Raw genomic sequence first — 144,179 nt, forward strand, 5'->3', positions numbered from 1 at the left:
ACTACCCTGTTACTTTCGCTCATATCCAGAATCATCTTCGCCATCCTTTCCTCTACATCCCTAGAACTATTAGGAGGCCTATAAAAAACTCCCAACAGGGTGACCTCTCCTTTCCTGTTTCTAACTTCAGCCCATACTACCTCAGAAGAAGAGTCCCCATCTAGCATCCTCTCCGCCACCGTAATACTGCTCTTGACTAGCAGCGCTACACCTCCCCCTCTTTTGCCTCCTTCTCTGTGCTTACTAAAACACCTAAACCCCGGAACCTGCAACATCCATTCCTGTCCCTGCTCTATCCATGTCTCCGAAATGGCCACAACATCGAAGTCCCAGGTACCAACCCATGCTGCCAGTTCCCCTACCTTGTTTCGTATACTCCTGGCATTGAAGTAGACACACTTCAAACCACCTACCTGAACACTGGCCCCCTCCTGCGAAGTCAAATCTGAGCTCCTGACCTCTATACTCTCATTCTCCCTTACCCTAAAACTACAATCCAGGTTCCCATGCCCCTGCTGCATTAGTTTAAACCCCCCCAAAGAGCACTAACAAATCTCCCCCCCAGGATATTTGTGCCTCTCAGGTTCAGATGTAGACCATCCTGTCTGTAGAGGTCCCACCTTCCCCAGAAAGAGCCCCAGTTATCCAAAAATCTGAATCCCTCCCGCCTTCACCATCCCTGTAGCCACGTGTTTAAATGCTCTCTCTCCCTATTCCTCATCTCACTATCACGTGGCACGGGCAACAACCCAGAGATAACAACTCTGTTTGTTCTAATTCTGAGCTTCCATCCTAGCTCCCTGAAAGCCTGCCTGACATCCTTGTCCCCTTTCCTACCTATGTCGTTAGTGCCAATGTGGACCACGACTTGGGGCTGCTCCCCCTCCCCCCTAAGGACCCAGAAAACACGATCCGAGACATCACGTACCCTTGCACCTGGGAGGCAACATACCAAACGCGAGTCTCTCACGCTCCCACAAAATCTCCTATCTGTGCCCCTGACTATACCTGATAGAGGTATACAAAATTATGAGGGGCATAGACAGAGTGGATAGTCAGAGGCTTTTCCCCAGGGTAGAGGGGTCAATTACTAGGGGGCATAGGTTTAAGGTGAGAGGGGCAAGGTTTAGAGTAGATGTACGAGGCAAGTTTTTTACGCAGAGGGTAGTGGGTGCCTGGAACTCGCTACCGGAGGAGGTGGTGGAAGCAGGGACGATAGTGACATTTAAGGGGCATCTTGACAAATAGAAGGATACGGACCCAGGAAGTGTAGAAGATTGTAGTTTAGTCGGGCAGCATGGTCGGCACGGGCTTGGAGGGCCGAAGAGCCTGTTCCTGTGCTGTACATTTCTTTGTTCTTTGTTCTTTGACCGTTTGTTTCTCTTTCCTGGGAAGTCCATCTCTGGGGTGTCGCTTCCATCTTGGCTGACAACTCCGGGACCTGTCCTTCTCCGGAGGCACATGAGGAGCCATAAGACCAACCCCCTGGTCGAGAATGTCCAGCTGCTGCACGCCTACCCCCAGTACGCCTACATCGTGCACCAGGACGGATGGCACGCTACGGTCTCCCTACGTGATCTGGCGCCAGCTGGTTTCCCTGCCAATGCGCCCTCTCACCGCTGCCTACAGCCACCCCCTGCGCCCCTTACGCCCCCCTCGGTCTCCTGTCTTGGCCCGCACCAGCACTGCCGCCACCCCCTTACCTAACCCCACCCCCCAACCGTCTCCGACACGCCGGACGGGGGCTGAAGCTCCAGGCATGACGCCCCCGGAGTCACCATCGGCAACGACCGTGCCCGCCGCATCGCCAGAGCTGAGGAGGTCTAAAAGAACGATCCGGCCTCCAGCCAGACTGAATCTCTAATGTCCCCACGTCACCCCCACAGGACTTGATTTTTTAACAGGGGGTGAATGTAGTGAATGTATTTCACCTAATGCATGAGCTGTCTGTACTGTCTGTATAATGATGTGACCCATGACCTGGAAGTGATGATACAGGATACTTCCAGGTACTGTACTGGAACCCCGGTGGGCTCCGCCTCTTGCTCCGCCCTCATTGGGGCCATATATAGTCCGGCCACCTGTGGGTGGCACTCATTTGTACAGCCAACTCTGGCAGGCGGGTTCATGGATATTAAAGCCTAATGTTCGCTCGTTCTCACAGTCTCACAGTGAATTGACGGTATAACATCAGGCTTGACGATTTCGAATCGCAGTGTGGCTTTGATGGCCTTGTTGGAGACATGCAGGTGACAAGACCCTAATGCAGTAATAGCATTGCCATTATAATCAAGCAGCTGGCAGGCTGGCGGAAGAATGTTTGGCTGCCTTTGGATGCGAGCAAGATCTGCTTGAGATATGAGATTGGCTGAAGCACCAGTGTCCAGCTTGAACCGGATGCTGCATTGGTTAACTTGTACAACAGCACGCCATTCGTCCACAGAACCCACGTTGAGGATGGGTAGGCGTGATGCTGAATTTGAGGAGGCCTTGGCATACGTGGTAATGATGCCCACACGATATGGGGACTCCAGGCAGTCGTCCTCTGGATCCGTGGTGTTACCAGGTTCCGAATCCAGCAGCCCTTGCTGCACACTTCAAACGCGTTTGCGTTGGAACTGGGATCACTGGCCCACGATTGGAGGTGCAGACCTGCACAAGGCTGCATAATGGCCAGGCTTCCCACAATTTAAACATCGCCTGCCTCTTGCAGGGCATTGCCGCTTTAAGTGGGCGGTGCCGCAGTTCGGGCATGTCATGACGTTGACGTCGTAACGCTCCGTGCGTCGTCGCACATGCGCAGTACGGTCAGCCGCCGCTCCACCTGCGCAGTGTGGTCTTCGGCCGCTTCATTCTCCCGTCTGTGGTGCGCATGCGTGGAACCCCGGGAAAAGCGCGCAAAATGGCCGCCTTCATCGATGCTAAGGCGCCGCATTCGGGCGATGGCCTGTAGACTCTCTGCCTCGCGGGAGGCAAGTTGGTCCTGTTCTGCCAATTTAAGGCGGGTGTAGCGACTTTTCACCTGTTCATGCGCTTTACACGTCTTGATGGCTACTGGCAGGGTCATGTTTTTTATTTTTAGGAGCTGCTCCCGCAGGGCGTCGGAATGGACCCCAAACACGATCTGGTCCCTGATGAGGGAATCAGTGGTGTCACCGTAGTTACAGGATTGCGCTAATATGCGGAGATGAGTTAGAAAGGATTGGAAAGGCTCATCCTTACCCTGAAAGTGTTGCTGGAAGACATAGCGCTCAAAGCTCTCGTTTGTTTCAACTTCACAGTGACTGTCGAATTTGGCTAACACGGTCTGGAACTTGGTCTTGTCCTCGCCATCGGCAAAAGTGAGAGAATTGAAGACTTGGATGGGCTGGTCACCCGCAGTCGATAGGAGCAGTGCGATTTTTCTGGCATCGGACTCATCCTCGAGGCCTGAGGCCTCAATGTATAGACTGAGTTTCTGCTTGAAGACCCGCCAGTTGGCGCCGAGATTTCCGGAGATCCGGAGCTGTGGAGAGGCCTGGATCTTCTCTATCCCGCTGGAAGGCACTTGCTGGTCGTCACTGAATTATTCAAGGTAAATTGCTTAGATGAAGTAGACTCCTGGTATCATGTTGTGTTATTCACCCTGGGGTAACTAGGACTGCAACAGGATGCAGATGAACTGTAAAGCATACACCAAACGTAGGCGTTGGTTCAATACGATTTATTGAACTTCTGTAACAATGCACACAGCTGGCTGTGGGTTGACACTCTACTACTCTAAGTGTACTAACACTAGCTTACTAGACCAGACTAGCTCTGATCCACGTGTAGAAGGTGCTGACTGATATATACACCCTGACTGTCGCTACAGTTGTCACCAGTGGAAAGAGGCAGAGTGCTGATGCCTCGTGTGTTTTATAGTTGGAAACCCCCCTCTGGTGTTCTGTCTGGTGATTGGTTGTGTTTTGTCCTGTATGTTGATTGGCTAACCTGGGTGTCTGTCACTGCTTGTTTTTACCTCATGATGTGCATGGGTGCATATTATGACAGGTCCTAACAATGCTCCCACTGCCTGGACTGCTCTGAAGATCATGTATCAAGATTTGTAAGGTGCATGTTGAAAACCCGATTCATCATGATGGAACACCACTTGCTACCTACTAAATAACGACTAACTGAGGAGGTGAGCTGGAGGAAGAGGATGAAGAAGATGAAGGAAAGGAAGGAAGAAAGCAACTAACACAGCTCCTTTCTGCCCAGGGTCCCTGTGATCAATTCACCCAATTGCCATATCAGTAAACACAACCACCATTTTCCCTTCATCAACAATCCCACACCTTACCTTCCCTCTGCTACTGACCATCGCAGTATCTACCTGGTCACAGTAGAATACTAAAAGTGACCACAAAATAAACATTCCAAACCAAACTTATGAATCGAATCATGCTACATTGCATAGAAATTGTCATGATATTCAAACATACATTATGACACATACATAATAATAGACAGAGCAACGGACCAATTAGCACACATAACACGACAGCCAATCGCAGACACAGTATAAAACAAGAAACACAACACTTCCTGAGCAGTCCATCTGGAGACGGCACAGGGCCAGGACCTCAAAGCAAGACACTCACACAGTCACAACGTGCTGAGTACCAAGTCTGATGTATAAATAGTTTAATGGAATAAAACTGCGTTGTACCAATCGCAACCGTGTTGGTTCGTCTGTACCTCAGAGCACCCAACACTTCATGGTACCAGAAGTAAATCGATACCTACCAGCAAATCTGCCACCCTGAGCCATGGACACCCTCAACAAACCGCAGCCGTTGCAAGTCGCTGGGAACCTGGGCACAAATTGGACGCTCTTCAAGCAGCGCTTCGAACTCTTCATGCAAGCCAATGAAAAACAGGGCGCCTCGGATGAAACGAAGATTGCCATGCTCCTCACTACCGCAGGTCAGCACGCCATCCATGTATACAATTCCTTGGTGTTCGCGGAAGGCGAGAACAAAGCTAAGTATGACACGGTCCTCCTCAAGCTCGACAAGCACTTCAACTTTGAGGTCAACGAGAGCTTTGAGAGGTATGTCTTTCAGCAGCACCTGCAAGGTAAGGATGAGCTCTTTCAGTCCTTCCTGACGCAACTCCGCATACTCGCGCAGTCCGGCGGTTACGATACCACCTCAGAGTCCATGATCCGGGACCAGATCGTTTTTAGCGTTGCCTCCGGCAGCCTACGCCAGCAGCTTCTAAAAATAAAAGGCCTGACCTTAGCATCTGCAGTTGAAGACTGTGTCCTGCATGAGAATGGGACTAGCCGCTGTGCCCAATTTCAGGTGACCGAATCGGCACGGAGGGGGTCCCACGCGACCGAATTGGCAAGCCAGGCCACCCACGAGGCCGAACGCGTCCAGGCAATCGAGTTTCTCCTGGCCCGCGGCCTGGACGAGGGCGGCCGTTTCGCGCGCTTTTCAAGGCCTCCCGCGTTTGTGCGCGCCAAAACCTACGGCAACACTGAGGGACGTGCTGCGCAGGCGTGCCCGACGCAAGACCGAACTGCGCATGCGCAGTGGCGTAACGAATGCCATGACGTCACAACGTGCGGCAACTGTGGAGCTGCACATTTAAAAGGGCAATGTCCTGCAAAATCCCGACAATGCCTACGCTGTGGCAAGATGGGCCACTACGCTGCCTACTGTCGAGCGGCTCAACCTGTTGATCTTCCACATCTCCGACAACCTCGCAGGAACGTGCGGACCATTCAGCCTCAACATCACGACATCCAAACCGATGACACAGATGACCAAGACGCCTTCCGGGGTTGCGGTCATTGATGGGAACCGGGTCAACACCATCAATCCGGGCGATGAATGGTGTGCCACCCTGACGGTCAACCGATCACCGATCACTTTCCGTCTGGACACTGGCGCCTCCGCCAACCTCATAGCATGGTCAGCCTTCTACGCCATGAAGGTCAGACCACCAGCCCGGCCATCCTGGTGCAAGATGGTCGACTACAACGGGAACGTTATCCCGGCCATGGGATCCTGCCAGCTCCAGGTGACACACAACACACACACGGCCACACTCTCGTTCGAGATAGTCGGCTCATCGAAGGACTTCCTGCTGGGCGCACAGGCATGCAAGGCTCTCCACCTTGTGCAACAAATCCACTCTCTCTCTCCAGACGGCACGTCTGTCTTCCCGGTTGCAGAGTTCAACGCACAGCTCCAGTCGCTCCTCGCCCACAACCAGGCGACATTCGAGGGCATGGGAACACTGCCATACACCTACCGAATTCGCCTCAAACCGGACGCCATCCCGGTCGTTCACGCACCTCGCAGGGTTCCTGCGCCACTTAAAGACCGCCTCAAGCAGCAGCTGCAGGATCTCCAGGACCAAGGGGTCCTATCCAGGGTCACGGAGCCCACGCCATGGGTCAGCTCCATGGTGTGTGTCAAGAAACCCTCCGACAAGCTCCGTATCTGTATTGACCCCAAAGACCTCAATAATAATATTATGAGGGAACATTATCCCATACCCAAACGGGAGGAGATTACCAGTGAAATGGCCCAGGCGAAGATATTCACGAAACTGGATGCTTCTAAGGGGTTTTGGCAGATCCAACTGGATCCGTCCAGCCGAAAGCTATGCACCTTCAACACCCCTTTCGGCAGGTTCTGCTACAACCGGATGCCATTTGGCATCATCTCGGCATCCGAGGACTTCCATAGAATCATGGAGCAGATGATAGAAGGCATCGAAGGGGTGCGCGTATATGTGGACGATGTCATCATCTGGTCCACCACACCACAGGAGCACATATATCGTCTCCAACGCGTTTTTGCCCGCATACGGGAAAACGGCCTGCGCCTCAACCGAGCCAAATGCTCCTTTGGCCAGACCGAGTTGAAGTTCCTGGGGGACCATATCTCCCGGTTAGGGGTCCATCCGGATGCAGACAAGGTGAACGCCATCACAGCCATGCCGCAGCCGGCCGACAAGAAAGCTGTCTTACGCTTCCTTGGCATGGTCAACTTCCTGGGGAAGTTCATTCCCAACCTTGCCTCCCACACGACGACTCTGCGCCACCTCGTCAGAAAATCCACAGAGTTCCAGTGGCAACACACACACCAGCTGGAATGGGAGGAGCTCAAACGCAAACTCACCACTGCACCAGTGTTGGCGTTTTTTGACACGTCTCGTCCCACCAAAATCTCAATTGATGCCAACCAATCCGGCATTGGAGCAGTGCTCCTGCAGCGGGATGACACGGCATCATGGGCCCCAGTTGCCTATGCATCGCGGGCCATGACCCCCACAGAGCAGCGCTACGCGCAGATCGAAAAAGAGTGCCTGGGCTTGCTAACCGGTTTAGACAAGTTCCATGATTACGTATATGGTCTTCCCCGGTTCACTGTCGAAACTGACCACCGCCCCCTGGTCAGCATAATAAACAAGGACCTGAACGAGATGACCACTCGCCTCCAGCGCACCCTACTTAAACTCAGGAGGTACGACTTCCAACTGGTCTACACTCCAGGGAAGGACCTCATCGTGGCGGATGCCCTATCCAGAGCAGTGAGCACGCCGCCAGATGCGGAGGGGTTCGTATGTCAGGTCGAGGCACAGGTGGCTTTCACAGCGGCAAATCTGCCGGCTGACGACTCCAGTCTGGCCCGTATCCGCCGAGAGACTGCGGCCGACCCCCTTCTGCAGCGAGTGATGCGCCACATGATGGGAGGATGGCTCAAAGGGCAGTGCCCGCAGTTCTACAATGTGCGAGACGACCTAGCCATCATTGATGGTGTCCTTCTGAAGCTGGACCGGATTGTGATTCCGCACAGCATGCGCCAGCTGGTTCTCGACCAACTACACGAAGGCCACTTGGGGGTCGAGAAGTGCAGACGGAGGGCCCAAGGGGCGGTATACTGGCCGGGCATCAGTGACGATATTGCCAACATGGTGCTCAACTGTACAACCTGCCAAAGGTTTCAGCTGGCGCAACCTCCTGAGACGCTTCTGCCCCATGAGCTGGTGACGTCCCCCTGGGCGAAGGTGGGTGTCTACCTGTTTCACACGCTCGGCAGGGACTATGTCATCATAGTTCACTACTTCTCAAACTACCCTGAAGTCATACGCCTGCACGATTTGACGTCGTCTGCTGTCATCAGGGCCTGCAAAGGCACCTTTGCTCGCCACGGCATTCCAATGACTGTCATGTCGGACAATGGGCCCTGTTTTGCCAGCCAGGAATGGTCGTCCTTTGCTGCTTCGTATGGCTTCACACACGTGACGTCCAGCTCTCTGCATCCCCAGTCCAATGGAAAGGCGGAGAAGGGCATTCACATTGCCAAGCGGCTCCTCTGCAAGGCTGCTGCTGCCGGGTCGGACTGCTGCCTCACCCTGCTGGCCTATCGCTCGGCCCCACTAGCCACTGGTCTCTCACCAGCACAGCTGCTGATGGGTCGCGCCCTCAGAACCACTGTGCCTTCCATCCTGGCACCAACAAGAGACCATGCTCCGGTACTGCATAGGATGCAACTGCAGCGCGGTCGCCAGAAGAGATCGTACGACACACGGGCAACTGATCTTCCCTCCCTGGCCCCTGGAGACAACGTCCGCATCCACCTACCAGACGGTGGCTGGTCAGCACCTGCCGAAGTTCTCTGACGCGTGGCTCCCTGCTCGTTCCTGGTACGCATGCCTGATGGATCCATGCGTAGGCGCAATCGCCGAGCTCTTCGCTTACTTCCACGTTCGCAACGGGACCTTACACAGACGCCGTGTCCTCCACTGGTCCCTGATACCGACTTTGTGGAGCTGCCGTATACCATGCCCCTTCTGTCGCCGCCCGTGGCCAGGCTCGCACCTCAGCCGGTGGTTCTCGACCTACCCTTGAGGCGGTCAACCCAAATTTGTCGCCCACCTACTAGACTGGACTTATGAGACTGTTTACACGTTGAACTCATGCAACCACTGTTTTATAACATGTCTCTGTTTTCTCGTTACAGGCATTCGTTTGATCGTTCCAAATTTCCACGTTGTTCTTCTTTTTGTTATGGTACAACCTCGTTAGCATGTCACACCTGACATCGCCCCTTGTATGTAGTTAAGCCCCATGTACATGATGTAAATATTACGCACACACACACATTTAGCTGCACTCAGGACACATTTATATTTATAACCACGTAGGCACATAATCTTGTAAAAAAGGAGGGCTGTCATGATATTCAAACATACATCATAACACATACATAATGATAGACAGAGCAACGGACCAATTAGCACACATAACACGACAGCCAATCACAGACAAGAGCAGACACAGTATAAAACAAGAAACACGACACTTCCTGAGCAGTCCACCTGGAGACGGCACAGGGCCAGGACCTCAAAGCAAGACACTCACACAGTCACAACGTGCTGAGTAGCAAGTCTGATGTATAAATAGTTTAATGGAATAAAACTGTGTTGTACCAATCACAACCGTGTTGGTTCGTCTGTACCTCAGAGCACCCAACACTTCAGAAATGACAAGTAATCATGCTTGTGTATTCTCAGTGCCTGTATTCCACATGTTTTGGCCTGTCCTAGTGTTCCTGCACTGCTAGTGACTGGAGTGTGGCTGCTGAAAGGCTGTTGACTTTCATTGGCGAAGACTACAAGTGGCCTCTCAGGATGACACTGGAGTAGCCTTGAACCTACAATGTCCAGAGGCTACGGGCACCGAGGCCAACACTGCTAGGTTGCCGACCGCAGTGGAGAGCCTAGTGCATGACATTGGCACCATTAGTGAAGGTGCCCAAGGCAAAGTTGGTGTTGCCATGGCTGAGGGTCTCGGCAGAATGTCCGACTCACTGGGGGACTTGACCAAGTACCAGACTAACCTTGATGAGGTTCTGAGGGACATGTCCCGCTCTAGGATGGACATGGATGAGACGCTGCGGAGCTTGTCCTAGTCGCAGGTGGGCATTAATGAGATGCTGCAAAGTATCTCCCAGTCACTGAGGAGCATCGCCGAGGGCATCGACACAATGGTGCAGAATATGGAGAACTGCCAGGGCTGGCAGAGCCAGACGATCCGGGGGATCCGAATCAGCTGTCCGTCCGTCCCGAGGTGAACCCTATGGGCACCGTGCGAGAGAAGGGGACGCCGGTTGCCAACCTGGACCCGTCCCATGGAGTGGCGACTGTGGCCACCAGTTCCCCCGGGTTCCACCATTCTGATGAGGCCACGTCTCGCAGCCAGCTCACGGGACAGGGTGGCACGGCTGTGCATGTGCCGACGGCAAGTGAGCTGGGGCCCTCCGGCCTCAGAGCTCCCAGAGGGGCATCGAAGGCCATGGGACATGGTAATCAGCTGGCTGCCTCTACCTCAGATATGCATCCTGGGGACGGCATGCCTAGACATAGTGGTTGAGCTAGGAGGGCAAAGCACATTGAGGATCACTGAGTGCATTGGGGGGGGGGGGGGGGGGCTGGTTGGGGGCTATGGTGGGGTGGGGGGGGCGGGGAGTCGGGACATCTTTTCTGTGTTGTAGTGGTCTACAGCATAGAATAGGCCTTTCGGCCATCGTGTCTGAGCTGGTCAAAAACAACGACCTATTAAAATCCCATTTTCCAGCACTTGGCCCATAGTCTTGTTATGCCTTGGGATCGCACGTGCGCTTCTGAATACTTCTTAAATGTTATAAGGGCATCTGCCTCCACCACCCTTTCAGGCAATGAGTTCCAGACTCCCATCCTCCTATGGGCGAAAATGTTTTTCCTCCCTTCTAAACATCCTGCCCCTGAGATGGCAGAGTACTTGGAAGTGCAAGATAAAATAGGACTGAGTCAGCGCGGCTTTGACAAGGGGAGGTCATGTCTGACAAATCTGTTAGAGTTCTTTGAGGAAGTAACAAAAAAGTTGGACAAAGGAGAACCAGTGGACGTGATTTATTTAGATTTCCAGAAGGCCTTTGACAAGGTGCTGCAGAGGAGACTGTTAAATAGGTTAAGACCCATGGTGTTAAGGGTAAGGTCCTGGCATGGGTAGAGGATTAGCTGACTGGCAGAAGGCAGAGAGTGGGGATAAAGGGGTCTTTTTCAGGTTGGAAGCCGGTGACTAGTGGTGTGCCTCAGGAGTTTGTGCTGGGACAACAACTTTTTACAATATACATTAACGATCTGGTAGAAGGAACTGAAGGCACTGTTGCTATGTTTGCAGATAATACAAAGATATGTAGAGGGACAGGTAGTATTGAGGAAGCAAGGGGGCTGTAGAAGGACTTGGACAGGCTAGGAGAATGGGTAAAGAAGTGGCAGATGGAATACAATGTGGAAAAGTGTGAGGTTATGCACTTTGGAAGCAGGAATGGAGACATGGACTGTTTTCTAAATAGGGAAATGCTTAAGAAATCAGAAGGACAAAAGGGACTTGGAAGTCCTTGTTCAAGATTCGCTGTCGGTTAACGTGCAGGTTCAGTTGGCAGTTAGGAAGGCAAATGCAATGTTAGCATTCATGCCGAGAGAGCTAGAATACAAGACCAGGGATGTACTTCTGAGGCAGTATAACGCTCTGGTCAGACCCCATTTGGAGTATTGTGAGCAGTTTTGGGCCCCGTATCTAAGGAAGGATGTGCTGGCCTTGGAAAGGGTCCCGAGGAGGTTCAAACAAAGGATCCTTGGAATGAAGAGCTTGTTGTGTGAGGAACGGGTTGAAGACTCTGGGTCTGTACTCGTTGGAGTTTTGAAGGATGGGGTGGGATCTTATTGAAACTTACAGGATACTGCGAGGCCTGGATAGAGTGGAAGCGGAGAGGATGTTTCCACTTGTCGGAAAAACTAGAACCAGAGGACACCGTCTCAGACTAACAGGACGGTCCTTCCAAACAGAGATGAGGAGGAATTTCTTCAGCCAGAGGCTGGTGAATCTGTGGAACTCTTTGCCGCAGAAGGCTGTGGAAGCCAATTCACTGAGTGTCTTTAAGACAGAGATAGATAGCTTCTTGATTAATAAGGGGATCGGGGGTTATGGGGAGAAGGCAGGAGAATGGGGATGAGAAAATATTAGCCATGATTGAATGGCGGAGCAGACTCGATGGGCCAAGTGGCCTAATTCTGCTCCTATGTCTTATGGTCTTACCTTAAATCTATGCCCCCTGGTCATTGATCCCTCCACCAAGGGATCTCTATCTATGGCCCACATAATTTTATACATCTCAATCATGTCCCCCCCACAGCCTCCTCTGCTTCTAGGAAAACAACCCTGCTCTATCCAATCTCTCTTCATAACTGAAACTCTCCAGCCCAGGTAACATCCTGGTAAATCACCTCTGCACCCAATTCCAGTTAGTTATCACACCCCTCCTATAATGTGGATTCCAGAACTGCTCCCAATACTCTAGCTGTGGCCTAACCAATGGTTTATACAGTTTTAGCATAACCTCCCTGTCGTGTTAAGCACGTTGAGGTAACACGGGCTACAACTGGATGCAGTTATAACTCAAGTAGACTCCAGACCTTGAGTTTAGTTCAGCTTGATTTATTGAACCTGTCAGTTAGCACAGTTCTATGTGAGTTCGACACTCTGCTAACCTAGCTGTGATTTCTCTATCTAGACTGAACCAGACTAGCTCTTCTCCACGTGCTGTATGCGTTTCGTGATATGTACATTGGACTCACTCTGTAGATGTCCCTAGTGGAAAGAGACGGAGTGTGAGTGCCTCGTGTCTTTTATAGTGGCAAACCACCTCCCAAGTGTTCTGCCTGCTGATTGGTTATGTCCTGTTCCCTGTGCTCATTACATTAAGTGCCTGTCAGCATATCATGACACTCCCTGCTCATAAAATCTATGCCTCAGCTAATAAAGGCAAATACACCATATGCCTTCTTGACCACCATATCCACCTGTCCTGCTACCTTAAGGGACCGACGTTCATGCACACCAAGTTCCCTCTGATCCTCGGTGCTTTCCCAGGGTCCTGCTGTTTTATCATGTATTCCCGTGCCTTGTTTGTCCTGCCCAAGTGCATCACTCACACTTATACGGACTGAATTCCATTTGCCACTGATAGCTCTTCTGGCCAGCTTGTTTTAATCCTCCTGTAATTAAGATCTATCCTCCTCAGTATTTACCACCCACCAATTTTCGCATCATACACGAAGTTGATTTATATTAATCATAAATAGCAAGTTCCCCAACATTGATCCCTGCGGGACTCCACTGAACACAGGCTTCCAGTCAGAAAACCACCCTCGAACATCACTGTCTGCTTCCTGCCACTCAGCCTATTCTGGATCCAAATTGCCATGTGGGACCTTATCAAGAGCCTTATCAAGAGTCAGGTGCCGGAATGTGGCGACTAGGGGCTTTTCACAGTAACTTCATTGACGCCTACGTGTGACAAGCAATTATTATTATTATTAAATGCACTGCCCTCATCTACACACCTGGTCACCTCTTCAAAGCATTCAGTCAAGTTGGCCAGACATGACCTCCCCTTAATAAAATCATGCTGATTGTTCTGATTGCCAATGTCCCTGCTATTTCCTCCTTTGCTTCACTTAACAGCCTGGGACATTTCATATGGTCCTGGAGATTTAGCTACTTTTAGGCCTCCAGAACCTCCTCCCTTTACATGTTAATCTCTTTTACTTTTTCACAGTCCTTCTGCCTGATTTCTATACCCACATCGTCCCTCTCACTTTTGAACACCAATGCAAAGTATTCATTTAGAACCCTACCTATGTCCTCCGGCTCCACAAATTACCACTGTGGTCCTTAATGGGCCCTACTCTTTCCCTGGTTATCCTTTTACCCTTAAAACAATTTACCTGTAAAAACAAATTAGGGTTTTCCTTTATTTTACCTGCCAGTATTCTTTCATGTCTTTTAGGACGGCATGGTAGCACAGTGGTTAGCACTGTTGCTTCACAGCACCTGGGTCCCAGGTTCGATTTCCGCTTGGGTCACTGTCTGTGCGAAGTCTGCACGTTCTCCCTGTGTCTGCATCGATTTCCTCTGGGTGGTCCGGTTTCCTCCCACAAGTCCCAAAAGACGTGCTTGTTAGGTGAATTGGACTTTCTGAATTCGCCCTCTGTGTAGCCGAACAGACGCTGGAGTGTGGCGACTAGGGGATTTTCATAGTAACTTCATTGCAGTGTTAATGTAAGCCTACTTGTGATAATAATAAAAATTATTATTATTAAGTTCCCTCTTGCACATTCTATATGAAATGAAATGAAATAAAAATCGCTTATTGTCACAAGTAGGCTTCAAATGAAGTTACTGTGAAAAGCCCCTAGTCGCCACATTCCAGCGCCTGTTCGGGGAGGCTGTTACGGGAATTGAACCGTGCTGCTGGCCTGCCTTGGTCTGCTTTCAAAGCCAGCGATTTAGCCCTGTGCTAAACAGCCCTAGTGCTTCTGCTAATTTGAGCCCTCAATATCTGCAAAAAGCTTCCCTTTTTCTCTTTATGCGCTGTTGTATATCCCTCAATATCCAGAGTTCACTGGATTTATTGGCCCCACCCTCTTTGTTGGAACATGTTGATGCTGTACTCTTCTTATTTCCTTCTTGAGTCCCACTGTTCTGTCACAGATTTACTGAAAAGTGTCTGCTCCCAATCCACTCTGGCAAAATTATATCTAATCTTATTAAAATCAGCTTTCCCCCAGTTTAGGATTTTGATTTTGGGTCTATCTTGAATCCAATGGAGCTATGATTGCTATCTGCAAAATGTTATCCCACTGATACTTTAACAATTTCCGCAGCTTCGTTACCTAAAATTAATCCCAGGACCGCCCCCTCGCATAGGACCTTCTACATACTGGCTAAAAAGTTATCCTGGACTCATTTTAAGAATTTCACTTCTTCTAAACCTTTAAGACTATGACTTCCCCAGTTAATGTTGGTGAAATTGAAATCTCGCACTATTACTATCCGATTACTTTTACACTTCTCTGAAATTTGCCAATAGATCTGCTCTTCTATTTCTCTCGGACTATTAGGAGGCCGAGAGAACACTCTCAGCAATGTGATTGCTCCTTTTTGGTTTTTAAGTTCTACCCATTTAGCTTCATTTGAAGAGCCTTTCAGATGCTGCCCTCCTTACTTTTTTTTGGATAACTTATTTATTTATTTTATTTTTTCCAATTAAGGGGCAATTTAGCGTGGCCAATCCAGCTATCCTGCAACCTTTGGGTTGTGGGTTTGAGCCCCACGCGGACACGGGAAGAATGTGCAGACTCCACACGGAGAGTGATTTGGGGCCTTGATCAAACCGGGGTCCTTGGCGCCCTCAGGGAGCGGTGCTAACCACTGCATCATCGTGCCACGTCGTCCCTTCTTACTGCTGTAATTGATTCCCTGATCAAAATTGTGACAACTCCTCCTCTTTTACATCCTGCTGGTCTCACCTGAATATCCTGCCTACAGACTCCCCACCTGTCTGCTCACAGGACAAACTTGAACACTAATGCCATTTCATTTCCCTTGCAAGTCAATCAGTTGACAAGGAGGCATCACAGCTGTCATATGCACCCTTCAACAATAGATACTCACACCTCGGTGGGATTATCTAGTAGACAGGTTTCCGAGTCATTGGCTGGTGAGCACCTCACAGCTGAAGATCCACAGCAATCGGACGTAGGAAAATCCAAGGGATCCGACACTTGGAGGAATGTGGGAATCCAGCACTCATCTTAACCCCTGGCCAACGACAAGCCCCTGGGTCCAGTTGTGCCAGGGAAGTAATAGTGTGAAAGCTTTAGAGGAAGCGGAATTCTTAAAATGTGTCCCGGGGGACTTTTTAAGCCAGTACGCAGAAGGTCCTACAAGAGAGAGGACGGTCCTAGACTTAATTTTTGTTAACAAAGCTGGGTAAGTGCTTTGCAGTGGAACTGCAAAGGCAGAGACACGAGTATCAGGAAGGGATGACAGCAGCCCTCCTTGAACTGCAAGTATGACTGGAGGAGTACCATTGCCTCCTGTCCGAGGAGATGGGACCGTCACTCCTACACAATGAGACCAACACTGTGAGGGCGGCATCCGCAGTGGAGACCTTAGTGCAGGAGGTATACTCCATGGTGGGGGATGTCTACTCCATTGCCCAGTCATGGTCTCCACGACTGAGGGCATGAGTTCCATGGTGTAGGGCTCCAACAGCACGGTTCAGGCACAGGTGGGAATGCACGAGTCAATGCCAGCAGATAGCGGGTTCTGGATCTCCCTCCAGCTGCTTCTCCATCACGTGGAGCAGCCCAGGGGCTCACAGGGGTGGAAAGAGGATAAAGAGGAGCCCAGCCTGGGGCTTTACACTCAGGAGACCCTGAGTGACCCATCTGACACTCCCCTCGCTGTGAATGGCACACTCCCAGCCCCGCACACCACGCAGAGCAGTACTGCAACACACATGCAGCACAAAAATAGGCCTGGACCCTCAAGGCCCAGGCCCCCCCTGGGGGCGCCCGTCAAGATCATCTCAGGCAACAGGGCATGAAAGGTAGCAGGCAGCCTCAACCTCAGCTGTTTTTCCTGGGGAAATTCCGAGATGTAGCGGGAGGGTAAGGAAGAATAAGAAGCTATAAGCACCTAGTCAACACGGGTGATCGTAGGCACTAGTAGAAATAAGTCAACATTGTAATATAGATCTTGTATTAAACATCAGTTTGTTCACTGTCATGGGAGTGTCCCTTTAAGAAATGTTTTGTCTTATCACATGGCTTCAGTGATGTCATTGTGTGGGTGGAGCTGGGCTGTGGCTCTGAGTTTTACTTTTGTTTTGGTTTGGGTTTGTTTTGGTGGCTCTGGGTTTTTTCCTTTCGTTTTCACATTCGGCTGCTGTATTCAGACAGACAAGTATCTTGGAGTGTCTCTCTACCTTCAGTTTAAAAGCTGTTTCTAGACTGCTTGATAACTTGAAAAGAAATAATTGTTTTCTTGAAGAAATTCAAACCTGCTGTTTTGGAAAGGACACATGAGCATCCAAACCAGGTCTTGAGTGCTGTGTGCTGGGCAGGACCTTTGAAAAGGGGTTTCTGGTTTATGGGATATTGTTATTAAATTGGAACAGCTAAAGGGGGAATTTATTAAGGGTTATACATAGAATACTCTAGCTATGTGGGGTATTTATGTTGGTAGTTGATAAAATGTTTACTAAATTTGTAGAATAAACTTTGTTTTTGATTAAAAGTGCTTAAGGCCTCTGTTGAATAACACTTGAAAGGCAGGCCCTTCTGCTCATCATAACCAAAATCAATAAACAGTTGTACGTCAGGTGAACTCCATGATATACTTTGGAGTTTTCTAAACCCTGGCCCATAGCATCACCAATGCAGACACTCCACGCTGTCATTTCATTGACAGGACGCGTTCAGCTGTGTCAGGTAGGAGCCAGACATATCACTGAGGATGAGAAGACCATCGCTCTGACCTCAATGCAAGTCATCATCATTCTCCTGCAGTGCGCAGTCAATGGCGGTATCGCCCTGTGCTTAAATGAGGGCAGCACGGTAGCATTGTGTATAGAACAATTGCTTCACAGCACCAGGGTCCCAGGTTCGATTCCGGCTTGGGTGACTGTCTGTGCGGAGTCTGCACATCCTCCCCGTGTGTGCGTGGGTTTCCTCCGGGTGCTCTGGTTTCCTTCCACAGTCCAAAGATGTGCAGGTTAGGTGGATTGGCCATGATAAATTGCCCTTAGTGTCCAAAATTGTCCTTAGTGTTGGGTGGGGTTACTGGGTTATGGGGATAGGGTGGAGGTGTTGACTTTGGGTAGGGTGCTCTTTCCAAGAGCCAGTGCAGACTCAATGGGCCGAATGGCCTCCTTCTTCACTGCAAATTCTATGATAAATGGTAAGAACCATGACGAGGAGCTCTCACAGGTACCATAATAGTGAGTTAATGTCAGACCCTAGAGTAGGAGAGCTCTTAACACCCTAGCCCTGGTCGTCCCCAAACCGAGATGCCATGGGTGTCCTTAGCCCTTCACCCCACTCAGGCACTGGCCATCGCCCAAGTACTTCCTCCTCCTCCACGTACTTAACATCGCCACGCGCCGTGACCTCTTCCTCATCTGAGGAAATGTGGCACACATCCGTCGCCTCCTGGTTCTGCTGCTCTCCCTACTCCAGTGCCAGGTTGTGAAGAGCGCAACAGACCACAATGATGCAGGACAATCTCTGGGGGCTGTATTGGAGAGCTCCTCCTGACCAGTCCAGGCACCAGAACTGCATCTTGAGCACTCCAATCGGCAGCTTGACCAGCATGTGCGATGACGCACGAGTCGCATTGTAGCGAGTCTCAGTGGGTATTTGGGGCCTCTGCACAGGTGGCATCAGCCACCTCATGAGGCAGTACCATTCGTCCCCGAGGAGCTATCCCTCCACCCGTTGCTGTCCCTCAATGATGGCTGGGATCTGCAGTCCTGCAAGATGCAACTGTCAAAGACCCTCCGCGGGAAATGGGCACATCCCAGCATGATGCGCAACTCGTGGTCACAGATGAGCTGGGCATTGAAGGAGTGGTATCACTTGCAGTTCATAAATGGTGCCCCTCCATACAGTTGATGACTACTGGCACCTGTGGTATGCCTGCTATGTGGACAAAGCCCATGACACTGGCATCCTGGCTCACCTCATCCTGGTTCAAGTTGATGTACATGTGGGCCCTCGTGAATAGCACATCCATGACCTCCCTTATGCAGTTGTGCAGGGCTGACTGGGGTATGCCGCACAGATCACCCACGCTGCCCTGAAATGAGCTGCTGGCATAGGAGTTCAGAGCAGCAGTAACTTTAAAGGCCACAGGCAATGGCTGACCTCCCAGTCCATGTGGTGCCAACTCTTGCATCACCCGGCAGAGGTGGTCCACCATCGCCCGAGAGAGATGCAGTCTTCTCCAGCACTGGAGCTTTGACATCTGGAGGTAGTAATTTCAACGTCAGAAAATCCTTGGCCAGTCACGTCTCCTCTAAGGCTCCACCATCTGTAGTCCTACTCCCAGAAGGGCAATGGGCCCAGCCTCCCCCTCCTCTGCAGGGCACTGTGTGGTAAACCACGGTATTGCATTGTATTGTATTGTACATGCCTGGGCTTGTCCAGGCTGGCTCCGCCTGTGGCTCCTCCCCTGGCTCCTCCCCTCGGGCTCATGTATAAAGGTGGCAAGTCTCCGCCTCCGACCCAGTTCAGGTCAGAGGCCAGAAGGCTTGCTGTTTAGTGTATTAAAGCCTCAGTTACATTCATCACTCGTCATGTGCTTATTGAAGGCATATCACGCTGTTCCTGGCTATGTGCAGCGGCATGTTGATATCACTGCTGCTGTTCGATTGCAATCAATAGAATTGCCAACTTGACTGGCTCCATGATTCTGCAGAATCATAAACTGAAAGGAATATCCTGACAGCGCCATGACCGACAGCCCTCTCAGCATCTGGGATATCTACCCATGCGCTTCCCCCTTTGTGAGCGCCTTTCCACTGAGCTTCGCTCCCTCCCCAGTCACACAATAACCGCTTCCCCACCCTCTAAACACCACCTGAATGAAGCACATCGATCCTTGAGAGTCTCAGTGGTCCTAACCGCCCCCCACAAAGCAGGAGGTGTTAGCGCAATTGAGTGCATTCAATGGTCCAGCATTCTAACCTCACGGGGGGGGGGGGCTTAGACAATGCCTCCATCATTGCCTTGAACAAGATGATTGATGAGAGACTTCACCATAACGTCTTGCATTGGGGGCCACATCTGTGTCTCCTTTCTGTATAGCTCAATGCTTGGGGGCAGCCCTCTCGACTGCCCACTTCAGGCCACCTGCTTCCAAAGGGTTAAAAATTGAGCACCAATCAGTGGCACACATACATTGCAATACTGATTTAATTGGCACAATTGACTCATCAATGATTAGGAACCGGTTTCCCCTTGTGGCAGGTGAGGCACAACTGATTGTGTGAAGACTGCAATTCGCATGTCAACTTCCTCTGTGGACTGCTCCCTCATTCCCCCAGCTCATATGAGCTGCGGATTAAACAAGCCTTCTAACTCGAACAGCCAGCCACCTAGAAACTAATCCTCGACAGCCTAGCCTCCATAACCAGTGGCCTTCAACTTTCATACAGCTCATGTCGTCTAGTTTCATTGTGCTGTCTGAGTGTGGGTATTCACTCTCACTGCATTCATCCTCCCTCCGGGTGAGGGTCTTCAGGCCTCATAAGATTGGAAAACACATCTTCTTAATAGTCCCCCACTCTACTCATGCAGGCTGGCCTCTCATGGGACCCCAGTCAAGAACCTCACAGTCGCCTCCAGTGCTGATCCTTTGGATTTACCCACTTTCCAGCTGCCATTTGGAAGGGCAATCCCTTAGCGATCATATCACCATAGGCCTGGCAAGGACCCTGGAAGCGTTGTCTGCATACCAGCCGCAGGCCCCTTTACACTTACAGGCTCACAGACATGAAGGGCCCCGAAAGCCTGTAAGCGACGCCCACCCCCAAGATGTTAAGACTGAACCTCCCCCGGCCTTGAGTTGAACCTATCTTCATCCTCTCCACTTCCCCTCTGTGACTGGGACCTTGCATGGCAATGGTGACCTGACCATCAATCTTTGATATCCCCTTCAGAGGTGAGGAGGCCAGGTTCACATTGTTATGCAGATGTTGTACGTTGCACCAGCATGACGTCAAGCCAATGACTGATGAATATTTAGTGAGTAGGGAAGTCTCAAAGGGAGGGATCGCAGATGATATTATAATGTGTTACAATGAATCAGGTTTTCCGATGCTCGCCAAATTTTTCATCCGCGTCATTGTTCTCACTGACGGCTAACACAGGCTCAGAATGAACCCGATAAATTCAGTAATCAGGACATGAACATGCATGAAGAACTGATACACATTGGGGAAACTATGACCTGGGGTGCGATCTAACGGCCGCGGCCCGAACAGGGACATGGTGTGGCCAATAGATGCCGGGAGAGGCCTGTTCCGGGATCTACCCAGCTCCCCACGCCTCACGGGATGTGGATCCCATAATGGGGGTCAGGCTGAATGGCACGGGAAGGGGGGGGGGGATAGGATGGGGAAAGGGGGAATGGAGGGGGGATAGTTGGCATCTGGGTACAGTGGCATCCCGTCACTACTGGGGGCACCTTGGCCCTACCAGCCTGACAGTGCCAGCTGAGCACCAGTCTGAAACTGTCAGTGTGACCATGCCAAGGATCAGGCCCAGGGATGTCCCGCCTGTGTGAGGTGGGGTGCAGGGGGGGCCTGGAGGACCCGCTTATAGGGGAGTTGGGGCTTTGATGGAGGGGGGTGTCAAGAGATCGGGGCGCCACTTAAAAATGGCGAGCGGAGCACCTCAGTACAGGAAATGGACTAAGTGCGGCCTCGGCAGAGCATTCCTCGCCGAGGCCCCGGGTTACAGCAAAGTCCCATTCGATAGCATGGTCTTCCTCGGTGGTGCGAGCGCCAGGAAAACTCAGATAAACATGCTCGACAGGGGACTCCGTTGCAATTTGGTTACATCGCGCCCTACATAAGATGGAAAAAACGTCAGGCAGGGAGTGTTATATTGAAACAGGGAAAATTTAATAAAAGGTAACGAGTGCAGAGACAAAAAGATGCAGGACCAGATAATTTTAATCTGTGAGCAATGTTACGGGAGATCAACTAATTTGTTTACAGAACGAATGATGGAATAAATTTCCTCTGCTTTGCCGGAGAGTTTGAGGTATAATTTAGATTTAAACTAGAAGGAGGATCTTGGGAAAAAGTGAAAGCTATAAATCATTTGTTGCTGTTTTTAAGTTTCTAGCCAGCCATTGCAGCAGCGATAGGAGGTTGTGGCTCTTAAGGTGGCTGTTTAACTAATGCATTTTTCCAGGTTTACTTATCAGAGGAAAGGAGTTCTAAATTATGGATCTCTTCTGCCAGGATTTTTTAAAAATCGTTATGTATGAGAGCACATCACTACTCCCCATCATATTTTCTTTCCCTCTTTCATTATAAACAAGAGAGCAGTGATATTCAGGATCGACAAGGACTGTTTTTTGCAGGATTACAGCCTGTTTGACAGCTGGCATTTCTGAGATCCACTTTCCAGTTGTGCACCAGGTGGATCATATAACTCTCACTTTATCACCCTTAGAGGCCAACTGAAAGACAAAGTGAAAAGAAAACACAACCAAGCATAAAACTAATGTTTTCCTACTGCAGCAACAACTTAGAATAAACAGTCTACGTGAATGTAACAGAGGACAGGCCGCTGGTGCTCGAGATCACTGCCATTTCTTCTGAGCATTCTCTAGCTGCTTGGCAACTGTGACCCTTGCCAAACACGTGATTAAGAAGAGATTTTCATTGCATTGCCCTCGAGGTGTCTCATTCAATGTATCGAGTATGTCACTCGTTCAGAATGTCATGAATGCCATTTTCCAGTGCAGCTGGAGGAGGCAAAGAATTTTGCCCACCTCATGGTTGTGCTGTTTTCTAAATTCCAAAACCCATTAAAACACAAATAAACTACTGAGGACAAATGCGAAAGCAGGTGGGAATGTGTGGCCTTCAGAAATTTGACATCTTCATTTTATTTAAACATTGGCTAATGGATTTGCTTTCACTATTAATATTAGATTTTGTATTTACTCCTCTGCGCATAGGACATGTTACAAGAAGCTCTACATTCAAGGTAGTTTGTCATTGTCGGCGGTTTATTTTATATGTTCCATAAATATATTTGATATATATTGCGTACATTTATACAAAGTAAAGTTGACTGATTCTGCATTTTTAAATGGAGACATTTTCTACACTAATTTTAAACTAATTTCATTGGATATTACAAACTAACTTCATTGGACATTACAAACTAACTTCATTGGACATTACAAACTAACTTCATTGGACATTACAAACTAATTTCATTGGATATTACAAACTAACTTCATTGGACATTACAAACTAACTTCATTGGACATTACAAACTAACTTCATTGGATATTACAAACTAACTTCATTGGACATTACAAACTAACTTCATTGGATATTACAAACTAACTTCATTGGACATTACAAACTAACTTCATTGGATATTACAAACTAACTTCATTGGACATTACAAACTAACTTCATTGGATATTACAAACTAACTTCATTCGATATTACAAACTAACTTCATTCGATATTACAATCAACTTTACAGGTTTTGCACAACTTCTCAAATCTTTTCTCCGCAATTCATTTTCCTTTTTGTGCCACAAGGCTAGAGATGTTAATGCTGAGGAATAAATATACAGTGTAGTCTATGCACCGTGTATCATCATTAATCAGGTAGAGCATTGGTCAATGTGAAGTGCCCTCTGCTCCAACATGTCGCTATTCTAGAAGAAGGTCCCAGCTTGCCATAATTCCACTCAAGTCATCCAGTAACCTGATTGCCAACGTGGTAGATAGCCAGGTGTAATGGGTCAGTGTCCACTAAGAAAAGAGTTGAGAATGTTCAAACTCATGAAACAGTTTAACTGCGTCGATTCTCCAATGGCTCAACTGCCAACGGTTGCATATAACTGAGTCAAGCTACGTGAGCTAGAAGGTGCCAAGTTTAGTTCCGCAAATGCAGAGTTAAAAGATTTCAGTCCATGTAGGAGGAGGCACACCCGCTCTGCATGACTGAAAAAGGGAAAGGAAAAAACTCCTGAGTGCTATCCATCAATTTCTGCTGGAAAATATGCCTGTGTAAACCAGTTAGTAAGATAGGACTTGGTTATGGTACTCTAATAATACAGCTGACTAGATTCAAGTGTGAAAAAGTACCTCTTGGGTGAAGGTAGAGATGGAGGCTCAACATTTTTGGCCATAGTTTTAGGCTGAAACAGAAGTGAAGAGGAATTACTTCACTCAAAGGGTTGTGAATCTGTGAAATTCTCTACCCCAAAGTGCAGTGAACACCGGGACAGCAAACAAATTTGAGGAGATAGCTTTGTTTTTAATTAGTAGTGGGATGAAGGATTATGGGTAGCAGGCAGGAAGGTCGAGATGAGGTCAGCCATGACCGTAGTGAATGGTGAGCAGGCTCGAGGGGCTGAATTGCCTACTCCTCTTTATTTATTCAATTTACAGAATGTGGGCGTTGCTGGTTAGGCCAGCATTTATTGCCCATCCCTGGTTGCCCTTCAGAAAGTGGAGGTGAGCTGCCTTCTTGAATCACAGCAGTCCCTGAGGTGTTTCCCCAGTGACAGTGAAGGAATGGTGATATATTTCCAAGTTGGGATGGTAAGTGACTTGGAGGGGAACCTCCAGGTGATTGGGTTCCCAGGTATCTTCTGCTCTCGTCCTTTTAGATGGTAATGGTCGTGAGTTTGTAAGGTGCTGCCTAAGGGACCTTAGCGAGTTACTGCAGTGGATCTTGTAGATGGTACATACAGCAGCCACTGTTCGTCAGTGGTGGAGGGTTTGAATGTGTTTTGTGGAAGGGGGAGCAATCAAGCGGGCTGCTTTATCCTGGATGGTGTTGTGTTTCTTGATCGATGTTGGAGCTGGACTCACCCAGGCAAGTGGAGAGTATTCCATTACACTCCTGACCTGGGCCTTGTTGATGGTGGACAGATGTGTTACTTACCATAGGATTCCTAGCCTTTGACCTGTTCTGGTAGCCACAGTATTAATTTGCCTGGCACTTGTGTGGTGCGAATGTAACTATCCAGGCTTGGGCTGACAAGTGGCAATTGTCCAGATTTTACTGCATTTGAACATGAACTGCTTCATTATCTGAAAAGTCGCAAATGGTGCTGAACATTGTGCAGTCATCTGCGAACATCCGACCATCCCCACTTCTGACCTTATGATGGAAGGGAGATCAATGATGAAGCAGCTGAAGGTGGTTGGGCCTAGGACACTACCCTGAGGCACTCCTACAGTGACGTCCTGGAGCTGAGATGATTGACCAGTTTTGCTAGGGCTCCTGGACACCACACTCGGTTAAATTCTGCTTTGATGTCAAGGGCACTCACTCTCATGACACCTCTGGCATTCAGCTCTTCTGTCCATGTCTGAACCAAGGCTGTAATGAGGTCAGGAGGTGAGTGACCCTGGCGGAACCCAAATTGAGTGTCCGTGTGTGGGTTATTGCTAAGTGCTGCTTGGTAGCACTGATTATGCCTCCTACTGCTAGAGAGGGTCGATGCCAAACTGGACGTGAGGAGTAGGAAATGGGTTGAAAACCTGGGGTTTGAAATAGGGTGGGGACTCTGGAGCGAATCACTACATAGGGTCAACTTAACCTCCACATGGGGCAGCACAAGTGGCTAGCACTGTGGCTTCACAGCGCCAGGGTCCCAGGTTCGATTCCGCACTGGGTACTGTCTGTGCAGAGTCTGCACGTTCTCCCAGTGTCTGCGTCGGTTTCCTCCGGGTGCTCCGGTTTCCTCCCACAGTCTAAAGACGTGCAGGTTAGGTGGATTGGCCATGATAAATTGCCCAGTGACCAAAAAGGTTAGGAGGGGTTATTGGGTTACGGGGATAGGGCGGAAGTGAGGGCTTAAGTGGGTGGGTGCAGACTCGATGGGCCGAATGGCCTCCTTCTGCACTGTATGTTCTATGAAAGATTCAACCTAACGCAACTAAAAGTGGTACATAGAGCCCACTTGACCAGAACCTGAATGAGTAGGTTCTTCCCGGTGGAGGACAGATGTGAACAGTGCCAAGGACACCCAGCCAACCACGCCCACATGTTCTGGTCTTGCCCCAGAATTGCTGGGTACTGGACAGCCTTCTTCGAGGCAATGTCCAGAGTGATGGGGATGAGGGTGGAACCATGCCCGAAAGTGGCAGTCTTCGGGATATCAGACCAGCCAGATCTGTTCATAGAGAGGAGGGCAGTGCCCTTGCCTTTGCCTCCCTGATCGCCCCCTGTAGAATCCTGCTCGGCTGGTGGTCAGCAGCACCACCGAAAGCTGCAGACTGGCTGTCTGACCTGTCGGAATTTCTCCAAATGGAGAAAATCAAATTCGCCATCAGAGGGTCGGAAAATGGCTTCCACAAAACATGGGAGCCATTCACCCGATTGTTCCGGGACCCGTTTGTGGCCAACAACTAAATAGCCAGGACCTAGGAAGAGGTAGCCAAGCCACAATAGGAGAGAGGGGGGAAAGAGGGAAGACAAGAAAGTGTAGCCAAACACAGCGAGAGGAAAAGGGGGTAGTAGGGAAGAAGAGAGGGGGAGGGGGGGAAGAAGAGAGGGGGAGGGGGGGAAGAAGAGAGGGGGAGGGGGGGAAGAAGAGAGGGGGAGGGGGGAAGAAGAGAGGGGGAGGGGGGAAAAGCGAGGGGGGGGGGAAGAAGAAACAATGGAGGAGAAAAGAGGGGGGAACACAAACAGGGTAGAAAACACAGAAGACAACGGCCACAACAAATACAGCAGGATGAAAGGAGGACAAAAGAACAAGGAGGAGGAACGGTCCAAAGTCGAAGCTCATGCAAATAAATAATAAAAAACTGACCGAAATGTAAATAGCATTAGGGGCACCACCCAGGTGCACCCCCCCCCCCCCCCCCCCCCGGCCTGTAAAAAAAAAAAAAACCCTTTCCCATTCTGTCCATATTTGTATTTATACGTTGTATAACCCAATAAAAACATTTATTTTAAAAACCGATGATTACTCCTTCCATCGCTTTGCTTATGATCATAGAATTTACAGTGCAGGAGGCCATTTGGCCTATCGAGTCTGCACCGGCTCTTGGAAAGGGAACCCTATCTAAGCCCACACCTCCACCATATCCCAGTAACCCCACCTACCCTTTCCTGGACACTTAGGGCAATTTAGCATAGCCAATCCACCTAATCTGCACATCTTTGGACTGTGGGAGGAAACCGAAGCACCTCCGGAAACCCACGCAGACACGGGGAGAACGTGCAGACTCCGCACAGACAGTGACCCAAGCCGGGAATCGAACCTGGGACCCTGGAGCTGTGAAGCAATTGTGGTAACCACTATGTTACCGTGCTGCCCCTGGATGGACTGATTGGACGATAATGAGCTGGATTGGATTGGTCATGTATCTTGTGTACAGGACACACCCAGACAACTTTCCACAATGATGGGTAGATGCCAGTATTGTAGCTGTATTGGAACATCTTGGCTAGGGGTGCAGCAAGTTCTGGAGCACAAGCTTTCAGGACTATTGCCAGAATATTGTCAGGGTCCATAGACTTTGCAATATCTAGTTCCTTCAGCCGTTTCTTGATATCACATGGGGAGAATCGTATTGGCTGATGACTGGCATCTGTGATGCTGGAGACCTCTGGAGAAGACCGAAATGGATTATCCATTCAGCACTGCTCTGCCTGGTCCTGGTTCTTATGTTCTAATATTCCAGGAGAGTCCACACTTTCACGAGAAAGTGTAAAGATTGGCAAAAATTCAGATTATGTGGAAAGAAACCAAACTGAATCCCGACTAATGCTTCTATTTGGTGATCAACATGCTCACAAAACACTGAGGCGGGGGGAGGAGTGGGGGCAGGGACGGCACAGTGAAATTAGGACATGTCATTTTGCAGTTAGTTTTCATGAGACTGTGTTTTTGTATCCTTTTGCCTCTTATATGGAGGAAGACAACCTGTTCTTAAGTCATCACCTGTGATTTTCTCCATTCTCCCTATTTAGCATTGTATTTGCAAACTGTGGCCAAGATCTAAAGATCTAAAGCAAGTTGGAGTCTGGGCTGGGCACTCACTATCTTTTCTGCTCCTTCAACTCCTATCTTGAAGGAAGTGACTGAGGCTAGGGTCTAAATTATCATTGGCTGCTATTTGACCTTGATTATCTTGTGCAAAGGAGTATACATTGAACAATGATTGGCAACACAATACTAAGCACACCTACATCTCAAATCCACTTACCAGATGTACAAACACATACACTTTCCAGCAGGGGTCATTGGATAGTAGTCAAGAGAAGGAATCCTGAATGATTTCTCTTCACCTTAAACCAAAGATGCAGTGATGAAATCCAGAAAGGTTATTGCTGCTCTGGCTATGATTAATTAGCCCGGCATAGTACCAGGCTGACTAATTTCAGACCAGCCAGATCTGTTCTAGAGAGGAGGGCAGTGCCCTTGCCTTTGCCTCCCTGATCGCCCCCTGTAGAAGCCTGCTCGGCTGGTGGTCAGCAGCACCACCAAAAGCTGCAGACTGGCTGTCTGACCTATCGGAATTTCTCCAAATGGGAAAATCAAATTCACCATCCGTGGGTCGGAAAATGGCTTCCACAAAACATGATAGTTCCGGGACGTGTTTGTGGCCAACAAGTAAGTAGCTAGGAGCTAGGAAGAGGTAGCTAAGACAATAGGAGAGAGGGGGGGAAAAGGGAAAACAAGAAAGTGTAGCCAAACGCAGCGAGAGGAAAAGAGTGTAGTAGGGAAGAGAGGGGGAGGGGGGAAGAATCAATGGAGGAGACAAGAGGGGGGAACACAAACGGGGTAGAAAACACAGAAGACAACGGCCGCAACAAATACAGCAAGACGAAAGGAGGACACAAGAACAAGGAGGAGGAACGGTCCAAAGTCGAAGCTCATGCAAATAAATAATAAAAAATACATTTTTAAAATTCCTTCATTGGATATGAGCGTCTCTGGTGAGGTCAGGATTTGTTGCTCATCCCTAATTATCGTTGAGAAATTGTGGTGAGCTTCTCGTCTCGACTGCAGTCTCAGTCTGTGGTGCAGGTACAACCACAGTGCTGTTCGGAAGGGAGTTCTGGAATTTTCACCCACCTGTGAATGGTTGATATAGTTCCAAGTCAGGATGGTAGGTGGCTTGGAGGGGAACTTCCAGGTGGTGTTGTTCCCATGCCTTTGCTGCACTTGTTCTTCTATGTGGTGGAGGCTGCAAGTTTGAAAGGAGTCTTGGTGAATTGGAGGAGGTGAATAATTAAGATGCTGGATGGAGTGCCATTCAAGCAAGCTGCTTTGTCCTGCATGGTGTTGATTTTCTTGAATGTCGTTGGAGCTTCACTTATCCAGGCAAGTGGAGAATATTCTATTGCACTCCTGACATGCACCTTGTAGATGATGGACAGGCTTTGGGGACTCAGGAGGTGAATTTCTCACCACAGAATTTCCTGATCTGCTCTCGTAGCCACAGTATTTATTTAGCTAGGCTAGTTAAGTTTCAGGATGCTGGTGGTGGGGGATAAAGTGATGGTAATGACATTGAAATTCAAGGGGATATGGTTAGATTCTCTCCTATTGGAAATGGCCATTGATTGGTACTTGTTTGAATGTTATTTGCCACTTATAAACCGAAACCGAAATGTTGCCCAGATTTTGCTACATGTGAACACAGACTGGCTCATATCATATGTGCAAAGTGATCTATTAAGGCAGCTACTGGATAGAGTATTAAAAAAGTAGTTTTGGGCATTAGGAATTAAAACAGCAGCTTTTATTTACTGTGTTTTACAGACAATATACTTAGTTCCTAGGTTTCCTGTGACTTGTCCTTTACTTGACTTTCCGTTGATGCTTTTGGTAGAGAGGCTCCGAAAGATGCAGAATGTTGAAGTACATCAGAAAAATCAAGAAGTGGATGCAGGAAAATAGAGACACCAGAACAGGGAATAAGTCTGGAAGTTGTGGGGGAGGAGATAGTGTTGCACTTATCATACTAAGTGTTGCCATGGCAATTATAGATAGAAGGAACTGTAGGAATAAAAGAAAAAGCAGTTTCACTTTTTCATATATTTTAAGTCACATTTTTCAGTACATCTTTTAGCTTTTAAGGCTGGAGCCCCAAAATTAGAAACCATTTATGCGTTCTTATTTGAATATAAAATCCTGTACATTCGTCATTTTCCCTGCACCTTCACTTTGTTGTAATGCTCATCAAAGATAGTCTACGTTGACTCAATGTTTCCCAGGATGCTGTTAACTGTGGAACTACCTGCGCCTCTTAGATTAAGAGATTGTAGATGGTAGAAGGAAAAACATTGTTTATTGTTACCCCAGCATTAGTTTTTTTGATATATGTTGTTCTCTTTTCTACCTTGCTGGTGTCCTTGCTGGCATTAAACACTTCAACTAGACTTCTTGATGAAGGAAAAACAAAAGAATCAAAAACCACTCTCTAAGTTTGATTCATTTATTGATGACAGCTTATTGGGTCAGAAGGTTAAGGGTTCAAGCTCCACTCCAGAGACTTGAATACAAAAATCTAGTTAACACTGACAGAAAGAGTGCAGCATTTTCAGAAGTGCCATCTTTCAGATGAAACATTAAACAGAGGCCCTGCCTCTCCTGCCAAAGATTCTCTCATACAAGTCTGAAAAATATCAGAATTCTTCCCGATATCCCAGTCAATATTTATGCTTCAACCAAAAACCTTTTTCGAATAGTGATCTCGTCATTGCTGCTTGTGGGATCTTGCCCTTTGTAAATTGGATGTTGCATTTCCTACATTAAAACAGTGGACACACTTCAGAAGTATTTCAAAGCAGCTTTGGGACTTCCTGAAAGGTGCACTATGAATGCAAGCCTTCCCATCTTTCATTTTATACTAATATTCCATCTTTTACTACAGCCCGCTCTTCAGCTTTTGAGCAAGATAGCCAGTTTAGTACTGGTTTATGTCAACTGCAGAGTTGTTTTAGGGTTGTGGGTACATAACTAGTAGAACTGTGCTAAAACATCTTCAAATTCATCTTATTTAATGACCCATTGGTAATTCATTCAGATTGTAGAGTGTCAAACTGGGGGAACTAAATGTTTGATCCCACTTTTGTCATCTGATATCAACGTTAAGCACTACCATTAAGTACTATGAATTATATGCAAAATAAAGTTCTTGCATCCCTGCCTCAGCATCAGAACTTCAGACTTGGAAAAACACAGTGATATTTAATATTTTCTGCACCAAACATCTTAATGGCCAATGTATCGCTAATGAACGAACCTCCAGTCATTCAATTGGTCTAATCTGGATTTGACAGGATGAGGTGTGATTCCACTGTTATAACATTTCACAACTGAAAACAAATTTTAAAACAATAATTTTCAAAATTACTTACTGTAAGTTTTGCAAATTGTGGTGGAATTGTAAATTGTGGAATGTACCTCCTCACACCCTGGGAAAATAACTGGAGTTGCAGGTCCTCCAATGACACTTTATCAAATGCTGACAACAACGTTGTTGTGATGAGGAGGAAGGCCAAAGAAGTAACAGTGTAAGGAAGGAGCAACCCATCCTTCAACAACAGGGGAAACATGCTGCAGGATACAACAAAGTAAGTGTGAATTCTTACTCCGTTACACGTCAAGATATATAAAATTCATTAAATTAAAACCCATCCCTGGACTTAGTATTGGCATCTGAAGATTATCTAATGGATCTCTCTAATGACGTATGGCAAGAAGGATGATAAATTGGGCTGATCTACGAACAGCAAGCTTGCTGGACGTTTTCTCTCAATATTTAGGGGTTGTCCAAAGTTTAATGAATAAATGACTTTCAGCACTGTGAAAGAGAGATTATATATGTTTAAACCATCTCTTTTAAATTTAAGGTAAAACAGAATGTCCTGGAATGGAAGATGGTAACCATGCTGAACTCTGCCTGGATACAGGCCCGGGTGATTTGGTTGTCGTGAGGTCAAAGGTCCAGGTTGAAACTCAGAAATTCAAGTGTCAGGTTTCACACCTTAACAAAAAAGGAGGGAAGTTGGTCTTGCTGGATACAGACTCCGTCTCAGTCAGATTACCTGGAAAGGATGGCTGAAAACGGTGGCTGCTCTGCCAAGCAGAGGGAGAGACTATTTTTGTGCTAACCACCAAGAAAATGCTGGTGACAACAGATTTCCTGTTTGAAGAGATGGAACTTGCAGACTAAAAGGTCAAGGAGTCGCCAGAGGGTGTCTCGATGCTGGAAATTAGTTTGATTAGACTCAGGAGAGTGAGTGAAGGGACTTTTGAAAGAACCACAGAAAACCGCCCTGATGTAAAAGGGAGAAGAGAACTTGTTGAATAGCTGGGAGGAACTTAGGACTTTAACTGCCAGGTTATATGTCTACTGAAAGTGTGCTGTATTGTATAAATGTGGAATGGAGTTTTCAGTTGTGTTAGTTGGTTAATGGGGAAAGTGCCTTTTCTGTAGTTTAGTGTAATAGTTGCCAACTAAGTTATTTTCCGTCAATGTTGATTTTAGTCTGTTTATGACAATATAACGTAATGTCATTCCACTGCATTGCTCTTATTAGCCTTAGTTTTATTAGCTCTAATTCTGTCACCTTTGCTCACGAGTCGCCAGGTATCTTTCTGATACCGCCACGTGGTTCAAGCTCAAGTAATGATTAATAATGCAGCACACCGCTTAGTAAATGTTAAATCAACGATCATTTATTATATACAGCAACAAATACTGATACAATAATCCTACTTCTAGACTATTACCTACCACTAAAGGCCAATACTTAACTTTGGTGATGGCCCACCAGGTCAGGGAAACGAATGGTCTATCGAATGGGGTCTGGCCTGCGGGATTCAAAAAGGCTGGTACGGGTCGATAGTCTGGAACACCTATCTGGTAGCGATCGCTGGAGTAAGACTTACTTGTTCTTTTGTCGAAGGGTCTTGAAGGTTGTGAGTAGGAGAAGAAGGGTCGATCTGAACTTGGCCCCTATTTTTATAGTTCCTAGGGGATTCCCGCCTCCCGGGGCGGACCTTGACCCTGGTCCCAAGTGATTTGACTTGGTCCCAATCACTGGGTTCGATATGCTCCAATAATGGGGCGATTCCTTGATCGGGGGGTGGTTGTTCACCTTTCTTTGTCTCGGCCACTGCTGGCACCGAGAGGTCTGGATCGGCTTTCAATTGCTAATTTGTAGCAATTGTTCCCGGGGATGGCCGATTAAAATGCAGATGGCTGGGTTGATGTGCTGTTAATGGTTGCAGGTATCGGTCTGGGCCGACTTTCCCAGAGCCGAATACACTGTTCTGCCTGCAGCTGTCCGTTTGAGTCCTGTTGGCTGATTTTCCCATCAGCCTCTTTCGTTCGCCATTTAAAAATCGGGGTTTGGCCATTTTACTCGGGAATCAGCCATTTTAGGTGGCTACAGCTGGAAAACTCATCTCTCATTTTAAAAGTTACTGGTCTGCATGGAGATCATAACAGCACAAAATTTGGAAACATAGTGGCCCAAATATGTTATGAATGTTTAAAAAGAAAAAGATGACTGATGTTTATTCAAATTATATTCATGAGGCATGATTTATTGAAGGCTTTTTAAAATCAGGTGTTCCTTATCACTTAAACAGGAGAGGAAACAAAAAATCACCTACAATAAAGCCAAGACACACCCACAAAATCTATTAATTATCATCCATTCAGAGAAGTGACACAAAGAAAGCTGGCCTTACCTAAAAGTTGACACAAGCAAAAACCAGGTTGCCATGAAAGGAATTTCATGTAGGAGCAATAATACAGGTCTGAAAACAAACCAAATTAAAGATGATTGGAAACTTGCACAGAGTTGAACTGAAATATGGGCAATGGATACATGGGTAAACACACTGTCTGCCTTTTGTGGTCCCGAAGAATAAAGACGAGGAAGGTCAGAGGTTTGTTCTCAGTCTCTACTCCTTCAGCTAATCTCGGCCAGGGCAATGTTAGAGGTTTTAGAAATGGTCTTTCAATATTTTTGGTAGGGTGAGCCCAGCTGAAAGTACATATATTTTAACTGGTAGAGCTTTATTGTGATCACATCAGTCAATATTGGCATTCACTATCTGGCAAATAACCATACATTCTCTACCTGCTCATACTTAAATCACAGACTGGCACAGAAGGAAGCAATGCAGCCCATTGAATCCGTGCCAGCTCTCCGCAAGTCACTGGTGGTTATTTTGCCATTTACCTTATATTGGTATCCTCTCGTTTTTGTCCCTTCTGCCAATGGGAGCAATCTTTCTTTGTCTACTCTGTCCCAGTTCCTCATGATTTTGAACATCTCTATAAAATCTACTCTCAGCTTTCTCTTCCATCAGGAGAACAACCTCAATTTCGCCAATCTATTCAGGTAGCTGACGTCCTTCACTCTGGAATCATTTCCAGAAATATTTTTTGCACCCTCTCTAAAAAAGCCTTTACATTCTTCCCAAAGTGTGGTGCTCAGAATTGGACACAATACTCCAGTAGAGGCTGATCCAATGTTTCATAGAGATCATCACTTCCTTGCTTTTGTACTCAATGCATCTATTTATAAAGCCTATGATCCTCTTTGCCTTTCCAACCACATTTTGCAATCTACCCTGCTATCTTCAAAGATTTGTGCACATCCACCCCAGATCTCTGCAGTCCCTTTAGTACTGCACCATTAATTTTAGATTGCCTCTCTTTGTGCTTCCTACCAAAATGCCTCACTTCCCATTTCTCTGCAATAAATTTAATCAGTCATGTGTCTGCCTATTCCACCAGCATGTCCACATCCTTGTGGAATCTATCGCTATTCTCCTCAAAGTTCATAAAACTTCCCAAGTTTTGTGTCATCTGCAAATTTTGAAATTGCACCCTGTACACCCAAGTCTGGGTCATTGAAATAGATTTTAAAAAGCAGTGGTTCTAAATACTGACCTTGAGGGAACTTCATTGTATACCTTCCTCCAGCCTAAAATATAACCATTAATAACCCATCTGTTTCTTGTCATTCAATCAAGTATTGATTGAATGACAAGAGGGACACTGCCATATTGCCAGTGTCCCTTTCATTACATGGGCTTTGACCTTGCTGGTGCGTCTATTTTGTGGAAATGTGTTAAATGCCTTTTGAAAGTCCCTGTACATCACATTAACCACATTACCTTCATTAACCCACTCTGTACTTCATCTGAAAACTCAATTCAAGTTGATTAGAAACAATTTACCTTTAACAAATCTATGGTGGCTTTCCTTAATTAACCTTGTCCAAGTGACTGTTATTTTTCTCCCCGACTATTGTTTCTAAAAACTTTCTTATCATTATCTGTAAATTATCTGGCCTGTCATTGCTAGGCTTTATCCTTACAATCATTTTTGAACAAAGGTGCAACATTTGCAATTCTCCAATCTTCTGGCGCAACCCTTCTAAGGAAAAATGGAAGATTATGGCCAGTACCGCCACCGTTTTCTCTCTTAGCCCACTCAGTATCCCTGAATACAACCCATCTGATCCTGGTGATTTAGGAACTCCATGTACAGCCAGCCTTCATAATACCTCATCAATTTTCAGCCCATATCATAAAATCGTAGAATTTACAGTGCAGAAGGAAGCCATTCGGCCTATCGAGTTTGAACCGGCCCTTGGAAAGAGCACCCTTCCTAAGCTCACACCACCCTATCCCTGTAAACCAGTAACTCTACCTAGCCTTTTTGGACACCAAGGGCAATTTAGCATGGCCACAGACCTTATTGCTGAGGAAAGTCCCAGGAAGGCTTGAAAGTGCATGCTTGAATGAGAAAGGACTGGGACCATGTGTGATATATTACTGGGATCATTAGCTCGATCTGGTTGCTAGCACTTTTTCCTTAGTCAAAAGCTTGTGAATTCAAGTCCACTCCAATATCTGATGATCTAGGCGGTTATGCCAAGACAGTAGTGAGAGAATACTCCATTTAGAGGTGCTGCCCTTCTGATAGACATTGAAATGTGGCACTTTCTTCCGATGTTCCAATGTGACTGCTAAACATCCTTTACTTAAATACAATACATTCAACTTGTCAACAGTCCACCCTAGAGATTAATCCGTTATTCAATGCATTATTCAATTTATATACAAAATGGCTGTTACATTTGGCTATATAACAGACATAGTAAGTGAAATGCTGGAGGTATTTCTAAGATGGAGTGGGATGGCTTCTAAGTACATGTTTTAGCCCCTCCTTCATTCAGTAGGCTGTCTACAATCTGACTAAACTCACATGTGATGAATGGCCACTTAAATAAAACATCAGTGAGTGGCCGATTTCTGTAGAATTATAGCCCAGCCCGGCAAAAGTCCATGCCTTCAGGAAGGCAAGGCAAAAATTGGAACAAAAAATATGTAATTTTAAAATAAGAAATTAAGCCAGGGAGGCAAAAACTGTAGCCAAGTTTGATAAATTATTCCCAGCAAAATGTACTTTGGGCAGCAGACTGCTCCGTTAATTTTATGGCAGCCAAATTGCCTACTGACTGCCTCAAGGTCGGACTGAGATGTAGCAGAAGACTGTGTTTGAACAAGCTGATGGGTTGATATGTTATCTGGGAGAAATATCAGTGATCAGATTAGTCAGTAACCATGGAATAATAACTTAATCTCTAGTTGTTTTTAGTTAAACAATATATATTTTATAAATAAATGCTCTATTCATTTTGGCTACTCCATGTAGTTTTGCACAACATATTCTGTCCAATTTTCCTTTACACATAACCGTACATTAATTTAAATTTAAAAAAAATATATATATTTTTCAGACAGGGGTGATTCATACTCAAATGCTGGCACCTGCCTACCCCTCATCCCAGTGTCTATTTCCCATTCTTGAGGCCAGACAGTCATTTAAAAAGACGATTTACTTGTACGCTTGCATGCATGAGTGTCTATCAAGGGGTGGGAGCATCACAGGTAAGGCTGATTTTATTGTCTGAAAACATGCAATTCCTAAAGCAAGGTTCCCTGGATAGTCACTAGGAGCAGGTACCCTGACTAAATATTCCCTCCCAGGTAACTGAATTGTAGTGCCACTGCCCCGGTAGATAACCTGGTAAAGACCAGAGGTGAAACTGGAACCCATCCTAATTTATTTTAGCCTAATATCTGGGTACATGGTGCATTTACTTACTTTGCAGGTTAGTCAAAATTCATCATGTAGACCATTATCTAATACCAGTACAAATCATCTGTTCATGAGCTTAAAGTATTAATTGGGCTCAGTTGGTAACATTTCTGGTCAGAAAGTTAAGTTCAAGCCATATTCTGGTAAATGGCATCGAATACAGAATTTAAATTGCGTTGGAAATTTATCAATGCTACAGTTATGGCAAGGGAACTGGGTCGATCGTTGAAATTTTAAAAATTCGTAATTTCTTAAACAAGTTAATGTACCGAATTATAACATATTCAACTTGTACTAGCAAGACAATAGAAACTAAAATGTAATTATTGAAAAAATTGTATCTCTGTGACAAATACATTTTGTATTCTCCCATTGTCATCGGTCATGCGTTCATAGTTCACACCTCTGTATTCCTTACACAAATAAAGAATGGGTTCACAAAGCACGCGTGAGTCAGTCTGTCATGCTTCCGTTACAAGACAAAGAAATAAAGTTAAATGTGTTTTTCATGGTCAAATTAAACCTAATCGAAGTTTCTAAGATGAAGAATGGAACTGACAAATTTGATCCAAGCAAATTGTTCATCAATAGGTTCAACTAGCGAGGGATAAATGAAAAATTAATCAGTTAAGGCGAGAAAGTTGGGGCAGCATGGTGGTGCAGTGGTTAGCACTGCTGCCTCACGGCGATGAGGTCCCAGCCTTTTTGTAGTCTTTTTTACATGATTTTATTATGCATACTGTTGATGAAATTCACATTTCATGCAGTCTCGTAGGGAGCTTCAGGCGACTCAGTGGTCAGCAGTGCTGTCTCACAGCCCCAGGGACCCGGGTTCAATTCCGGCCTTGGGTGACAGTCCGTGTGGAGTTTGTACATTCTGCCCATGTCTGCGTGGGTTTCTTCTGGGTGCTCCAGTTTCCTCCTACAATCCAAAACTGTGCAGGTTAGGTGGACTGGCCATGTTAAATTGCCCTTAGTATCCAGGGATGTTCAGGTTAGGCTATGGGCCACGGGGAAAGGGGATTGGGTATGGGTAAAGTGCTCAAAGGGTCGGCGCAAACTCGATGGGCTGAATGGCCTCCTTCTGCACTGTAGGGATTCTATGAAAGCAAGTATAGGTTATTGAATCAATATGGTGGCTCTAGTCCATCAAGCAACACACTTTTCGAGTGTGACCCCACACTGATTGGAATGCTAAATTAACCACATCGTTCTGCAGCTTCTTCATGAATCTGCCAGTCGGAAGTTGCATAAACAATGCAACATTATCCTTTCACGGTGGCATGGTGGTGCAGTGGTTAGCACTGCTGCCTCACAGCGCTGAGGACCCGGTTCGATCTCGGCTCCGGGTCACTGGCTGTGTGGAGTTTGCACACTTTCCCAGTGTCTGCATGGATTACACCTCCACAGCCCAAAGATGTGCAGCGCAGGTGGATTGGCCACACTAAATTCCCCCTTAATTAGAAAAAATTAATTGGGTACTCTCAATTTTTTAAAAACGTTATGGCTAGGAAGTTAGGTAAGTTGGTCTTGGGTACCCACTACTAGTGAGGACTTTCAATGAGGCGAGGGAGGGGGGGTTCCTACCCTCGACGATGTCCAGGGCGCTGATCTCGAAGCGGGACAAGGACCCTTTACAGTGTGGGTCGTATAGGCCAATCTCGCTCCTCAACGTGGATGCGAAGCTGTTAGCGAAGGTGTTGGCTACCAGAATTGAGGACTGTGTCCCGGGGGTGATCCACGAGGAGCAGACGGGTTTTGTGAAGGGAAGGCAGCTAAACACCAATATGCAGAGGCTCCTAAATGTAATCATAATGCCTGCAGTGGAGGGGGAAGCGGAGATAGTGGCAGCTATGGATGCGGAGAAGGCCTTCGATAGGGTGGAGTGGGGGTACCGGTGGGAAGTGTTGAGGAGATTTGGGGGTTCGGGGAGGGGTTCGTTAGTTGGGTTAGGTTACTGTATGAAGCCCCGGTGGCGTGTGTGGCCACAAATCGGAGGAGGTCGGAATATTTTCGGCTGTACCGGGGGACGAGGCAGGGGTGTCCCCTATCCCCCCTGCTATTTGCGTTGGCAATTGAGCCTTTGGCGATGGCTTTGAGGAAGTCCAAAAACTGGAGAGAGAGAGAGAGAGAGAGAGAGAGAGAGAGAGAGGAACACCGGGTATCGCTGTATGCTGACGACCTGTTACTGTATGTGGCGGACCCGGTGGGGGGGGGATGCCGGTGGTGATGAGGATCCTCAGGGAGTTTGGAGACTTTTCCGGGTATAAGCTCAACATGGGGAAGAGTGAGCTAATTGTGATACACCCAGGGGACCAGGGAAGGGGGATAGATGAGCTTCCACTGAGGAGGGTGGAAAGGAGTTTCCTGTACCTAGGAATCGAGGTGGCCAGGAGCTGGGGGATCCTACACAAGCTCAACTTGACGAGGCTGGTGGAGCAGATGGAGGAGGAGTTTAAAAGGTGGGATATGCTGCCACTCTCCCTAGCGGGTAGGGTACAGTCGGTGACGATGACGGTGCTCCCGAGGTTCCTTTTTATATTCCAGTGCCTCCCTATCCTGATCCCGAAGGCCTTTTTTAAGCAGGTCAGCAGGAGCATCATGGGGTTTGAATGGGCGAAAAAGACACCGAGGGTGAGAAGGGTGTTTCTGGAGCAGAGTAGGGACAGAGGAGGGCTAGCGTTACCTAATCTGTGTGGGTATTACTGGGCTGCCAATGTGGCGATGATACGCAAGTGGGTAATGGAGGGGGGAGGTGGCGGCGTGGAAGAGGATGCAGATGGCTTCCTGTGTGGGCACGAGCCTGAGAGTGCTAGTGACAGCACCGCTGCCGTTCCCACCGACAAGGTACACCACGAGTCCAGTGGTGGCGGCGACCCTCAAAATTTGGGGGCAGTGGAGACGCCACAGAGGGGAGGCAGAGGCTTCAGTGTGGTCCCCGATCCGAGAGAACCATCGGTTTGTCCCGGGGAGAATGGATGGGGGTTCCGGAGCTGGCACAGGCCAGGTATTAGAAGGATGCGGGACCTGTTTATAGATAGGACGTTTGCGAGCCTTGGGGCATTGGAGGAAAGATTTGGGCTCCCCCCTGGAAATGCCTTCAGGTACACGCAGGTAAGGGCGTTTGTAAGACGGCAGGTGAGGGAAGTTCCGCTGCTGCCAGCACGAAGGATCCAGGATAGGGTGCTCTTGGGGGTGTGGGTTGGAGAAGGCAAGGTCTCGGCGATCTACCAGGAGATGCAGGAGGAGGAGGAGGCCTCGGTGGAGAGTAAATGGGAGGAGGAGCTGGGGGAGGAGATAGACGAGGGTACGTGGGCGGACACCCTGGGTAGGGTAAATTCTTCCCCCTCTTGCGCCAGGCTTAGCCTGATACAATTTAAGGTTCTGCACAGGGTGCACATGACTGGGGCAAGGCTGAGTTGCTTTTTTGGAGTAGAGGACAGGTGTGTGAGGTGTTCGGGGAGCCCAGCAAATCACGCCCACATGTTCTGGGCGTGCCCAGCGCTGGATGGGTTCTGGAGGGGCGTTGCGAGGACGGTGTCTAAGGTGGTAAACTCCCGGGTTAAGCCGAGTTGGGGGCTCGCACTATTTGGGGTATCGGACGCGCCGGGAGTGCAGGAGGCGAAAGAAGCCTGGATCAGCGACATGGCAGGGTTCATTAAATTGGAGAGGGTAAAATTTGCCTTAAGAGGATCTGTGCAAGGGTTCTTCAGGCAGTGGCAACCATTCCTTGACTTTCTAGCGGAGCGTTAGGAGGTGGACAGCAGCAGCTCAGGGGGCGGGGGGGGGTGGTACTTTGTGTTTACTACTGTGTTTATTATCATTTAATGGGGGGCTTGTATATTGGGGGAATACGTGACATAGCTATAAGATGTTTATTTATGTGTTCTTTGTTTTTTTCTTATTTCTGTTGAAAATATGTAAAAATTTGAATAAAAATATATATTTTTTTAAAGTTGGTCTTGGGTAAATAGGTTGGGTATTTCAAAAAGGGATGTGATTGTTGACTTTGAGGGAATAATTCCCATGTCATCTTTTATAGCAAACTAATGTCTATTAGTTTTGCTGAAAATATTGCACTGTCATGAGGAATGAGAATTAGACGAATCTATAGAGAAACATCTGCAAATTCCCTTAAAAATGGAAGAATGAAAATATTACTTATGATATGACATTCTATAAACATGTCTGTCAGGGGCGACTTTTAACTTCAGTGCAAACTCCCCAACCCGTAGCCAACCAATGATGCCTCAATGTTTGTCTCGACTGCAGGAACTCTAACTGAGCCATAGTTCTTCAGGTAACTAACCGTTCTTCATGTTTGACCCCCTTATAGTGAGTGAATGTTTTTGGAATTTTCAGCTATGAGATTGCAGTATCCCAAACACAATGCTGTCCTCACCAGCCATCAATAAAGGTGTGTGTTCCAGCAGGGGGCACTGCTTAGTGACCTGCTCTATTTACATTTCATCTCTCCCTAGCCTGGAAAATTGCTGCCTGAGCCAAGAACAACTAACAGCATAAATTCATGGAGTGAACACGGGAACTTCCGAATCCTTTATATCTCAATACTACACCAGGCTGAGCATTTAATCACTTAACTGTTGGAAATGCTCGATCAATAGTTTAAAAAAAACATATCAACAAGAATAGAGGAACATCAAACAGACAAGATGTTTGCCCGGTGAATGCTAGGGGCCTCAACAGAATCAAGTTGGTCTTTAATTAAATATTTCTAAACAATTTGTTTAGGAATAAATTGTGCAAGTCCCTCTCATTATACCACAGTTATTTTTTGTAGTTTGCAACATCCAGAAGCTGAAATATTAAGTGCCACATTACATGTTCCTTTCAAGTCAGCTGAGTGCCTCCATTGTCTGAATCCATTAAATTTAAAGATCACAACTAACCAAATTTAAACACTAAACCAAAGCACATGATAATCTGAAGATCTGAACTCCTTGTGCATCTTATGACTGTACAGGGGCCTCAATGAACTTAAAGGGGACGCTTACTTGCTTAGTTAGTGTTACAATAGGAGTTATTGACACACTCAGCCCTCAATACAATGTTGAAATAATGGTTTCGACAGTCTGAAAGGTGTTTTATGTAAATCTCCTCTTGTGGCAGACAGGACTTTATGAATGAGCTAGCTCCCAGATTTTATATTCATGTCAATGGAATGGAACACAACAACGTTACAGAATGGGCTCTAAAATTGTGAATGTCCATGTGGAACAGGGAGACAAACAAAAATGAGAAAATACCTTTTAAAACAAATATCGTAATACCGCACTAAGATAAATAATAATAATAGCTTATTGTCACAAGTAGGCTTCAATGAAGTTACTGTGAAAAGCCCCTAGCCACCACATTATGACGCCTGTTCGGGGAGGCAGGTACAGGAATTGAACACGCGCTGCTGGCCTTGTTCTGCATTACAAGTCAGCTGTTTAGCCTACTGTGCTAAACCAGTCCCTTATATAAGGGCCAGCCCCTGATATAAAAAGTGGATACAATTGTCTGCTGAGGTAGTAAGCCAGACAGACCAGGAAGGCCTCAGATTCAATCTCTGATCTATGCTTTATCTGAACTAGCTGAGCTAACAATTACAGAGCTGTAATAAGGCCACAGTTGATGTAAGGGAGGATAAAAAAACCACTCTGGTTGCTATCCTGCCAGAATGTGTGAACCAAACTGAGGGGGTTGCAAGTTAGGTTGCAATGCCCCAATTCCCCTGCCCACCCCAATTCCTCTGCTCCTAGAGTTGAATAATCCATCAGCATTCACAATTTAGATTCACACTTTTAAATAAGAACAGCCACTTGAGCGAGGCTTTGAAAATTTGCTGGCACCTACAGAATCATAACCCAAACAAGGCAACACTTTGAACAAAAAATTTAAAATTGAAGGCAGGAAAAGAGTTAAGAATTTTTATTTTAAACTTCTCACAGTATTAACTAATTTACCATCAATATTAGCAATTCCTTTACAAGTCCTAACAGAGAGGTGGCAGCAAGGGAATTCTCCTTAGCTACTCCATTGTTCATTACATGGTTTTAAAGTCTCTAACTTACATGTGGTTAAAATAATAGATTTTCAAAACTTACAGAGCAGCCAGAAGTATAGACTTTTCGTGAACTTGAAAGGAAAACAGGAAGAATGACAAAGAACAATTTACCTAGAAATTGCAAAAAATGTGAAAAAGGAGTATTAATTTCAGTTTTGTCAATAGTAAATTGCAAAAAATCTTCAATGTAGTTTTTCTCCCCAATCTTCAACTTTTCTAAACGCTAGAGTGCAGTTTCGCCAGTTCTGAAGAAATAGATCGGGAATGCATGCAAATTTGCATTGGGTACATAAAATTAGGGAGTTGAACACGTAGCTCAAAGACTGGTGTGGGAGAAGCAAGTTCTGGCTTGTGGAGCACTGGGACCAATACTGGGGAAAATGGGGGGCTGTACCGCTAGGACGGTCTACACCTGGACCATGCTGTTCTTGTGAACCGCATAACTAGAGACATCCTTAAAATAAATAGCGGTGCGAGGGATAAAATGTGGAAAGATGTACATAAAAAAGAGCGGAAAATAAGTAATATGAGAAATGAGTGTCGGGAAATGGCAGGAAGGACAGAGAGAAAAGAAAACTTTGAATATACCAAGAATCAAGACTGTGTCTAAATGCATGTAGCACTCATATCAAGTAAACAAATTGATAGCGCGCATTTAAGTAAATATGATTTCATAGAATCATAGAATTTACAGTGCAGCCTGATAGCCATTACGGAGATATGGCTGCAAAATGACAAGTTCTCGGTCCTGATTGTTGACAGGTATATGACATTCAAGAAGAATAGGAAGGTAGGCAAAAGGTGGAGAGGTAGCATTGATAATCAAGGATGGCATTTGTTCAATAGTTAGAGACGACCTTAGTTCAGGAGATCAGGATGTAGAATTAGTTTGGCTGGAGATGAGGAACAGTAGGGGAAAGAAGTCATTTGTGGGAGAGGTGCAAAGGCCCCTGACAGTAACCACAATATAGGACAAAGTATGCAAGCAGAAATATTGGGTGCTGGTGATAAATTGGCAGAAATAATCATGGGTCACTATAATACACACATAAACTGAAAATATCAGCCTGGATGGGGATCTCTTTGGATACCTTCGAGATAGTTTCTTAGAGCAGCACATTCTGAAACCAACCAGAGAGTAGGTTATATTAGACTTGGTAATATTTAATGTGACACGGTTCACTAATGACCTTGGGGTAAAGGCACCCATAGGGAGCAGTGACCACAATATGATTGAATTTTACATCCAGTATAAAAGGGAGGAGAATGGGTCTAAGACTCGTATTTTAAACTTAAATAAGAGCAACTATGTGGGCATGGAAGTTGAGCTAGCTGAAGTTAACTGGATACTAAACTAAGGGATAGATCACTAGAGAAGCAGCGGTGGATATTTAAGGGGATATTTCAGAATACCCAGAATAAGTATATTGCTACCATAAAACAAAATTCTAAAGGGAGGGCACAATGTCCATGGTTAACTAAAGAAGTTAGGGAAAGCATCAAACTTTAGGAAAAAGCATATAATTGCTGTGATGAATATAGAAATTCAGATATATTGTATGATAGGTATATGGTGTAGTAAGGGTTAAATGCCTGGGTTGGTACGTGCCTGCTGCAGTCATGTTTATAAAATAAATCCTACTTTGAAAGGAAACCAAGTTTTGGATCCGAGGTGCACGTAAAGCATCGTAAAAGCTTGGGCTAATGGAATGTTGTTTGGATTAAGGGGATTCCATGTGGAGTTGTTTGGATTAAGGGGCAGCATAGTGGTTAGCACAGTTGCTTTACAGCTCCAGGGTCCCAGGTTCGAGTCCCGGCTTGCGTCACAGTCTGTGCGGAGTCTGCACATTCTCCCCGTGTCTGTGTGGGTTTCCTCCGGGTGCTCCGGTTTTCTCCCACAGTCCAAAGATGTGCGGGTTAGGTGGATTGGCTGTGATAAATTGCCCTTAGTGTCCAAAAAGGTTAGGTGGGGTTACTGGGATAGGGTAGAGAAGTGAGCATGAGTAGGGCGCTCTTAGTAAGGGCTGGTGCAGACTCGATGGGCTGAATGGCCTCCTTCTGCACTGTAAATTCTATGATTCTGTGAATAGATTTCAGCTTGGTAAGATTATGTAATTACTGGGAGGAGCCATGGTAACAGACATTTTGTAGAAAAGCAGGGTTAGTTGAGTTTTAGTTGGAGATGTGAGCAGAAGTCAAGCATCTCAGTTCAGTTAAAACACATGTCTGCAGATAGATTAGCAATTTCTTTCCTAGCTGTTCAGAATAGTGTGAATTAGAAGGTGAGCTGAAACAAGCTGAAGCAGCTTTTGAAGAAACAGTTTCTGGACGGTTCTGACAGGATTCAGATATTTTCTTTAAAGTAGTGGCACAAGATCTCTCTTTCTCAAAGAACATCTCTGTAAAGCAGGTTTCCTGAGGGTTATCTGTATTTTATTTTAGAAAATATTTTATTGAAGCATTTGTAGTTTTCACAGTTTAACAATTTAACATTTCTTAAACAACCGAACGGGCCAACACACGCAACAACATTAAAATAACATACCCTACGACAGCGCCCCCCCCCCCCCCATCTCCTGATTACCCGTATATTAAGTTCCATGTCCTTGTCTTACACTACCATGTCTCCCATTTTCAATATTGTCATTTCCGGACTCGGAGTCACCCTCCCTTCCAGGACCTCCGCAAATCCCTGCCAGAATCTCAACTTCGGACATGCCCAAAACATATGCACATGATTCGCCGGGCTTCCCCCACAGTGTCCGCACTATCCTCCACTTCCTCAAAAAACCTACACATCCGGGCCACAGACATATGAGCCCTATGAACCACCTTGAACTGGATCAGGCTAAGCCTAGCACACGACGAGGATTCTCCTCAAGGCCTTTTCCCTTATTCCGACTTCCAACTCCCCTCCCAACTCTTCCTCCCACTTCCTCTTCATCTCCCCGATTGGGACCCCTTCCCACTCCATTATATATCTCCGAGATCCTCCCCAACTCCCGTTTTTGACATCACCTTATCCTGTAGTCCCCTCAGGGGGAGGCGAGGAAACCTTGGAACCTGCCTCCGGACAAAATCCCGTACCTGCAGGTAATGAAATCCGTTCCCATCCGACAACCCAAACCCCTCCTCCAATGCCTCCAGGCTCGGGAAACCCTCCTCAATGAAGAGATCCCCAAATCTCTCAATCCCTGCCCGCTGCCATCTCCTGATGCCCCTGTCCAGCCCCCCCCCCCCCAGAGCAAAACGGTGATTATCACAAATCGGTGACCACGCTGACGGCCCCTCCAATCCCATGTGCTGTCTCCATTGCTCCAACACCCTCAGGGCTGCCACCACCACCGGGCGTGTGGAGTACCGAGCCAGCGAGAACGGCAGGGGCGCCGTTAGTAAAGCCTCCAAGCAAGTGCCCTTACAAGATGCCGCCTCTACTCCCTCCCAAACCGACCCCTCCCCCACTACCCACTTCCTGACCATCGATATGTTGGCCGCTCAGTAATAGTTAATAAAACTCGGCAGGGCCAAGCCCCCCTCTCCACGACCCCGTTTGAGGAGTGCCTTCTTCACCTTCGGGTTTTACCAGCCCACACAAAACCCGAGATCGACGCATTAATTTTCCTAAAAAAGGCCTTCGGGACAAAAATCGGGAGACATTGAAAAAAGAACAGTAGCCTCGGGAGGATTGTCATCTTCACCGTCTGTACCCTCCCTGCAGTGTCAGCGGGAGCGTGTCCCATCTGCATTAATCCCTTTTCATCTGATCAACCACTCTACCCAAATTTAACTTGCGATGCTGCCCCCAATCCTTAGCCACCTGAATCCCCAGATACCTGAAACTCCTCCCCACCACTTTAAAAGGTAACTCCCTCAGTCTCCTTTCCTGCTCCCGTGCCTGAATCGCAAACACCAACAGGTCTGTGATATAAAGTAAATCGTCCACGTAGAACGAGACCCTCTGCTCCAGCCCCCTCACACTATCCCCCGCCAGACATTTGATGACCTAAGGACCATTGCCATGGGTTCTATGGCCAGGGCAAACAGCAGTGGGGAGAGCAGACATCCTTGTCTTGTCCCCCTACGAAGATTAAAATATTCTGACCGGACCCGGTTGGTTCTTACATTCGCCACCGGTGCCTGGTATAGCAACCGGACCCAATCCACAAATCCCTGCCCGAACCCAAATCTGCCTAGAATATCCCATAGGTATTTCCACTCCACCTGGTCAAAGGCCTTTTCTGCATCCATGGCTACCACCACTTCAACCTCACGTCCCCCCCGTTGGCATTATTATAGCATTTAAGAGCCGTCTAATGTTGGATGTTCTTCACAAATCCCGTCAGATCCTCCCCGATTACATCCGGGACACAGTCCTCTATATGTGTTGCCAAGATCTTTGCCAGCGATTTAGCGTCTATGTTCAAAAGGGAGATTGGCCTGTATGATCGACAGCTCTCGGAGTCCTTATCCCGCTTCAAAATGAGAGAGATCGATGCTTGTGATAACATTGGGGGGAGCACTCCCAACTCCGTTGACACATTAAAAGCCTCAACCAGGAGAAGCCGCAGTATCCCAGAAAACTTTTTGTAGAACTTCACCGGGTAATTATCAGGTCCTGGGGCCTTACCGAATTGCAATGCCCCCAATCCGTCGGTCACCTCCCCGAACCTAATTGGGCCTCCCAGGCCTTCCACCAGCTGCTCATCTATCTTTGGGAACTTCAGCCCCCCCCCCAGAAATCGCTTTATTGCTGAATATTCAGTGCCCGCCACCCCACCTAACAGCGTTTTGTTCAGTATGAAAAAGTCTATCCTGGAATACACCTTGTGCACATGGGAGTAAAATTAATACTCCTTGCACGTTGGCCTCCCGAATTTTCATGGATCCACCCCACCCATGCGCTCCATGAACCCCCGCAGCTCTTTTGCCATTGCTGATACCTTTCCCGACCTGAAACTTGACTAGTCTAGTCTCGGATCTAGAACCGTGTTAAAATCTCCCCCTATAATTAGCCGGTGCGAGTCCAGGTCCGGAATCTTCCCCAGCACCCTTCTGACCAACGCAACATCATCCCAGTTTGGGTTGTATATATTCACCAACACCACAGCAATTCCATCCAGCTTCCCACTAACCATAATAAATCTATCCCCCCAGTCTGCCTCTATCTTTCCCACCTTGAATGCCACCTTTTTGTCAACCAGAATTGCCACCACCTTGTTTTAAGTCCAGTCCTGAATGAAACATCTGCCCGACCCATCCCTTCTTCAATCTAACTTGGTCTCCCAGCTTCAAATGTGTCTCTTGCAACATGGCCATGTCCACCTTCAGTTGCCTCAAGTGTGCGAACACATCGGCCCATTCAGCTCATGCACATCCCACGTGACCAACCTGGTCAGGGGGCACTCTACCCCTCTACCCTGTTGATCCGCCATGACAATTTCTAGGCCAGCCCTTGGTCCACAACCCGCACCTCCCCTGGCCCGCCCCCCAGCAGCTACCGTCGACCACTCTCCTCCTCCAAAACCTTGAAAGTCCCCTCCTCGTCAGCAGTCGTCCCCCCTCCCCCGCTACATTGATCTTCAGCTCACTCCCCACTTTGCTTCTGTGGACCAGCCTCCCAGCTAGCCTGCCAGCTCCCGCCCCTGGCGCCTAGCATTCTACCACCTGTGGTTCTCCTCCCTCCCACTCGTAGTACAAGTTCCAAGAACCATGGCAAAGAGCAAAAAAAACAAACAAACAGTCCCTCCCAAGGTCCGAGCACAAAGGCCCACCCCATCTCCCTTAACAAAGTCTTATTTAATCAAACAACTTCAAATAGAACCAAATGAAAAAGACCAGAAAAAAGAAAAAGAATTATACATGCAGAATCGCAAACATCTTTTCGAACATCGCAAAGTAAATTAAAAGTTAAAAGTCTAAGGTTTTTACAAAACAAAACATCACACCTAGCTCAGTTCTCCACAGTCAAGGTTCAAGGTCCTTACTTTCCCATCAAATTATTGTCCTTCATAAAGTCCGCCACGTCCTCCGGCGAGCCAAAGTACAGCTCCTGGCCCTCGTAGGTCACCCATAGACGGGCCGGGTAAAGCAGTCCAAATTTTATTTTCTTGTCATACAGGGCCGCCTTGACTTTATTAAAACACGCCTTCCTCTTTGCGAGTTCTACTCCCAAGTCCAGATACACCCGGATCTCAGCATCTTCCCACATTTACCGCTTTGTCTGCCTGGCCCACGTCATGATGCGTTCTTCGTCTAGGAACCGATGCAGCCGTACCATCATCACCCTCGGGAGCTCACGCCCCTGAGGCTTAAGCATAAGCGCCCTGTGGGCCCGATCCACCTCCAACGGCTTGGGGAACGAACCCTCCCCCATTAGCTTCTCCAAAATCTTCCCCACATACGCATCAGCATCCGATCCTTCCTTCCCCTCTGGAAGACCAACGATCTCGATATTCTGCCTCCAAGAATGGTTCTCCAGGTCCTCTACTTTCTCTCGCAGTCGTTTCGGTTGGTCCTGTAACATCCCGATCTCTGCTGCCATCGCGGTGGACTGCACCTCTCGTTCCGCCGCCAGCTCCTCCAGCATCTGGATCGCCTGTCCGTGGGTGATCAATCTCACCTCCACACGGTCGACCACAGCCCTGATCGAGTCCACCGCCTGGACCAAGTTCTCCGCACACTCCCTACGATGTTGAGTGAACTTCTCGGTCAAGAAGTTCACCAACTGGTCCTTCAACCAGAGCAAGCAAGGTCAGACCCTGCGTGCCTGCCATTGAATCCCTCGAACTCTGGTCCTCACTTCCAACCAACTTTTGATTCCTCCTTTTTCGATTTTTCCCTGGGCACAGCTCCATAAACTAGGGGTCATCTCCTTTTCTTCTTGCTTTTACACCTTTACTTTGAAAAGCTCCTGTAGAAATCCAGCTTAAAAGCCACAAAAAGACCACCATGAGCGGGAGCTGCCAAATGTGGGACCTTTCACTCCATAGTCGCCATCAGAAGTCGGGTTAACTGTGTTTTAACAGTGGATTGAGAGCCAAGACTTTTTTTTGTTGTTTGAGGGAATAAAGATAGCAGTTGAGGGTTACTGTATTCACTGTGTTAATTAGCATTGTTGGAGGTGTAATTGTAAGCTCTTTTCTGGTATGATGTTGATGATATTTTAATACTGTGTTAGTAATATATCATATCATATTTTTCTTGAAATCACTCCTGGAACGAGGTATCCTTTCCTCAGTCTTAAAAAATTAAGATAAAATATTGGGGTTTCTGTCCAGCATCCTGGTCACTGTTGGCGAGTGGCAGGTCAGGTGATTGGTCAAAATATACAGAACGGCAGCGAACGACTAAAAGGTTAATCAGGAGAAGGAAATTAGAGTATGAGAGGAAACCAGTTAGATATGCAGTAAAAAATAGCAAGAGTTTATTCAGGTATTGAAACAGGAAGGAGTAGACAAAGTGAGTGTTGGTCCTCTAGAGTGTGACAATAAGGAGTTAATGGTAGATGAGAAAGAAATGGCGGATGAAATGAACAAATATTTTGTTTCGGTCTTCATTAGAGAGGATACAAAGCACATTCCATTAACAGCTGTAAATCAGGAGGTGGAAGGGAACTTGGTGAAGTTACAATCACCCGGGAAGCTGTACGGAGCAAACAGGTGGAGCTGCGACAGACAGGTCTCCGGGTCCAGTTGAACTTCATCCTAGGGTCTGAAGAAAGGTGGCAAATGAGGTATTAGATGCACTGGTGTTAAATTTCCAAAATTCACTAGATTCTGAAAAGATTCCATCAGACTGGAAAGTAGCAAATATAATCCCTCTATTCAAGCAGGTAGGGAGGCAGTAAACAGGAAACTAAAGCTCAGTTAGCTTGATGTTTGCTGTGGGGAAGGTGTTGGCGCTAATCATTAAGAGGTTATAGCTGGGCACATAGAAAAGGACAAAGAAATCGACAAGAGTAAGCATAGTTCTATGAAAGGGAAATCATGTTTAATTAATTTAATAGAGTTCTTTGAAGAAGTAACATGCGTTGTGAATAAAGGGAAGTCCGTAGATGTACTGTAATTGGCATCAATGTTATTGTGGAAAATAAAAGCTCAGTGTAGGGGGTAACATCTTAGCCTGGATAGAAGATTGGCTAGCTAACTGGAAGCAGACAGTATGCATAAATGGGTCTGTCTAATTGGCAGGATGTGACCAGTGAAGACTCTTAGGAGTCTGTGCTGAGGCCGCTACGTTTATATCAATGAGGGGAGTGAAGGCACGGGAGTTAAATTTGCAGAATGACAAAGATAAGTAAGAAAATATGTTGTGAAAAATAAAAGGTGTTCGCAGACAGATATAGATAAGCTGAGTGAGTAGGCAAAAATCTGGCAGAGGATGTACAATGTGGGAAAATGCGAAGTTGGTCACTTTGGCAGGAAGAATAAGAAAGCAGAGTATTACACAAATGGGGAATGACTGCAGAATTCCGAGGTGCAGAGGATCTAGGTGTTCTCATGCACGAGTCATAGAAGGTTAGTATGTAGGTTCAGTACATAATCAAGAAGGCTAATGGAATGCTATCCTTTATTCTGAAAGGAATTGAACATAAAAGCAGGGATATTGTGTTTCAGTTATGCAGCTTGAATACTATGTGCAATTTTGGTCTCGTTATTTAAGGAAGGATATAAATGCATTTGAGGGGGTTCAGAGGGGGTTTACTCGGCTGACACCTTGAATGAGCGGGTTGTCTATGAGGATAGGTTGGACAGAATGGGCTTGTTTACATTGGAGTTTAGGAGAGTCAGAGGTGATTTGATGAAGTATATAAGATTCTGAAAGGTCTTGACATGGCAGACGTGGAAAGTATGTTTCCTCTTGTGGGTGAGTCGAGAACTAGGAGACATGGTTTTCAAATTAGGGGTCACCCTTTTTGACAGAGATGACTAGAATTAATTTCTCGGTGGGTTTTGTGACTTTGGAACTTTCTGCCTCAAAAGGAGGTGGAAGGGGGGGGGGGTCACTGAATAATTTTTAAGGCAAAGGCAGATAGATTCTTGTTATTCAAGGGAATTAAAGGTTACTGGGTGTAGATGGGAATGTAGAACTCAAGCAAAACAGATCAGCCATGATCTTATTGAATGGCAGAACTTCCTTGAGGGGCCGAATGACCTACTTTTGCTCCTATTTCTTCTGTTTGTATTGTACAGTGCTTCTTTCTCCACAGATGCTGCCAGACCTGCTGTGAATTTCCAGCACTTTTTTAAATTAAAATTTCATCAATACCAGCAGCCCTCTGATATTTCTGTTTGGGCTTAATCCAATTTTAATTATTAGTCACGCCCAGTTAACAAACAACTCTTAGGAATGTGTCAATCCAGAGATGTGGGGTCCAGGTTTGTTCCTGTGATTTCCTATAAACACAGCTCCTAATTTTAATTATACAACTGAGGGCAATTGCCAAGTGGAATAAGGACCAGCCAACAGCATTTTAATAGTGCCCTCACGTGGAGCTGGAAAGCTGGAATAACACTGCTTCCTAATTAAGGTAACTTGCATTCCGTTTTGGGGAATAGAGAGGGGTCTGTGCTGAATCCCTGCTCAGTCAAAATGCAACAGGCAAGCAAATGGTGAAAGATGGGCCAGTGACACAAGGAACACCTGGTCTACAGCTGAGGAAAGTGTCAGCCAGGCTATTCCACACGAGAGAGCGTCAAATTTTAGACATATTATTGCGATCAAGAGGGGAAACTGGTTAATAGTGCCCTCGGTTAGGAAGGAAGTACGGTCAATTGTATCACTCGACTGGCAGTGATCAGCTAACTCTTACAGTAAAGTTTGAATGAGGATTTGCTGATCTGTGTGTCTTGATACCACATTATGGTCCATTCTCCTCCAAGTCATGAAGAAACCAAGATACTTCTTGTACAAAAGTAGTAGTAGTCAAAATATGGTCTGGCTACTATTCACCTGATATCTCAGCAGACATGCTTCTCCCAATACTCCAAGTCTGTGTTCATAGACTATCTGATTGGGATGTTGACCAAAGTCTTGTCCTTTCCTGCTTTCCAGCAAAGGATAAAACAAGATTCTATTTGGAGGCCAGTCTAAATCAACTCCAATCCCAGAGTGAAAGGGTTCAATCAAAACAGGACAATTATTGCCCTTTCTTCCCGGCAACAACTGCCCCCAGTGGCATGATTGAAAGGAAGAAAAAGACAAACGTGCAATATATAGCACACTGTAAGCAATGATAGCTACAGACCTCCCAATCAATCACACCATAGCACACCATTCCTGACTGTAGCTTTTAAGCAAGACTTTGGTTGGGAATATCTCCTTTGTAATATAGTCTGAAATAAAACGAGTTGAATTGGCTTAGGTTGTTCATAAATGGCTAAAGCTTCAATATATGATCACAGTGAAAATTATTCTGCATTCCCAAGCATAAATCTGCATTTCCGATCCTCCCAAAACTGTCAGCACTTTTAGAATTGTAATGAATCACAAGATTTATAGAGCGTTTTTGAGTCAATTATTGCTGCATTTTAAAACATTATTAGCGAACAGTCAATTTATAAATTAATTCTCACACAAACACTTTAAAAAAAAAAAAAGCAAAAAGAAATTTTACATTCTAAGTTATAAGCATATTAAAACAAATTAGTTGAATTAGTACTGTCAAGTGTATTGTCTAATGTTTGACTTCACCCCCCCCCCCCGCCCAGAAAAAAATAATTGCCCTTCTTTTCCTTCACTGAATTCAGATTTGTTCCACAACTGCTGGCTACCCTCTGGAATCTGACCCAATCAGTCATTTGTGGCTGAAAAATGAATGTTGGTGGATCAGCCAACTATAGATTTGCAATACAGCTGAGCCCGTGTCCTTACCCAAAAGGCACATATCTGGGAAGAGTCATTCAACAGCAATCAGGAGTGGGAACACAAGTTGGTTTTCTGCCCCTCCTAAGGCAATGAAGCCAATTATTTAAAAAAAAGTATTGTCCCGGTAGAGATTAGCTAACTAAGTAGATGAGCAATAGAACCTGGAGTCACCCCATCTACATGACTTAGCGTACACTTGAGCAGCACCTTCACTGAGTGAGGCCATCAAGGACCACAGAATTCTGTTGATATTTTGTTTTAAACTGGTGTGCCTGCAGAGTGCAGCTCACATTCCACAGCACATGTTCCCTACCAGCCGTGGAGGGATCTTATGACATGATGGAATCCTGTCATTATCTGTCTTCACTTTCACTCTTAATACACTGGGTTACATTCCCTGAATAAGTGCCAAACTTGCAGAAGGTCAAAATCTAAAGGTGAAGATTAAAATTCTCTTATTTGTAGTATTTTTAACATTCCCTTATGAAATACAGCCCGATATTAAAGGACAAACAATTAGTGTTTAAATATTTTTTATTTAAACTGGAACTCCAAATAATTGGGTGGGTAAATGCACTGCATGATGCATTGACACAGAGAAGATAGGCCCTATATGTAAGTTAACCAATCCAGGGCTACAATGAATGTGCCGGTGTCCTTTGGGCTACGAAGAAGAAAACCCAGCCAGCATTTCCATTCCTGATTACTGTCCAGTTAGTAAGTGGGAGTGTATAGAAAACACGGGAAAAGTGCAGCAATGCCTTCCAGACTTTTTGGCGTGAGGGGGAAGATACAGTTCCTCAGATGACACCAGCCCTTTGATGCCTCAACCAAATGTTCATTCTTCACGCAAGAGGTGAAAAAATGAGGATCATCAGCCATTTAATCGTGGGCAGGAGCGAACCCTATTCTGTCATTACCAGATGTCCACACACATGCAGTTGACTGGAATCACTGGGTGGCGTTAAAGAAACAAACTCAAGCTTTTCTTCCTCCACTATTGCTCTGGTTGAGAGCAGCAAATCCAGTACTGACCAGGGGCACCGAATCAAAGGATGTTCCTGGTCCCTTAGCCTAATTCCACTTACCAACTTAACCTCAGGAAAGATAATTTGAAAAAATAAAATAACTGCACGCATTAAAGACTTACCAGTGCAAGTTTGAACCCATTTAGTGTGGGATTAATTGTCAGCTTTATACACGTAGGTAATAGTGTCAGAAGCGTGGCAGCAAAACTGACAAAAAGAAAAAAAATGTTGTTATACCACAAACATAGAATCATAGAAGTTACAGTGCAGGAGGCCATTCAGCCCATCGAGTCTGCACCGGCCCTTGGAAAGAGCACCCCACCCAAGCCCCATGCCTCCATCCTATCCCCTTTATCCCCGTAACCCAGTAACCCCACCCAACCTTTTTGGACACGAAGGGCAATTTAGAATGGCCAATCCACCTAACCTGCACATCTTTGGACTGTGGGAGGAAATCGGAGGAAACCCACGCACACACAGGGAGAACGTGCAGACTTCACACAGACAGTGACACAAGCCGGGAATCGAACCTGGGACCCTGGAGCTGTGAAGCAACTGTGCTAACCATTGTGCTACCGTGCTGCCCACATATAAGATAGCAACATATCAAATGCAAAATAAAGCAATATTTCAAAACAAATTAGCATTGAAGTGAAAGTGGGCGGAGCTGACTTACCTCATTCCGTTGAAGTGAAAGAGTGGGCGGAGCTGACTTACCTCATTCCATCCCTTTTATTTTGAGAAATGCCCTATATCAGATCTGTCTCTTCTTGACACATTGCCAAAGATAGGAAATTAGCACCAACGCTTAATGCCAAATGCCATCTATACCAAGCGTTTTATCCATAGCGAGGGAGAATGAGCACTCTTCCACTTTAGAACTAATTTTGAGGAAATCCCACCGGAGATAAAAATAGGATGCAGTTTTTTTTCTCCAAATGTTTGTGTTTCTAAAGGGGTGGATGTGTGATGTCAGTTTGGGAAATAGGAATGTTGTAAAGTACCAGTCCAGAAACGCCATCATCCCCTATCAACCGCTTATCCAATTCTCTCTTCATTCTTTTGCCTACACTATCAGCTTCCATCATGTCCTTGAATTGTATGTTCCAAATATTCGACATGCTCTGCGCAAATGGGTTAGATCCTTTTTTAAAAATAAATTTAGAGTACCCAATCACGTTTTTTCCAATTAAGGGGCAATTTAGTGTGGCCAATCCACCTACCCTGCACATCTTTGGGTTGCGGGGGTGAAACCCACACAGGCACGTGGAGAATGTGCAAACTCCACACAGACAATGGGCCGGGATCAAACCCACATCCTCAGCGCCATAGACAGCAATACTAACCACTGCGCCACCATGCCGCCATGCAAACGGCCTGTACATCTCCCCTCTTCTAAGAACCCATGTTCCTTGGTTCGAAATTTAGTACAATTTGTCTATACCCTTAAAAATTATATTTCTCCAAGGCCTCCAGAACAAGCCTCAGCACGCGCATCTCTCCTCGCAGCCAAGATGCCTTAACATGGCTGCCTTTTTCTCAACTGCCATCCATGCGTGGATATGTGGCCAGAACTGTGAACACTATTCCATGTACAGTTGTAGTTTGGCCTTGCACAGACTCTACCACCTCCTGGAATTTATGCTCTATTTTTTTGGCTATACCAAGGTCCAGTTGGTTAATCGTGCTGTTGACTTTTGTGACCGACACATCAATGCCCCAAAGTCTGTGTTCTTCAAGATCGTATTTTAGTTTACATTCCCACTGTCTATTTCCCTTTCTTGATCACAGTACTCTGTATTTGTTCATATTAAATGCTACTGGCTCTCATCAATCAACCTACATAACTTTTTATTTGAGTTTCTTCTTTTCCTATTCTCCCTTCTTTAAACCTTTCAACAACTCAAGTCATCTACTCACTTAATGGCACTTTTAAACAAACATTGGTCACACTGGCCAGATTTCATGTGGACAATTGGGGCCTCACCTAGCAGTTGGTGAACTGGTGGGACCTCCGCATCACTTTTTTCCAGGAGGCACAATGCTATCCCAAGGTAATCAAACACTTAACTGGGCAGAATCAGGCCTCTGCTTGGATTAACCCCCCAATAGGGCAGAACTCCCTCCCCTGAGAGTTGCTAGCCAATCAGAGGCCAGCAACGAGACTGGGAGCTGTGACCACCATCAGTCCCACAGTGGGGCCTACCAATGCAACCCGAGGCAAAGGTGAGCATGGGTACGTGGCGGTTGCGGCAAGGGTATCACCCAGCAAGGGGGGAGGGTCAGAAGCAGAGGTGACAGAGGTGGCTTCCTGTGAGCCTCCCCCTTCCCAATGCTGAATCCCTCGATTGGGCACAGAATGTCCCTAAATGAGGCATCCATCTGGTAGGCTGCTGGAGAACTCTATAGGGTTTGCTGAGCAGTCTTCCCAGATGGCGAGCCTCTGCCCTCTGCTGATTGAATACTAATGGCAGTGGGGCTTGGCCTCCAGGCAGGTGCTTCCCACAAGCATTCCCATCCCGGATCTGACCATCTTCAGTAAAGATGAGGAGAAGGGAGTTATAAACTCATACTGAATGTTTTAATTATGTTAATTACAATTACCTACAATGGAAGGGGGGGGGGGGGCAGGTGTTAGTGATGAAAGGCAAACCATGAAATGTCTCATGACGCAAAATAGATCAACAGGGGCAAAACATTACCTGAGCCAAAGCTGGGTTAAAGGTGATAGAACCTTCTTCACTTTCAATATCACAGATAAACTGCACCACACATTTCCGACTTTATCCTATTTAGAAAACACATGTAAATTATCATCAGACACAATGAGCAAGTTATTTCATTGAGTACCTGTGCCCTTGGAAAACATTACGAAGAATCAGAAACAGAATAAGTTGCATTCCAGTTTTTAAATGACGTGTTAACCAGTTCCACCTCAGTGGTGCCACATGACCATAGCAGCCATTTGCTTACTTGCCTTTCTCTTCCACCGACATAATGACTCAAAGTGTGGGACCCTGTGGACCATGCAAATTGTGAACAGTGCATGCACAGTGGTTACCATTCACCAGCGAGTATGCATTGAAATAAATAAAATGGATATTGAGACAAGGCCTTCTAAAAGATAGAGAAGTTCTAGAGAAACACAACAAAGATGATCCTGGGATTTAAAACACTAGATACTGAAAATATATGTTTAAAAAAACAAAAATTATTTTTCACTGCCAAAAAAAATGAGGTTAGAAAGCATGGAATGAGACAAGGCCAAAAAATTCATCAAGCCCACTCCTTCCACGCACCATATATAATCTGTGCAATCATGGACTCAGTAGTGAGGCATACATATTCTAGAATATTTATCTATTCTATCACTACCTACAGACAATAGCTTTTTCCCACCCAGCAAGACAGGAACCATTGTGGTTGGTTACTACAGCTCCAACCAGATATTTACCTGAATCCTTTGTGAAGGAGTTAATTTATTCAGCTTCATCAGCTTTTGCTTTCTTTAGTAAGGAGTTGGGTAAATCCTGGTTGAGAATGAAATTTAGAATTACAATAAGTATATATGTTAAGAGTCTTCAGATTGGTCTCCTCATACAGGGATGTCCTGTGGTTACAGATTGATACGTTGTGTGGGTATTTTCTACTTCCAATTAATATTGGACTACTTATTTTTTCAAATATATACTAAAGTTTAGTTATCCTGCTGTGGAACCTAAAGGTCCCAGTTTATTGATTGGACAAGGACTACAGGGCACAGATTTACAGTTTTGGGCAAGAGGTCGATACATGAGAAAGATTTTTTTCTCCCACAGCAAGTGCTTATAACCTGGACTTTGTTGCCTAAGAAGGTGGTCAAAAATAACAAGGAAAATAAACTTGCATGACAATGGAGCGAGAGCGGAGGAATAGGACTGACAGGATTGCTCGACAAAGAGCTGACATGGAATCAATCAGCTGAATGGCCTCCTTCTGTGCCATAACGATTTTGACTTTATGGCTATATTCTCCCCACCATTCTCTTAATATGTCCCACTTAGCACAATAGTACTACACAAAGGTGCAATGTGTGGTGTGGTCCCATCACTGCGTTATAAGGGATGGACTAAGGAAACATCTAGCAGGCCAAAGCAAGGCATCAATAAGGTGTTATATATTCTGAACAGCAGCATAACACCACAATTTATAACTGCATGGCCCACCAGGTTCTGGGATCATATCTTCTAAATCTTAATAAAACCAATTTTAGTTCTGTGCGTCTCTGCATATGGTTTACTTTAGCTTTCTTTGGGAGTTACCAAGTGACATAATTGGACCAGGAAAGAGGATGTTGTCAACTCTAGTTGTTCTATCTGTATCTGTGCTTTCCTGTCTCCACACTCTACCTAACCTTGTTTAAGAAGGGCAGCAAGGATAATCCAGGGAACTATAGGCCGGTGAGTCTTACGTCAGCGGTAGGGAAATTACTGGAGAGAATTCTTCGAGACAAGATCTACTCCCATTTGGAAGCAAGTATTAGCGAGTGGCAGCATGGTTTTGTGAAGGGGTGGTCGTGTCTAAACTTTCTTTTTTAATAAATGTTTTTATTCTTCATTTTCACATTTTCCTTCAAAATTTACACCCCACCCACAAACAGTAAACGGTAACAAATACAAAATCAATCCTCTTAACAATACCAACGATCCTATCCTCCCACCACCCCAAACAACGGCCCACCTGTCAATATATGCATCCAATAAAACAAACCCTCCCACGGTGGCAACAAAAAAACAAAGGAGAAAAAGAAAAAGAAATCCGGGACCGCCCATGGTCACCATTAACCTATAGAGCCCACTCCCCTCCTCCCCCTACACTCAACGCCCTCCAACCTCTGAAAGAGTACCGTACATGATACCCAAGAGTTGGACCCCCCCTCCAGTCTCCAACTCCTCCCGTCCACTGCCTCTTGTAAAACTCCTCCTCCCAACCTCGGTTCCTTCCTCCCAACTTTCCACCCCAGCTAGACCACTCGGACCCTGTTCTGCCAGGCTCCGATCGCCGCAGCCCCTCCCCCCACCTCACTCCCATTCACTGGCCGGCTTAAACCGGCCAGTGTGGAGGCCCCCGCCAGGGTCCCTTTCCCCCTTGCCCGGCCCTAGGAAAGCCCAGAAATCCCCTTTTAGCACACAAACCCCGCATATCCACCTACACCCCAAAGAGCCCTCATTTCGAGTGAAAGTCCCATCGCTTCCCTTGTCCAAATATATACAACATTGGCTCCTTTAGCCCATACACCCGCACGCAGTGAAACAAAAAAGAAAATACAGTCATGAGGTTACATCGGCACATGGCCAATTCTCAATTCTGCCAGTCCTTCTGCCTTTGCAAACTCCTCCGCTGCTTCCGTCGTTCCAAAATAAAAGTCCCTGAGCTGGTAAGTCACCCTCAGCTTCGCTGGATATACAATGCCGCACTGCACCTTGCTAATGTACAGTGCCCTCTTCACCCGGTTGAAGGCAGCCCGCCTCCTCGTCAGCTCCACCGTAAAGTCCTGGTATACACGTACACCAGCTCCAACCCACTGCACCACCCGCTTCTGCTTGGCCCAGCTCAGGACCTTCTCCTTCACACTGTACCCACGGAAGCACAGAGTCACTACCCTTGGCGGCTCACTCGCCTTTGGTACAGGCCTCCACGACTGATGAGCCCGATCCAGTTCATATCGGGAGGGATCCTCCCCCTCCCCCAATAGTTTCGCCAGCATCGCAGCAAAATACTCAGTCGGCCTCAGCCCTTCAACTCCTTCGGGCAGCCCCCAAATCCTCAAATTCTGTCGCCTGGATCTGTTTTCCAGGTCTTCCATTTTTCCTCGCAGATCCTTGTTAATGTCCATCACCTTCCGCATCTCCTTCCCCATCGAGGCAAGTTGATCACCGTGCTGCAATAACGTCTCCTCCACTTCCTTCAGCGCCTCCCCTTGCTCTCGCACCTGCACCACTGCGCTCGCCACCGCCTTAGTCAGCGGGGAAATCGCCTCCTCCACCAGCACACTCAAAAATTCTCTCATCTCCTTCCTCATTGTCTACATGTATTTTGTAAACTGCCTTTCGAATTCCGCAGCCATCACCTTAGTTATTTCTTCAGCCGTAAGCAGTGCGGCCTTCCCTGGTGCTCCAGCCTCCATTTTCCTTGGTGACCCCGCGGTGACCTTTCCACTCACCGACGGACCTTCAGCTGTTTTCCTTACGGACGTTCTTTTGCTCACCCTCGACATTTTTCTTCACTGTGCCTTCACTCTGCCGCCTCTGTGCCTTCTCCCTGCTTTTGTCGCCTCCATGGACCCTGGGACCGGGCTTAAAGCCCCGAAAATGCCATTCCCGAATGGAAGCCCTCCATTGTGCGGCCGACTCCCGCCCGTCGTCACCGGAAGCAGCGTGTCTCATTAACTTGATAGAGTTTTTCGAGGTCACAAAGATGGTTGAAACATGGGATGTTGTCTATATGGACTTCAGTAACACTGGCACAAAAGGTGAAGTCACACGGAATCAGAGGTGAGCTGGCAAGGTGGATACAGAACTGGCTAGGTCATAGAAGGCAGAGAGTAGCAATGGAAGGATGCTTTTCTGATTGGAGGGCAGTGACTAGTGGTGTTCCGCAGGGATCAGTGCTGGGACCTTTGCTGTTCGTAGTATATATAAATGATTTGGAGGAAAATGTAACTGGATTGGATTGGATTTGTTTATTGCCACGTGTACCGAGGTACAGTGAAAAGTATTTTTCTGCGAGCAGCTCAACAGATCATTAAGTACATGAGAAGAAAAGGGAATAAAAGAAAATACATAATAGGGCAACACAACATATACAATGTAACTACAAAGGCACTGGCATTGGATGAAGCATACAGGGTGTAGTGTTAATGAAATCAGTCCATAAGAGGGTCATTTAGGAGTCTGGTGACCGTGGGGAAGAAGCTATTTTTGAGTCTGTTCATGCGTGTTCTCAGACTTCTGTATTTCCTGCCCGATGGAAGAAGTTGGAAGAGTGAGTAAGCCGGGTGGGAGGGATCTTTGATTGTACTGCCCACTTTCCCCAGGCAGCGGGAGGTGTAGATGGAGTCAATGGATGGGAGGCAGGTTCGTGAGATGGACTGGGCGGTGTTCATGACTCTCTGAAGTTTCTTGCGGTCCTGGGCCAAGCAGTTGCCATACCAGGCTGTGATGCAGCCTGATAGGATGCTTTCTATGGTGCATCTGTAAAAATTGGTAAGAGTCAATGTGGACATGCCGAATTTCCTTAGTTTCCTGAGGAAGTATACGCGCTGTTGTGCTTTCTTGGTGGTAGCGTCGACGTGGGTGGACCAGGACAGATTTTTTGAGATGTGCACCCCTAGGAATTTGAAACTGCTAACCATCTCCACCTCGGCTCCGTTGATGCTGACAGGGGTGTGTACAGCACTTTGCTTCCTGAAGTCAATTACCAGCTCTTTAGTTTTGCTGGCATTGAGGGAGAGATTGTTGTCGCTACACCACTCCACTAGGTTCTCTATCTCCCTCCTGTATTCGGACTCATCGTTATTCGAGATCCGGCCCCATCGTTATTCGAGATCCGGCCCACTATGGTCGTATCGTCAGCAAACTTGTAGATGGAGTTGGAACCAAGTTTTGCCACGCAGTCGTGTGTGTACAGGGAGTGGAGTAGGGGGCTAAGTACGCAGCCTTGCGGGGCGCCGGTGTTGAGGACTATTGTGGAGGTGTTGTTGTTCATTCTTACTGATTGTGGTCTGTTGGTCAGAAAATCGAGGATCCAGTTGCAGAGTGGGGAGATCAGAACTGGTCTGATTAGTAAGTTTGCAGGCGACACAAAGGTTGGTGGAATTGCGGATAGCGATGAGGACTGTCAGAGGATACAGCAGGATTTAGATCGTTTGGAGACTTGGGCAGAGAGATGGCAGATGGAGTTTAAACCGGAAAAATGTGAGGCAATGCATTTTGGAATGTCTAATACAGGTAGGGAATATACAGTGAAAGTTAGAACCCTCAAGAGTATTGACAGTCAGACAGATCTAGGTGTACAGGTCCACAGGTCACTGAAAGAGGCAACACAGGTGGAGAAGGTAATCAAGAAGGCATATGGCATGCTTGCCTTCATTGACCGGGGCATGGAGTATAAAAATTGGCAAGTCATGTTGCAGCTGTATAGAACCTTAGTTAGGCCACACATGGAGTATAATGTTCAATTCTGGTCGCCACACTACCAGAACGATGTGGAGACTTTAGAGAGGGTGCAGAAGAGATTTACCAGGATGTTGCCTGGTATGGAGGGCATTAGCTATGAGCAGAGGGGCAACCTGATAGAGGTCTACAAAATGATGAGGGGCATAGACAGAGTGGATAGTCAGAGGCTTTTCCCCAGGGTAGAGGGGTCAATTACTAGGGGGCATAGGTTTAAGGTGCGAGGGGCAAGGTTTAGAGGAGGTGTATGAGGCAAGTCTTTGACAGAGAGTAGTGGGTGCCTGGAACTCGCTACCGGAGGTGGTGGTGGAAGCAGGGACGATAGTGATGTTTAAGGGGCATCTTGTCAAATACATGAATAGGATGGAAATAGAGAGATACGGACCCCGGAAGTGTAGAAGATTTTAGTTTAGACAGGCAGCATGGTCGGCGCAGGCTTGGAGGGCCGAAGGACCTGTTCCTGTGCTGTACTTTTCTTTGTTCTTTGTTCTAACCTATCAATTGGAACAATGCATAGCCTTCTTGGGTAGGCCACTGTAGCAGTCTCTTAAAATGATGCTCTGAAACATTCCATTGCACAGCAATACAAACCATGGAATTCAGTGGAGGCAGAAAACTTGAAGCTGCAATTCATGCTTCCGTTCTCTGAATGCAACTCTAATCCTCAGCTACTGAAACACCAAGGAAATAATAAAATCACTTGCTGCTATTGGGCAAGAACTTGAGTTGTGAACTATTGCAAGCACCATTGTGATGAATGGTTACTGTATTACTGTACCCTCATCATCATGTAAGATGATGTCCCCTTTAAGACCGGGCTTGGAACCCTGGGGGACTCCGCATCCGGCCCCGCTCACCTGGGAGTCGTATATAAGATGCCGCCTTGTGGGCGGCACCCAGTTAGCACCCGTCTCGGCACCAGGCTAGTTCTTAGCTTATTAAAGCCTTCTTTACCGTTTACTCTCTAAGCGTCGTTATTGAGGGTACAACAATTTAATAAGCTAAACTACATCAGGGATGGACGCAGGCCTAAAACCAGAGAAGCTCAATCTGGAAGCACGGACACCAGAGGCAAAATAAATTTTTAAATACTGGCTCCGATGTTTCGAGGCCTACCTGGACTCCTCAGAGACTCCCATCCTGGGGCCACGCAAGCTGCGCTTGCTCCACGCCCGGGTGTCACAGAATTTCCGCCACGCTCGAAAAAGCGACTACCTATGAAGAGGCGGCCGAGTTACTCCGCAAGCGGTTCGTCAAACCCATCAACGAGGTACATGTCAGGCACCTGCTCTCTACCTGCCGGCATCGCTCGGGGGAAATCGCTAGACGAATTTGTTGAAAAACTCACCGTGCTCACCAGGGACTGTGACCATCAGGATGTGACAGGGGAAACCCATATGGACCTGCACATCAGAGACGCGTTCGTGTCCGGCATCCGCTCGACCTACATCCAGCAGCGGCTACTCGAAAACGGGGCAATGGACCTCCAGGACACACTAATGTTTGCCTCTTCGCTGGAGGTGGCCTGACATAATTTGGGTACGTACCCCGCGGACTCTGCGAGCCCCCCTTGGACTTCCTCAGACTCAGCCATGTTACGGGCCTGCGCCGCGCGGCGACCCGCTCAGACTGGGGGCACCCCGTGCTACTTCTGCGGGCAGGGCCCGCATCCACGCCCACGCTGCACTGTCCGCTCCGCTATCTGCAGCGACTGCGGGAAGAAGGGGCATTTTGCGAGGGCCTGCCTGGCCAGGCCCAGGGGCCAGAAACACAAACAGCAGGCCTGAAAATCAGGCTCACAGGCCTCGCAATGCGGCTGCGCATTGACCCGACACGCCGCCTTCTGACGCGTCATCTGCCTCGTGCGAATCATTGGAGCGGCCATCTTGTCGGCGGCCATCTTCTCGAACCGACAAGTGCGGCCGACGGCGGCGGCCATTTTATGAGTCCGACTCAGCTGAGGACTCGGACTACCCGCGATTGGGAGCAATCACCCTCGACCAAACTCGGCCATAACATCTGCAGAACCCGATGATGAAGGTCCAAGTCAACGGGCGCGACACTTCATGCCTCTTCGACTCCGGGAGCACGGAGAGCTTTATTCATCCAGAAAGGGTAAGGCGCTGCTCCTTGCGCACCCATCCCACGTCCCAAACCATAGCCCTCACATCTGGGTCCCACTCGGTACAAATCAAGGGGTACTGTATCGCGGATCTCTCGATCCAGGGCGCCGAATACACCCGTTTCAAACTTTATATCCTCCCCCACCTCTGTGCCCCCCTACTGCTTGGACTGGATTTTCAGTGCAGCCACCGAAGCCTGACACTGAAGTTCGGCGGACCCTTGCCCCCCCATACGATATGCAGCCTTGCGACACTGAAAGTCGCACCACCCCCTCTCTATTCGCGAACGTCACTCCCGACTGTAAGCCCGTCGCCACCAGGAGCCGGCGGTACAGTGCCCAAGACATGACTTTTATCAAGTCAGAGGTCCGGCGTTTACTGGGAGAGGGGGTCATCGAGGCTAGCAACAGCCCCTGGAGAGCACAAGTGGTGGTAGTCCGGTCCGGGGATAAGAAATGGATGGTCGTGGATTATAGCCAGACCATAAACCGCCTCACAGAGCTCGATGCATACCCCCTTCCTCGCATAGCAGAAATGGTAAATCGGATCGCCCAATACCGAGTCTTTTCCACGGTCAATCTCAAATCCGCCTACCACCAGCAACCCATCTGACCGAAAGACCACCACCACCCCTCTACTGCCTTCGAAGCAGCCGGCCAGCTCTTCCATTCCTTAGGGTCCCCTTCGGCGTCACAAATGGGGTCTCCGTCTTCCAAAGGGCGATGGACCAAATGGTGGACCAGTACGGTTTGCGGGCTACATACCCGTACTTGGACAATGTCACCATCTGCGGCCATGACCAGCAGGGCCACGACGCAAACCTCGTAAAGTTCCTCCAGACCGCCCGAGCCCTCAAACTGACCTATAACGAGGAAACATGCGTTTTCCACACAACCCGGCTAGCCATCCTCAGCTATGTCGTGGAAAACGGGGTCCTCGGTCCCGACCCCGACCGCATGCGTCCCCTAAAGGAACTCCCCGTTCCCTGCAGCCTCAAGGCCCTCAAATGGTGCTTGGGGGTCTTCTCCTATTACGCCCAGTGGGTCCCCAAATATGCGGACAAAGCTCGCCCTCTCATTAGACCACGATATTTCCCCCGTCGGCGGAGGCTCGATTGGCCTTCAACCGCATCAAGTCCGACATCATCAAGGCCGCTATGCACGTGGTGGACGAAACCATCCCTTTCCAGGTGGAGAGCGATGCGTCAGACATCGCCCTGGCCACTACCCTCAACCAGGCAGGCAGACCAGTAGCGTTCATCTCGCGGACCCTAACCGCCTCAGAGATTCGGCACTCTGCAGTCGAGAAGGAGGCACAAGCCATTGTGGAGGCTGTACGCCACTGGAGGCACTACCTAGCCGGTAGGAGGTTCACCCTCGTCACCGACCAACGGTCGGTCGTTTTTATTTTCGATAACGCACAACGGGGCAAAATAAAAAACGATAAAATTTTGAGGTGGAGGATCGAACTCTCCACCTACACGTACGATATCAAGTATCGTCCAGGGGAGCTCAACGAGCCGCCAGATGCCCTGTCCCGCGGCACGTGCGCCAACGCGCAGGAGGACCACCTGCAAGCCATCCACAATGACCCCTCCACCCGGGGGTTACCCGGCTCGTCCACTTTATCAAGTCCCGCAACCTACCTTACTCAACCAAGGCGGTCAAGGCCATGGTCAGGGCCTGCCAAATCTGTGCGGAGTGCAAACCGCACTTCTACCGGCCAGACAAGGCTTGGCTCGTGAAGGCCTTGGGGCCCTTTGAGCGACTAAACGTGGACTTCAAAGGCCCCCTCCCGTCCACCAACCGCAATGCCTATTTCCTCACCGTTATCGATGAGTTCTCCTGCTTCCCATTCGTCATTCCCTGCCCCGACATGACCTCTGCCACCGTGATAAAGGCACTGCACAGCATCTTCACCCTGTTCGGTTTCCCCCTTATATCCATAGCGACCGGGGTACATCGTTCATGAGCGAAGAACTGCATCAATATCTGTTCAGCAAAGGCATCGCCTCGAGCAGAACGACCAGTTATAACCCATGCGGGAAACGGGAAGGTGGAGAGGGAGAACGCGACAGTTTGGAAGGCTGTCCTTCTGGCTCTATGGTCGAGAAGTCTCCCAACCACCCGCTGGCAGGAGGTCCTACCCGACACCCTACACTCCATTAGGTCGCTCCTCTGCACGGCCACGAATGAGACCCCTCACAACCTATTGTTTGTCTTCCCCAGGATGTCTACCTCCGGGGTCTTGCTTCCACCTTGGCTGACGGCTCCGGGACCTGTTCTTCTCCGAAGGCACACGAGTAGCCATAAAACGGACCCCCTGGTCGAGAAGGTCCGATTACTACACGCAAACCCCAGTTACGCCTACATCGAGTACCCCAACGGCAGGCAAGATACGGTTTCCCTCCGGGATCTGGCACCCGCTGGTTCCCCCACTAGACGCCCCTTCCCTCGCAGCTCCCCTGCAGGATCCGGCACCCACTACAAAACCCCCCCTCCCGCCCCACTCCCTGATGGTGGGCACCTATTGTGCGCGCTCCCTACCGCCCCCCCCCCCCCTCTACACACCCCGCTGGTGCCGGCCCCACTACCCCCAGCCCCAACTATTCCCCCTGCACCCCGATCCCCTACCCCAACCCGGACCAAGGCTCCGACCACAGTGCTCCCGGACGTACCCTCAACTAAGACACCCGGGACCGCCGCACCACCGCCCGAGCTGAGGAGGTCAATAAGGACGATCAGGCCGCCGAGACGAATGGACGTATGATGACACTTCACCCCCGCCGGACTTTTTTTAAAACAGGGGGTGAATGTGATGAACGGTTACTGTATTACTGTACCCTTATCATCATGTACGGTGATGTCCCCTTTAAGACCGGGCTTGGAACCTTGGGGGACTCTGCCTCCGGCTCTGCCCACCTGGGAGTCGTACATAAGGGGCCGCCTTGTGGGCGGCACCCAGTTAGCACCCGTCTCGGCACCAGGCTAGTTCTTAGCTTATTAAAGCCTTCTTTACCATTTGCTCTCCAAGCATCATTATTGAGGGTACAACAACCATAAAAAAGTTAACATTTTGGACGCAATTCTCAGGGTCCATTCGCTACAAGCCCAAATCACGTTATGGCCAGTGAATCTCCTAAGAGGGCCATACTGAGATTTGCACCTGTGGCGAGATCTCAGTTTGAGATCTTCCCCACCAACCCCCCTCTAGTAATATAATCAGGGGCATGTTTCCATGAATTCAGCAGTGTTATGTTCCCCCCTGCTAGCATGAAGTCACGCCAGCAGGAATCATTACTGGTTTTCAAAAATGAAAGTGGGTTCGGTCACCCTGCCTGCTGGAGGGGAAATGTGGTTTGCCCCTCTGCAGTCAAGGGTTCGGGGTGTTCCCCATGTCCACCGGGGTTCCTGAGGGTGGGGTTCTGGTCTCAGTGGGCCGGGGGGGGGGGGAGCTTTTAACTTTATTTGCTGGTGAATTTAGGCCCCGCCCCCCCAGCTGGCTGTGTAATCCTTGTTAGCACTTTGAAATTGCACTGAGCAATAGTGATGTTTGATCAAGCGAGAAAAGGCACCTGTGAAGCAAATGACTTTCACACAGCTTTTCCCACCTGATCCAACACTGTACAATTTTGGGAAAATTCCACCCCTTAATTATTTAACATCTGTGAAGATTACAACGAAACTATACAATAGCACAGACTAGTGGTCATTCATAGAAAATATGTCAACTTAACCGTCATAAATCTGTAAACTGGAATCTTAAAATAGGTCATAACCAAGGAAAAGGCTAATCAGTTTTGGCAACACAGAGACTGAAGAGTAACAGAGGGAGCAGAATAAATTAAGTGGCGTTGAATAGATGAAATCCAGCTTAACATTTTTTTGACTGTAGGAGGAAGGAGACAATTTAAAGAACAAATGAGCGAGAGTTTATTGTGTAACGAATTTTCATTTTAATATGGTTAGAATGTAGGGGAGAGCTTGTAAGCAACATTTCTGGAGCTTAGGAAGAATGAAGAAATTCAGATAAACGCGAATATTAATAAAAGACAAGGCTGGAATGGAAAGAAAGATTGGAAACAGGAGGCGAGGGAGGGCTTAATGGTTACAAATGCACAAAGAGTATAAAGTTCAGATATCAAAGCAATCTCAAATCTACGAACATTCATACAGTATCTTAGAAAACTATTCTCCTATCCCTCACAATGGTCGATTTCTCTATTTTTCTCTGCACTCTTCACATTTCAAGGTGTTTATCACAATGGTGCCTGCAAAGCTTTATAGAAACCATTACAAACACATATGCAGTTCCTCTATTAGGTCCACAATAAAAACCCAGTACCTTTCTCTGAAAAAGCTGAGCTTTTGTTGCTACATAAATTGGCCCAGTGAGTCTATTCAATGGATGTTGAGCAATGCAAACTTGGAAGATCTCCAGTTTAATTCCAAAACCTGAACAGCTAGTTGGGGTTCAGCCAGGGCGACATTCGCAGTGCTCCAACAGACGTTGGTGAACTTGTTCAGAAGGGAAGAGATGCCCAGGGTTCCTGTTCCAAAACTCTATTCAGAGATTTTCCCCTGGTTGGACAGTACTCACGTGGGTTGCAAATGATGAAGATTAGACTCAATCGGGTGACTCCCTGATAAAACATCATGTTGGCACTGCAATAGTGAGATTACATATAAAATCTAGTTAAGATGCCAGTCCTGAAACCCATAGATGTGTATGCCAGAAATTACTTAAAATATTTAGAGAAGAAAATTGAATATAAAATAAAGAACAGTGGGTCTTCTGCTAGAGTAGACATCTTGATCTCATGCGATGAGTGACATACTGAAAAAGGCAAACTTCCTCAGTCCGCAAAACAAACACAGGAATAACTTCCACCTCAAAGGAAGAATATGGAAGTTCACATAGTAGCTTTAGTAATAGGGGCATAAACTACAAAAGCAGGCGGCTATGTTAAACATGTAGAAGACACTAGTTCAGCCTCAACTGGAGTATTACTTCCAGCTCTGGGCACTATACTTCAGTGCATGATGTGAAGTCATTCGAGTGCAGAAAAGATCCACAAGAATGGTATTTCAGACACATAGATAGATTGGAGAGGTTGTGACTGTTTTCCTTGAAGAGAAGGTTGAGAGATTTGATAGAGATATTCAAAATCATGAGGAGTCTGGACAGAGCAGAATGGGAGAGACTCTTCCCACTCGTAAGGATCAAGACGAGAGGGCACAGGTTTAAGGTTAACTGGCAAAGAAGCAACAGCGACCTGAGGAAAAACGTTTCTCACACAGCGAGTGGTTAGGGTCGAGGATGCACTGCCTGAGTGGGGTGGAGACAGATTCAATCTAGGAATTGAAAAGGGAATTAGGTTGCTATCTCAAAAGAAAGAATGTTCAGGGTTATGAAGAGAAGGCGGCGGAATGGTAGTAAGTAAATTGCTCATTTGGAGGGCTGGTGCAAACACGATGGGCCAAAATTCCTCTTTCTGGGCTGTAACAATTCTGTGGTAAACATTAATATCAATAAAATAGGAAGGCATGATGGCTGCAATGAAAATACATTCCGGAGGTGACAGAAGGGGTTAGTGGTTACAAACACACACAGGAATTCAAAATAAAGAAGCTCAAACAAAGACACCACAAGTATCACCCCTTTACCTCTTCTTCCAGAAATAACGTGTTTTTTCCCTAAACACTCGAGCCACTAACCACCAGGAAAAAAAATGTTGAAAAAAGAACAATGTTGAGAAGTGTGCATACAGGTATTCTGGGCCGAGGTTCAGCTGTAATGCCTAGAGGTTGCACTAATATAAATTTGTCAGCTGTCAAAATGGTGTATGTATATACAGCCCAGAAACCAGACGATTTGGTTTCGTCATCAAGTACCCAAGACCAATAAGGAGCACATTGCCTTTGTTATGTAAAATATATGGTCCAGGCTGACACTTCACTGCTGCGTTGATGGTACCATCTTTTGAAGAGAAATTCAAACCAAAGGCTCTTCTACTTGTTCTAGTACACATTTACAGTATCATGACACCATTTAATGAACAAGTACTCATAGCGTCCTGACCAACACCCCACCCCAACCCAACACCACCAGAAATAAATGAACTAGTTATTCATCTCACTGCTGTGAGGTTTTGCTGCATACAAAGTGACTGTAATATTTGTCCAACAATGGTTAATCCACTTCAAAGTTATCATATGTGAAGTGCTTTTGAGATATGAAAGAGTGAGGGTGTTATGTAACTGAAAAATAATTTATTACTTTCTTGTATGGGCATTAGAATCAAATCCCTACCAGAATGCACACAATACTGTCCTGAGCCTTCTGCAAAAGCTACAGTAGTCAATTAAAACATGTTATCTGGAACATTTTTCTTTAACCCTGTCAAATTGTATCTGGAGAGAGGTCAAGAATTGCAAAAGCAAGTTTTGTAAATTTTTAAGACTGAAACATCTCAACTCAAAGAAGCTAACTACATTACCTAATTCCATGGGTGCAATTTAACGACCGCATGGTGCCCTGCGTGGATCTATGCACCCCAGTTTAATCAAGGGAGGGGCCTAAATCAGGATCCGCACTGGGCGTGGCTGGTCCATGATCTAACTGGCCCGCTCCCGCTGGCAGATTCCAGACCCCGCCAAGACGTGGCAAGGTGCCAATTGTCACCAATTAAGGACAATCTCCATCTCTTTGATAGATGGATGCCCTAGCTAACGGCCTCCTGGGAATGAATCAGCTCTACAGTGAGAGGTAATATGAGCGCCGTTCAGCACTGATCCACACAAAATTGGACCAGGCATAAAGTCACCTGTGGGGAGGGGAAGTTCCCAGGGCATTGGAGGCCGCTGGGTGGTCAGGGTGGCACCCTGGCTCTCCGTGGGCTCAGCACCTCTAACGTGGCGTGCCCGCACTTGGCGGGGGGGGGTAGTGCCCAGTCTGTGACATTGCCCGTGGTGGTGGTGGTGGTGGTGGTGGTGGTTGGGGGGGGGGGGGGGGGGGGGGGGGGGGGGGGTGGCAGAGTCCCTCAAACTCGCTTAGAGATTGGGACTCCCTTTTAAAATAGCGGTCCGATCTCAGAGGAGCCGATCTCACCAGCGAGTTCAGCTCCCCACTACTGAGAACATTTCTAAGTGTGGGCTGGACCGGGGAGAAACTCCCTAATACCCCAAAAATTGATTGATTGTGGGTAAATACCAGTGTTGATCTCACAGAAAAAGCCAGCGGGAAACATCCAGCCAAACCCCCCCCCCGAAATGACACTGAAACGTTTCCTTTAAATCGCACCCTATAGATTTACTGCATTACCGTATTTATTACATACTGATATTAAATAGAGTATTAAGAACTTATAAACAAAACTTAACAAATAAATGCTCTTTCAGATGTGGTACTGAGTCAAATAGACCAAGGAAGTCACAAGTTCAGTTCCTCATTAGGGCCGAGTTGCTACACAGTTGGTTTGGGTGGGCAGGAGAATTTGAAATGTAATTGCTATGAAGGGCAATTAGGACGGAGGAGGGGGATTCGGGTTGCCAACTCCTGCTCGTAGATCCAGTGTAAAGTATTTGCATGTTAATGTAGAACAAATATAAGAGTGGGTTTGGATAAGATATTGTAAAGATGCACTTTCACAGACTTTGTTAGTGAACACAAATGGTTTATTAGCAAGATTTGTACAGCAGCCACATGGCTGCAGCTAGCTCCCAAAATGTTTCTGCTTAGGCGCCTCTCTACCCACAGGGTGTGATTTCACACCCCTGAGTCCCAATTGGTCACACAGACCAGGTGACCCCTACTCTGCTGTGTGCCCCTAAAGGGACAATCAACAGTTACCACAAACCAGTTAAGTAGCCTGTTGATATTTAATATTTAGAGTCACACTTGAAAAATATCGGGGGTGGGAAGCACCTGTGGAACCAAATGCCAGCATAGGTTGCCAACTTCAGAGAAGGAACAGAAGATAATTAGGTAAAAAGAAAAAAAAAATTGTAATAGCTGCTGCTTTGACCCAACCTGTACACTTAGACGCATCCCATTTACTGTACAGATTATTTTTTTAATGTATTCCTTTCTCAGAGTTACAACGTCAATGCGCAGAGTGGACAGGGCAAGCCTTTAATCCATTTCCATACTTGCTTGCTCCAAAAACCAATGCTTTTAAAAAGAAGAGAGGGAAGTAGAAAATATGACAAATATATGGGAGCCCTCCAGCAACTGAAGCACTTCCACTCTTGCCGTGTGCAGGCAGTGTGCTTGTTGCTTTGGCTTTGTTCAAGCACAAACAAAACACCACCTAAACAAGATTTTAAAATAAACTTGCACGTGGAAAATGGTTCCCGTTGATTCAGTTGTTTCAGAAAACATTTGAAAACTTGTTTTTTGCTCCAATAATTGCTCCTGTTGCTGGAGATTGGTGAATCTTGCTGAAACCTGTTTGGACCAGAACAAGGAAATCTGCTCAGGCCAAGATTCACAATGTTTTTTGTAAAATTTAGAGTACCCAATTATCATTTTTTTTCCAATTAAGGGGCAATTTAGTGTGGCCAATCCATCTACCTTGCACATTTTTGGGTTGTGGGGGTGAAACCCACGCAAACACGGGGAGAATGTGCAAACTCCACCCGGACAGTGACCCAGGGTCGGGATTCGAATCCGGGTCCTCAGTGCCGTAGGCAGCAATGCTAACCACGGTGCCACCGTGCTGCCCTTCACAATGTTTTTTGCTGCCTGTAACTTTGATTTCAGCAAAGATGTTATTTACAGTGTACCAAACACCAAAGACAGAAGTCTGGTGTGAGTCTTTAACATGCACTGCCATATTAACGGCAACCAGACTGCGGTGTTTATAATGCAAGTGCACCACCAATTTCAAGGGTTAACTTTGAGGCAGATTGGTTCTATAAATGGGCTATCCGTGGATGGTTGTGATATCAGTATCAAGAACATAATATTCGATACCTCTGTTCAGGACAGGAAATAGAAACAGCAGAGACAGTTGTCAATGTCACAACTGGAGGGGACATAACTTCACAGCAAACCCACCACACCCCAGACCGACAGAACCATTTCTCTTCTAAATGGCACATATAGAATATCTGCCCTGAATTTGATGAGGACGCAGAGAAAGGTTAGACGGTTAGAAGGTTAACACTTTATGCATTCCACAAACAAACCGAACAAGATATCAACTTTATAGCTCATCATGTAATTTACACTTATCAGCATATTTTTTTAAAACAGAAATTGGAGATAGCCAACACGTCACAGTCAATTTGTTGGGTGCTTACACTAACCAGTTCTCAAGTTCATCCCCCCCTACTTCTAAATAAGTCATCCGTTGCAAACTTCTAAATGGATGCTGAGCTAATATTATCAGTGAAAAGTCAGGAAGATATCCTAATGAACTTAGTGCTGGGTGAGGTCGCTAGGCTCGGTGTCTTGGGTTTAGTTGGCTAATTGAATGTACAATCTTTGCTCAATTCTTAAAATGTCTTTTACCCAGAGTTCCAAGCAACTTGGTGCTACAGTACCTGCCACACAAACATAGATAACATGGAGGAAGATTGTGCATATTTCAAATATATTTCAAACTTACCTCATATATATAATATATTTCAAACTTACCTCAAACAAGCCTCTATCAACAGGGAAAAGCCTTTGAAGCACCTGCAGGGACTGCTGGAAACTGGTGAGGTAGGGCAGCCAGCAACAGGCAAATGAAATCAGCACAATGAGGGCAATTTTGATCAACCGTATCATCCTGTAACAGAAGAGAAAAGATTTGTTCTCCTGAAAAGCAAGACTCACTTCCTCCTCTCTAGCATTAATATTAATAGTGAAAAGAGAAAGAAAATAACGCTACATAGTACCACATTTTCTCTCCACCTAAACCGAGGGTGCAGGGATAGTTTCACAATGAACTTCCAGAATTGTCAACTGGGCAGCTGTTCTAGAAGATTGAGCGTCAGTGCGTTATTCAGCAATGGAGGCTATCACACCCGCATCTTGCCCTCGATTGATATGTATAACCAAAAAGAAAATGCTGGAAAATTTCAGCAGGTCTTGCAGCATCTGTCGGGAGAGAAAATAACTAACGTTTCGAGTGCAGATGACCCTTTGTCAAAGCTAAAGATATAGAAAGTGGGAAATATTTATACTATGGAGTGAGAATGAAAGATGAGTCATAGCCACAGAATCCCAGGGAAACAGGATGCTAATAGACACAGAAAGCAAGGGGAAAGAGTGCTATTGGCATCCCCAGAGAGAAAAAAAGGTGTGAAAGGCCAAACTACAGAGAAACTAACATCAGAGGGGAAACTGTGACAGATGTAGACGTGGGGGGAGGGGAAGGGGGAAGCAAAGTGGAGAAAGGGTAACGAAAGGTGGATAAGATGGGGGGGGTGAATTATATACATATATATATAAAGAAAGGCAAGAGAGAAAGGAACGGTAAAAAAGTTAAAATGGGATGAAAACAAATGGATCGAGGTGGGGTAGAGCTAATAATCTGAAGTTGTTGAATTTCATGTTGAGACCGGAAGGCTGTAGTGTGCCTAACCGAAGATGAGATGTTGTTCCTCCAGTTTGCGTTGAGCTTCACTGCAACACTGCAGTAGGCCAAGGTCAGTCATGTAGGCATGGGAGCAGGGTCTTGTGTTAAAATGGCAAGCAACGGGAAGGTCAGGATCCTGAATGCGCACAGGCCAAAGGTGCTCAGCAAAGCGATCACCCAGTCTGCGTTTGTCTCTCCGATATAGATGAGACCACATTGGGAGCAGCGAATGCAATGGACCAAATTGGAAGAGGTACAAGTGAAACGCTGCTTAACCTGGAATGTGTGATTTGGACCTGGGATGTTAAGCATGGAATAGGTAAAAGGGCAGGTGTTACACTTTCTGTGATTGCATGGGAAGGTCCCATAGGTGATGGGAGAGGTGTTGGGTATGGTGGAGGAGTGGACTAGATTATCTCAGAGGGAACGGTCTCTGCGGAATGCTGACAGAGGGAGTGAAGGGAAGATGTGTTTGGCATCACGCTGGAGTTGGCGAAAATGTGGAGGAGTATGCTTATATGGAGATTGATATGTATATGTGGACCTCTCAACATTGGACATTGGGCAGTAATCAGGCTCAGGATGCTGGCTAAGAGAAGACTGCTGGACAGAGTAGAGGAGCTGGAAAATAGAGCCCGTAGATAAAATCTGAGGATCATCGGCCTCCCGGAGGGAGCGGAGGGAGCTGATGTCACAGCGTTCGTGGCGGACCTGTTGATGCAGCTGATGGGGGCTGAAGCCTGTCCGCGACCGCCGGAGCTGGAAGGGGCACACAGAGTACAGGCGAGACAGGTGCGTCCGGGGGGCGGGGGGGGGGGGGGGGGGGGGGGGGGGGGGCAGTCCGATGGTGATCAGGTTCCACAGGTTTGTGGAGAAGGAGCGGGTGCTGCAGTGGGCAAAGAGCGCTAAGAGCAGCACGTGGAATAACAGTGTCCTTCGTATTTACCAGGACCTAAGCCAGGAGGTGGCCAGGCGGCGAGCAGCCTTTAAACAAGTTAAGGAGGTGTTGTTCAAAAAGCACATGAAGCTTGGTCTGCTCTTCCCGGCCCGTCTTTGGGTTACGCATCAAGGCCAACACCATTACTTCTCCGAGCCCGAAGAAGCGATGGACTTTGTGAGGGATCAGGGGCTGGTCTCGAAAGAAGGACCCACAGACGCAAGCTAGGGTCCGAGAATTACTGGTTGAAGGGACGCCTACTGTGCCTGGACTGCAGGTCGACTGTTTACTGCTTTAAAGTTGCCTTCTGGTGTATTTTTTGTGGGCAGTTTTTGCCTGTGAGGGATGTGGGGGGGGGGAGGGTATCCCCTCCCCCTCCCTCTCGTATGGTCTTTTTCCTTTTTTCTGTTGTTTTTTTTCTCTCCTTTTTTTTTCTTCTGTTGTGGTGGGCACCTTTTGTTGGTCTCTCTGAGTGACCTGGAGCCTATATTGTAACAAAAGGGTGGCCGGTCAGCAGTGGGGATTAAAGGTGTTGGTTGGGGGCTTTTATTTCATTTAGGTCTATGGTTTTTATGTTTGTTTCGGATGGGGGACGTACGGGTACTGGGTTATTGCGGTGTTATATATATATATATATTTTTTTTTTTGGTGCTCAGAAAGGGACGTGGGTTAACACTTTTCTGTGTGCACAGCTGGAACTGTATTGTACCTGGAGCAGCCTCATGGTGCTGTTTGATGTTTACATCTGGTTTGATCTTTCCCATCTTAGTGAGACTGCGCCAGTGGGTCGGAGTGGGGGAAGGTGTGCTGGGGAGTGGGGAGATGAGGCCGGGCAAACAATGTGAGTGAGACAAGGGGGCACCGGAGCGATGAGTCACTGGGCTAGCAGATTGGCTAGTCAAGGGAGTCAGGTGGGGGGGGGGGGAATACAGCCAGTGAATGGCAGTGGTGGGGTTATCGGGGGGGGGGGGGTTATTTTGCTGACGTCTGAAGTAGGTAATGGAAAGGAGGTCGGGGGCGGAGGCAGCCAAGAGGTGAGCCAGGAATGGCACGGCGCATGGGCCGGGGGTGGGCCCAAGAAAGGTTATGGCTGATCGGCGGGGGGGGGGGGGGGGGGTTGGGCCCCCCAACCAGGCTGATCACCTGGAATGTCAGGAGACTAAATGGGCTAGTTAAAAGGGCACGTGTGTTCGCGCATTTGCGGGCTCTAAAGGCGGACGTAATTATGTTGCGGGAGACACATCTGAAAGTGTCTGACCAGACTAGGCTAAGGAAGGGGTGGATCAGCCAGGTCTTCCACTCGGACTTGGATTCTAAGTCCAGGGGGGTAGCAATTATGATCAATAATCGGGTTCAATTTGAGGGGAAGGGTGTAGTCGCAGACGGCGGGGGCAGATTCCTTATGGTAAGGGGCAAGCTGGAGGGGAGCAGAGTGGTGCTGGTGAACATATATGTGCCGAACTGGGACGACGTTGACTTTATCAAAAGAGTGCGGGGGAAGATACCGGACCTAGGCTCACGCAAGTTGATAATGGGGGGGACGGGGGACGGGGGGGGGGGGGGGGGGGGACTTTAATACGGTCCTTGACCCGGGGCTGGACCGGTCATGTCCCAGAACGGGTAGACTCCCAGCAATGGCAAGGGAGCTGAAAGGGTTCATGGAGCAAATGGGGGCTGTGGACCCATGGAGAGCCAGACAGCCGACGGGAAGGGGCTACTCGTTTTAGTCGCATGTTCAAAGTATATTCTAGGATTGATTTTTTTTAATCGTGAGCAGGGACTGTGTAGGGGAGATAAAGAATACGGAATACTCAGCAATCATTATCTCGGACCATGCCCCGCACTGGGTGGACCTGCAGGTCGGGGGGGGCGAATTACCAACGCCCGCAATGGAGGTTAGACGTAGGATTGTTGTCGGAGGAGGGGATATGTGAGAGACTTCGGAAGTGTATGCAAAATTACTTGCAGGTGAACAATACGGGGGAGGTTTCAGCAGCGACCCTGTGGGAGGCGCTGAAGGCAGTAGTGAGGGGGAGCTGATCTCAATTCAGGCTCACAGGGTCAGGGCGGACAGAGCAGAAATGGACAGATTGGTTAGGGAAATTCACCGGATAGACAAGGAGCATGCGGGGTCCCCGGGGGAGGACCTACTCAGGGAGAGATGGAGATTGCAGGTGGAACTGGGGGTGCTATCCACGAGTAGGGCCGTGGAACAACTTAGGAAGGCAAGGGAAGTGGTGTAGGAGCATGGGGAGAAAGCCAGTAGGTTGCTTGCGCAGCAGCTCAGGAAGAGGGAGGCGGACAGGGAAATAAGTAGAGTGGTTGATGGGGAGGGGAGCAGAGTGGAGGACCCGGCAGGACTGAATAAGGTATTTCAGGACTTCTATAGTAAGCTGTACACTTCAGAACCCCCGGAAGAGCCGGAGGACATGAAAAGGTTCCTGGATGGACTAACCTTCCCAAAAGTAGGCAGGGGACTAGTGGACGGGCGGGGGGCCCCGATTAGAGCGGAGGAGGTATTGGGGGGCCTAAAGGCCACGCAGTCGGGGAAAGCCCCGGGACCGGATGGATACCCAATAGAGTTTTACAAGACGTTCTCGGAGATAGTGGGACCGGTCCTGACAAGGGTTTTTAATGAGGCATGGGACAGAGGGACCCTGCCAACGACGATGTCGCAAGCCACCATTTCGTTGATACCGAAGCGGGACAAGGACCCGGAATCCTGCGGGTCGTACAGGCCAATCTCCCTGATCAATGTGGATGCCAAGGTCCTGGCGATTAGAATTGAGGACTGCGTACCGGAGGTGATTGGGGACGATCAGACAGGGTTTGTGAAAGGCAGGCAGCTGACAGCTAACTTGAGAAGATTGCTTAATGTGATCATGATGCCCCCGACGGGCAAGGAGATGGAGGTAGGGGTGACAATGGACGCTGAGATGGCCTTCGACCGAGTGGAGTGGGGCTATTTGTGGGAGGTGCTTGGACGGTTTGGGTTTGGGGAGGGACTGGTTAATTGGGTCAGACTATTGTACCAGGCCCCAAAAGCTAGTGTTAGGACGAACAGGATAATGTCAGATTATTTCAGACTACATCGCACGACCAGACAGGGGTGCCCACTCTCCCCGTTGCTGTTCGCGCTGGTCATAGAGCTGTTGGCGTTGAGAGCTGCGAAGGGGTGGAAGGGAATGACATGGGGAGGATGGAACATAGGGTCTCTCTCTATGCGGACGACCTGCTCCTGTACGTGTCGGATCCACTGGCCGGGATGGAAAATATACTGGAAATATTGAGGAAGTTTGGCTGGTTCTCAGGGTACAAATTAAATATGGCCAAGAGTGAGATGATTGTGGTGCAGGCAAGGGGCCAGGAGAATAGACTGAAGGAGCTGCCATTTAGGCTGGTGGAGGAAAGTTTCCGGTACTTGGGGATACAGGTGGCACGAGACTGGGGCAGGTTACATAAGTTAAATTTGACTAGGGTGGTGGAACAAATGAAGAGAGCTTCGGAGATGGGATGCACTCCCGCTGTCACTTGCGGGGAGGGTGCAGACGGTAAAGATGATAATCCTCCCTAGATTTCTGTTCATCTTCCAGTGCCTCCCGATCTTTATCCCACGGTCCTTCTTCAAAAGGACCGGCAAAATCATCATGAGCTTTGTCTGGGCGGGAAAATCCCCGCGGGTGAAGATGGCGATGCTTGAAAGGAGCCGCAGCGAGGGGGGACTGGCATTGCCGAGTCTGATCAACTACTACTGGGCAGCTAACATAGCCATGATAAGGAAGTGGATGGTGGGTACAGGGTCTATCTGGGAGCGAGTGGAGGCGGCTTTGTGCAGGGGCACCAGTTTGGCAGCCCTGGTCACGGCTCCCCTACCGCTGTCGCCGGCCAGGTACTCCACCAGCCCGGTAGTGGGGGCGGCTCTGCGGATATGGGGCCAGTGGAGGAGGCATGTGAGGGGGATGGGTGCATCTGTCTGGGCTCCAATATGTGATAACCATCGATTCGTCCCGGGAACATGGATGGAGGGTTTCGAACATGGCGGGGGTGGGGAGGGTGGGCGATACGTTCCTGGAGGGGAGCTTTGCGAGTTTGAGGGGCTTGGAGGAGAAATTTGGGCTGGTAAGGGGAAATGACTTTAGGTACTTACAGATGCAGGACTTTGTACGCAGACAGGTCCCATCCTTCCCACGCCTCCCGCCAATAGGGATCCAGGACAGAATAGTCTCTAGAGGAGAAGGAGGAGAGGGTAGAGTCTCGGATATCTACAAGGTGCTCAAGAAGGAGGAAGAGTCCCAGACGGAGGAACTGAAACTCAAATGGGAGGAGGAGCTTGGCGGGGAGATGGAGGACAGGCTGTGGGCGGAAGCTCGGAAGAGGGTAAACTCAACCGCAACATGTGCCAGGCTCGGCCTGATTCAATTTAAGGTCGTTCACCGGGCCCACATGACGGTAGCTCGGATGAGCAAATTCTTTGGGGTAGAGAACAAGTGCGCTAGATGCGCGGGAGGACCAGCGAACCATGTTCACATGTTTTGGGCATGTCCTAAGCTTAGGGGGTACTGGGAGGCATTTGCAGGGGTCATGTCCCGGATGCTGAAAACAAGGGTGGTGATGAGTCCAGGGGTGGCAATTTTCGGGGTTTCGGAAGATCCAGGAGTCCAGGGGGGAGAAAGAGGCCGATGTTCTGGTCTTTGCTTCCCTAATAGCCCGGTGGCGAATACTGCTGGCATGGAGGGACTCAAAACCCCCGAAGACCGAACTATGGCTTTCGGCCATGTCAAGTTTTCTGGGTCTGGAAAAAATTAAGTTTGCCTTGAGGGGATCTGTACTGGGGTTCGCCTGAAGGTGGCAACCATTCATCGACCTCTTCACGGGAGTGTGAACGTCAGCGGGGGGGGGGGATTAGAGTAGAATAGGAGGGATAAATAGGCAGGTAGTGTCCAGGGGAGAGGAGCGGGCATGTCCTGTATGGTTTGTTTGAAGTATTGGTTCGATATTGATGTTTGCACATTTCTGTTATCTGTAACTATTTGCAATACCAAAAAATACCTCAATAAAATTGTTTGTTAAAAAAAAAAAAGGATGCTGGCTAATTTTTCACCTCAACAGCTGAAAAGCATTAAAAGGATCTCCATCATCTCCCTAGTTGAGATCAATTAATTTAGCAGAGAATAGTGACTAACACCCAGTCCACCCCAACCTTGCCCAACAACCCCACCCCATCCTCTAGTCTGCATGGTTTCATCCCATAATGGCAGCTAGTTTGGCTGAGCTATTAGAGTTGAGAGGTAGAGGGGAGCCAACAGGTTTTCATCAGATCAGGTTCCAACGTTCAATCTTTCAGGGAAACATGGCTTCTCACATCTACAAATCTGCAACTTCCCAAGGCTCCCCTGATAAAACCTTTCAAACCCAAGACCTCTACTATCTAAAGAAAGCTCTTGGGAACGTTACAACCTACTAGTTCCCTTCGAAGTCACACACCACCCTGACTGGGAACTATATACTCATTCCTTCACCGTTGTTGGGTCAGAATGCCGAAACACCCTCCCTAACAGCACATGGACTGGGAAGGTGATGATGGGATGGGCTTTAAATGTTGGCCTTGCCAGTGACACCCACATCCCAAAAATATAGAAACAAAAATGTGACAGCTTCCACAATGCATGTGTTAACAAAAACAGCAACACAACTGGAGTGACAGAAATACAACATCTGTTAAAACTAGTCGTGGGTCCATCAATACATCATGGTGCTCCGTAGTGAAATATCTATAAAGGAATGTCTGAAGGTTTCTTCAATTTCTCCTCCAATTCTCCCCCCCCAGGTTATATTTTAATACAAATATGAACTGTAATTATCACTGTGGCAGTGTTAAATCAGAACGTATGCAGTCTTTGCCTCTCAGTAATCTCATCTTTTGATATTCCTATAGTACTTGGACTTGGTAAATGAGCATGAACACTGATTTACTAAGTAAGAAGAATACTCATCTATGTCAACTCAAAAGGTGATTAAAAACTAAAATATCAATCAGCTAGTAGCTGAGATGGAACACAAATGTATTGCACCAATGATCTTTCAGCTGTGCAAACAACCTACCCACAAATGTTCCTCCTTCACTGGACTCAAATGGTAACTTCCTCACCTAAATGAAAAGGTTTGGATAAAAACCACTCCAGGACTTGTGCACATAATCTAGACTGACAATCCAGTGAAGTAGAGGGCATGCTGCATTGAAGGAGGTGCTGTATTTTGGATGACAGATAGCACTGAAGGCCCAGCCACTTGCTCAGGTACTGCTGAAGATCAGGACAGCTCTCCAGTGTCCCATCCAATATCTATCCCTTAATCAACAAAACAATGCAAGTATTTACCTTGCGGGACATTGTTGTACATAAATTGGTCGTCATGTTAGCCCCCATTAAAACGCTTCAATTTAGTTATTTTCTTACAATGTTCAATGTATTCTACCCCTAATTTTCTCCACTTTTGCTCAGTACAGACTCATAGCAGGATATACTCCTACAAGCTGTGCCAGCTCTCCAGTCTCTTCTAATGGCGGCCATGTTCTCGCTCTTCAGGTATCATGTAACAGGGCATTGATGGCCATGTACTCCTGTGCTGGTCCATCATACCCATGAGCAAGTGAGTGACGAAGACAGGTCCATGGTTATGCATGGGAAGGTATTGCAGTGGTTTGCCGCTGCCTTCTGCAGATCCGGCTAACCAGGAGGCTCTTCCACTCTTACAACCTACCATAAGCATACTGGAAGGACTTGCAGGTTGCTAATCAACCTGTTTGGCACGATTATGAACATATCATCCGTGGGACTCGAATCCCCAGAATCTGGCTCAGAGGCAGGGCTGCTACCCCTGTGCCACAAGATCCCGGTGGCCATTTTACCTTCAGACTGTTTTGGCAGGCACTCAACTTTGGGAGTCACATCAGCAAATGTTATGACAATAGTGCGGGGAGTGGGCTTAAGCAGCATGCTTTTTTGAAGGGTGGGTGCAAACTCGAGGGTCGAATGGTCTCCTTCTGCACTATAGGGATTCGAAGGCATACTTAACAAGGATAATGAAGGAGAAAATCAAACTTTAAGCCAAATGCTAAGAAAATGTTCCCTTCTTAATAACACTTATAGGCTTAAAAATCTTGCATGTTTATTTTAAGCTGTTTACATGGGAGGGCAAACGAGAATAATTTTCAAGTCTTAAAAATAGACCTCACTTGATCCATATGACATGACAAGGACCGTGAGTCTATTTAATTCATTGTTTCAGTTACTCACCCTTCACCTTTCAGATCCCTCTTTAAACTGTTTCCAAGGAGATAGCAGAAGAAAGGCAGTGCATGGTAAAGTTCCATTTGCTTATAATTAAGAGCCAGGCAAAATGCCACAGAGCCAAACAGGACTCGGTCAAACAGTAGGCCCAGCAACCCCCACACAGCAAGGCCCAAACTGATAGAGTTATATGTGTTTTCATGTTAAGGATAGCTCACAGATATTCAACCAGACAGCATACATGGCCAAACTAATACTCTCATCACATGTTTTATAGCCTTGTGCCAATATTGAGAAATTAGGCCAAAGCCACCTAAGAAAATGTTTTTTTTAAAAACCTAATTCAAAATGTTTAGAATTTATTACATGAATAAAATTTAGATAGATTGATTTAATCCTTTTCAAATTCAGTTCGAATAACAGCCAACAAAATTTCCATATGCTTATTTTAGAGGCAGACATTTTATTTGCGGGTGTACTGTTTCCCCTGCCATCTCTTTAAGATGCTGGCTCGTGCTGAGGTATTGTTCAATGGGTGCTGGACATTTTGCTACCTCAAAGTAAAAATACCAGCCGGTTATTTAAACATGGGCAGTATTGTACCCACGCACAGTTCCGTCCTCATTGAACATGTTCGCACATTTTCCAGTCGGAATCCATGAAGAGCAATCAGTGACACAGACTGCTTGGCAACTGATCTTTCTTTCCCTTAGCCCTGGGGTTACTGAAGTTATCCTGGCTGAAATCAAGTTAACTCAATAAAGGCCTGCCAGTGAACGTAGGACCATCCTACTCTTATAGGTTGAGAGGCGCTAGCTTTAGAACTGAGATGATGTGGAACCACATCTCGCAGAGAGGGTGGTGATTTTTTTGGAACTCGCTGCCCCATAGTGCAGTGGAGTCTGAGTCATTAAATGGTTTCAAGGAGATAGATATATTTCTGATAAAAGACGGGTCAAAGGAATATGGGGAACAGGTCAAAGGGATAAGGGGAACAGGTTAGGAGGTAGATTTGAGACTAAGAATCAAATCCCTCAAGCCATGATCTGACTGAAAGGCAGAGCAGGCTTAAGGGGCTGAATTACCTACTTCTGCTCCTGATTCCTATGTTCCTATTATGACTCTGTCACTGACTGAACGACTGGGGGAGTCAAATGCATTGCTTTAACAGTTTTGTTAAAATTCAAAGCCGCTACCAGTAAGGATATTGAAAATGGCCATGGTCGATAAGAATGAGTCCAGGATACAGCAATACACACAGCAGAGACGACACCTGCAAAGAGTAAAAGCAGTTTGTACATTTGCAATACAATTACACAGAATAAACAGAATCATAAGCAATTAATTATTTTCCCAAGTCAATTTTCTTCCTGTTATCCTGAAAATGCTAAAACTCATGCTGGGATCACAATGAAATATCAACCTAAAGCAGCCTTCCCAGAATACTTTTTTCTATCTCTGTGCACTTTTATTTGTCCATTTCTCTCTGAAGGTGTTGTTTCGTACTGGTCTCACTGGTGTCTTTAATAATATCACAAAGTGTCCATTCTTCCCAAGTCAGTCTAGATAGTGAGTGCAAGCAGGCTGTTTGATCACGCTGGAAAGCCAAATCCTGCCCGGGCTATTTGACCACACGGAGTATCACAACTGTGCCCAATCGTATCCTCACTAGACATCAGGCACACGCATATTCCAGCAGGGCCCCTTTGTCAGCAAGTAGCTGTGGGATCATTCAGCCCATCATGCCTGTTCAATCATTCAATTCTATCCTGACATTACTGCACCTCAACTCTACTTACCTACTTTTTTATCCCTAAATTCCTCAATATCCGTACTTAACAAAAATATATTGATGGCAATCTTGAGAGCTTCACTTGACCCAGTATCTAAAACATTTAGATTTTTTCATTTCCAGGTATCCCCCACGTGCGTCACAAAATGTCTCTTCTAACTGGTCTGGCACTAATTTTAATATTGGAACACTGGCTGTTAATTGTTAATCTTCCCATTTCCACTATACAGGATCACAGAGGGAAACTGGAACTCTCAACTGCTACTAGTTCCCAAATTCAGACAAAAGATTGAAGCTAGGATTATTTTGGTCTGTACGATTCTCGAGCGAATTGCATGGTGCATTTATCTACTGGACTAATTGGACTTGAAACTAAAGATATTTAGCTGAGTCAATAGTTAGTTTTCTCATACTGAAGTAATACAACTAACTGGTCAAGTAAATATTACCTTCAAACATAGGCTACGGGTGATGGCACATAAATTACATCTCATCATACAGAATGCAGTCCGTATAATACAAAACCATTGCATGGTGATTAATTGATCAAGCAATATAACGATTAAGCATGTACACTGGAACGATCCAGGCTTCATTTCTGGTCTGTGCACCGTTGAGATCTCAACAACCAGGGCAGCTGCATAAAAAATATTTAGTGATTGTTGGAGAGTGAACAAGTGTAGACATGAGACCATGGCAGCATCAGCCATGACCGTGATGCCCTCCACAGTCAAATATATTGCTGTCTAATCACTTGCTTGAGGCATCACAGCTCATTATGAATTAGTATCTTCAGGTGAAGTTGGGGAAATTAAAAGATGCAGTAAAGATGGAAAAAGAAGCATTTGTGTTGTTTTTTTAAAAAAGACGTTACTATGGATTTGTATCCTATGACATCAATGCATTGCACTCCTGTGTGGTTTTAGTCACGTAGCGGAGGTGCTAATTTAGGAACATTACTCACTGTGCAAAACGAAGAACATGGGGCAGTTAATGCGCAATTGCAGCTGTTACCTTTATATGAAGTACTCTGATAATTACATGGGACGAACAGTGAATAAATGTCATTACTGTTCCCTCTCAGCTGTTGATTGCCCTATGGTCTCCACCCACCTCTCCAACCGGCTTTCCTGCATGCTTCTTGGGAAGCAATTTCAAAATTGTTTACCAGCCAAATATATCTGGTTTCATGGCATACGTATTTTGCGCGTTACCTTGAGGCACCCATCATAGATCAAGGAAGCCTTCACCTTGACTTGTATCTGTATTTAGAGCATGTTAATGATTTGGTTTTGTTGCTTCAGTACATAAACATACCAGTAAATCTAACGATGATTCCGTAATGTGACAGAATTTAAATCCTCGGAGTGGTTTCAAGTAACATTATCCTCAAGTCATGCAAGCCACTGCTGCATGATGGCGTGGACTTCATTTACTCAACAGCTACGTTCCAGAGGATTTCACTGAAACTGAAATTTAATCCACGTCCTAAGCCTGGTCATCTTCACTAAAATATCACAGCAAATTAATCAGCCACTCGATCAAGAAAACCGGATGTTCCACTGACCATAAAAGCTACTCCTAGTCAATTCCTTCTGCCCCAACCAAAATAATTCCTCTCCTGAAGGCACGCAGACTTGCTGCAGTGTGCTACCATAAATGCCCTTGGATATGGCACACGTAGATACTCTTCACAAAAGTCAACACACCAATGTCAGAAGGTTGTGTTTCCTCATAGGGAGGTGACTCACCACAGTTTACCCTGCAATCACCCAAAACACGTCTGCAAATGAAGAAAAACTTATTATACATACACTAGGGACAGATAATGATCAGGAACTGAAACTGATTTTCACCACTGCCCCAACTCCGAACTAGCAGAGGGCACCGAGACCAAACTGAGATTTGTCAACACAGTTCAGGCAGGGACTTTGAATCTGAAACCAGCTTTGCTTCTATACCAGGCAATGAACCTCATTACATTATGAAAAATAAAAATGGCTTATTGTCACAAGTAGGCTTCAAATGAAGCTACTGTGAAAAGCCCCTAGTCGCCACATTCCGGCGCCTGTTCGGGAATTCTCAATTCTTCACCTGAGCTAACCAGTGATGAAATTCAGGTGCTCAGGATCAAGGTATGTAACAGTGAGGTTACCAATTGGGAATAATTAAAGGCGGATGTATGAAATGTCGTTCTATGTCCACTTCAGCTACAGAAAAACAGCCAACATGTAGCACCTTTCATTACAAAAAGTCCAAAATACATTAAAATGAAGTGGTGGACTCAAAGCAAAAAAGAGAATTTACATGAAAATATTGACCACAGGGATGAAGGTAGAAAATAAAAATAATTAAGGACAAAATTACAGAATGTAGGCCTGATGAGGCAACAGTTGAGTGTCACTGGTATGCAAGTGAAACAAGCCCCAGGTTAGTGGAGTATGATGTCATGGGTTAAGAAAAAGTAGGGGCAGCACGGTGGCTAGCCTACGGCGCTGAGGACCCAAGTTCGATCCTGGCCCTGGGTCACTGCCCGTGTGGAGTTTGCACATTCTTCTCGTGTCTGCGTGGGTTTCACCCCCATAACCCAAAGATGTGCATGGTAGGTGGATTGGCCATGCTAAATTGCCCATTAATTGGAAAAAATAATTGGGTACTCTAAATTTATTTATAAAAATAAAAAGTTGTCGGCCCTAGGGATGGTGATTTGGGAACACTGGAAATGACCACATGGACATGGGAACAAGATTTATCAGAGATTTTATGGCCCAGAATTTGTAGGAGTGGGGCAAGTCACAGTGGGCCTGGCATTGATCAGCTGTAAAATAAATTCCCATGAAGTTACTAGACGTATACGCTAATAAAAGCACAGGCAAGGGCAACAGGTAATTTGAGAGCTTGCTGAGCAATGGGACATGCAGTGCATCACATTAACCAAATGAGATTTAGCAATTGAGAAATAAGCAGGGGAAGAAATGAGGAGGAGGGCAGTTAGAGTGGATGGAATTTAACATCAAATCAGGCACGTAAAAAAAGAGGAAAGGAAGATTGAATTAAGAGGGACAGATTAAAGACCGAAAGGAAAAGTAAAATATATCAAATCAGACAATTTTTAGATTTCCAACAATTCATAACTTAAAGGCATGATACTCCACAATTTAATTATTTACTTTTTGGGCAAGAGAGATTGATTGACAGTTACAATTTATCACGTTGTTATAAGGGTACTTATGTTGTTAAGGAGTAGACTTAACTTTGTGTTGAGTTTAATTTAATGTGCAAATGTAGAAACTTGAAAATCACTGGGAGGTTAAAGGAGAGATGTTGTTTTCATGAGGGTAATGTTGGAGAGGTGTGTAAATCAGCTAGTAGCTTATGGCAGTTCACAACTCACAGGCTCTCTCTTCCTTGCCACAAGTTACAGCATGACTTGCACATTTTGAACAACACTTTTATTTTTCCTCATATTTGGACCATTGCTTTCAGAAAGATTGGAATAAAATCAGAAGAGAGCAATGCTGTGAGGTCAGACCATAAAAAAGGAATAGTGAAGGAAAATGAAGTGTTTGACTGTATTGAAGGTTACAAGAAAACGGAATAGGAATAATAAAAGTTTCCTCCAGGTGCTCCGGTTCCTTCCCACAGTCCAAAGATGTGCGGGGTAGGTGACGAGGATGGGGTGGGGTCGATGGGGGAGTGACCTGGGTGGGTTGCTGTTTCGGAGGCTTGTGCAGACTTGATGGACCGAATGGCCTCCTTATGTACTGTAAAGATTCTATGATACTTCTCCTATGAAAACTCATTTCATTCATTTTCAAAAGCAAAATACTGCAGAAGCTGGAAATCTGAAAAGAAAATGGAAAATGCTGGATAAAGTGAACAGAGCTGGCAGCATTTGGGAAGAGAGAAATAGAGTTAACGTTTCAAGCCCGTACGACTCTCCTTCAGAGAAATAATCGCAGCACAAATTGTTAAGTCAATGACCAGTAGAATCTTGGTGCTGTGGTTAGCATGCAAATCAGACCGAGGAGACGGTGTGCATAGGACAGAACAAAAATGATCCATCTGAGGACTACAAATTAATGGGAATTTGGAATTGACCTAGCTCTGACAGGGAAAAGAAATTAAAGGGATGCTTTCTAAGGAGGAGATGAAGGAGAAAACAAAACATGATAAAAGGAAGTGGTTGGAGCAAAGTGGCCGTAAAAGTGCCATGTTGTTGACGAGCTGGATTAAGAGTGAGGGGATTAAAAGAGCAGGCAGTGATTTGATAAAATGGTCTCTTTGGGGTGCTGGAATGAAGAAACTGAATGATACAGACTTGGGCCAAAAGCTGTGGTAGTGCCATTTAGGGCTGTGCTGGGGCCAAAAGATGCAGAGTAATCGATTGGAAGCTCTTTGAAGTGGATGTCAGAGTCAAGGGATGGAAAAGGGAAATCAGGGGTGGAATTCTCCGCAATCGGCGCAATGTCCGCCGGCCAGCGCCAAAAACGGCGCAAATCAGTCCGGCATCGCGCCGCCCCAAAGGTGCGGAATCCTCCGCATCTTGATGGGCCGAGCCCTAACCTTGAGTGGCTAGGCCCGCGCCGGACTGATTTCCGCCCCGCCAGCTGGCGGGAAAGGCCTTTGGTGCCCCGCCAGCTGGCGCGAAACTGACTTTGCTGGGCGGCGCATGCGCGGGAGCGTCAGCGGCCGCTCACGGCATCCCCGCGCATGCGCAGTGGAGGGGATCTCTTCCGCCTCCGCCATGGTGGAGACCATGGCGAAGGCGGAAGGAAAAGAGTGCCCCCACGGCACAGGCCCACCCGCGGATCGGTGGGCCCCGATCGCGGGCCAGGCCACCGTGGAGGCACCCCCTGGGGCCAGATCGCCCCGCGCTACCCCCCCCCCCCAGGACCCCGGAGCCTGCCCGCGCCGCCTTGTCCTGCCGGTAAGAGAAGTAGATTAATCCACGCCGGCGGGACAGGCATTCCAGCAGCGGGACTTCGGCCCATCCGGGCCGGAAAATCGCCGGGGGGGGGGCCCGCCAACCGGCGCGGCACGATTCCCGCCCTCGCCGAATATCCGGGGCCGGAGAATTCGGCAACCGGCGAGGGCGGGATTTTCGCCAGCCCCCGGCGATTCGGTCGGAGAATCTCGCCCCTGATTTGCAGTTAATTGTAGGAAAAAGGTAGGGATGGTCCTTATCCTTACTTTTGAATCTACTTTCACCTCCTTTTCAGCCAATACATTCCAGAGCATAATTTGTTACGTCAAAGAATTTCTCCTCATCTTCCCACCACCTCCCACAAGCTTTTCCACCCATTATCTTAATTGCCATCTGGTTACTGAACCCCTTCTCAAATGGAAACAGTTTCTACCTTTGCAAAATCCCTCAAATTTGAACACCTCTACTAAATCTCCTTATTTGTTCATATTTTCTATCATTTAAAATAAAAGGCCTTAACTTTATTTTTCCTGTTGCAATAAACAATTGCTATTACATGTGAAGACGATGCTTGAAGCCTTCTTTTTAAAAATGTTAGCTCATTTGATGGCCTTGTGGGCAAATATACTGTCAAGCGTGATGCTGAGTCATACAGATCAGACCCAAGGATCAATTCCTGGTCTTGTAGGCATTGGCTGCTCTCCAGTATCACACTATTCTTTGAATACAATTCCAGACAATTGTTGATAGGCTACTTGACTGGTGGCAGGTGGTGGAGATAACCAGTATGATCCTATATTTATCCTGCGCTCACACGCGTGGCTTTCCGAAACTATAGTTACTGGATAGCAGTCAGGACATGAAACTCATGGCTTTTTTCTGCACCTTTCCCACCATCTTTCTAGTCTTGGAAAATTGGAGCATTTCAATGCACTTTTATCCTCTGGCTCAGTGGTAGTGCGCTTACCTCCAAGGCAGAAGTTGGCGAGTACAAACTCCACTCCAGGACTCCAGTATGTAATCTAAATATCGTAGTGCTGAAGGACTGTTACATTTTCCAAGGTGCCACCTTTTTGATGAGGTGCTAAAACCGAAGGCCCTACATTCTCCTCAGATGGGCATAATGCATTCTCTGGCACCATTCGAAGATGAGCAAAGGGAGGCTTGCCAAATCCCTGGCTGACATTTATTCCTCATCAAGGAGAATGAAAAGCAGAGACTGTAGTTCACTGTTATTTGTGGGATCTTGCTCTGCGGAAATTATTTGTCACTTTTGCCTGAAGAAAAATAATTAAATCTTTGGCCGTCTATTGCTCCAGTATATCGGAATTTCTAAAAGGTACTACTATACAAATGCAGTCATTCTGGTGACTCAGCTAGACTTTTCAAGAATTAAATAAACATGGTTTTCTTATCAAAATGCAACACTAGAAATCACAGAGGAAAGAAGTTAAATTGATGCCACTTGGGGCAATTGGTGATACCTGGAACAACTTTCACACCTATGCCTCATAAGTTTTGTGTGAAATTGATGCCTCAGGTACTCATCCGGCTCATAACTAAAAATCCCTCAGCTACCATTAGTCTGACATTGTCAGTTTTGCTACTGGCGTAGTTACATTCACTGTAATGCCTACCTTCTTCCTCTCTGGTCCTTCACAGTGATGAATGTAACAGAGGATCGCAGGGATATATACGACAAGGTCTGCAACAAACACTAAAAATTGACAAAACGTCAGAGAATTGTAAACAAAAGAATGGTTAGAAACAGGAAAAGCCTCGAGGTCTAAAAAGGGCAATTCTCCTCAAGAGATCAATCCTACCTTCCCAACTTTTCAATATATTCATCAAATCCATGATTAGACTCTTGAACCTTTTTATACCCTGCTTCAGTGGATTCCCTTAGTTATTTGTTCCACACATTTCTGGTACCATTCCACAAATGCCAGCTGCCTTAAGGCACCTCATCCAATGGTCACTGATCATGTGATTCGAGACAACTGGTTAACACTCAACAAACATCCAAACTTCTTATGAAGGAGGGATGCGGGTGGGTGGGCGGATCTTATTGCATAAATAACAAAATCTAAGATCAAAGAAAAGGAAATATCATCATCAAATATTTTTTTCCTCCCTCTTCCTCTCCACCACCAATCATGGAATCTCAAATACCATCTTGACTGAGATCAGCTAACTGACTGCACAATTCTGTGCAGGAATGAAGAAACTGGCCACAATACTATGGCCATTACGGAGACATGGATTTCACAGGGGCAGGAATGGTTATTAGATGTTCCGGGGTTTAGATGTTTTGAGAAGAATAGGGAGGGAGGTAAAAGAGGAGGGGGAGTGGCACTGTTAATTAGGGATTGCATCACAGCTACAGAAAAGGAGGTGTCTGGGAGGGTTTTCTACTGAGTCAGTATGGGTGGAAGTCAGAAAAAAAGAAAGGGAGTTTTCTATAGACCGCCTCCCCCAATAGCAGCAGAGAGATGGAGGAACAGATTGGGTGGAGATCTTGGAAAAGTGCAGAAGTAACAGAGTTGTTGTCATGGGTGGCTTCAACTTCCCTTAATATTGACTGGAACCTCCAAATGGTTTGGATGGAGCAGATTTTGTCAGGTGTGTACATGAAGTATTCCTGACTCAATATGTAGATCGGCCGACTAGGGGGGTGGCCATGTTGGATTTTGTGTTTGGCAGCGAACCAGGCCAGGTGTTAAGAGGTCTCAGTGGGAGAGCATTTTGGTGACAGTGGCCACAACTCCTTAACCTTTACCATAGTCATGGAAAGGGATAGGAACAGACAGTATGCAAAGGTATTTAATTGGGGGAGGGGAAATTATACTGCTATTAGACAGGAGCTGAGGAGCATAAAGTGGGAACAGTTGCTCTCGGGGAAATGCACAACAGTAATGTGGGGGTTGTTTAAGGAGCACTTGCTGCGAGTGCTAGATAGTTTTGTCCCACTGAGACGAGGAAGGAATGGTAAGGTGAAGGAGCCTTGGATGACAAGGGAAGTGGAGCTTCTAGTCAAAAGGAAGAAGGAAGCTTATGCAAGGTTGAGGAAGCAAGGATCTGGCACGGCTCTAGAGGGTTACAAGGTAGCCAGGAAGGAACTCAAAAATTGACTTAGGAGAGCTAGAAGGGGGCATGAAAAAGCCCTGGCGGGAAGGATTCGGGAAAACCCCAAGGCATTCTACACTTATGTAAGAAATAAGAGAATGATCAGAGTGAGAGTAGGGCCGATCAGGGATAGTGGAGGGGACTTGTGTCTAGAGTTTCAGGAGATAGGGGAGGTCCTAAATGAATATTTTGCTTCAGTATTCACAAGAGAGAGGGACCTTGTTGTTCATGAGAACAACGTGAACTAGGTTAACAGACTCAAACAGGTTGATCTTAAGAAGGAGGATGTGCTGGAAATTGTGAGAAGCATCAGGATAGATAAGTCCCCTGGGCCAGACGGGATATAACCCAAGGTTACTACGGGAAGCCAGGGAAGAGATTGCTGCGCTGTTGCCGATTATCTTTGCGTCCTCACTCTCCACTGGAGTAGTACCGGATGATTGGAGAGAAGCGAATGTTGTTCCCTTGTTCAAGAAAGGGAATAGGGAAATCCCTGGGAATTACAGACCCATCAGTCTTACGTCTGTGGTGAGCAAAATAGTGGAAAGGATTCGGAGAGATAGGGTTTATGATTATTTAGAAAAACATCGTTTTATTAAAGGTAGTCAGCATGGCTTTGTGAGAGGCAGGTCATGCCTCACAAGCCTCATTGAATTCTTTGAGGATGTGACGAGACACATTGATGAAGGTCGGGCAGTGGATGTGGTGTATATGGATTTCAGTAAGGTATTTGATAAGGTTCCCCATGGTCAGCTCATTCAGAAAGTTAGGGGGCATGGGACACAGGGAAATCTGGCCAAAAGACAGCGAGTGGTAGTGGATGGAAAGTAGTCCGCCTGGAGGTCGGTGACCAGTGGTGTCCCTCAGGGATCTGTTCTGGGACCTCTGCTCTTTGTGGTTTTTATAAATGCCTTTGATGAGGAAGTGGAAGGGTGGGTTAGTAAGTTTGCCGATGACACAAAGGTTGGTGGAGTTGTAGATAGTGTTGAGGGCTGTCGCAGTTTACAACAGGACATTGACAGGATGCAGAGCTGGGCTGAGAAGTGGCAGATGGAGTACCACCTAGATAAATGTGAAGTGATTCATTTCGGAAGGTCGAATTTGAATGCTGAATACAGGGTTAAAGGCAGGATTCTTGGAAGTGTGGAGGAACAGAGGGAATTTGGGGTCCACGTATATATATCCCTCAAAGTTGCCACCCAGGTTGATAGGGTTGTTAAGAAGGCGTATGGTGTGTTGGCTTTCATTAACAGGGGGATTAACTTTCAGAGCCGCAAGGTTTTGCTGCAACTTTATAAAACCCTGGTTAGACCACACTTGGAATAGTGTGTCCCGTTCTGGTCGCCTCATTATAGGATGTGGATGCTTTGGAGGGTGCAGAGGAGATTTACCAGGATGCTGCCTGGACTGGACGGCATGTCTTATGAAGAAAGGGCTTTTCTCACTGGAGCGAAGAAGGAAGAGAGGTGACTTGATAGAGGTGTACAAGGTGATGAGAGGCATGGATAGAGCGGATAGCCAGAAACTTTTCCCCAGGGTGGAAATGGCTGTCACAAGGGGACATAATTTTAAGGTGATTGGAGGAAGGTATAGGGGAGATGCCAGAGGTAGGTTCTTTACACAGAGAGTGGTGGGTGTGTGGAATGCACTGCCAGCAGAGGTGATGGAGTCAGAGTCATTAAGGACATTTAAGCGATTCTTAGACAGGCACATGGACAGCAGTAAATTGAAGGGGTGTAGGTTAGGTTGATCTTAGGATAAATGGTCAGCACAACATCGTGGGCTGAAGGGGCCTGTACTGTGCTGTACTCTTCTATGTTCTAAACGTGGAAACATCCAAGGGCATTTTGACTTGGATAGAACATAGGAACAGGAATAAGCCATTCAGCTCCTTGAGCCTGATCTATTTTCAATTAGACCATGGTCGATTCCTAAATCGAAAATATTCTTCTGCCTTTGCTCCATATCCCAGACCTACGTAATAGAAATCTACCAGTCTTGAAACTTTCAATTGTCCCGGCAGTCACTGTCTTTTGGAAAGAGTTCCAGATTTCCATGACCCATTGTATGGGAAAACTGCTTCAGTAGCTCAGTCTATCGCTCCTCCTGCCATAAAAGTTCCATCGGACGTCTTCTTCGACTCATCTTCTGAGCAAGGTATCCAATCTTCCTTGTTTTGAACCTCTGCAGTTGGCATGTCAAGAAATTAGGGTGACACATCAGGCTGGAGTGCTAATGTCCAAGATAACATTGAGGAAAGCTGGGATGTCAATCTTGGCCAAGATTACTGTGCACTTACTCCTCAGTAATGGGCATTACATTTTTTCTGCTGCTGTTTTAATCTATCCCAAACTAATAGGATGCAAGTCTTTACCGGCAGTGAAGTACCCTTTCTGAAATGAAATGAAAAGTCTAAATCCTGCCAACAAAAGCAGGAGTTTGGAACTAAGAGGTCACAGGAGATAGCTGGTGGGAATTTAAAAAAAAAACAATCCTATTGTTGTGATAAGGTGTATTCTTTAGTGTTTCCAGCACATGCGCAGTTTGTATCTCAAATTTCTGGCATCTGCAGGACTCCTACCGCCCACTCCTCCTCACCTGCCCTTCACCCCCCCTCATCTTCCTGTGGGACCTCTGCAGCCCCACCATACCACAGACCCACTCTGCCATCCCACTGCACCACCCCCCCTTCATGCCACGGCCCTCCTCCACATGCTCACTCTGTCACATTAAGTTGTGGTTCATCACAGGTGTGACCCATCCCATAATACCATGGGTCAAGGATTCCGTCTGTTGTTTCAAAGCAAGATTTCAAGTGTTACACCATATGCCAATTGATCCTATCACACTTATTTAACAAGGGTTCACTGTTAGCCATCACAGTGGATGGTAGAAATCTGGAGACACTGTAGCCACGTAAAATGGCTGCGTTCCGATTAATCTGGCCAAAACCCAGTTTAAAATGGCTAACCCGAAAGACTGCTGGGAAAAGCAGCTAAGAAGACACAAGCAGGCAGCTGCAGACAGTATTGCATATTCGGCTCTGGGAAGTTAGCCCAGATCGATACTCAGGGCTATCAACAGCCCATCAACCCAGGTATTTGCAGTTGCATTCAGGACTGTTTGCAGCCCATCTATCCAGACATCTGCAGTTAAATCGGCTATCCCCGGGAACAATTGCAACATATTAGCAATTGAATACCGGGCCAGACCTGTCGGCGCCTGCAGTGGCCGAAACAAAGACAGGTGAGCGACCACCCCCCGATCGAGGAATCGCCTCACCACTGGACACATCGACCCCAGAGATTGGAGACAGATCCAATCACTTGGGACTCAGGGTCAAGGGCCGCCCCGGGAGGCGGGAAGCCCCTGGGCCCTATAAAAGTGAGGGTCCAAGTTCAGATCTCTCGCTCTCTCCTCTTCGCCTGCTCGAGACCTTCGCAAGAACAGCAACCGGCAACAGTAAGTTTGAATCCAGCGATCGCTATCCGGTAGAGACACCTAGCCACCGACCTGTAGCAGCCTTTTGAATCTCGCGGGCCAGATCTGATTGGACAAGCCATTTGTTTCCCTGACCTGGTGGGCTCGTCCTAAGTTAAGTATTGGCCAGTAGCGATAGGTTTATTATATAGAAAGTAGTATTAGGGTATTAATATTGCTTGTTGTATATAATAAATGACCGTTGCTTTAATCCTAAGCGGTGTGCTGTATTATTAATCATAACCTGAACTTGAACCACGTGGCGGTATCATAAAGGTACCTGGCGACTCATGAGCAAAGGTGACGTAATCAGAGCAAATAGACTAAGGTTAAAAAGAGCAACAACACTCTCTCGCATCACTAGTTGGTAACAAGTGGCACTTCAGTGTATTATACAACTGGGAAGAGTAATCACTTCATTCACGGGTATGATTAGACATTTAAGGTTTCCTTCATATGGATCTTTTGCATAGTGGCAAAAGTAGATTAATGCTCACATTCAGTCCAATAATCCCAAAAGACCTTCAGACTCCTCAAGGTCAACAAACGAACAGATCTTAATAGATGCTCATATATATCATTGGATAGGCCGTGCTGCTGCATCGAAGTGTAGCAATTTCAGTCTCTGCCTTGGATGCAGTTAAAATTAAACCTATTCTTCACCAATCTTTAAAAAAAATTGAGGTTGCATGATATTTACCATCAGTTCAAAGGATGGATTATTTATATATAAACAATTAAATAAAATTACACTCTCATCATAAGTTGGATGTATGGCTTCCATAAAGTTATTTTTTAAAAATCATTCTCAATAAAGTATAAAAGTGTTTTTGAGCTCTTTCACTTTGCCTTAACCTACGTCCAAGTGCACCATAATATTTGCCCCTCGGACATCATTCACCTTACGCAGATGATCAGACCAATTGAGTTGTCCAAGTAATTTCATCCAATCCCAGCTTACACAGTTCCTCTAATTCTTGAATACTCTGCCGTGGCAAACATCTCATGTATGCCACTTCAGGAACGATCTACCCAAGGTGCCTACTTTGATTGCAAGCTCTGCTCGTTAATCACTGGCAATGAAGAGAATATTTCATCTTGCCAGTACAGTAGCCCAAAATAAAAAAGGACAAAGGATTTAAGTAACAGAAAATCCAATACCCTGTGGACGATGGATAGGCTTGCAGGGGTCACAAATTAAACCATTTGCCAAAACGTCCACCCTTTTCACTGTTCTTGCAGCTATGGTATTGATACGCCTGGTCTAGTTAAGTATCTGCTGAATGGTCACCCAAAGTTGATAGTGAAAGGCTCAGCAATGGTGGTGCCATTGAAGTTCAGGGGGGAGTTTTACTGATCGAGGTGGTCATTACCAGGCAATTATCCAGCCCAAGTTCAGATTTTATTACTTCATGATCAAAATACTTGGGAATGGAGCTGAACACCATGGAGCCATCTGTAAAACACCCCTGATATAATGATGAAGGAAGGTCACTGATGAAACAGCTAGAGATGGTTTGAAGATGCTTTCTTGGGGAATCCTGGAGCTGGATTGACTGGCTGCTGACAACCATAACCATCAACCTGCTATTCATTGCCCTTTCAGAATTTTTTTTTAAACTTTGCAGTTTTTAAATAAAATTCTTAATTACCTGTTGCTCGCATGAACAGCTTGTGCCCAAGACTTTCAAACCCACGAGATGTATGAAGAGAAATCCACTCAGGATTTATCGATTTAGCTCTGAGTAAAAGAAAAAGGTTTATCTCTCGAATAAAATTGCATTTCACTTTATGTAAAATGTACACATAATCAATAAAAGATACCCAATGACAGATAGTACAATTTACTTTTCTCCATCTAACTCCCTGTCCTTCCCAAAGGAAATTACTGGCTTCGACACCTTACCCAAGTACGTATTCCACATAGGGAAGCCTGAACTCCAATTGTCAACAGGCTGTTTGACAATGTAGAGTGCAACTTGAGCTTCATCCTGTCCGCATCAATCAGAGCAGCTCACACAAACTGCTTTCTTTCCAAGTCTCAAACTGCAACATTGTGGCAGCTGGCTTTGGTGGGCAGAACAACTTCTCAAACCCGTGGGCAAATGCATCATTGCAACATCTAAAACTTACATCTGCAATCTGTAATTTATGCTGGGACGTTATTCTACCACCAGTGGCTATTCTTCAAACAGAGACAGTAAGGGAGTAGTGACCATTGTATGGTAGAATTCAAGTTTCAGTTTGGGAATGAGAAAGTGGAGCCACACACTAGTGTTCTGGAATTAAATAAAGGAAATTACATAGCTTGAGGTCACATTTGGCCCGTATAGACTTGGCAGGAAGGCTAAAAGGTAGGACAGCTGATGAGCAGCGGCATTTGTTTAAGGAGATACTCAATTCCTCACCAGTAAAATATATCCCAGTGAGGAAGAAAGATGGGAAGAGGGGTAAAAAACATCCATGGCTAAACAAGGAGGTCAAGGACATTATAAAGACAAAAACTAAGTGATATCATATTGCAAAGGCCAGTGGCAGACTGGAAGATTGGGAAACTTTCAAACATAAACAAAGGGTTACTAAAAAAATTTATTTTAAAAAGCTAAGATAACTTACGGAAAAAAACTAGCACAGAATATCAAAAGGATAGCAGAAGCTTCTACAGGTACATAAAAGGGAAGTGAGCCGCTAAGGTCCCTTGGAAGATGAAACTGGTGAGATGAAACACAGAAATGGCAAAGATGCTAAATCAATACTTTGCCATTGGAGGAGGACACTAGTACCATTCCTATGGAAACAGGCACTTCAGAGGTAATAGAAAGGGTGGGACTTGAAACTATCAGCATCAATAGGGAAATGGTATTCAACAAACTCTTGGGATTGAGGCAGACAAGTCCCCAGGGCCTGATGGCCTACATCCTAGGGTGTTAAAGGAACTGGCAGCAGAGATAGTAGATCCATTGGTTATGATATTCCAAAATTCCATGGACACGGAAAAAGTTCCAGTGGATTGGAAAAATGCTAACCTAACGCCCGTATTCAAAAAGGGAGGCAGAATGTGAGAAATGACAGACTAGTTAGTTTAATATCGGTTGTTGGAAAATTGTTAGAATCAATTATCAAGGATGTAATATCAGGATATTTGGAAAGACAAAGCGCTATCCATCAGGGTCAGCATGGTTTTATGAAGGACAAATCATGTTTGATTAATTTGCCTGAATTCTTCGAAGATATAACAAGCAAAGTGGATTATGGGAATCCTGTATATGTAGTATATCTGACTTTAGGAAGGAGTTTGATAAGGTTCCGCACAAGGTGAAATCACATGGGATTAGGGGTAACTTAACTTGGATAGAAGACTGGCTGACGTACAGGAGACAGAGAGTCGGGATAAATGGGCATTTTTCTGGATGGCAAGATGTGACTAGTGGGTGCCACAGAGTTTGGTCCTTGGGCCCCAGCTATTTACAATCTATATTAACGACTTGGATACAAGGATTAGAAGGTCCTATAGCCAAATTTGCAGATGACATAAAAATAGGTGGGACAGTAAGTTGCAATGAGGAAATAAGAACCTTACAACTGGATATAGATAGGTTAGGAGAATGGCCAAAATGTGGCAGGTGGAGTTTAACGTGGATAAGTGTGAGGTTATGCATTTTGGTCGAAAAAATGGGAAGGAAAATTATCTAAATGGGGAGAGACTTCGGGGGGCTCCGATGCAGAGGGATCGGGGTGTCCTCGTGCATGAGTCACAGGAAATGAGCAGGGGCAGCAGATAATAAGGAAAGCAAATGGAATATTGGCATTTATAGCAAAAGGTATTGAGTATAAAAGGTGAAGAAGTGTTGTTGGAACTATACAAGGCATTGGTAAGACTGCATCTGGAGTATTGTGCACAGTTTTGGTCCATTTATTTGTGGAACTATGCAGTGGCATTAGAGGCAGTTCAGAGGAGATTCACTTGATTGATTCCAGAGATGAAGGGTTTGGCGTACGAGGAGAGATTGAATAGTTTAGGCCTATATGCTCTACAGTTTAGAAGAATGAGGGGAGATCTAATTAAGATGCTAAAAGGTATGGATGAAGTAGACTTGGAGCAGATGCTTCCTCTTGTGGGGCATTCGAAAATGAGGAGTTCATAATCTTAGAACAAGAGGCAGCAAATTTAAAACAGATTTGAGGAAAAACTACTTCTCTCAAACGGTTGTGAATCTGTGGAATTCAGTACCCCAGAGTGCAGTGGATGCAGGGAGAGTGAGTAAATTTGAGGAGTTGTACAGATTTCTAATTGGTAATGGGTTGGAGGGTTATGGAGAATGGGCAGGACATTGGAGATGAGGCCAGGATGGGACCAGCCATGATCACATTGAGGGTGTCAGGCTCGGGAGGCTTAATTGCCTACTCCCACTCCTAGGCCATGTGTTATAGGGAGGAGATACTCTGGCTGATTTCACAATCTAGCTCTTGTCTGTAACATTGTAGGTAGCAGATGAGGAACATTTCAGCCATGACAGAATGGCAGAAAAGACCCAATGGACCAAATGGCCTAATTCTGCTCGTATATCTTAAAAACTTATGAAGTAAGTACGAGGGCAACAGCATAAAAGCCTAGAACGATCATCATCCTGCCAGTGGTGGAAGCCACATTGACGATGGAACCAAATGAGACAACATTTCAGTTTAACCAAGATGTCCCCCATGGCCCCCATCTGCGGCAACCACAAATTCCCACCACCTTTAAGAAGTGAAGACAGGACTGGGGGAGCCAACGGTCAGGAACTTTTACATAGGGGACAGATTTGAGAATATAGATGAACTAACGGAATAAATGGAGCTACCGAAAGAACAGAATCTACAAATCCAAAACATTGTCCGCAAGGAGCCGACGATATACCCCAGAGCCACGAGAGATACTTCACTGGAGGAACTACTGGACACGGACAGTAGGCAGAAGGGGAACTGTGGGGACATCTACGGATGACTTCTGGAAAGAGCAAGAACGCCATTGGACGGAACGAGGCAGAAATGGGAGAAGGAACTCGGGACAGAAGTAGGTTGGGGACTCTGGATCGAAGCACTGAGCAGGGCCAACTCCACCTCCTTCTGCACAAGGCTAAGCCTCATACAGATCAAAGTGGTGCACAGAGCTTACCTAACTCAAACCTGAATGAATAGGTTCTTCCCGGAGCTGGAGGATAAATGTGAACGGTGCCCGGGAGGCCCAGCCAACCATGCCCACATGTTCTGCGCATGCCCCAGTCTTGTCGAGTTCTGGACAACTTTTGTCGAGGCGATGTCCAAGATTGTGTGGACGAGGGTGGAGCCGTGCCCAAGAGTGGCAATCTTCAGGGTATCGAACCAGCCAGAACTACACATGGGGAAGAGGGTGGATGCCCTGACTTTTGCTTCCTTAAATCACACACTGGAGAATGCTGCTCGGCTAGCGATCAGCAGCATCGCCCACAGCTGCAGAGTTGCTGGCAGACCTGTTGGAATTCCTCCACCTGGAGAAGATCAAATACACCAGCCAAGGGTCGGACGAGGTATTCCGCAAAGCTTGGGCCATTCTTCGGCCTGTTCAAAGCCAATAGTGATTAGGAAGAAAGGTGGGGGGGAGGGGGGCAGATGAGGGCAAACCGGAGCGCACAAAGCAGAGAGGTTCGGGGTGGAGGAGGCAGGCAAGGAAGGAACCCAGGGGAGTATCAGGGAGAGACATGGAAAATGAGGGAGGAGAGGGAGCAGAGAGCCCCCCCCCCCCCGCCAGCGAATTCACATAAGGAATTGCATAAGGAAGGAAATAGGTATAGCAATACACCAGGGCGAAAGGTGGTGCCAGGAGGGAGCCCGACTATCAATAGGGGAGGGGGGGGGGCGGGGGGGGGGGGGGGGGTAACAGAAGATGTGTGCGTAAAATTGTCCATAAGAAACATCATACTTTGTAAATATCGGTATCACAGTGGTCAGAACATATAGAACATGCAGTGCAGAAGGAGGCCATTCGGCCCATCGACCTACTTAAGCCCTCACTTCCACCCTATCCCCATAACCCAATAACCCCTCCTAACCCTTTTTGGTCACTAAGGGCAATTTATCATGGCCAATCCACCTCACCTGCACATCTTTGGACTGTGGGAGGAAACCGGAGCACCCGGAGGTAATCCACGCAGACACGGGGAGAACGTGCAGACTCCGCACAGACAGTGACCCAGCAGGCAATTGAACCTGCGACCCTGGCGCTATGAAGCCACAGTGCTAATCACTTGTGCTACCGTGTTGCCCCGTGTTAACACTGTTGCTTCTCAGTGCCAGGGTCCCAGGTTCGATTTCCAGCTCGGGTCACTGTGCGGAGAATCATAGGATCTACAGTGCAGAAGAAGGCCATTCAGCCCATCAAGTCTGCACGGGCCCTTGTAAAGAGCACTCTACTTAAGCCCACACCTCCACCCTATCCCGGTTACCCAGGAACCCCACCTAACCTTTTTGGGCACTAAGGGCAATTTAGCATGGCCAATCCACCTAACCTGCACATCTTTGGAGTCTGCACATTCTCCCCGTGTCTGAGTGGGTTTCCTCCCACAAGTCCCGAAAGACGTGCTGTAAGGTGAATTGGACATTCTGAATTCTCCTTCAGTGTACCCGAACAGGCGCCGGAATGTGGCGACTAGGGGATTTTCATAGTAACTTCATTGCAGCGTTAATGTAAGCCTACTTGTGACACTAATACAGATTACTATTATTATGTGCTTTATATGTCAAACTGTTAAAATTGGAAAATGCCAATAAAAATATTTTTTTTTAAAAGCCAAGAACAATCCTGATCTCACCCAACATCCACACCACTTTCCTGCTGTAAGGGGAGGAAGACGGTAGGCACCGATCAGCAGCTGCAACCGTAACTAATTACATTTTATATTAGAGATGTCTGAACACTAATTCTAAATAGCTCTCTTAACAATGATGGCAGTTTAAACTTACACATATGCACAAATCAGACTGTGGTAAGCAGTGAGGGGTGGATAATCAAGACCCCAGTACTTCAGATTATTGCTGCTTGTATTGAAGTACCTGAAGTAAAACAAATCAGTTACATGTTAACCATAAGGAGAATGCATTCAGAAATAGTTAATTTACTAAATGTACATATTTTGGCAACATACTTTCAATTGTTCTGTATGTAGCAATTGTATCACCCGATACTGAACCAAGATAGTCCAAGATTCAATTCCAAGGTCTCTGCTGGGCTAGCCAATCTCAAGATTGAAGCAATCAGGGTGCTATAATTAACCTCAGTGCCATGGTCTAGCAAAGAGGAAAGCAAGTCAGGGGTTGTACTCACAATCGATATCCAATAACTTGAAAGTGCAGAGGTCAGTTGGGAGGAGGACAGCCCAGTCCTTTTAAGGATTGAAACACTCCCCAGCATTCCCTGTCCAGACTTGCATGCAAAGAGTGGACACTTGATTGAAACACTGAAAGTTTGCCTGGGGCCAACATTAATGCAGTTGGCAGTAAGAAAGGTGGAGGTGTTGAAGGGAGGATGAAATTCTTAACTTGAATTGCAAATAATCTAATGAAATTCCATGGTGAGACACCTAAAATAGAACAGTGGGTAGCACTGTTGCTTCACAGCTCCAGGGTCCCAGGTTTGATTCCCAGCTTGGGTCACTGTCTGTGTGGAGTCTGCACGTTCTCCTCGTGTCTGCGTGGGTTTCCTCCGGGTTCTCCGGTTTCCTCCCACAAGTCCCGAAAGACGTGCTGTTAGGTAATGTGGACATTCGAATTCTCCCTCTGTGTACCCGAACAGGCGCCGGAACGTGGCGATTAGGGGCTTTTCACAGTAACTTCATTTCAGTATTAATGTAAGCCTACTTGTGACAATAAAGATTATTAAAAATACCTCCTTAAATTTTAAATCAATTGAATGTGATTACAAACCATTGATGGATGGGTAGATTGATGGTAATTTCCTGCCAGTGTCGCTGAGCCTCATAATCTCCAAACATAGGGGGTTTCCCAGCACCTGCAGACATAGTTAAAAACAGTAGAACAGAAAATGTTAGAGGGCACTGCTTCTATAAAAAAGATTGTTTGCAAATTTCTCCCATCTGAGCATAATGCCTAATGTGGAAAGTGAGTGACGTGAAACAAGAAGGCCCCAGGGGGAAGTTAGCCAATTTCAATTACTGCAGCAATGCAACAATTAGCCACAGTATCATTGCACTATGGAGGCACTGAAGCTTTCCTGGTTTCTAGACTCTTGATTACTTGCTGAATGGTACATAAAGCCAGCTGAGTGGGAAGAGGATTGAGCTTATCTGCAAAACACATTCCCACCCCTTGACAAGTCAACAGCAACATGCTCCTGAATTGCAAGAGCTTTAGAAAAATGACTTGGATAGAGAACAGGTGAAGATAAAGTTGCAGCTACGACATTAATAGGAGACAAATGGAGGCATTTTGAGAGAAATCAAGGACATGACTAACTAAAAGGAAGCATACAAATGACCAAGGTGGAGCAGTTTCCAGTCATTCTGGAATCTGAAAGATAAAGAAAGCAGGACGACACCTGCTTCGCAATTTGAAAAATTTGCTTGGCAAAAGAAAGCCACCATTTTTTTTGCAAGATGGGCAGCATGGTAGCACAGTTGTTAGCACTGTTGCTTCACTGCACCAGGGTCCCAGGTTTGATTCCCGGCTTGGGTCACTGTCTGTGCGGAGTTTGCACGTTATCCCAGTGTCTGCGTGGGTTTCCTCCGGGTGGTGTGTTTCCTCCCACAAGTCCCGAAAAACATGCATATTAGGTAATTTGGACATTCTGAATTCTCCCTCAGTGTACCCGAACAGGTGCCGGAGTGTGCCAACTAGGAGATTTTCACAGTAATTTCATTGCAGTGTTAATATAAGCCTATCTGTGACAATAATAAAGATTATAGATGATAAACCACAGAAAAGCCATTTCAGCAGAATTTCTCAACCCACATCACAACATTGCAGACTTTCAAAAGAAACCAGTCTTCCAACTACATTATTCAAAGAAGCTCACATTCCCCGCCCCTCCCTTCTTAACAGGTCCACAAACTAAAGCCACTCGATATTGTAATTTCCAATAGGCTCATTAAATGTCAAGGCTGTTATCAACCGTTGCAATTTACAGACAACAGTTGACCGGTCCGGGGGAAGGGGGGGTTCATTTTGGTTTGCATTGCTGTGTGGAGCTGAATGGTAAGAAGCGGGCTGATCTGCAGCTCACTGACTGACCTGAGTAAGGGTTCAGAGACACTGTCCAGCGTACCGTCAGGCTGACTGCGAGTATCATGGTGATGAGACTCCATCTCTCCATTCCACAGCAAGCTCGTGCCGCCTCTTTCTCCCTCTCTGGGGCTCTGTCTCGCCGGGCACTTCCTGGACGCTGCGCATGCGCTGTCCCGCGGCACTGGGCCGACGCTGCCTGATGACGTAAAGGCTCCTTGGCCAACTCAAGGGTTGGTGCAGTTGTCAGTGGAGAAATTACTCTCCTCTCTGTGAAGTTACTGCACTTAAGTTTTGGGGAGACACTAAACAGATGCATCACTTCCAAAACTAAACGATAAAATCGTTTTAATCCTCATCGGATGACTGCAGTATATGCATTTCATAAAACTATATTTATTTAAATTAAATTGCAGTCGATTCATTTCAGAAGTTGGTTTAGCTCTCATTGCAATAGCATACCGTAGTTTATAAATATGTTGTTCTGGTTTGCTTTCAAATTGTTTGCTATAATTGAGGGAAAGAATTCCTGGCTGCATTAATTTGGGTAAATATAAACTTATTTGAATTAACATTTCGTTTCCAATTTGGGTATAGTCCGAATTATATGTTGTCCTTTGCAATCACAAACATGCTGAAGGAGATAAGTACTGAAAAGGAACAGAAATACAGGGCAATGTTAGAAATGAAACTTACTTAATGGAAAGGGGTGGAGGTAAATCCTCCTAAGTATGGACTTATATTAATTTCTCGCAGATATAAAACAATCCATACTATAGGTCTGGAAAGAATTAGACTCGATGGGTCAGGAAAATATCACGATTCCGTAGTTTATGCTCATACAAGTTCATATCTCTGTGCTGCCAAGTAATTGACAAAAAATATTGTGTTTTGATGAACCTGGACGAACAGCATCAATTTTCAAACTTTCTGCTATGCTCCCTTCCTTGTATTGCTGCCAAAATTAATATTATTTCAGCCTCATTTGTCATCATACGTTATAATGGAACCAGTTGAGGCAATTAGTTTTATTTAATTAGATATCTCATACATAATCTCGAATATATTTAAGTTGAACTGAATATTGACAAGGTTTGAGAATAGCATTTAATTGGATTCCTTTGCTGTAATACAAAAGTAAAACGATTTAATTGGATTCGTTTTTGCTCATTCTGATGAGGCTGTGCTGGCTTATTACTTTTCGCTTTCTGCGTTTATGATCATTCCTCGTGTAAAGAATGGTCAGAAGCACAAAAGCAGCAATGCAGTGGGTTTTTGTGAATTATTAAAACAATTGAAATAATCATTTAAATCAAATGTTCAACTCTGCCGGGTCTGTGTATGAAGAACCATTCCTTGTTGCTTGAATGTATTTGATCAAAAGTCTTCAATCAATAATACCTACATTTTGATTGTTTCGATTTTAATTGCAAACTAAACATTCTTTATTATTATAATATGTTTTCCATGAATGTTAACGTGAGTTTCGGACAGTTCAAAACATTCGGTATATTGCATTGTGGTTTCCATTGTATGTATATTAATTTAAAAAATGCTTTAATCTAATAATCTTGCTAAGCATATAAAATGTCGTATTTCTGATATAAGTCTATGGTGTTCATACATTTTAAAATAAATATGTATTTTATAGCTGTACCTATATCTTCGAAAGAGAATCCACTCGTCGAATTAAGTTAATATAAGAGACATTGTTAGAGGTTTATCGAATGTCAGAGTTTAGCCATCCCACAAGAAGCCTTCAACTAGATTAACCCCAGGTTTCTGCACTACAAAAGCTGTAATTACATTTTTAAAACCATCGCTGCCCAATACTTGTAGATTTAAAATGCATGTTAAGATTTTAAATAATCTGCCGCCATACTTCGTGATTGTATATTCGAGCAAAGAAGGACAGTGACTTCGACCCATGAGTTGGTCAAGGTGAATCTGTGCTCCTGGTGATTCACATCTGGGATCCCCAGACTTCTATTTATTTTGTCAATAAAATATTCAAACTGCAGGGAATGTGAACAAAACGAAAAATTGACCATAGCTTGATAACGCTCATTAAAATGTTACGATTTCATTTAAATCGGATTGCCTGGTCACTGTAATTTGGCAAAGGGCTGATAGGCAAACGATAGATAAAATTAGCCGCGCAAGAGTCCTAAATAAAAATAATATCGATGCTCTTGCTGATAGTAGGTGTTGGTTGAAGTTTCTCTTTTTTATTTATTTCACAATGGTGGCGCATTCACTTTTTGAATTCAATTCATTTCAACAATATTGTGACGGAACAAAAGTCGAAATTGCCAATGAATATTGCTTCCATAACTTATTACCGTGAAGTGTGTTTCCTGTGTCTGAATACATTTTGGACCTAACTTTGGTCACTGACAACATTGTCCTTTCCTCTTTCACCTGCCCAAACCCAAGTATGGAACGGAGCTGTTTTGTTTTCATTGATTTATTACAGAAAGCGAGTCGTGCAGGAGCTCGGTGAAAGATAGTTTCATTGACTGCAAAAATAGCCGGGATCCCGAGGAGTTAGAGCAGAAGGCATTACTTTACTCACCACTCAATCTGAAAATAACTGCGCAAAACCCAATGAAGTAGATAGGAACATTTTACAAAGAGGAACAACTTCCCAATAAACTGGCTACATTATTCTGACACTGACACACACAAAGCGAGAGAGTTCCCCTTCAAATGTAGAAGCAAACTTTATTGATTCATTTTTTTGTTTTAATTTGCTGTTGTGTGTTGGAGGTAACTATCGAGCAGTTGCTAACATTTCAGACATTTTAAGCACATTCCGTAAGTGCCATCTAGTGTTAGATTGCGATATGGCAGACTCCAGTCCAAATCCAACCCCGGGCTTCCAAATGGAACGATACTTGTTAAGTTGCAATAATTGTTATGGTGCTGTTTACGTCGTTCTCAGCGCTTTGCTGAGATCCAAACTCTCAGCGAAATAAGAACGAAAATGCTGGTTGCATACGTGTCGCCTCGTTGCTGATGTCGATTAATCAGTTCCATTTCCCACAATTTACCGTTTTCCCTTTGGGGTTTCAGTAAAAAAAGGATGTTTCTTCCACTGGACCTGAGTTCCTATAATTTCCTCTTTTTAAAAATTCAATGTTTTGAACAGTTTAATTTGTACACTGGCATTGTTAAACATCTCTGCCGTTCCCTTATGTAGTGGTCTCTGTGACTCTCACCCGTGCAAGTTTCGTTTTTTTAAGAAAAACGCTCAAATCACTTGAACCTCACGGTTGACCGCGGGATGACTCAAAAGCTGCGACTGCCGATAAATACGAATCAGTAAAAGTTACAAACAACAAAGGATCAGTGTTGGAATGGGCCCCTGTTATGTCTCGTCATTTCGGAATGGTTATATCAGCAGGTTCCTGAGGCGGACAAGTGACTTTCCCAGTCGCCTTCTACTTTCCCAGGGGTATCAGCTAAATATAGAACTCCCGCTCGTATTTCACTAACCACCCGCCATTTGCTAGTTTTGTGTAAACGTAACTCATAACCAGGGTCACAACTGCCTAACATCTTGTTACGTTTATAGAAGCAGGAGACAAAACATTTTTAGATCAGTTTCAATTTCCTTGTAAAAGGATTACTGAGGGAGATTCAATTTAGGGACAGGACCTGGTGTTATTAGGTTGCCCTTCAAGTGAGGTTGGGTGGGTGGGGGTGGGGATATTTCTTTCGTCTTGTCAAACGATTATCAAATATATATATATATATGTGCCCAGACCACACCCCGACAGGCAAGACGGCTCGCTTCATTTGGTGTATTTATACTGAGGTATAAATGTTTACACTCACTGAAATAATATTTACAATTACAGAAAGAAGTCGCGTCCAAGCCGGGGGCGCAAATGCTGTTCAAGTTGGACGGGGTCTGACATTTCGCAACACTCTTGAAGCACAGAGTGTGAAGTAAATAAGGAAATTTAATACAGGCAGCGACACTTGAAGCCGCGACACATAGATAAACAGTCAGGGGAGCAAGGCTGGTGATCTAAAATCAACCTCGTCGACCGAGATCGCTTACAAAGTATTAAAAGGGAAAACGATCTTGCAAGAACCCCCCCCCCCCCCCCACCCCCTCACCCAACTTCACCAGCTTTTAGGCCAAGTTATACAAGCCCAGAACTTTCCCAGAGACTCGGATCTGCTTCCCAAGGAATAAAAGGCAGATTAACGTGGCCCGGGGTTTTATTTATTGGAGTTCGCAATACACAAGGTGGGAAAATGTACACCCGGTGTATTCTCAACGTTCCCAGAATAAAGTGCTTCCTCGCCCCCCCCCCCCCTCCCCCACAGCAGGCCGCGCTAGTTTCCCAACTGGGATAATTGATCAGTTCGAATTTCCCGATTTATGTCAAGTGGGTTTGTTCAATATTCATTTGAACATTCGTTCCAGTGGCTGCAACTGGGACACACAAGAAAAAGACGAGATTGAGAGCGGAGTTTAGTATTTCCAGAACACCTGGAGTCTTCTCCTCAATAGCGCAGCAGTCATCGTTGCCTTTTCATCCCCTTTATATAACCCCTTTTGTCATCAATATTCTTGGCATTAAGTTGTTCAGGTAACCTGCAGACAATCGAATCTGGATTGCTGATGCGCCCTTGCACCCTGTTTTAAATTGTGTTATTATGTAAATAGTGTGATTTTATTTTTCAAAACAGCAAGCTAAATTTGCAGCTCCAGATGGCGGGTTCTTTTACATCTGATCAGACAAACCTTTTGGATCAGTTTAAAGAGTTTGGCTTTAATAATTTGCTGAGTTTCACTATGAACAGCATGGATTTCTAAAAACAGAAAAAAGCGACTGCGTCCACACTGAATGATGTTTATTTGGATATCAAATATATAATTTAGGACAACGCTGGTTTATTATGTCTGTGCTGTAGAACCTTTAAAATGGTGACATCTTCACTATGACATCTTTGGCTTCTCCACTAAAACGGAATTGAAACAGATTTCAGCCGAACCCTTTTCAATTTGCTCTTGAGAACCCTTCTTCCATGAAGTTAAACAGTGGTTACTGTCAGCTCAAATTTCACAACTAATGCCTTCAGCAAAATGTTTACTGATTAAATGGCTTTTAATTTTAAAAGAGCAGCAATGACCTCTATGGCGGCACTTCAGAGAGATTTTATTTCTAATAATCTGATGAGCTGTCACGGCTCTTGTCTTTTACAGGTTCATTTTGAATGGCAGTGTCTGAAACCCTCAATATTTACTACAATCATGACTGAAAGATAAAACCCTCAAAATCTGCAAGGCCAAGAGCATCGTCTTTTTTTTAGAAATAAGCGAGGACAGAAACGTTTGCAATTTGTAAAATTTATTATTACAAAGTTGTTTAATTCCCATTGTACAACACGACGTCAGCGCTACATAGAATACATATATTTAATTCATATAAATGGCTTTAAGCGTTTGCAGTCGTATACAATATTGACATTTTTTTCTCCTGCTGTATTAATTTTTTAGAATGATTCAGTCTTCCTTAATATCTGTACATGTTCGTCAACAAGCTACTGGCAATGAACCTTTCAAAAAGACATTAAGTGTGAAAGCCCAGAGCTCCATACTACAACTGTGAAACAGTCTAATTAAAAAATAAAACTCAAATACTATGAACCGATAGGTTCTTTATACAAATATTTACAAACGTATTTACCTGTACAGAAAGCATTCCTTTTTTTATATATAACATAGGATTTTAGTCTATGATTCGCAGTCAAGTTCAGTGCGACCCACTACCACAGGAGGAAAAAAAGGGATATGGTGAGTGAGCAGTTGGAAGTGGTGGAGGTATTAAGATGGCCATTTGGTCGCTGCGGCGGCCGAAGCTGCTGACTGTAAGAATTGTCCGGAGATTATGTTCGTGGGGACACTGATGATAGGGGTAATTGCAGCGGTGCTTCTCGCTAAAGACAAGGGCTGAGGGCTGATGAGGGCGGACTGGACGGTGGCTGGCGGCCGCAGGAAAGTTGGTGAGCTGCCTGATGTGCTAGTCACCCCGATGATATTCTCGATGCTGAAGGAAGGTCTGCTGCTGGGCTCAGTTTTCACGATGGACGTGGAGCTTAGGCTGCTGAGTTGGAGCTGGAGGCTGGGGCTGAGCTGCGAGTTGAAGGCTTTCCTGCTGAGTTCACTGGACGGGATAAGTGGGACTACCGGGGGTAGCATGGGACCCACAGGAGGAATGTAAGGGTACTGGAGAGTTGCGGGATGAGGGTAGGAGGCGGGATGCAGCGCATAGGGGCGCCCGTAAGGACCGCTTAGGCTATAAGCTCCAAAACTCTGCATCATGAGGGCAGTCTGCTCCCTCAGATGGTCTGCAGGTTGCCTCTTGAACCTTTTCCTCCGGCGAAGAAAGCTCCCATTGTCAAACATGTCTTCAGATTGTGGATCTAGGGTCCAATAGTTCCCTTTTCCCGGATTACCAGGCTCCCTGGGAATCTTCACAAAACAGTCATTCAGGGACAAGTTGTGCCTGATGGAGTTCTGCCAGGCGGGGAATTTCTCCCTGTAGTAAGGGAAACGGTTACTGATGAACTCACAGATCCCACTAAGGGTTAACTTCTTCTGGGGGCTTTGCAGGATAGACATGGTGATGAGGGCAATGTAGGAATAAGGTGGTTTCACCAGGCTGTTCTTGGGTTTGGAGGCGGCGTTACCGCTCGAAGAGCCACTTTCCTGAGTTTCCGATTTGGTTACTTCTCCCTCCGAGGGAGTCTGGCAGATAGCGGAAGGGCTCTCCGCGACTTCCCTGGCCCCGATCTCCTCCACCTCTTCTCCCTGATCGTGGGTGGCGTGGCTCTCCGAGTCGCTGTCCTTTCCCATGTTCTCGTCTCCTTCTCCCACCACATCAATATCGACATCCTCGGCTGTGAGCACCGTCTGCCCTGACATGTCGCTCGCACTGCCGTTGCCTGACAGGGTCATCACGCTTTCCCTTTCACAAATCAGCAAAAAAAAAGGTGAGAACGCGGCTTCTTTTCTGATGAAACTTCTGTCCCTCTCTCCCTCTCCTCTCTCTCTCTCTCTCACACACACACTGTCTCAGCTGGCAGTCCCTGGCAGATCAGATGACAACGCTTTTTTTAATGCAGGTCAAAGGGCTGTCAATAACAGTTACCTTTAACTTTTTGACAGCCTATTTCAACTTTCACATTGCAACTTATTCACTTTTCCCTGTATCTCCTTTCAATGTTTTCTTTTTTTTAAAAAACGCTTTCAGGCGCGCAGTTCTTTAGCTTCTTGTGCCCCCTTTTTATATATAAAAAGACTGTGTGAAGATTGTTTCAGTTAAAGATATACTCTCAGCTCTGTCACGTGAGGGACTAACGTCAGACTTCCCCCTGTTAAGCCATGCAAAACTCGAGTTATTTCGTGCAATCGTCAACATAGATCCGGCCAAGACAACAGTAGCAGCACTCATTCCTACAAGCACCATTTCATCAAGATGCTCAAAGCATTCTTTGTCAATAAACTTGGTGGCAGAATAGAGCAAGAAGAGGCCTCAAATTATTTAATTGGGCGCATTTTTTTTACAGTTGCACTTTTTGGGCAGACGCACAACTATGTTAGGATGTTTGTTTATTGATTTATTTTCCTGTATTTCAGGGCATTTCCCTGTCCCAATCAGGCTGTGAAAATAACTATTCTGATTAGTTATTAAAACAAACACATTAATGAATGTGACGCTATTTAGTTTAGCAAATGTTGGGTAGATTGGCGTGACATTAGCTTTCTTTGCAAAGAGAATGATCACTTTAATTTTCTCTCATCGTAGTCTTTATTTTTGCTTCACATTGACTTACAGTCAGGTATCAGCATCCAAACGACATTTTTTGGTGAGAAAGGCGAATTATAACCGCTTTAGATTGGTTGCCGCACATACAGCAAAATGGCTATCGATTAATCTGTTAGATTTAGTAAAGAGGGAAAGAAAAGGGTTGTGCGTGGGGGGGGGGGGGGGGGGGGGGAGATATGCCATAACAAAAGGATAGCTACAAATAAAGAACTTTGAACCAGGATGTGCAGAGGTGTTAACGAGCTAATCATCCCAATGTGTTAGCATATGAAAAACTAGGAAATGCGAGAGAGTGGGTGAATGGGAACAAGCCATTCACAGTGCTGAAGGTAAGCGTTTGTCTCAATACTGTTCTGAGGAAAGAAGATTTTTGAAGCTGCAACGTCGAAACTACTTTCCCAAATAAGTTTAACAGGAACTGACAACCGTCCTTTAAACAAAAGCCTAATTTCAACGCCATAATTCCTTCCCCAGAGCACCGTCTTGATGGAAATCTGGGAAAAGTATTTTACTCTTTATTTTTCTGGCAACACTGAATATTCGGGTTAATTTCGCGTGAATATTCGGTTTAATTTATGTATTTTTTTGATCTGAGGTGAAAATCGAATTGATTTGTTTCCCAATTCCTCCTACTCAAATCAAAATATCTTTAAGTGACAAAAGAATCAATTATTCTTTCCACCCTCCTATTAAGACTAACAAAACCGTGTGAATGGGTTTACGACATGTTTTCGATGGGAGGAATGAATAACCATTTAAACCTGACAGGGCTTCCCTATGACAGAAAATGATATTATAAACTGTAAGCGATTTCCCCACAGAGCAAACTGCTGCTTCTCTCCATTTTAAAGGTGCATTTTCCGGCAATAGAATTTCACTTCGTTTTGGCGCCCTTATTATTTTGTGTTAGGATTTTATTTTACTCAGAGCAGATTTATATAAACTGTCACCGTTACGGCGTCTCGATGCGAACGAAACGATAATATTTTGTAACGGCACCTGCCCTTATTTTTGTAGAAATTAGATACTATTTACTTCAATTAATGAACTACAATTAAGATGTATAGCTTAGTGTGTATTTTAACAAGTGCTGAATCCAAACGAATTAAGATATGTTAAGCAATGATTGAGGACAGGAAAGATTGAACCAAGCCTGAGGGGGGGGGGGGGGGGGACTTTGATTGTGTGCTTGTAAATTGGCGGTAAGTGAGTTTGTTTGTTGCTGTTTCCATTTGTGTAAGTGCTGCTGAACATCTCCGTTTACAAAGCACTTTGTTTTCTCGTTTGTTTACTTCATCCAGGTCCGACTGCCACAATCAAAACTTTTATTTAAGACAATAAATGATTCCATCAAATGTTTAATGGAATCGGATTTTCCCTAGCATAGACTAGCCAGTCATTCAATCTAGGCTACATATTGTCTGTTTGGTTTAAACATTTTTCGTTTTTATTCGTTATAATGAGGCGATCAACTTTATGTGCGTCACATTTGAGGAAGGCCGTGGACATTCTGCTGCTGAAAGCGATGGGCTTTTAACTGTTGAGGCAGAATATACTGATTTTAGTGTAACGAGGGAGCAGGTGAGGCTCCTGTCACATGGGGTTCTATGATCGCTCTCCATCTCAAACAGGCTACGTTGGGAGGCTAACCATCAATGGCAACCTCAATTCACCACACAGTCTCCTTTTTTCATCTTTCTTTCTACACATCCCGTCTTCCTGTTTGAATGTGGGTTTCAAAAATGTTCCACCATAAAATAATGACAGTTCTTTTGTCTGATTTCCAGATGAATTAAACGTTCCCAGAGCCTGGAATGCAGCTGCAAAATAAGATAGTGATTTCATTTCTGAACACTATTTGATTTAAAAAAAAGACTCTTATAGGCGACCATCTGCACTGTAGCTTTCAATTTGCGATCAGCCTCCTGGTCGGAAGAACATGGTTAAGAGGGAGTATAAAACCCCGTCTTTGTTCCAAAAACATCATCCTATTTATTTCTGATGATCTTCTTAACTCTCAGAGGAGTTGGGCAGGGAATTTAAAGAAAAAACAACCACAGATCGCAGGTCCCTTTGATGCGTATTTCTTGAACACAATAAAAGTCAAATTAATTAAATCATACCATTAATTATGACCCTTAGCGTGAAAAGGATTGTTTCCCCTCGATTAGGGATGTATTGTGCTAATCCCCGTGTTGACACAGAGAACTGTCTGTTCTACAATCATTTCTATAGAAAGCCTTTCCAGACCAATTTAGCAAATCTTAATTAGACATGTTTAGGGTGAAATAGTGACTTGGCTATCAGCGCGGTTCTTTCAATTCTATGTCATTTTCAAGAGAAAACCCCCGGAATTTCAGAATGACCCAGGTTAGCATCGAAGACACACGTGGATTGAAACCTCCTCGCCAATTCTCATTTGGCAAACGAGGCGGCAAAACTGATGAACTTTAAACGTGAACTATCCCCCCCCCCCCCCCCCCAGCCCCAGGTCCACCCCCAGAAAGTTGGCTGAGCAAATAATAAACACGATGCGCGTTTCTCCTCTTCACAACGACCTGATTTCGATTTCAGAGCGTCTATAATCTTATTTAATTTCAGGTCGCTAATCGCGCGAAGCAGCAAAGCTCTGAGCGGAGCGGGGGCGTCTCAGCTCCCTTTTAAAATAATAACAGGATCCTGAGCGTGTCTTCCTAATAGGAACCGGCATTTAATCCAGTCAAGATGGTGCGTAGAGGCAAGGAGGAAAGAGCAGATGATAGGAATCAAGAGTTTACATGAAAATCTGTAATATAAAAAGCAATGAAAAATAATAATGTAGGGAACATTTAAAATGGAGGGAAATATATGAATTATCGGGAAATAACAGATCATTAAGAATGGGGGGGAATGTTTTGTTATTGCAGGTATTTATCCCCCCCCCCCCCCCCCCCCCCCCCGCACCCCCCACCCATTCCTTGCACACGTTGCGTTTTAAATCCGACTAAAATACACTTGTCCGTCTTTTACTCATTTCCCAGTCAAATAGAGCTAAGGTTTGGACCCATCTGACGGGATTGCGATCAGATGTCAGTCGAGCACGGCATCCCTAAGGCTGTGTGGTTGTCAGGGGTCTAATCGCTTTACACGGGAATGGTATCAAAGACGTCCTATTTCCACCCCTTAAACCCTATTAGCCTCCCCCGATGAATTATGTAAAATCTCGACTTTACACTCGGATTATTAAAGGAGGAATCCCAGTGTGCTGTACACGGCGAAAGGGGAAAGCGAGTTGGAGGGAAATATTCTTTCCGCACTCAGTGTGTGTGGCTTGCCTCCAAACTTCGGCTCCATCACACGGTGCATCACTTGAGGAATAAAATCTATTTTACCTTCAGGTGATAGGATTGCAGCCCCCTCGACCAACTATTGGAAATATTACCGGTGATAATGTTACCCACCCAAACAGCCGAGGGAGAGCAGAGTCTTACCTGTGGCATTCTCTTCTCCCTTCCTGCACACCCAGTAAAATCAATACATTTACCAGCCGGCTAACTGAAGGAGGAACAACATCAAACCTTTTTTTGGCCAACTATATACAGTGTCTGGATCAGAATAACCCCCCACCCTATTAACATCACTTCCACTCGTATTTCTCGACACTGTTTAATGAGCGTCGGCAGGCTTAATTAGCTTCTTCAAAATGCATTTATATATATTTTAAAAAAAAACAAATTCTAGCTAACTCTTTTGATGTTGGCACTGTAATTTTTCACGACAAGTTTGAATAAATTGATTGCAATATCTTGCTAACAATATTTTAAATGCTGCCTTTATTAGCGGCTCTTTCTCCTTGCACGTATTTGTTTGAATCTCCAATTAACTATAATAAGACGGGGGAAATGGCAAAACAGAATATTTCATCTATATGTACGTTGTAACTTAACCAATTAGGACGGTAAGGGGGAGGAGGTAAAAAAACTGCGGTGATAATGGATAGGAAAATGTAAGTAGGATAACTCCAATTTATACAAATCAAACAGTGCTTAATAAAAAGGCAACTCGTTTAATTAAAGGTTCAAAGAATTCGGATCCAGCATTTGGACAGCGTTTAGAATGCGAGTGAAATTCGTGATGAATTAATGGCATTGTTGGCGCGCTCTTAATTATAGTTATTATGTTAATTATTTTACATTAGCATGAAGTTATCAGCATGTCAGGTTTAATCAAAATGCAGTGTTCTGCAGAAAACTGTTCTTTTATTCTGCGATGTGAAAATCTACATCATGTGGGTTTATTGTTTAAAGATATAAAAAATGACTTTTTATTGAAAGAAATGTTTAATTTGGTTTTGTACGGTCTGATCTCATGTAGCCTGCAGGCTCCAGCTCCTAAAAGGGCTGGATTCGCTATTATCACCCCCTTTAGGAACCTACTCCATCAACGTGTAACTCTCTGTCAAACAACATGAAGTTGCTCATTTTTATCTGTTGATATTTTTTTTTTGCAAATACGACGGCGGACAGCCCCGCTTTCACAAGCAGGGAGAGGTGGTCTGAACAAAAGAGATATTCAATAGCACTGTCAGTCTGTGCTCAAGGTCTGTTCACACAAAGCGTCAAGGCGAATTTTAATATCCAGACACGACTCCGTTAGTCAGCACCTATAATTAAGAGGGGGGAAATATCTTCAAAGATAAAACAGTCTATAATTTTTAAAAGTCTAAATACCATTGCTCCAGCTCCTCACGCATTTACCCACTCACATTAGTTCTGTGTACTAATAGCCATTGGTCCATCGTTTTAATGACATCGAAACCCCTGTTACCTTTCCGCATTACCTGTCATCATTTACGGGTTTAACCAGCAGAGTAATATCATAATCAATGTAAAATATAAAATGGCCCCTCTTTTAAATTGTACACTATCTTCACGCGGGCTCCCAATGTTGTCATCATTTAGTTGTATTTGTTGCTAACCTGTCACCGCACGAACTCCGGAGGTGTCAGCGAGGCAAGAGACAGGGAGATCAGTGAAGGCGGCCAGACCTCCAGAAAAGGGTCACTTATTGAGACCTGGCTCAAGCAGAATTAAGCGATATTACTGAGATTGGAAACAGAGGAAAACCAGACAGAAGATAGCGATCGCATGTTACAGTTTGTCCTAAGGAGATTTTTATTTAATACCCCCCCCCCCCCAATTATTCTCCAACCGGAATTCTAGTTTACATTCTGGATTTTATTTTGCAGCCTGACGGCGAAGTCCCAAATTCAAATTGTTCATTGCATTAAAATCCAACCCCGCCAAAATACCCCTGCTCCTCAACTTTATTTTCAGATATTTACATCCTTTCTTGTGTTTGAAAACAGATTTGCTCCCATTTGGAAGAACACTACTGAAATCAAGACCAGATGAAAGCTATCGCTTTAAATTACCTTCTGATAAGGGGAATTAACATGTTGGTTTTATTTTATTTTTTTTGGGGGGGGGGCGCTCTGGCTCTTTTCCTTCTCTTCTTTTATCCACTGTTTTATTGCAGCATTCGCTGTCCCAGTGTAAATTGAACCATTTCATCTCAAAATGCATCAAACTTTTTTCTGAATGGACGCTCTCACCTACAAATACATGGAGAATCTATAAAGTGTATGTGTGAAGTGTCAAGAAAGATAAGAGAAAGTATCTTAAATTGTGTTTGTTTCTGACAATGCCAATTTCATTAAGCTTGCAGTGTTAATGTAAGCCTACTTGTGACAATAATAAATATTATTATTATTAAAAGGCACATTATGTGAACTAAAGGTTGTCATTCAGTCTGCAATTCTGATGAAATGGTAAACACAATACACTGTGTGCTGCCCACATCCCGCCGGTGGATTTCCAGTGCGATATGTCCTTGTCCATATTTTTTCCGCAGACATTATATTATTTTTATGTCCTTTTTTTTCTAGGCTTTTTGTTGCATTGAAGATAAGACAGGTTCACAGAAATATTGACGGAAACTTTTGTGGTTTTTTTAACTCCGATTCCTGTCTCCCTGAACCGTCGAAGGAGCAGAAATCAAAGACACGATCATCATTGGGTCAGAGGCGCCAGGAACAGCAGAATGATCGAACCAGCTTTGAACCAGTGGTCCGCTTTTATTGACTAGTTCTGGCAGCATTTCGCAGTGGCCAGGAGTTATACTGTCTGCTCTCGCCTCTGTCTCCTGAGGCAGACAGAGCACCGCACATAGCGGCTAAATGGCTCCACTCACCCACCTCCTACTGCCGGTGAAGTTTGTAACTTCCTAACGGCATAATAGACTTTCCTGCCAGCTCTCCCATAAATGTGGAATCATTCCAAAGTTCTACCGCCCCACCGTGAAGGTAGTGTCTAAATGCCGCTGTGCGCTGGTCGCTGCTACACTTGGACTGAGTGCTGACACTTCTCAATGTCATGAGCGACCATCTCAGACCTCGGCCTTTCCGTTTTGCATGAATCAAACAAGTTACAACAAGAGACTTTTCCTCATATAGGGCAACATTCATTCAAAGGACAGATCTGATCCCGAGAGGCAACCGAGGGTGCATTATATTTGTTTTTGTCTATTGTGTGGATTTGTTTACACGTGTTTACGGTTTATACAATGGGGCTGTAGCCAAAGCTGATTTAAATATATTATGGAGCAGTTCTATAATATTGCATAAATAGCGACAGACCCGTTCTAGTTGAAATGGCATGCAACAATGTCATTGCAAAGTCCAGGGAAATGGGCGCCCCATCCATTGACACTGTTGGATTGAGACATCTACTCTGTGCGACGGCATTTGATTTTTCTGCACGAGGTTTGATAGTGGATAAATAATCACGTCACTTCTTGTCTTCATTGATCCACCGTCCCCCTGTAATTTTCAGGTACTTAAAACCCAATCTTGGCATTGGAGAACCACTGCTTTTTCAATTATCTCTTTTCTGCTGCTTGTTTTAAACGCATTGCTTACCTTCAGCACACAGACTGATAGTGGCTCGCCACTATGGGATGGGTCATAGATGCTGCTCTTCACAGCAATGCCTACATCACATGTACAAATAAGATATTAGTGCCCTGCATGAGGAATTCTGGCCCTAGGTGTCCACAAAATTTAAATGGCTTATACCATCTTGTGTGTCAATATACAGTAAGGAAATAAATGTGACAAGCATGCCCTTTGAGTGTTAAAGTAATGCCGTCATTGACGCCAATGAAGAATACTCATGTACATAAAATGCATTGACTTGGCAGAGACAGAAATTTGACTCTCATCAGTATTTGATCAGAAGATCTACTTTGACACGTCAGTGCAGAACAGCTGCATTATCTGAGGTGCTGTTTTTGGACGGGAGGTTAAACCAAGACTTTATCTGCCACTTCTGGTGATTCCCATGGATATTAAAAATCATTGGGTAATACAGAACTTGGAATATTGCAGAAAAAAGGAACAGGCTTTTGAAGTTTTTTGTCATGCACTCATCAGAACAGATGGAAGAATGCCAAATTTCAAAGGGAGCAACAATTTATATTGCATGAGAAAGGTGGTGCTGATTGGTTGGCCAGTTGAATTTGATTAATTGAGGCATTGCCATGGAATATGCACCAGATAACCATGTGGCTTATTTACCTTTGCTAGAAGCTGCATATAATCATATGCAGGGACCTGTCCTCGACAGGCAAAAAGACCGTGTCATGGCATTGCGCCATGTTTGAATTAAATATAAGAGTGGGGGATGATCGTTTCCTGGTGCATTCTCCATGGCAACATCTTGACCAATCAAAATCGACTTGCCAATAAATTAGCACCCTTTTTTCATGCAGTATAAATTGTTGCTTCCTTTGAAATTTAGTATTCTTCCATCCGTCCTGATGTGTGTAAGATGAAAAGCTTCAATAGCCTGTCTCTTTATCAATAATATAAAAAAATAAATTTAGAGTACCCAATTAATTTTTTCCAATTAAGGGGCAATTTAGCGTGGCCAATCCACCTAGCCTGCACAGCTTTGGGTTGTGGGGGCAAAACCCATGCAAACACGGGAAGAATATATAAATTCCACACGGACAGTAAACCAGAGCCGGGATCGAACCTGGGACGTCGGCGCAGTGAGACAGCAATGCTAACCACTGCACCACCATGCTGCCCTTTTTCCCCCAGTAATATTGGACTCTTTGGACACTTTCAAGGAGAGTATGCTTATCTGGCCAGTATTTCTACCTCAACCTATGCCTGTACAAAGCAAATGAACATATCATTCATCCTGTTTACGATTTGTGGCACTTTGCTATGTGCAAGTTGGCGGCTGCATTTGCCTAAATGAGAACATTGGTTACATTTCAAATGTTATTCATAATGAAGCAATGACGGACATATTGTAGAAAATAACAAGTTGCTATATAACTGCTGGTTCTTTCTTCATAAATGTTGGAAACCATTAGGCTGCAATAAGAGTTTGACCTGTAAACCCTATCAAATGTCATTGCCACTGAGCTTTATGAGGAAGGTTCAATGTTTGGACAATATTACACCCAATGTGTCCCAAGGTGTCTTCTAATTATATCGTTGATAAACAAAAACATGTGCCACTAACCCTTCACCCAGTTTACAGGTGCACTGTTACTGAATACTGATCCATTCGTAGTTGAGCTCATATCCGATGATATGTTAAAGTACATGCTGGTTCTGACATATCCTCTACTCATTCCATTGATCAGTCTATGAAAGTACAAACATCCATGATGCATGACCTTATATGTCTACTTTTGTGAGAAAGATATGGTGAACTTTAATAAAACATTGATTCAACCTCATTTGGAGTATTTTGTTCAACTCTTTCACCACACTTTATGAAGGATGTGAATGCATTAGAGAGGGTGTAGAAAAGAATTACGAGAATGTTTCCAGGGGTGAGGAACTTCAGTTGTGAGGCCAGATTGAAGAAGGTTGAGATGAGGTTTGGCAGAGGTGTCCAACACCATGAGGGGTCTGGACAGAGTAAAAAGGGAGAAAATTGTGTTTTATGGCAGAAGGCCAAGAATCAGAGGACACCGATTTAAGGTGATTGGCAAAAGAACCAAATGCGACATGAGGGAACCCTTTTCTACAGACAATGATTGGCATCTGGAATGTACTGCCTGAGAGTGTGGTGAAGACAAGTTCAATCGTGCCATTTCAAAGAGAATTGGATAAATATGTGAAGATAAAAATTTGTAGGGCTACTGTGAAAAGGCAGCGGAGTGTAACTAGCTCAGGTGCACGTCCAGAGGGCCAGCACAGACATGAAGGGTAAAACTGCCTCTGTGCTGCTACCACTCTATGATTCCATGTTGTTGACTCTTAAATCCTTCTTTTGCACAGCTACATGTTTGCATCTCTCTAATCAGATTTCCATTCTTTTGGGGCAGCACGGTGGCACAGTGGTTAGCACTGCTGCCTGGTGGCACCGAGGACCCGTGTAGATCCTGGCCCCGGGAGACTGCCCATGTGGAGTTTGCACATTCCCTCCGGTTTCGGGTTATTGTCCATGTGGAGTTTGCACATTCTCTCCGGTGTCTGTGTGGGTCTCTGGTGTCTGTGTAGGATGTTTTAACTACACATAAAGTGCTATATAAATGCAAGTTGTTGTTGTGATGTCATAGCTCTGACATTTTTTCATGCCTTCAGTATTTTCACCAGCTAAACCATAAAGCTAATTGTCTATGGCCTTGGATTCTGTAATATCACCAGATGGTGGCACACAGTGTGGGATGAGGAAATGATGGCAAAGTGCAGAGAGCCCTTTGCGCTCCATATGAATATAGAGTACAGTGTAATATTCATTTCATCAGAACATTTGCAGCTGCAATCCACTTTATTTAACTAGTCCCTACAGGCCTTAGTAATTGTGATAAAGTAGGTTTCATTTCTTTTTAAAGCACTGTTACTATAATTCTTTTGTGGTGATATCAATATAGGACCGCAGACTATCTTTGTGTTGTTGAATATCATTGTAACTTCCTGCTTTTTTCTATCGTCACTGCAGGACTTGCCATCAGAGGGCAATACCGGTGGTTTCTAGAATTGAAAAGCAGCAGGGGAGAAGGCCATAATTGGGAAGTTGTAGCTGCATTGTAAAGAGATAGGAGTAAGTGACATTGAGGTTCATGAGTTGGAAGTAAATGAAGGCTTGAACTGGGGAATTCACATGAGACGGGAGATTAGCAACTGTGGGCCTGGAGCTACAGATTACATGAAACACTGGGCCCTGGAGCTGAGAAAAGCATAATAGCAGGTTCTAGTGTGGGGAGCAGATGCAAGCAGAGCTGGATCCATGTGAAGTAGAGGATATGGGAGAGCAGGATGAGACAGCCAGTTAACTTTATAAGGAGTAATGCCAAATGATACATTTGTTTTATGCCACAATACCATTTTTTTTGCAAGACTATGAATGGGCAAGTTTTGTGATTAAATTAATTACAAAATGCATGATAGATATGACTTTAAGGTTTAATTCATCATTGGTCAAGGGTATGAAGCATGGCTGACCCTCGTTTCCTGAATTTGGTTCAAGGAGGAACAATGGTCCACATGATCTGGGTGCATAAAGTTCTGGAAAGGGATCAAGAGATTGGGCAGTGGGCTCCGGTTCTGGGAACTGAAAGGACACTATTACCAATCATTCTGGCACTATTGCAGATACAAAACATTTAATCATTTATAAAGTATACAGAGTTATTTTTCAGAGTAGCAAAGATGAAAAAAGACATAATTTTAAATCAAAATGAGTGGGTTGAACTCCGGATGAATGACTTGTGGTAGGTGTAGCCAACAAGAAGCACCACGTTCACATCGGAAGACACTGAGAATGACCATCACAGAGCTGCCAACATTAGGAAAGTTTAATGAGTAGAAGATATTAACCTGGAAATTACTATGAGCAATATTATCATACAGCACTTAATGTGCTCTTAACAAATTTCCTCTTCGCTATTTTACTGGCGGTGTTAACCTGTTTATTTTAAATGGGTTAATGTCTTCAATAAAATAGTGGAATTTGGTACAAGTATATCAAATGTGTGTATGATAATGCCACTCACATTAATTTCCAGACTATTATAATGAAAAGTGATCCCTTATTGCATTACCCTTTTAAACACATCAAGGCTGAGTTTCTAAATGCATCCTCCTGTTAGAAAGAGTATTGGGAAATTATGGATGAGTAAATTGTAAATTTGTGCAAAACGTGCCCATCATTTTCCGATATATGATGTCGTGTACAATCAAGGCCCCTCATCAGAAATGTGCTTGCGGAAAGTTGCTCCTGTCTTAGAGTGAGCTACTTGGAAATAAGTTTCACTGAACCAAGTTGAGTAAGGTTGGCTCAGTTGGCTAAAATCCCTGATTTTATTCTGAAAGGTGACATATTTTGGCGTATGTTTTAAAATTAAATACATTTTCATATGTTTAAATAGAATCAATGCCATTTCCGTTGATTATACGTGTTATTCTTACCATTCTTCCTGTATTGACAACTGAGTAGGGATATTGCAGATATTGAACAGGTTGATTGCTAATTTTCCATATTACTGTCAGTACACATTTGTCATATAATGTATTTGTTCACTTATATAACAACAATGACTAAGGGGCAGCACGGTTGCATAGTGGTTAGCACTGCTGCCTACGGCGCTGAGGACCCGCGTTCGATCCCAGCTCTGGGTCACGGTCCGTGTGGAGTTTGCACATTCTCCCCGTGTCTGCCCCACAACACAAAAATGTGCATGTTAGGTGGATTGGCCGTGCTAAATTGCCCCTTAATTGGAGAAAAATAATTCGGTACTCTCAATTTATTTTAAAAAATAACAACAAAGACTGGACTTCGAAGCTTTTGATTTTATGGGAAGCACTTTGGGATGTTTCTAAGAGATGTGATAATATGTCAGAGAAAAGCTGCAGAATCAGGTTAAAAAGATAAGGGACAAAAGGAACTGGGCTTCCATGGTGAGTGAAAAAATATGGGATCTGGAACTAGCTTTTAAATGGTGAACCTGAATAAATTTGTCTGTGAAAAACATACTTAAGAAATCTTTCTGCTTTGCCTCAATGAGTAAATGCGCTGTTAAGCTTAGAAATTAGTTACCCAAAACAGGAAGTCCTCAGGTTCAATCACTGCTCTGTACTGAGTGAATTGATTCCAGCCTGGTAACAACAGAGATATTACAGAGGGAAAGTGTTACTGAGATTATAACACAAAATGCTAGCCAGTGACTTTTGCTGGAACAATGGTGTGTGTGGGTGTTTAATGAGGTCAGAAATGGATTTGCTGTGATTCCTCCCATGACTGAATAACCCGTTAACATCCAATTTTCACATATGAAGAATGACCACTTGGGCAAGGTGGAGAAGCCCTGATCGTGGGTAGAATTATACTCCAGCATAAGCCAGTATCTTCAGAAGAGACAGAAAGGTTAAAAAACCTCAACCATAGCTTCTAAATTGTCACATTTAAAACATCTTCCTCTGCATAGTATGACAATGAGCATTTTATCCATGTTAAACTACACAAGCTAATTTAGATAATGATTATAATAATAATAATCTTAGCCTAACTTTTCAGCTTGTGTTTGAAGAATTCGACATCAGCAGCATCTCTATGAGTTGACATTGTCATTCCCAAGGTTGCATGAAATTACTTTTTAATTGCAGGTTATAATGGACCATTTTTCCCTGCAGTTATAATTTATTGACTTTTTTCTGGAGTTTAAGATAATGTAGCTGGTGACCTGAAGAGAATATGCAGATCAACACGGGCAGCTATTATCGTTTATCCCTTTGTTTTTTTTCCATCAATTTTCACTCACCTCTTGTGATGGCTAATGGCAGATTTTCACCTTTACTTCTAGGTGCTAAACCTTGCTTCAGTGCAGCATAGAAAGGAAATTCAAACAGGGTGGTTCACAAATCGATAACGGAATCTAACAGATTTTCCTTCCCTTGATTGTATTATTAGGTTATTTGACTTGTGGAGAGCAGTATGGGAGGACGTCGAAGCCAAGCAGAATTCTATCCTCACTTACCATCCATACATACAAGCAATAATGGCAAAATACTGTGCAACCTGGAAATCTGGATTAAAAACAGCAAGCGCTGGAAATGCAAAATACCACTGTGGAGTGAGTCAAGTATGACGTTTCATCAGAACTAGAATCATTCTGAAGAAGATTCACATTCGCATCATAACATTAACTTTGCTGCTCTCGCCATAGATGCTGTTGTGTCTGCTGAGTATTTTTTTTTAGCACTTCCTGTTTTAATCCACAAATGCATACTTTTCAGGAGATTATCCTTCCTGCATTGGGTATCAGTGTCCCAGATGAGAGCAACTAGCTCAGGGATAGAATTTGAGACTCTCCTGGTTTGCTTGGCTTTGTTATGCTCTGGGCAGTGCGACTAAATAATGGATGGAACCAACATTGATAGATGTGGAAATAATTTGGATATAAAATTTAGGCTTCATCAGCCCTACAAATATAAAATAGTGCCATCGTAATTATATTTACTTTATAATTTCTTAATGTTGACAGATGGAACCTGCCCACTTTCCCTGCACCCCCCCCCCCCCCCAACCCACCCACAATCCACAACCTCCACTGCCCTCCCAAAATGACCCTTTCAGGAAAGGAAAATGCATGTGTGTGGATGTTGAGAACAACATGATGCTATTCATTTCTCTTCAATTTTTAAAAAAGAAATTTAGAGTATCCAATTTTTTTTCCAATTAAGGGGTAATTTAGCATGGCCAATCCACCTACCCTGCACATCTTTGGGGTGAGACCCATGCAAAAACGGGGAGAATGTGCAAATTCCACATGGACAGTGACCCAGAGCTGGGATCGAGCCTGGGACCTCGGCGCCGTGAGGCAGCAGGGCTAACAACTGCACCACCATGCCGCCCACATACAGTTCTTTCATGATTGAATCATTGGGGCAGCATGGTGGTACAGTGGTTAGCACTGCTGCCTCACTGCATCGAGGACCCGGGTTCGATCCTGGCCCAGGGTCACTCTCCGTGTAGAGTTTGCTCATTCCTCCCATATCTGTGTGGGTCTCACCCTCGCAACCCAAGAAGATGTGCAGAGTAGGTGGATTGGCCACGCTAAATTGCCCCTTCATTGGAAAAAAAGAATTGGGCACTATAAATTTATTTTTTAAAAATGATTGAATCATTGGCGATTCTTTGAGGGAAGTGTCAAAGTGCGACAAACACCTGTGGGTCTGTACCCTAGAGTCAGTAAGGTTCTTCAAGGAAAACTTGGAGAAAATTGGTGGAGAGAAAAAGAATTCCATTGTATTGTCTTCACTGTTTGGAATCCAATAAAGGTCATTTATTGAATAATTAAGAACAGCAGAGCAATTACTTTCTAGTCACTGAACAGTATGCATTTTAATTTATTCCCTTTAGTCAGACCAGTTGGTTTGTGCTGTTTGCTTTCACAATGAAGATCAATTAGCTTTTCCATCATCCATGATACTATTTATTTCAGACATGATCTGAATAATTTCAATTAAATCAATTACTGTGGATTTGTTGGCAATGATTTCTATAAGCTCCACAGACCTAGTTCCACTGTGATCATAGGATCCGCCCGGAGACAGACCTCATCTATCCAAGACCTGGTGTGTTTGTATGAAGTGCTGAGGGTCAAAGGACACAGTTCTTTATTCCATTTTCTTGACTTCATTCTCTTGAATGTAGTGACTGCTGATGGGGTGGGTTCCATAGGTTCTGGCAGCCTTCCACAAACTTATCCAAGCCCCCTTACATTTCTGCTTGGACAGTGGCTATTGGCAGGTTATTCTAGTTTTATAGGAGAGTAGGACGGGGGGTGGGTGGAATTACAAACAAGTTGATTCTGTTCTTATCCAATGTCTACAAAGGCATATTTTTCAACAGTAGTCATACAATCATAGATCCCTACAGCACAATAGACCATTTGTTCCATCTTGCCTGTGTTGGCCCTTCAGGTGTGTTTAGCTTCTTAACCCCACTTTTTGTTCATAACCCTGTGAGTTCCTTATCCTCATTCAACTCCATTTTAAAATCATTACTCAACTTGATAATAATCATAAGCGACCACTCTGAAAGAGAGCCCTCACCAGTCCCATCTTTTTCCAGGCTTACTGCTGCCAGAGAATGGAGTCTGATGATTTTCCAATGGCTGCGTTGGGCAAGAAAAGTGCCATTGGGCCAGACAATGGTAAATGGACCAGCTTCATCTATTGTGAACTTAACCTTGATGTACTTCCTGAAGAAGGTGGATTCTCCCTTATTCTCCTTTGTTCCAGCCTTGGGTCACTGTCTGTGTGGAGTTTGCACTTTCTCCCCATGTGTGTGTGGGTTTTCTCCGGGTGCTCCGGTTTCCTCCCACAGCCTAAAGATGTGCAGGTTAGGTGGATTAACCATGCTAAATTGCCCTTTAGTGTCTGAAAGGTTAGGTGGGGTTACTGTGTTACGGGGTTAGGGTGGCGGCGTCGGCTTAAGTAGGGTGCTCTTTCCAAAGTCTGGCGCAAACCCGATAGGCCGAATGACCTCCTTCTGCACTGTAAATTCTATGATTCTATGATATGATTCTATGGTTGGAAATTTTGAAGAGATGAATATTTTTGGTTGTTACATAGAATATGGAGTCAGAATTCATTGACACAAACAACTACATGTTCACCAATATTTTGGTTTTGTCACAGCAGTTCCACAATAGGGAGTGGCTCAAATATATTACTTCTGTCCCCCATCCCAGTGGATTTGTGGGAAATACTTTGACAGTTGTGGCAATGGCCAAGCTGTGCTCAAACAGCAAGATAAATATCTATCAGCCAGGATTTCCACTCATGGTTGCTCTGTGTATTTAGCAGAAATGCTACCCCTGTTGAATAGTGACACATTCATTTTCTAGTTGCTGGTCAATATAGTCAAATTTGAACATTCACCATTCAGGCTCAGTAATGAAGGTATGGTCACTCTTGTGAGGTACTGAAGAGCTGCAGGTACTCATGGAATTACACCCTAATGAGCTAAGAAGAATACTGCACAGAGAAATAATTCCATAACAAGATGCTATTCCTGTGTGAAGAACTGGAGAATTTCAATTTAGGAGATTGGAACAGGTCCGTGTGAACTTCAAGCTTCAAACATTCTGTTGAACTTTAACTTTCCTTCAGCAGTTGCCAAGTTGACAAAAAGGAATTTCAACTTTGTATAAAAAGAATTTTGTTTTTATTCATTAAAATGCATTTTTATACAGAGTAGCCTGTCTTAGCTAACAATAGAACCTCTTGGCATGTTACAAAAATAGTAACGACGTAATAAACAAGAAGTACTGACCAAAGACCAGTAATATTACTTTTAATAAAAATAAAATAAAACATCTTATTTTACTTGGCCCACTTCAGAATCTCTTCATTTTTCTTTGATCATTATATACTTTCTACTTTAGCTTACAGCGATCAGAATGAAGACTGCAAGGTCATTATGGGTGAGAAAGACCATTCAGGCCATATATCTAGCCACCCAGAGTGACAGTGTTTCTTGCTCCTCGTCTGCATCCAGGCCTTCAGCCTCCCACCCCACTGCCAGGGCAGGCAGCACTTCTTGGATACCCAGAAACATAAAGCCACTAGGAGAAGATTGAGGTGAGAGAAGGGAGGAAAGGAAGAAGTGCATGGTTATACAGTATACCGATTGTAAATCATAACATTTGTGGGGTGATTGGGGGTGGGGGGTGGGGGCGCAGGGAGAGTATTTGAGAAGGTGTATTAGGTGGGAATGTACCATCAACTTTGATGGTTTAGCCACTGGCCATGGATTCAGAGACAGCCACTCAAATGCTTGCCAGCACCATTTCCTTCATGGGCGTGAGGCATGCAGACATGCCAGCAACCCACTCCCTCACACTAAATGGAGCATTACATACAGTTTTTGTCACCACACTTTAAGAGAGGTGTGAAAGTCTTCTAGGATGTGCAGAGGCGATTTACCTGAATAGTTCCAAGGATGGGCAGTGGGGAGAGGGCGGTTTAGATACAAGATTAGGTTAGAAAGGCTGGTTTCGTACTCCTTGGAGCAAGAGCAATTGAGGGGAGATTTGATAAAGGTGTAAAAGATTATGACAGGAAAAGATGAGATAGACAAGGAAAACTCTTCCCATTAGTGGATAATACCAGGATTAAGGGATACTGTTTTAAGACTTTGGGGCACGAGGTACAGGGGGAATGTGAGGAAGAATGCTTTTATGCAGCAAGTGGTAATGACTTGGAGCTCACTGTCACAGGATGGTGGAAGCAGAAACAATCCAGGATTTCAAAAGGAAATTGGATATGCACTTGAAAAAAATAAACTTGCAGGACTATCAAGCGTGGGAGTTGGACTAACAAAATTGCTCTGCAGTGGGTGGGCATGGAATCGATGGGCTGAATGGCCTTCCCTGTTCTGTAGATGGCTCTATCACTCTAAATCCCAATTACTGATACTTCATCTGTATTTTGTATAGTGTAGTTATATGCTAAACTATCTTGGTCAGACGTTGTTCCTTTTCTCAGGGGATCTCAGTTTCTAAGAGTTTCTTCAGTGTCTTATAACTAATTCTTCCCTTTCATCATTTCCAATTGCCTTATTAATGTTCAGTGTGGTGTTTTGGAATTTTGCTTTCCTTTTTAAAAAAAAATATATTTATTCAAATTTTTCAACAGATTTTCAACAACCCCCCCCCCAACAAAAAGAAAGAAACATGAACACAACAATCAAAAATTATACAAAAATTATACATTGGATTTCCCCCATATACAATAACCCCCCATACGACATTTAAAAGCACCAATTGGGAAGCCCCCCCCACCCACCCAAACGCCCCCCCAAAAGAACCCCCCCTCCCACCCCTGGGCTGCTGCTGCTGCATCAGCCCACAGACCCTCATCTATCTCCTCCCCAAGCTCCTCCTCCCACTTGCCCTTTAACTCCTCCACCGAGGCCTCCTCCTCTTCCTGCAGCTCCTGGTAAATCACCAAAACTTTGCCTTCTCCAACCCATACACCCGAAATCACCCTGTCCTGAATCCCCTGTGCCGGGAGCAGCGGGAATTCCCTCACCTGCCGCCTCACAAATGCCCTCACTTGCATGTACCTGAAAGCGTTTCCCGGGGGTAACCCAAACTTCTCCTCCAGCGCCCCTAGGCTCGCAAATGTCCCATCGATGAACAGGTCCCCCATTCTTCTAATCCCTGTCCGATGGCAGCTCCGAAACCCCTCATCAATCCTTCCCGAATCGGGGACCAAACCGAGGCTCCCACCTCGCCCCTGTGTCGCCTCCACTGCCCCCAGATCTTCAACGTCGCCGCCACCATCGGACTCGTGTGGTACCTTGTCGGCGAGAGCGGCAGCGGTGCCGTCGCCAGCACCCTCAGGCTCGTGCCCACACAGGCCGCCATCTCCAACCTCTTCCACGCCGCCCCCCCTCCCTCCTCCACCCACTTACGGATCATCGCCACATTGGCTGCCCAATAATAGCCACACAAATTCGGCAACGCCAGCACCCCCCTGTCCCTGCTACGCTCCAGAAACACTCTCTTCACCCTTATTCGCCCACACAAAACCCATGATGCTCCTACTTAGCCGTTTGAAAAAGGCCTTGGGGACCATAATGGGAAGGCACTGGAACACAAAGAGAAACCTCAGGAGGACCGTCATTTTGACCGATGGCACCCTACCCGCTAGTGAGAGTGGCAGCATATCCCATCTTTTAAAATCCTCCTCCATCTGCTCCACCAACCGCGTCAAATTGAGCTTGTGCAGGGCCGCCCAACTCCTAGCTACTTGGATCCCTAGGTACCGAAAGCTCCTTTCCGCCCTCCTCAGCGGTAGCTCGTCTGTCTCCCGTCCTTGGTCCCCTGAATGCACCAGAAAGAGCTCGCTCTTCCCCACATTGAGTTTATTCCCCGAAAAGTCCCTAAACTCCCTTAGGATCTGCATGACCTCCGCCATCCCCTCCACTGGATCTGCCACATACAGCAACAGGTCGTCAGCATACAACGACACCCGGCGTTCCTCTCCCCCCCGGACCAGTCCCCTCCATTTCCTGGACTCCCTTAGTGCCATGGCCAGAGGCTCAATTGCCAGTGCAAACAACAAGGGGGACAGGGGGCACCCCTGCCTCGTCCCCCGGTACAGCCGAAAGTACTCCGATCTCCGCCGATTCGTAGCCACGCTCGCCACCAGGGCTCTATATAGCAGCCTGACCCAGCCGATGAACCCCTCCCCGAACCCAAACCTCTGCAACACTTCCCAGAGATACTCCCACTCCACCCGGTCAAAGGCCTTCTCCGCATCCATAGCTGCCACTGCCTCCGCTTCCCCCTCCACCGGGGGCATCATAATCACATTGAGGAGCCTCCGCACATTTGTATTTAGCTGCCTACCCTTCACAAATCCCATCTGGTCCTCATGAATCACCCCCGGGACACAGTCCTCAATTCTCGTAGCCAGCACCTTCGCCAGCAACTTAGCATCAACATTGAGGAGCGAGATCGGTCTATACGACCCACATTGCAGTGGATCCTTGTCCCAATTCAGGATCAAAGAAATCAGCGTCCTAGGCATTGTCGAGGGCAAGGTCCCCCCCTCCCTCGCCTTATTGAAAGTCCTCACTAGCAACGGGCCCAGCAGGTCCACGTATTTCCTGTAGAATTCAACCGGGAACCCATCCGGCCCCGGGGCCTTCCCCGCCTGCATGCTCCCCAATCCTTTAACCAACTTCTCCAGCCCAATCGGCACCCCCAAACCAGCCTCCTCTTCCTCCTCCACCCTCGGGAACCTCAGCTGATCTAAGAATCGTTGCATCCCCTCCTCCCCCGCTGGGGGCTCAGACCTGTACAGATCCCCATAGAAGTCCCTGAATACCTTGTTTATTCTCACCGCACTCCGCACCGTATTCCCCCCTCTATCCTTAACTCCACCAATCTCCCTCGCTGCCTCCCTGTTACGAAGCTGGTGTGCCAGCATCCAACTCGCCTTCTCCCCATACTCATACGTCACCCCCTGCACTTTCCTCCACTGTGCCTCTGCTTTCCCTGTGGTCAATAGGTCGAACTCCGTCTGGAGGTTCCGTCGCTCCCTGAGTAGCCCCTCCTCGGGGGCCTCTGCATATCTCCTGTCCACCCTTAAAATCTCCCCCACCAACCTCTCCCTCTCCCTCCCCTCCCTCTTCTCCCTGTGGGCCCTAATGGAGATTAGCTCTCCCCTGACCACCGCCTTCAGCATCTCCCAGACAACCCCCACCTGCACCTCCCCGTTGTCGTTGGCCTCCAAATATCTTTCAATGCACCCCCGCACCCGCACGCACACCTCCTCATCCGCCAAAAGTCCCACATCAAGGCGCCAAAGCGGGCGTTGGTCCCTCTCCTCCCCAACTCCAGCTCCACCCAATGCGGGGAGTGGTCCAAGATGGCTATGGCCGAATATTACGTTCCCTCCACTTTCGGGATTAGCGCCCTACTCAAAATGAAAAAAGTCTATCCGGGAGTAGGCTTTATGGACGTGGGAAAAGAAGGAAAATTCCCTGGCCAGCGGCCTGACAAACCTCCATGGGTCCCCTCCCCCCACCTGGTCCATAAACCCCCTGAGCACCTTGGCCGCAGCTGGCCTCTTACCCGTCCTGGACCTAGAGCGGTCCAGTGCTGGGTCCAGCACCGTGTTGAAGTCCCCCCCCATTATCAAGCTTCCTACCTCCAGATCCGGAATCCGACCCAGCATGCGTTTCATAAATCCGGCATCATCCCAATTTGGGGCATATACGTTCACCAGTGCCACCCGCACCCCCTGCAACCTTCCTCTCACCATCACGTATCGACCTCCATTATCCAATACAATATTTATTGCCTCAAACAACACCCGCTTCCCCACCAGTATTGCAACCCCTCTGTTCTTCGCATTCAGCCCTGAATGGAAGACATGTCCTACCCATCCCTTTCTCAGCCTAACCTGATCTGCCACCTTCAGATGTGTCTCCTGGAGCATAACCGCAACTGCCTTCAGTCCCTTTAAGTGCGCGAACACCTGGGCCCTCTTGACCGGCCTGTTCAGGCCCCTCACATTCCAAGTTATCAGCCGGATTGGGGGGCTATTCGCCCCCCCCTCCCCCCCCCCCGCCGACTAGCCATCTCCTTTTCTAGGCCAGCCACGTGCCCGCGCCTCCCGCACCCTCCAGTCCCCCAGGCGGCAGACTCCCGCCCCAACCACCTCTCCTACTTCCAGCTCCCCTTTGGCCAATGCAGCAGCAACCCTGTTCCCCCCCTCCTCCCGTTAGATCCACATCTAGCCATTTTGCTCCCCCCATAACACTCCCGTAAGTCAGCTGACTCCTGCTGACCCCGGCCTCTCCCGCCATTCCATCGACCTCCCAGTGTGAGAATCCCCCCTCCCCTTGGCAGTCAGTGTGCGCTCCTCTCCAGCACCGCCCCCCCCCCCCCGCCCCACCCCCACCCCATCCTTCCCTAACGCGGGAAAAAGCCTGCGCTTTCCTGAGCCGGCCCCGCCCCCTCTGGCGCAGCTACTTTTTGCGGCCTTACCCCAACTCCCCATCCCCGGGCCTCCACTCCCCCTCTTCCTCCGTGGGGGCCTGCCCCTCCAACACACTCTCCCACAGCTCCCCCATCAAATCCATTCACCCATCCCCACCCAGCACTCAAACCAAAGGAACATTCCCCAAACGTAATAAACACAGTGAACATAGTAAAAATCCCCCCACGATTAACCCTCAATTTGAGTCCAACTTTTCAGTCTGTATAAAGTTCCATGCCTCATCGGGCATTTCAAAATAGTGGTGTTGATCTTGGAACGCGACCCACAATTGCACTGGCTACAGCATACCGAACTTCACCCCCTTCCGATGGAGCACTGCCTTAGCCCGATTGAAACCAGCTCTCCTCTTAGCCACCTCCGCACTCCAATCTTGGTAAAATCGGATCTCCGTGTTCTCCCACCTGCTGCTACGCTCTTTTTTGGCCCATCTCAGGACACACTCTCTGTCCATAAAGCAGTGGAACTGCACCACTACAGCCCTTGGCGGCTCGTTGGCTTTGGGCCTCTTTGCCAGGACCCGATGAGCCCCATCCAGCTCCAGTGGCCTCGGGAAAGCTCACGCGCCCATCAGCGAATTGAGCATCGTGCTCATGTATGCCCCAGCATCGGGCCCCTCCACTCCTTCGGGGAGACCCAGAATCCGAAGATTCTTGCTCCTCGACCTATTCTCCACGTCCTCGAATTTTTCCGCCCACCTCTTGTGCAGCGTCTCGTGCGCCTCCACCTTCACCACCAGGCCCAAGATCTCATCCTCGTTCTCTGAGGCTTTTTGCCGCACCTCCCGGATCGCCGCCCCTTGGGCCTTCTGGGTCTCCACAAGCTTCTCAATCGCCGCCTTCATTGGCGCCAGCATTTCTGTCTTCAGCTCCTCAAAGCAGCGTTTAAGAAACTCCTGCTGCTCCTGCTACCACTGCGCCCATGCTGCTTGGTCTCCACCCGTCGCCATCTTGCTTTTCCTCCCTCGCACTTTTCGCTGCACCAGGATCACTTTTTTCACCGCTCCACTCCTGGTCCAATCCATATAATGTCGGGGGGACCTTGCTGTCACCTTCCCACACTGGAAGCCGTCGAACAATTGCTGTTGGGGCCCCTCTGGAGAGCCCAAAGGTCCGTTCCCGGCGGGAGCTGCCGAACGTGCGACCTACCTAGGCATAGCCGCAACCGGAAGTCCGAATTTTGCTTTTCTAACACATGACTTACCCAGCCTTTACTTTACTGTTAATCTATTGGGTAATGTCTTTTCCCATCTCTCACTACTTTCTCTGTCCAGCTGAATATATTGTGAAGATATTAGAAGTTAAAAGTGTTACATTTTTTCCAAACAGCCTTCACCTTTTGCCAGTTTTAAATGTAGATTTCTGCTGTATAGTCTGATCTTTATTTTGAGGGATAGCTGAGTTTTTCTCAGTTAGTTACACAGTTTGTTAAATACCTGAGTTGTTTTGCTAACTGCAACTACCAGCCTCCGTCCATTTTTAATGTTGCCACAAATTGCACTTCTAACCTCAATGGAGGGAATTATATTGTGCAGTGTTTCATCCATGAACTTTACCATACCATTAACCAGTATGAAATAGAGGGGTGGCACGGCGACACAGTGGTTAGCACGGCTGCTTCACGGCGACGAGATCCCAGGTTCGATCCGGACCCCAGGTCACTGTCCGTGTGGAGTTTGCACATTCTCCCCATGTCTGCTTGGGTCTCACCCCCACAACCCAAAGGTGTGCAGGGTGGGTGGATTGGCCACTCAAAATTCTTAATTGGAGAAAAATATAATTGGATACTCTAAAAAAAACAGAAATTGCTGGAAATACACAGCAGGTCTGGCTGTGGAGAGAGAAAAATGGGGAGCTAACATTTCATATAGACGACCTTTCATCGAACTAGAAAAGGTGAGAAATGCAATAGATTTTAAGCAAGTGAAAAGGGGGAGGGCGGAGTGAGGAAAGAACAAATGGGAAGGTCTGTAATAGGATGGAGGATGAATGAGGTCAAATGACTAAAGGGAATGGAAATGAGGCAAATAAAGAAATAAAGGATGTGTCTAGAGGAGGCATGAATGGCAAAACAATGAACAACCACTGCCGAAAGCAAAAAGAATAGAAAAACCAGACTAACATCAAAACGTACAAGTAAAAAGCAAAGTGTCGGAAGAAATTACAACGTGAAATTGTTGAACTCAATGTTAAGTCTGAAAGGCTGTGAAGTGACTAATTATATACCGAGGTGTTGTTCCTTGAGCTTCTGTTGAGCTTCACTAGGTCACTGCAGGAGGCCAAAGACTGGGAGATCAGCATTAGAGCAAGGTGGAGAATTAAAATGACAAACTACCAGAATCTTGGGGTCATATTTATGGACTGAACTGAGTTGTTCCAGTATTTGAAGTATTTTACTTTTTTATTAACTGGGTATGATCCTTTTTTATTGTGTCTGGCCTTTTTGCCCAAATGTATTGACTATGTTGACCTTTGCATTTCATCTTCCATTTCTACCTCTAATGCGATGAAGTCAAGTGTTCCCTGTCTTTTCCAACTGAACCCACTATTTATCCTCCTACTGCTTTGTATGCATTCAGATGGACTGGTATTCCTGATAGCAAGAGCAGCACGAACATCCTTGTCATACATTGTTCTTTGTCGTGAACCGTTCCATTGTTCCATGTTCCACTTTAACACAGCATTCCATTTCATCATGGAGTTCCTTAATGATGATTGTGTACTTGTGAAAAATCTGTAACATTATACAATTTGTCAATGTAACTCTATCTTGGCTATCAAAGGCCAATTTAAAATCAATGAACTTAATTATGAAGCTGTCATCTTGTTTATTCATAACTTTCAGAACAATATTATGTAGTACAAATGACCTATTGTTGCACAATCTTCCGTTTTAAAATCCTGTCTGTTCTTCAGACATTCTCTTGTCTCCGGACTTACTAATCCTATTCATGCTAGATATGTTTCCTAGGATGGGCAGCAACTATTTTGTCAACTCCACTGGCCTTTCAGTCTAACTTATGTATAGCTTCCCCGGCCTCGTGGAATTCAAATGACTCTTGGTTAAAAATGTAATAAGGTCCATTAATGGGCACGGGATTGTAATGCATGATTATCTGCACTTGAACGAGTTGATGCAGGCAGCACACCAACACATCTCTGAAAGGGAAAATCTGTTCAGGCGGCAGCGGCTGGAGGAACTGTCTCCAAAAGATTTTCAGGGAAGGAATAAGACTACCAATGGAGCAACTGGCCAGAGCGAGGGCTTCCAGATCACCTGGAAAGCAGGAGAGAGATTGTCACAGGATGCCCTTTAGGCCAGTGTTCTTCAAACTTTTTTTCCGGGGACCCATTTTTACCAACTGGCCAACCTTCGGGACCCATGCCGGCCGACCTTTGTGACCCACGCTGGCCGACCTTTGGACCCACGCCGGCTGACCTGCGCGACCCACCATTTTCTCTTACCTTGTTTGTTGCTGACAAAAATGGTGTTGGGTCCCTTTGGCCCCAATGGTCCCTTTGGCCCCCCGAACTTGAAAAAAAAAAGGCTGCGACCAGATTAAAAAATGCGGCCGCACTGCGCATGCGTGCCCGATTTGCGCATGCGCACTGATGATCGGGCACTCATGCGCAGTGCGGCCGATTTTTAAAAATCTGTTCCTGGCCATTTTGAAGGCCGCTTGCAGCCGGCATTATTAAAAGCCGGCTGCTGCGGCTGTTGTGTGCGGATTTGTGTGATCGGGAGTGCCGCGACAGATAGCTCCGCGACCCTCCCGACACCCTCCCGCGACCCACCCGCGGGTCGCGCTCCCGAGTTTGACCATGCCTGCTTTAGGCTCATGCTGTGAAGAGACTTGGAGCAGGTAGCCACCAAGGTTAATCAAAGAAGTCTGACCCAGAGGACATGGCTGCAATGTTGGGTAAGTTCAAAGACCCCACACCAGTGGCCAGGGTCAATGAACACATCTTCAAAAGCCATCTATCCTCTGCATGAGACATAACTGTTCATGGCATCAGTCTCCTGAATCTCAATAGGAGCTACATCAAAGCTCTGGAACTCTTACACCAGATACACCTGAAGTCCATCAGGAGAATTCCTTCATCATGCTGGGCTCAACATCATGGAGACCACCCTCCAGACATAGTCGAAATAGTGAGGAGTTTACCACCAAATCTTTGGACCATCAACCTCTCACCGCTTAATGCACCACAGTCCCATCACACAGCCATCAACAAGCAGAATATTCAGATATGCTACCTCACCGTCATATACTTAGCAATGCTGCGAGCTCCAGACCCATGTCTTGCAGATTCTTTATACTTCTATCTGCTCAGTTATGACAAACACATCACCCTAACGCTTACAAGACACTTGTTGATACTCCTCCCCCTCTCTTCCAAGGCAAGGTCGCACATAACAAGACTCAGCATGAGAGAATCAGTAGGGGACAGGCACAACTGTACCTCCTGTACAGGAGGAAAGAGTACTGTAAATAATAGGGCCTACAGTGACTGGGGCCTTATGTAACTTATACATCTTCTCAAATCCCACTTTACACTTGCCCTGCTATCCAGCCTGGAGTGCAAGCTGCAGATGATGTATCCACGGGGCTCTTGTTTTCCACACATTGCGCCTGCCCTCAACCCAACTCCCCTTCCTCATTTTTGATTTCAGATACCCAAGAATTGTTGCTTGGCCAATGAATGGCGTGAGCAACAGTAGGTGTCTGATGAAGGAGCATCGTCATTTGATTTGAAACTTGCAGCCACCAGATCAGATACTGGCCCTGTGAAGTTATTTAGAGGATAAAGGATATGTACGTCCTGAGTCACTGGGCATGAGTAAGCTGTGGCCAGGCCAGAGGGAGAGGATAGCGCATGTTCCAGCACACCGGAGGGTGAGGTTGCAGACTTTAATGAAGTGTGTACATGATGGCACAAGTGAGCATACACACTGGGATACTTTATGTATTGGCAGGCTTAGCTCAAAAGAGTTATCACTCTCCAGGACCATGGAGAAGTCTGACAACAAGTTGGCACGGGGCTTCACACTGAGCCCGGAGCTCATCCTTTCCAGTATGAAATTAGTGGTCAGCTCCATGAAACCACCTCGCACATGGCCACAATGTAGCTCTGGTGTCTCAGATTTCATTGCTGCACAGAAAGAAGCCAATCAGTGTCTCGGTGCTGCAGTGGAAGCTCAGAATTGTGGTCATGAGATTCCATGTTTATTGTCATGCAAGCCAGCTTGGTGCCATGCAGGCCCAGATTGCTTGCTGCCTTCATGGCCGGGCATACCAGTACTTAACGGGGCTTGCATGGTCTCACAGCAGTCCAGCAATATACCTTCTATCCGGTTACTAGGATTGATGAAGCATCCGCCCAGGAGGCTATCTGTGGCTTTGTGGTGCATGAGTCTGCTACCTTCTCTCAGGAAGACAACATTCCTGTTTTCACCACTGCCACTCTGCCCACAGTGCCCATGCTATTGCCCATCAGCCATCCAAGGCACCAATGCCGAGATTATGCCTTCTGAAATCAGTCCCTCAAGACGCAGAGCTGCTCAAAGACATCCTGCAAGGCCATCTGCAACCACCTCCAGTGAAAGCTGACAGCCTTCCAGCAGCCCTGTAGCCCTGTGCAGTCACTGGGATAGCACTGTGAGGATCACAAAGCCAGGCCGAGGCCCCGCAAGGCAGGCTCTATGGGAAATCACCAGGGTGAGTATTTTAGCATATTACGTATTATTAAAATTGTAGTTGGATACAGTTGTTTGGAAGTGTATTTTGGGGGTGTCATTTTTTTGGATTTGGATTTTGTTTATTGTCACATGTACCAAGGTATAGTGAAAAATATTTTTCTGCGAGCAGCTCAACAGATCATTAAGTACATGAAAAGAAAAGGAAATAAAAGAAAATACATAATAGGGCAACACAAGGTACACAATGTAACTACATAACACCGGCATCGGGTCAGCATACAGGGGTATAGTGTTAATGAGGTCAGTCTATAAGAGGGTCGTTTAGGAGTCTGGTAACAGCAGGGAAGAAGCTGTGAGTTTTGGCTAAGAGGACGCTGTGATAGTCTATTGGAGCGATGGAGACATGGGAAGTTGTGGAGCAATGGTGATGTGGAAAAGATTTAGGGGAAACAGAGTTTGCAGCACAGCTCACCAACAGCCTGTCTGGATCATAGCTTCTGCCAGGATAGTGGGCATTCACCAACATGATGCTCTGTGCATGGTCGCACACTGATTGCACATTAAGGGAGTGGTTCCCCTTGCGGCTGCAGTATTGTAGATATGTGGCACCCACAGAGCCATTTGGGGGCATTCAATGGCTCTCTGCAACACTGGATTCCTGCTACCCCGGCAAAACCACATGCTTGGGATAGCTACTGCTTCTCTCTGATTAGAGGGAAGACTATGAAGCCCCCTGACCCGGCATGCAGGACCTCTGTTGTCCCCCTGATGCAATGATGCATGCCAAACCATGATATGTTGGCAATGTCAAAGGCTCCAGCCTGGGAGATCCACTGGCACAGAAATTAAGGGCAATGGTGATCTTGACGTAAATTAGCAACAATGCTCGCGCCCTGCTGAGCCAGCAAGATTCATTGCAGGAGGTGCACAGTTTAGTGGCCATCTCCTTGGTGAATTGTAGCCACCTAAACCACTGTTTGTGGATGAGGTTGAGGTTGGAGAAGCAATCTCTAAAAATCTTTGGTGGACATGGACCTCTACTGACTGTTCTCCATTCCCCCCTTCCTCTGCCCAGAACTTATTAGACCCTGCTGGTCTCCATCTCCCTGTTGTGCTGCAACTTGATAAGGACTTGAACTGTATCCCCTATTAGTGCTAGCAGGCCTTCTGCTAACAGGCTTTCAAACCACACTGAACTGCTCGGAAAAACCCAGCACCATTCCTTCTGACTCCAACTACTTTTCAGAACTCTTCCAAAATCACAGCAGCGAAAGAAAGTCAAAGGCTTCTACTGAAAGTTTCATACTGATCCCTTCAGAGATTTCTACTAGGGAGTTCTTTGTACATCTGACAGTGTTTAAGGGAGGATCTGTGTTGTCAAAAATGGCAGGTAGGGAGCCAATTTAGTCGAGACACTAGGTGGCATCACAATCTGTTCAATTTGTATGATTGTGATGCACCAATGGCTCACCCACGCTAATGCCCAAAGGTGGACCGCCCCAGAAGTGGATAGGTCACCCTTTCAAGACTCCTGAATTTTGCAGTGTGAACTAAAGCAGCACTGCAAAACCAAATTTTTAAGGTTCCATTTTACCCTTAAAATGTGATATTTGAAATATTCAACTTTTCTTATGGTTTGGACTGTTCAGAATGTCTTGAAAGTATTTGTTCCATTGTTTGATCTTGTGTTTTTCAGTAGTCGAAGGGGCGGCGCGGTGGCACAGTAGTTAGCATTGCTTTCGCATAGCACCAGGGACCCGGGTTCAATTCCGACTTCGGGTTACTGCGTGGAGTTTGCACTTTCTCCCCGTGTCTGCGTGGGTTTCCTCCGGGTGCTCCGGTTTCCTCCCACAGTCCAAAGATGTGCAGGTTAGGTGGATTGGCCAAGCTAATATTGCCCAAAAAGGTAAGATGGGGTTACGGGGAGAAGGGCGGGGGAATTGGGCCAAGGTAGGGTGCTCTACCGGAACAAGGGCCAGTGCAGATTGGATGGGCCAAATGGCCTCCTTCTGTACTGTAGGGATTCTATGAAACCAGTCTTTCATAGTGAAAGCCCTGAGTCCTTCTGTATTGAAATCCCATTTGTTATACTTGATGCAATGCTGAGGCTTCCTGCCGGCTTGCCTTTATTACTTATCTAGTTTCTCTGGTCAATTCTCACACATGCTTTGACTTTTTGACGTATGTTTCTGTTTACATTTTCCATTTCTTTCTCTTTCTGGATCGTTCAGCTTCCGCCGCTGGCCTCCTCCTTTACCTTATCAGTTTCTCTGTTCTTTCAGTTATCCATTTTCACTTTGTTGTTTCCTGTAACCAATACTTTGTTCTGTATGATAAGGGTTCACTCAATCCCCAATACTCTTAAATTTAGCAGGCACTTGAAAATGGTTTCATATTCGCAAAAGAAAACTTCTTCTCAATTTGCTTAATTGTAGTCTTTTGCTAGAAATTGTTTTTGCTCATAACTCCTGACCCCATGCCGCTTACCCACATGGATCTTGATCGTTGACTGATTACACTTTGCATCCTGACTATTGGCTTTTACTTAATATCAA

The 144,179-nt window shown here is 46.0% G+C and overlaps 2 protein-coding genes and 1 long non-coding RNA gene across 5 annotated transcripts; 1 reads left to right on the top strand and 2 right to left on the bottom strand.

Moving 5' to 3' along the window:
• Positions 1-29,392: 29,392 nt before the first annotated feature.
• On the bottom strand, positions 29,393-106,656 carry alg6 (ALG6 alpha-1,3-glucosyltransferase). Of its 3 annotated transcripts, XM_072511151.1 has the most exons (15): positions 106,495-106,656; positions 105,172-105,256; positions 104,212-104,301; positions 98,886-98,974; positions 92,265-92,344; positions 85,113-85,181; positions 83,915-84,096; positions 80,767-80,844; positions 74,755-74,890; positions 57,479-57,564; positions 54,899-54,983; positions 42,923-42,993; positions 33,380-33,448; positions 31,036-31,234; positions 29,393-29,671 (listed from the first exon to the last, which is right to left on the bottom strand). In XM_072511151.1, the coding sequence occupies exons 1-15, from the start codon at positions 106,574-106,576 to the stop codon at positions 29,474-29,476; spliced, it is 1,599 nt and encodes a 532-aa protein (XP_072367252.1). In that variant the 5' UTR covers positions 106,577-106,656; the 3' UTR covers positions 29,393-29,473. The 3 variants fall into 3 exon arrangements, with proteins under 3 accessions (XP_072367252.1, XP_072367254.1, XP_072367253.1); XM_072511153.1 differs by lacking the exon at positions 92,265-92,344 and having other exon boundaries at positions 83,915-84,101; positions 85,116-85,181; XM_072511152.1 differs by lacking the exon at positions 80,767-80,844.
• Positions 106,657-111,854: 5,198 nt separating this feature from the next.
• On the bottom strand, positions 111,855-113,808 carry foxd3 (forkhead box D3). Its single transcript, XM_072511155.1, has one exon. It carries the CDS (start codon positions 113,462-113,464, stop codon positions 112,331-112,333), a length of 1,134 nt encoding a protein of 377 aa, XP_072367256.1. The 5' UTR covers positions 113,465-113,808; the 3' UTR covers positions 111,855-112,330.
• Positions 113,809-114,562: 754 nt separating this feature from the next.
• LOC140426415 (uncharacterized) lies at positions 114,563-123,131 on the top strand. Its single transcript, XR_011948200.1, has 2 exons — positions 114,563-114,664; positions 120,262-123,131. It is a non-coding gene; the product is annotated as an uncharacterized lncRNA (long non-coding RNA).
• Positions 123,132-144,179: the final 21,048 nt, after the last annotated feature.

This window comes from Scyliorhinus torazame, chromosome 7, assembly GCF_047496885.1.
Source record: "Scyliorhinus torazame isolate Kashiwa2021f chromosome 7, sScyTor2.1, whole genome shotgun sequence".
NCBI lineage: Eukaryota > Metazoa > Chordata > Chondrichthyes > Carcharhiniformes > Scyliorhinidae > Scyliorhinus > Scyliorhinus torazame.

What these genes read in the sequence shown, in the direction of transcription:
- alg6 (XM_072511151.1), bottom strand. Translation starts at nt 106,576, where the DNA reads ATGGAGAGATGGAGTCTCATCACCATGATACTCGCAGTCAGCCTGACG. An exon ending in AAGGACCAGAGAGGAAGAAG is followed by an intron (nt 85,182 to 92,264) that starts GTAGGCATTACA and finishes TACTCTTTGCAG; the next exon opens with GTGTCGTCTCTGCTGTGTGT. An exon ending in ATGGGTTCAAACTTGCACTG is followed by an intron (nt 42,994 to 54,898) that starts GTAAGTCTTTAA and finishes TGCAATTTCTAG; the next exon opens with GTAAATTGTTCTTTGTCATT.
- foxd3 (XM_072511155.1), bottom strand. Translation starts at nt 113,464, where the DNA reads ATGACCCTGTCAGGCAACGGCAGTGCGAGCGACATGTCAGGGCAGACG.